At 41.4% G+C, this 122,280-nt stretch overlaps 2 protein-coding genes across 5 annotated transcripts; both read left to right on the forward strand.

Moving 5' to 3' along the window:
- The first annotated feature begins 19,171 nt into the window (after positions 1-19,171).
- Positions 19,172-61,991, forward strand: ZNF507 (zinc finger protein 507). 4 transcript variants are annotated; one of them, XM_075282104.1, is made up of 6 exons: positions 19,172-19,217; positions 36,995-38,928; positions 40,851-40,965; positions 55,962-56,076; positions 58,587-58,721; positions 60,297-61,991. In XM_075282104.1, exons 2-6 carry the CDS (start codon positions 37,000-37,002, stop codon positions 60,619-60,621), a joined length of 2,619 nt encoding a protein of 872 aa, XP_075138205.1. In that variant the 5' UTR covers positions 19,172-19,217; positions 36,995-36,999; the 3' UTR covers positions 60,622-61,991. The 4 variants fall into 4 exon arrangements, with proteins under 4 accessions (XP_075138205.1, XP_075138206.1, XP_075138207.1 ...); XM_075282105.1 differs by having other exon boundaries at positions 19,210-19,310; XM_075282106.1 differs by lacking the exon at positions 19,172-19,217 and adding an exon at positions 24,073-24,103.
- An 11,552-nt stretch (positions 61,992-73,543) lies between these two features.
- DPY19L3 (dpy-19 like C-mannosyltransferase 3) lies at positions 73,544-109,059 on the forward strand. Its single transcript, XM_075282109.1, has 19 exons — positions 73,544-73,734; positions 74,283-74,410; positions 75,769-75,893; positions 80,564-80,654; positions 83,060-83,181; positions 84,210-84,355; positions 85,544-85,667; positions 87,796-87,930; positions 92,387-92,518; positions 92,667-92,768; positions 93,842-93,912; positions 95,116-95,274; positions 97,046-97,168; positions 97,390-97,501; positions 99,001-99,057; positions 99,321-99,403; positions 103,668-103,800; positions 104,127-104,285; positions 108,506-109,059. Exons 2-19 carry the CDS (start codon positions 74,317-74,319, stop codon positions 108,674-108,676), a joined length of 2,139 nt encoding a protein of 712 aa, XP_075138210.1. The 5' UTR covers positions 73,544-73,734; positions 74,283-74,316; the 3' UTR covers positions 108,677-109,059.
- The last annotated feature ends 13,221 nt before the right edge of the window (positions 109,060-122,280 follow it).

A 122,280-nucleotide genomic window follows, 5' to 3' on the forward strand; every position in this document is an offset into this window, starting at 1 on the left:
TGCTCTGTAATGTGCCAGTTATTCATTTTTCATTTGTTACTCAGAATGTCCTCCAATATGCCTTATAAAATGGCTGCTCTATAAAGCATCATGTACATATTTAAGCTGTGAGCATGTTGCCTGTAATGTGGAAAATGAAGTTTGATAGTTCAGTCCCACAGGCACTCCATGTCCTACTGTATGGTTCCACTGTGCAGGACCATATTGTGCACCTTAATAGTGTATGGACTGGAGTTATGTATATAAATCAACAGTACTAACCATGTAAATCCAGGGCCACCTCTACAATACAGATCCTTAATGCAGCGCTACCGCAGTAAGCCTTAAAATATAGCTAACTTTACAGTGTATTAACTGTTTTTTTCATGGTGGCAGGCTGTTAACAGCAGGTGGCGCCACTGAGCATGAAATCCTTATATTGTTTAATGCACTCTTCAATGATAACACATCGTATTTGCCTTTCTATTTTTTTTCCTCCTGAAGCTTTCTCGCCCTGCTAAAATGATATATGTTTCTGCATGATCTCAAAGCCAGGGCAATTTAAAATAGGAATTTATGGGCTCCCTTAATGTATAAGAGGGCATAATTTTGTCAAACTTTAGCACGTATGTAGGCATTTTATGACAGTAATTTACTTCCTCACTCTATAAGTAATATGACTTGCAGATAAAAAACTTAGGTCAAGCATCTCAAAAATTAGATGAATCCCTTCAAAGAGACATAAAATGTAAATAAATAAAAAAACGAAGTTCTAGCTTACTTTGTGTGATAGAATTATTCCACAGGATAAATCATAAAAAGAGATGTTTCTGTAATACAAGAACATTGTGCAGTTTTGACCTCTCCCCAGTGACATGATTATTACAGCGGCTTTGAAAAGACTTTTTTTGTTATTTAACTGCGCTGTGTCACAACTAGTACAGCTCTAGATAAGAAAAACAAAAATAATTTTTATACATTTGCATGGATACAGTAAAGTACACCTATAAGGAAACTGCGTAAAGAGCAATTCCCTATAGTAGAAAAAGAAGGCAGCAAACATGTATATTCCTTCCAATTAGCAGACAAAGAGCAACTAGATGCTGCGGGCATCTTTAGGGCAACCAAGGGATGTTATAGATGACTCGACTTTTAAGGGTAGGAGCCATTTCCAAATATTGGGGAATGCTGTGTTAATTGGTGTGTGGAGGTCCCTATCCAGGAGTCTAATCTATTAACCAAAAGCCAAGAGCAGCCATGAAGACGGGTTTTCCATAACTTTGTATAAAAGCACAGTTCAATGGTTTCAGAACTGTGAGATTCTTTATTTTTCCAATATTAGGACTGACAGACTCCCCAACAGATTGCTGGGAGTCCTGGCATTGTGACTTTTTGTGATCAATTTATTGTTGGGAGATCCAAATAAAAAGTGGTTGTCTATAGCAGATAACCCTTTTAATGTATGGGTTCAGTCCTATTTTTTTCTTGATTGAACTATAGTACTACTATGAGGCATGAAAGTACTACTGAATTCACAACTGAAAAAAACTAATGTACAACAAATTAAACTTCACATTGCTCGACCAATGCTAGGCCCCAATGCACTCTAGTTTAATACAGTCCGACATTCTTACAATTATGAAGATCCAGCATCTATTCTATCAATATTATTGTTTCAGAAACCAGACTATTGGTGCTAATTCACTAAACAATGGTTGAGTAAGGCCTCATTCACATCTGCGTTGGTAATCCATCCAGGGGAGGCCGCATGAGGACCCCCACGAACGGAATACTAAACGCAACTGCAAGCGGTGTGCAGTGAAAGCACATTGACCCCATAGACTATAATGGGGTCCATGTGCTTGCCGCCAGATCTCCGCACAGAACATGCGGACAGGAAAGTAGTTCACAATCTACTTTCCTCTGCGCATGATTTATGCGGGCAGCGCACAGCAAGCACATGGACCCCATTATAGTCTATGGGGTCCATGTGCTTTCACTGCACAGCGCTTGCAGTTGCGTTCTGTATTCCGTTCGGGAGGTCCCCATGCAGACTTCCCCGGACAGAATACCAACGCAGATATGAACCAAGCATAAAACAGCTACACGAACTGATACATCATGACTGAAACCCAAACTAAAATAAGAATTCCCCATTGATCTGCTAACAATACCATGTAGTCCTAGTTCACACATATAACTATGTACTATTATACCTAGTGTAAGAACATATGCCTGTACACAGTTGGCACGAAGCCCCAATGCATGTTTCGGTGTAACTTTGTTCTAGCTTTTTTGACTGCCATTTTTCCAATTTTGGTGTTCAAAATTGATATATTTTAGGATGAGCTCCATTTTTATGGTTGAGATTAAGGCTAAGGCCCCACATTGAGAAAACGCAGCTTTTCCTGTTGCAGATTTTACTGCGGCTTTTAGAGGCAAAGCCAAGAATGGATAGAAAAGTAATGGAAAATATATAAAAAGCTGTTATGCTTCTACGTTCTGCTCAATCCACTCCTGGCTTTGGCTCAAAAAACCGCAGCAAAATCTGAAGTAAAAAAAGCTGCAATACTGCAATGTGTGGCCTCAGCCTAACTAGTTTTTTTCAGTAGCAAACTATGTCACTTCTACCTTTAGGCCAGGACCCATGTGGTGGAAACGCCACAGCAAAAACTGCAGAATTTTACAGTCCCTGCAAAGTTGATGGGATTCTAGGGAATCCCATCCACACATTGCAGAAAAATAAACGGAGTGGAAATTATGTGATTTCCAAAACCATTGCGTTTTTGGAAAGCGCAACATGTCATTTATACCTATGGAAAGCCTGCCTATAGGTATAATTGAAGCAGACAGTCCGCACAGAAAACTAAGTGGACTTTCTGGGAAAAACACTGCGGGAAAAAAACACTGTTTCTGTAGTGGGTTTTCCCACAGCGCTTTTTCACTGTGGCCTGCTACATGGGGCTTTAGCCTAACGGGGTTTTTGGGTCCCCAGTTAGTTTCTTTTATAAAATAGGTCATCAGTATCTGATCAGCTGAGGATGGCCTGCGTCTGATTGAGATGCCTCTGTGAGTCAAAACTTACTGTACAGAGCAGAAACCAGCTCTGATCATATTAAAGGGGCTCTATCAGCAAAATCATGCTGATAGAGCCCCACATATGCGTGAATAGCCTTTAAAAAGGCTATTCAGGCACCGTAAACGTTATATTAAACTACCCCCCAGTTTTAAGATAATACCCTAAAAAAGAATGTGATCTACTTACGCATCATGCACGCTGGGCGGGCATTCAGGGTGCACCGTCTTCTTCTTCCACGCCTCTTCTTCCTCCGGTCCCTTCCTCCTCCGGCACTCGCGAGCGGACACTGATATAATAAAATGGCCTGGGCGCCTGCGCAGTAGCCGTAGTAGAAGCTGCATGCCACTGCACATGCGCCCAGGCTATTTTTTTATATCAGTGTCCGCTCGCGAGCGCCAGAGGAGGACGGGACCGGAGGACATCGGAGGAAGAAGAGGCGTGGAGGAAGAAGACACACCCTGAATGCCCGCCCAGCGTGCACGATCCGTAAGTAGATAACATTCTTTTTTAGGTTATTATTTTAAAACTGGGGGGTAGTTTAACCTTTTCGCTGCCAAGGGTCTCTGGAAATTTTGCACCTCCAGTAGCCAGAGCAATTTTCCCAGTTTTGAGATGGACAAATCAAACCTAAATTGCAACATTAAAAAAGCATCCAACCCCCCCATACCTATATATTTTCTTAAAGTAGACACCTGCAGCATTGTCAGAATTCCACTTGGTACTGTATACGAACAGGCACCTTCATGCAATTTTGATTTAAAGTGAATGTTTTATGAAAAAATGCAAATAAATGTATATTAGTTGTTAAAAGCGGAAACCAAACAAAAAATTAAATGCACCAAACCTCCTAAAAATAAGAGTTCAACATGTGCAGAGTTCATACATATCATTATGGCCTGAACCCGCATGCACGTGTCTTCAGAAAATCGCTAGAACTGGAAGGAACAAAATTCTGCTTTGAAGCTGGAAATGTTAAAAAAGTATCATCCTATAAAATGTAGGGATTACACACCATGAAAAGTAAGTGAACCCCTAAACCCTATATATTTTTTGAAAGTAGACAACCTGAAGATTACAAATGTCTTAATGGGTCATCGATAGCCACATCCACCTTCATGCAACTTTGCGACCAACACAAATAATTTTTTGAAAAAATACGCTAAAACACATATTTGCACCTAAAACTCATGTTCAATCTCACATTCATATACAAAATACTTTTAAAATAATAGCTTATGGTGTATACAATGTGTAAATATACTATATGTACCGCAAACATCAACTACAACAAGAGCTCGGACTCCCAAAAAACACGAATACAGAAGACAAGCAGGATTTTGCTGTTGTTCACTAATATGTTAAAAAGCTATACTGCACCTACCAAACTGTGACTGTGATACCAAAATCTAACTTTTTTCAGAGTACACAGCATACCGTATACAAAAACATAATTTAATAGTTTATATATACAACCACCTTCATTCAACTTTGCCACAAACAGAGATTGCTAGCAAAAATTGTGCAAAAATTCAAATTTGCCACTAAAGTGCGGCTCAAGAAATCCCTTTCTGCAAACATAATGTACTGTCCATAAAACTGCAATATGTGAGGAGTTCATACATACCACACATGTATATATTTACAGGGGCGGGTGTTAAAGAATTGCCAAAATCGCAGAAATGCGCCATCCCATTTTGTGCATGCAAATTAAATAGGACTTTACATAAAAATGTTATTTTCCATCCCGCTATAATAATTTTAGCAATCTATATGTTCATCTCTAGTGATAATCGTTATTACTATTATTTTAGTGTGTAACGGATATCACTAGAGACGTATTTTACTGTAGAAAGCTCAGGTATAGACAGGACAGGGATTGGGTGAAATGTAAACGTTATTTGCGACTTTATGTATATGTTGTGTAAGTGTTTGGTGCGACTTTTTTTTTTTGGCTCTGCGACCTGGACAACGGTAAACGTCTGGGTCACAGTGCCAACAAACTTCCTGGTTATGTTCAGGAGGTATAACATAAGAATACCCCACTAGTAAAGCTCAGGGGGGAATTACATTATAACTGTATGTGACAATCAGAGACAAATGTATAGTATACGCTCTGATTGGCAGGAGAAGGGTTAATAGGGACAATAGAGTCCCTGCCACCCCCCTCCTGCTGTCACATACAAGTTATGCAGAGAGTCAGATCGTTTCTCTGTCTCTCTCTCTCTGCTGGGCTGCTCCTGTCCCTCTTCCTTTCTTGTTAGATCGCAAATTGCTTGCTTAGACAGGAGGGGGGGACACTTTGGAGCTCTATATCTTTGGATTGCATCAACATATCTTGATGCTTTCAATTACATTTTAAAGAGGAGAATCTCATCTTTAAAATGTTATCAAGAACTCGATGATTGGATGTACAGTTTCGGAGCAATTCACTGTTGAAACGCTGTCGGGAATTGAGATCTGCAGTTGGATCTCAATGCCAAATAGTGTTTTCAACAGTGAATTGCTCCAAGACTGTACATCCAATCATCGAGTTCTTAATATCATTTTAAAGATGAGAGTCTCTTCTTTAAAATGCATTTTAAAGCATCAAGATATGTTGATGCAGTCCAGAGATATCGGCATTAGTAGGGAGGACGTACTAAGTACGTCCTCCGCTACTGAAGTGCCACCTTGGGAGCACGTACAGTGTACGTGCCTGGCAGCGAAAGGGTTAATATAACTTTTACGGTGCCTGAATAGCCTTTTTAAAGGCTATTCAAGCATATGTGGGGCTCTATCAGCATGATTTTGCTGATAGAGCCCCTTTAAAGAAATAGACGCAGAGCAGTAGCAGCATCCATTGTATAGTGGTGGCACCAGGGTACTGCAGTTCTGCACCTATTACTTACAGTGGCTTGCAAAAGTATTCATACCACTTAAACTATTTCACATTTTGTCACCTTAAAACCAAAAACTCAAATGTACCATATTTTCCGGTGTATAAGACGACTGGGCATAAAAGACGACCCCCCAACTTTTTCAGTTAAAATATAGAGTTTGGGATATACTCACCGTATAAGACTACACCTCTTCTGTGGGGTACCTCTTTTTAATGCAGACTTACCCCTTGGCATACACTTTAATGCTTTTTTTATTTGCTTTCCAGTGCTGAATAGAGATAAGCGAATAGTATTCGAAACTATAGTTTCGAATACCTCGCTCCATAGGAATGAATGGAAGCGGCTGACGCCGGCGCTTAACCCCTTGGTGTTCAGCCGCTTCCATTCTTTTCTATGGAGCGAGGTATTCTAAACTATAGTTTAGAATACTATTCGCTCATCTCTAGTCCCGAACCATCTTTTATGTAAAGGAGGGTTCACACTACCGCCGCTGTCCGCCCTGGGATTTCCGTCCTAAACCCCAGAGAAACTGGACAGGCGGCGGCTTGCCCGCAGTCTGCTTTACAACCCATTCATTTACCCACCCATTACTAGCTGCGATAGTAATATTGCTACGGAACAGGAGCCGGCCTACAACTTTAAAGGTATGAGGCTGATGGGGACCTGCCCCGGGGGTGTTTTTGCACTTTTGGGGTGGGGGGGTTAAGTTTTAATGCCCGCAATTAGAATACATTCTGATTGCGGGCATTAGCATTGGGCCTCCGCGGTAAGCAGAGACCCGGTTGCTATGGCAACCGCTCTACAGCAGAGCCATTGCCATTAGCTTTACATAGCCGGTGGATGCCGTGGAGGCCGGGGCCGCATTATTGCTCCACTACTGCCGCTGCAGGAAGCCAGTGGCGACAGGAAGGTTGTGATCCCGCTCCTCCACCCCCCTGCCACCGTATACCCGGCGTATAAGACGACCCCCAACTTTTCAGAAACGTTTTGGGGGTTAAAAAGTCATCTTACACACCAGAAAATACGGTATTTTATTGAGATTTTAAGATAGACCAACACAAGTAGCAGATAACTGTGAAGCGGAAGGAAAATGATACATGGTTTTCAAAATTTTAATCAAATAAAAATTGAAATGTGTGAGTATTCAGCCCATTGTACTCTGATGCCCCTGAATAAAATCCAGGGAAATCCAGCCTCAGTGGTTTGTTAAAGAACACTAGTGAATAAACAGCATCATGAAGACCAAGGAACTCTCCAGACAGGTCAGAGATAAAGTTGTGGAGAAGTTTAAAAACATATCCCAAGCTTTTAGCAGCCCAAGGAGCACTGTTCAATCTATCATCCAAAAATAGAAAAAGTATTCTACAACTGCAAACCTACCAAGTCATGGTTGACCACCTAAACTAACAAATCAAGCAAGGAGATGTCACGTTCGTGTCAGAGTCCAGACACAGATTCCAGGCTGCAGATTGCACCGCTAAGGAGACAGGGGAAGGAGACTATCCCTGGCACTACGATGGCTAGCTAGGCCCTGCCTACGGGTGGTGGTCAGCTGTCTCCAAGCTAACCTTGGCCCCGACGACTCCTGGCTCTCTAGCACGAAGACCTGACAGACAGACAGGGCAAGAGCTGCAAGAAGCTAGGGACTGGGGATTCTAGGGTGGTGACCCCTGCAGAAATAAAGGTGCAGCTGCGGACAAACAAACAGGACGGGAGGTGCTGGACAACTGACACGCAGCACAACAAAGTACAAAACAAGAGGAATGAGGAGAGGGACAGTGGAGAGGTGAGGAAAGGGTAAACACGAGACTGGGGTAAAATAAACTGGAACCCACCTCAAACAACCAGACAGTGCCAAACAAACAGACGTGAAGGGCAGGGCAGAGTAGAAGTGTGGAGGGAAAAACCAACTCACACACAAACAACACTCAAACTCCTTTCTAGTCTGTAAGCACAAGCAGAACACTCCTCCTCCTCCTAAGGCCAAGAATTCTAAGTTGGGACCATGAAAACCGGCAACTGGTGGAGACAGCCCCCTGCCTAATAAAGGCCCCAGCCTCCTTCCATAGGATAATGGCAATACATAACACCTGAGGTTACACTTATAACCCCAAGTGTGTTCAGAAGACCAGAACACCATGTACACACTGATGGCTCAATGGTAGGGAACCCACCAGCAGATCACAGAAGCCCGGATCGAATCCCCGACAGAAACATACACCAACACACGCACGCAATCAGGTCATGACAGGAGAACACTAAACAGAGAAGCAGCCAAGAGGCCCATTGTCACTCTGAAGAAGCTGCAGAAATCCAAAGCTCATGTGGGAGAATCCACAGGACAACTATAAGTCATGCACTCCACAAATCTGATCTTTATGGAAGAGTGGCAAGAAGAAAACCATTGTTGAAAAAAAGAAAAAAAAACATAAGAACAGCCACATGTGGAAGAAGGTGCTCTGGTCAGATGAGACCAAAGTTGAACTTTTTTGCCTAAATGCGGACAATGGAAGAAAGCGCACAAGAAAATGGAACTCGGGCATGTGCAGGAGCATTCAGAAGGGAGCGTTACTGCGCATGCCCAAGATTTCAATGCGCAGGGATCGAGGCTACAAGAATGGAGGCGACTACAACAATAGAGGAGGAGGGCATCACAGGAGCGCAAGCAAAGGGGGGCTTGTTATCAAGGTATGACGCAGGTAAAACAGAAGGATATTGCCTAAACTGTGGTTGTTTGCCCTATGTTTATAAGCAAAATCATCAATGATGACCAATAAAAATACTGACCATAAACAAAAATGATTATTTATACACAAGATCAGGACAAGCTGTGTTGGTGCCAAGCCAGGGGTTAAAGAGGACCTTTCACCACTTTTGGGCACATGCAGTGTTATATACTGCCAGAAAGCCGACAGTGCGCTGAATTCAGCGCTGTGCTGTGAGAGCCGGGAGGAACTCCCCCCTCCCTCCCTGATAATACTCGTCTATGGACGAGCTGTGTGAGCAGAGGGAGGGGGCGTTCCTCCCCGATCCACAGCACAGCGCGATAGGTGCCGCGAGGCAGAAGGACGTCTCTGACTGACTGTCAGAAACGCCCTTCTGACCATAGAGCACTACGGTACCGGCACCGTAAGCTCTTTACACTGGGCACAGATCGGGAAAGCCGACAGTGCGCTGAATTCAGCACACTGTCGGCTTTCTGGCAGTATATAACACTGCATGTGCCCAAAAGTGGTGAAAGGTCCTCTTTAAGAATGTAATCCCCTGCGTTTCTCTTCTCCACATAGTGTTTACTATTTTTTCTTTCCCATAACCAGGCCCATAAATGCTGGCAGTGACAAACTATTTGATTAATTATTACAGTTTATAAAGTTTAAGTAAAAAAAAGTTCCAAAAGACTAGTAACTATCGAGCAAAGCTTCCACCCAAGAAATATACTATTTTCATCTTTTCTCCTTCTGTGTCCCTCTCGGTATAATTTTTAAAGGTTTGCTATTGTAGGTGAGCTACTATTTTCTGCCTACAACTCTAAAATTCCTTTGCATGTATTCTATACGTTTTTCATTCCCTGCCTTCTTCCTCCTCTGGTAGTTGTAAATATAGCCTCTTGTAAATTCCCATTCGGTTTCCTCTCCCTCTGTTAGCTGTAAATATAGTGACCAATAACTTACATAATAATTCTACAGCAGTGAAAGCAAATAGTGCTTGATCGGTCGTCACAAATCAATCATCAGAAGCAATCTTCTCAGCTTTGCTATGGTTTAGGCCCCATGAAATGAAAAATGAACGGGTAACATTTTTTTTTGAACAATGGAAATCAATGAGTATTTACATATGTCCTTTTTAACTTACAGTGATTAATGTTAGTTGTCATCATCCTATTTTTGTCCGTTTTTTGTCTGCTTTTTCAGTCTGACGGGACCCAATAGAAGTCTATGGGCCAGTTTTTTGGGGGGGTTAAACTGTGATTTTTATTGAAATTTTCAAATGAACAGTAAACAAACAAACCAGGGTAAAGATTATTACTGCCAGAGCCGGAAACGTCGGGTAAAACACATATTAGAGTGACAAAAACAAAGTTGCGATACAAAGGTGCAATAAGAACCGATGCAAAAAGGAAAAATTGACAAGAGACAAACACAGGGAGACACAAGGAAGGAGGAAGGAAGGGAATCAGAGACCACGGGTAGCATAATACGAGTCCCAGGGTGCCCAAACCGCTCGAAACTTCTCAACTGTATTGTTTAGAGAAGCTGTGAGGTATTCCAAGCATCTAACATCTTTAATGTGGGCTAAAAGGAAGGGAATCGGAGGTAGCTGGGTAAACTTCCAATGGCGGGCTATAAGGGATTTAACTGCAGTACAGATATACAAAAATAAGATAGAGGGACGTTTGCTCAGGGAGTGAGGGGGGAAATTGAGGAGGTATACCATAGGGTCCAAAGGAATTATAAGGGAGAAAACATCAGTCATCATAGTCTGGACTTCTAACCAAAATGGGCGAATCAGGGAGCAATCCCAGAAAATGTGGAAAAGAGTCCTCGGGGCAGATGAACACCTCCAGCAGGTAGGGGAAATGCTGGAATTTAAGGTATGGAGGAGGGCCGGAGTATGATACCAGTGAAGCAGAATTTTAATTTGGGTCTCATGGTAGGAAATACAGGTGGAAGATTTATTGGCGCGCGACCAGATGATCTGCCACTGAGGTAGAGAAATCTGCCTTCCTAGATCAGAGGACATAGGGAAGTTTTTAATGACCATCTCTTGGATGATGTATCAGTTTAGCTGATGCTAAAATGAATGATTAGGTTGGGTAACAAACAGACCAATGAAGTTTATCTGTTTTTGTAACGGATGCAAAACAGATGTTAAAAATTCACAAATGGTCAGAAAACTGATGAAGAATTTGTGACACACTGATGGACATTAAAAGTTAATTTAATTAATAGTTTTTAATGTCCATCTTTTTTTACTGTCATGTCCTTTCCTGACAGAAAAAGACTGAAGATTTGGCAGTAGGGACAATACCTGAACAAGTGTGCCTACCAGAACTCCGCTGCAAGTGGCCCTGTACTATGTAAGCTAAGGGGGTTGTCCGAGATAAAATACAATTTAACCCCTAAACTAAACCCCCTCCCCCTGGCTTACTTCTAATTTACTTGTATTAAAAAAAATGTTTAATTACCCATTTCCCTGGGGCGGTCATGTGACTGGTCCAGGGACACTTTCTGATAATCCTGTGACGTTCCATTTCACCGCTTCCGAAACAGAACGCCACCAGTACTCCCCCCCAACCCCATCAATACTTACCAGCCTTCCTGTCCGGGAACGGCTCCTCTCCTCTTCAAGCGCTTGCGAAGTCTGGAGGTGGCTGCAAGACATGCACAGTAGAGATGGTATTCCATCTCTACTGTGCAAGCCTCACAGATATTTCCGATCTGTGCACAGTGACTCCAGCCTGTGAACAGTGAAGTAGAAAGGAGAAGCCGCGGATCAGAGCGCAAGATAAGTATGATGCGATGGGACGGGGGGTGTGAAGGTCTTTGTAGTGGGTGGGATAGCTTAGCTAGGGAGACAGGAAGGGGGTGTAACGGAGTGAGAGAGGAGGGGGAGCAGTGACAGGGAGGTAGTGTGGAAGATACCTAGGAACCTACATAGCAGGAAGCTAACACCAAAAAAACAAATGCAGAAGATGCTAGAAGCTCCCACAGAAACCTAGAAATCACTCAAAACACTGCTAAAAGTATATGGGTGCACTTTGAACCCATTAATAAAAATATCAAGTAGTGAGAAAACCCCTTTAATTGTGGCCTAGATTTTACCAGTGTACATGTCTGTGGTAGAATTGTTCATAAACAATTGTAAACAACCAAATAAAACAATATTGGCTATTGAAAGTGATTACTTATTTTCTAGAAAAGTATATCAGAAATCAATAGTGTGAACAGCTGTGTAGAAAGTACAACTAAGAACCCGTTGAGCATTAAAGAAGATCCAGACAGTGTAATAAGCTTTTTTTCAGATTTTCAGTCAATATATTCGGTGTGAGAATCTAATCAGGATTCCTCATTTTACCTCCTGTACTTACTCACAAGATGTGTTTGAGCACAATCTGTTTCACCGTAATGCTCATATCTTACATTGGATGTTATACCCTTGAGTGACCTTTTGATGTTGTGATGACTTTTTTTCTTTCCCTTTTTGTTAAACGACTTCCCTTTTACCATCAATTCTGTACAGAAGCTATCAGTCTACCTGACTTATGGAGACATACATTTTAAATTAAATGAGAATAATTTTTATTAATTTTATAAGTTAAGTTGTTTTTATTTGTTTTCACAGTACGTCTATAGGTAAATAGATAGAAGATGTAATGCCAAAGCCAAGTGTTATTTCTTCATAAGAAAGAGACTGAGTTATTGTAAGATGGACCGAAATCATGTGAGTCTAAAAGATAGATCGATAGATAGACAGACACCATACTTTAATGATGTTGGTGTTTATGTATTATAGAAGCAACAGAAATTACAATAATTGCACTTATTAAGAATTGCCTCTCAACTGCAAATTTTGTAATTTTGCCATTGTTATTAAGCTTGAAAATTTTGAAAACGACTTGAAAAATAGAGAAGAAATGTTGCCAAGATGAAATGGATACCATAAAATGGTCATCAAATTATAAAGCAGTTGTCAATAAAGAAGATTATTGCTAAGTGGCGACTGCCACAATATATCTTCTCTATTTTTGGATGACTTGAAGCTATGCTGAGATTGCTGAGCACCACACTATGGTCCCAGCTGTATACTTCCAAGATTTACAAGACTAAGTAGTTCCATTCTTGTTCACACTTGCGTGAATATACTTATAAAATAAAAACTTTCTACCTTAGTCCATTTTCACATTTATTGCTAATTTTGTACATAAGTCTTATCTTCTTCTTAGTTGCGGGAGAGCATCTTCACTGTCTGAAAAGGGGCCATTAAAGTGATTATTACATGGATATGGATATCCATTTATAACATAAAAAAGAAGATAAAATAACAAATAACCATGAGGCTCTCAGAATACATATATTCCACATCAGTTTTGCCTTTTTGAAGCATTTTAAAAATAATTTCCATATGTCATGGTCCTTTTTATCATCCAGCTACTGTCAAATTTATTCTGGACACCTAAAAAATTGAGCAGGGAATTTTGTGATGTGAAGTAGACTCATGAAAACAGAATACATCAACATTACATCCTGGAGGCACTAACAAGGGACATAACTTTTAAAAAAATTGTTAGAAAAACATACGGAAACACTACTTTACACATATGATGGACCATGGAACAACATTCCTAACACCGTGTAGCAGAATCCCAATGCCACCTATTCATAAGTCAGAAAATATGTGAAATTGATTACCCGCCCACTCCAGGTCCACAAAATAAACTTTAAAACAAGTAAGACATATTGGTATGATAATCCTTAAGACTATGTTTAAAGATGGAAATGTTGCAAATTTTCATCCATAGATCTTCACAGTACAAAACATGGGAGTTGGGGGTTTTAAAACCCCAGCTATGTGTAGTATAAAAAAAATTCCAAATATGAGTGCGGTGCATATTTTCAGTTCTTGCAATAAAGATAAGGAGAAACTATGCCGAATTTGCAACACAAGCTACTGCAAAAACACATGTAAAGTTGCAGATTTTCTGGGGAAGCACAGTGGATTTGAAAAAAACATTAAAATCATTGTATCTCTTTGAAACATATTTATTGTGCATATGTAAAAATCAACAGTACTAAATGTAAACACAATTACAAATATTATAGATCTTTATGCTAATACATCCATTAAAATAAGCGGCATATGTACGATGACTGTACTGATGGAAATGTCTATCAGATGCTCAGAGTCAATTTTCAACTGATCGATCGTTCACCAATGGTTTACAAACACACACACACACACCTACACCTACTCATTACAACACATTCTGTTGTAGAAAAAGCAAAAACTCACACAGTATAATATATGATCATCTTTAACCACTTCTACCAAGTAAAAAATAGAAAGAAAAACAGAAAAGAAATCAGAAAATGTACCCATTTAAATTATGGAGAAAATAAAGTAATAAGTCAAATTAATTTTAAAAAATTAACCATACATTTACAGCTTCAAATAAATCATTGGTGGTTTAAAAAAGTTATGATATATTCAACACAATTGTATAGGTTGCCATATTTCAAGTTAGCTTTTAGAGGCATATGTATTGTGCTCCAAAATGTACAGGTAGCAATGGCGATGTTTTTTATGTATACCTGATTGACTGTTTTTATCGTTGAACTTCCTGTGCACTTAAACTAGACCATAACTGTTACAATTGTTGAATGTGAGGGGTGGTCACAAGAACAATTTCGCACTTTACTTAAATAGCATGCAATACATTGGACAATTTTTTTTTTTAAAAAGCATCTGGACAAAATTACAAACTTATATACTGTATATGTGTGTGCAAGTAAATGATAACCTGTCAGTTGCTCCATACCTTCCACAATATGTGTCTTAATAGTATATACAGACCTAACAACTTTAAACATTAAAGAAACCCTGGATTTAAAAACCTTAAACATTTGAAGCCCAACAGGGAATATTTACCTCAACCCAAAGAGCACTGCTGCCAGGATTAGAGAACATTTTGAACACTATTCATTTTATTGGCAATGTTTAACTATATTTGTGCGCTGTAACAAACCGCTGATAAAAATATCATAAAACTTGTATTATGGCTATATAGCACTGCATGGGATGTAAAACACTGCAATTTTTTATGTCGACCCCATAGATCCAAATAAAAATCTAACCGGATTTCGTTAAACGTAAGCTTATTTTATGTCTATGGAGGTAATAAAAATATTGTTTCATTTAGAATGCAGAGCAAATTCAGCTCCAGTGATTACTGTAGGTTTATTTCACTGTTTATGAAGAATACTATATTGCCTGCAGAGCGCTTAGGACTTCCTATCTGTGTGGAACTGGCCTGGTTTAGCAAATATGAGCATATTGAGCATGTTATTAGTTTATGTTAATAATCATTTATATGAATATAGTGTAGAGCACATATCAGAGGTTGCAAAGGATTAGTGGATGTTATGGACATCATTCCGGACTGTATTGTCTTTGCAATAAAACCCGTTTTAAAAGACAGGGGGTTAAGTGTGAATTTTAAATGTACCTAATAACTAATAAGAATTGTATACAGTGTGCATGTCATTCTGAATACATTTTATTGACTGAATGTCCTAGTAATGAAATTATAACAATCATTTTTTTTTTTTTTCATCTGTAGCCCACTTTAATCGGCTATGTGCTATGGGCAACACAGAAAAGGATTTACTGTAATTCTGCTGCCATCTCAAGGTCAGTGCTGGTTTATTTTTGTCTCCGCTAGTTTTATTTTTAATCTGAGATGAAAATAACTGATGTGATGTTTCTGTATCTTTCGGTTTCTGAATTGTATCTGTGTAGATATCAATATAAATATTGTGTGCGCCTACATAAAAAAAAAATAAATAAGTGTTTATATAAAAAAAACAAAAAACTTGATAGTCTTCAGTAGTTGATACCTTTCTCAAGTAAATTTACTTGAGAAAGGAGCTGAGAGTTCCGAAACGTTGTAATCTGTCATCATTATTAGTTATCAACTACTGAAGACTATCAAGTTTTTTGTTTTTTTTATATTTCCTACCCACTGGCTAACACTGTACAAGAACAAACATTTTCCTTATACTAAATAAGTGTTTAAGCATATTATTTTCTAAATAATAGGCTTTTCTTGCTGTTTGACTTGGAGCAAAAAGTAAACTAATGCCTACATGTATTCAGAACCATAAAATTCCAGTGTGACTGCCATTGACTCATCTTCTTCAAGTTGCTCTTGCAGTAGTCCAGTATCTTTAGATATAGAGATGTTTGGTTGGGTACTAATGCTTTAGTTGCCTTTCCTACCTGTGACATAGAGGGATTTTTTACCTTTACTAACAAAACAGCTACCCCAAATAGATATTTTGACAATGTAATGCTGTAAATGGCTGCCCAAAGGAGTTTTCCTCTAAGGCCTATAGCTTGAGATTTGCTACAGGTATACCTGGTCATCATTCTCTAAATTCTTGCATGGATAAAAGTTTGCTTTCCTCTAATAAAGCTGGAAATAGAAATGTGCAGTATGTTGGGTTTGGAAGCTTAATACTGTACAGAAAAAATGCATCAAATCTGTATGACAATGTCCAAACAGACATTTCAGTACAGCCACAGACTGAGTCACAAAATGCATAGTAACCATGGCCTAGAACTCAAGTGCCTGAACAGAGGCACTTGGAGGCCCTATGTGTCCATGTTAAGTACAATATGCATGTCATGTGCTGCTGTTGGGCCCTATGTATAGCGAAAAAAAAACCTTTGTAATATGGGTAATATGTGCTGAATCATTCCAGAATATTTTTCATTCGATATCTGTGAGATACAATGGCATACATAGGTATATTAGTCCACATACCTATCTCTGGGAGCTGTATAATAGATCTGACCACCATATACTGTACTGCAGCGCTAGTTTAGTGCTTTGTAGAAGTTTCTCAGATGACTTCAGTTTATCACATCCAGTCCAGTAACTCTTTCATCTGTATAACATCTGATAAAAAGATAAAGAGAAATTCAATTACTAAATGAATTTTATTTAATAATCAATTCTAAGTCCAGGGCCCTCAAATGTTATACTGGGGAAAAGTTAGATAAAATAGATATGAAAGCACATGGCTAACCTGACCATTAGTGATACCTATATTTACACTGCTATTGACAGTAGCTTTGCATTATCTTCCATGTTATTTTCATTTTTCTCCTTTCTACTAAAATGTCCTAATAAATATTAGAAAAAAATATATAAGATTTTAAAAAACAAAAAATAAGTTACTCAGAAAAAAAACTGTCAAAATTTTAGGACCTTCTCAATAGCAGTGAGATAAATGTTATTGAGTTGGCTTTTTGGAATGCAAAACTGTCCTGAATGTCACTTACACTTTCAGGAATGGAGACACATAGGGCTGACTGGAAGGATACACAGATTATTATTCTGCTTGGATTTGCCCATTATGATATTTCTCCAAGGCTAGAAATTGGCTTCAGTACCAGGTCATGAGTTAAAGCTTCAAGATGTTAAAGAAATGTATATGGATAAAATACATTCTATTTTTGATTTAATTCCTTTGACCAAAATAAAATCATTTACCTCTTTTTTTGCGCTTCAAAATAGGGATGCACCAGTCACATATTTTCCCCACCGATATTTTCAGGCCAAAAAAAAAAAAAAAATGTTTTTTTTTTACAGGGCTAAAAGAAGTCTTGTCTGCAAGCCTTGAAACAACTGAACTCCCCAGGATGTTGCTCCCCTATAAGGACCTTTATCGTTACAATACTGACTTCCCGCTTCCACTTTCCCAGCACGTACCATGTTTTTCTACTGATACGCAGTAAAGGCAGACAGCGCGGCATTTGTACAACTTTCAGATAGTTGTGGATTTTAATAGTTAAGGATTTTAGTCAGAAGCTGACTTTCCTAATGCCGTTTTACGCAGCAGGGCCCTTAAAAAATCTCATTCGCTGCTAGCAAATGTTGAGAATGGTTGGCAGGACATGAAAATTACCATGCAGCGCAATTACTTTCTTTTTAAAATACGAATGTATGGTGAAATATATTATGCATATTGTCTTGAAGCGCACCTTTAGGCCACATTTACTTTCCCGCTGTCATACCTGCCATCGCGTGACATTTAATGAAGAATGCTAGCTGTGCATGACAGCTGGGAATAAAGTGCAAGCTATGCAGACCTATTATACCAGCCCTTATTGCATGTGAATCTCACTTACATCTAAATAGTATCACTCATGTCCACACTGAGACCCCTATGCATTGTTAGATTGTCACTCATAAATATTATAACCGATTCATTATAGTTTCAGCTTTTCTACGAAACCCTTAATGTCAGTCATATTGGCCAACAAACCATGGCAGGTTTCGATTCCTACGCCTAGCAAATGTCCATCATTGTCAGTGACAAGCATACATTTTTAAAAAATTGTCACTCACGACCGAATAATTACCCCCTTTCGCTTCACTGATGTGTCACTCATAAAAACCGTAATTAAATACTAATAATTATTCCAAATGTCAGTCAGGTTATCAGCCCGCTTGGGTAGGTCTTCAGCCCCCATCAAAATTTAATCAGGGAATTGTTGAAATTCCCTTCAAATTGGATATATTTTGCGGTTTATTGTATTTGAAAGTCTGGCTGTGGGGAAGAGAAAAAAAAAGCTATTTTTTATTATTTTATTTTTTTTTAAGCGATATGAAAAGCTGGTTAGAGTTTGTCGGGCTCGGCACAGGATGGCGCAACGCTGCCTCTACTTATACAGGGATAATAAACTGATTGTCTCTAGGGGAAAAAGATAACAAAAAAAGAAATGTGGAGAAAAACTGCATGTGCTGCATGGCCGAGCGCAGCGCCACTTAGGGCACAGTCATTTATAAAGGATTTGACCATTGTGTCTATATAAGGGACTTGCATCACACCGTCACCGAGTGTTTGGCGGTAATAGAACAATTTGACGAGGTCGCGGTGTAAAATTATGGACGTATTCATCCAAAAATTTTATTTAATTGCCCGAGGCAGCTCTTCTCTCTGAAATTTGGGACACATTTGCATTTTTTATCATAGGTTTCTATTATTTGTTGCCTGAGGAAGGAAACCTGAATTCCATACAATAATAGTTGTAAATTGTGAGAGCGTTGTAATGAACGCCAACAGAGGGCAGCCAAGAAAATCCACTGCGCCACGACGGTGTCTGAGGTGCTGCAGTCTGCTGAGTAACTACAAGTCTCAGCATGTGTCCCTTCTCAGGCAATGCTGGGAATTGTGGTTTCACTGCAGTTGGATAGCTACAGGTTGCAGTGTAATGGACACTGTGCTCTTCTTACAATTGATTGCATGTATTTAGTTGCTTTTGCCAATTCTCCTGTCACTTTGGTTAGTCACACCTCACGAGTCACCTACAGTAACAGCAGCCAGGTATCCGAGGCGGCCACGCCACCACTTCCCGCCTCTTGTTCCACTCCTCCCAGCTTCCCCGCCGAGCCCCCGGTGACGTCACAGCCGAGGCCCACCTGACCTGTCATGTCGAGTCACGTGATCCACCTCCTGCACGCCGCCATTTTGAAACGCCTGAGAGGAAAGAGAGTGAGTTTGCTGGGGTTCTTTTACGGTAAAGGAGCTTTTTCGGCTTATCCTAAGATGGAGGGCCGGCGGGAGGAGGAGGGGGAGATGTCGCAGGTATTCTCTGGTGAAGGGTTGGTAAGGGAGAGGGGTCTGAGGGGAAGATGGAGCTGGTAACAGGCCGTGTCTGGAGCCTCCTCTACTGTGTGTGTCAGTGAGGGGCCTGCCCCTTTCAATGCTGTCACGTTGCCTGACCAAAACAAAGGCTCCGAGCGTCTACCCCGTGAATATTGATCATACCGTGTATCTCCGGGGTCTCGCAGGCACAGAGCGGCTCATGTGACTCTTGTGAAACTACAAGTCCCAGAATGTCTGCATTGCCTGGACCTCACGAAGCACACACAGGGATTGCTTAACCCTTCTCCCACTTTAGTGCATAAAGTATTATCATTCTGGCTCTATGGGGACTGCTAGAGAGGGGTAAAGTTGTGGGATGACTTGTGAATAAGATTGTGGTGTGGTCAGAGAATAGATCAGGCATTAAATACAGAAATAAGCGACATAATCTGACAATAATATCCTGTGGATGGTTAGAAGAAGTAATCTGCCATCTCTAGTAAGTAAAGAAGCTGCTGGGGAGCCTTAAATGGGGATCCGGCCATGCTGGGAGTTGTAGTTCGCTCACATACAACTACTGCAGACTTGTGTGGGCTTTTACTTTTATGTAGTTTTCAAAGTTAAAGCTTCTTTGCTGTGTATTGAAAAGTTTTACAATTTTTTTTTTATTCTACTTTTATATTAAGCTACGTTTTCAAGATCTTTGCTTCTTAGCGGTGAGTGTATTGTAAGCAGTGGTGTTTTTCAGAATACTTCCAATATGTTTATCTGACAGAAGGTGATAGAAGAGCCTAATACAGTGGAACCTCTCCAGAAGACCACCTCTTTATCCAGATGACATTACTGACAGGTTTTCTGTACTACCATCTTTAAGACCACCTCTCTAAGTGACCACTTTTTATGCAGTTTTGGGTGGTTTCACTGTATTACTGTATCTTACTGCTAAGATGTGTTAACATGGAGGAATCTGAGGCAAGATGGAGCTTAGCTCACCTTTTTTCAGCTTGCTAAAAAAAAAAAATAGAAGCACCTGTTAATGGTTCCTGTTGAAAACAATGGGAGGCAGCATAAGGACAGATTTTGAAGAAGATTTTGAGACCTAAGACCTCCTCAAATTCCTTAGTGTAAACATACCCTAAGGGTCAAAGCACACAGTTTTTTTTGGTGCTGATTTTGACGTTGAATCCGCCTCAAAATCAGCCTCCAAAAAAAAGCTTAGCAAAGATTGGAGGCGGATTTAGCGTCAAAATCAGCGTAAAAAAACTGTGTGCATTGACCCTTAGTGTTTGCAACAGTTCTCTCCAGTCTGAACAGATTGATACCTTGTAAATTACAAGAAAAACAAGTTGTGCTTCTTGTGTTCCTAAAGGGGTTGTCTACAATATGGGTGGTAAGTGATCACTTGGAGTGAGTTCCCTGTGTGAAAGGAACGATACTCCACACATGTGACCACTACTCCATTCGGTGAGTTATGATGCAGTTGGCTCCTGAGTGACTGGATTCCTAAAGTACTGACCTCACACTTTTGACAGTTTGATCAGATCACTACTGTACTAATAAGGAGTTCACTGCATCGTAACTCACTATGCTGCTTTTATTCACATGTCCATTTTCATGTCAGGAAATACCCACATGCGCAGGTTTTTTAACAGATGGAACACAGGCGTGTTGGAAATGCCTGATGGAGATAGTTCAGTCCCATAAGGCTACCACTACATGGTGACTTTAGCCATGACTACTGTAGCACGACCAAAGATTGACTTGCTACACTCATGTTAGAGAATGGAGCTGCATTGAACAGCCTTGGGTCACAATGGAATTCCATTCTCTAACATGAATGATGCCATAGCCTAAAAGTGAATGGATTGGTGGCCATGCATGCATGCTCCATTCACACAAGCTGTTTGTGGACCGCTATTTTCATGATTACTTGGGGTCCCGCTGATGAGATCTCCAGTGATTAGACACTTCTATGGATAGGGGATAAATATTGTTAATGTGAAATCCCTTTAATTTACAGTGCATTTCCCAGACAATATAATATTAGCTGCAAATGGTATTAAAGATAGATACATATATATCTACTAGCTGGTACCCGCGACTTCATCTGCGGTGATTGTAGAAGTGGGTATATACAGACGCGGGTAAGGTTTTCGTAGTGTGTGTATATGGTATGGGATATGAAATGTAACTTTGTATCTTGTTTTTGCTGTAATTCAGAGAATACTTGAGACTTTTGTGTTGAAGTTAATTTGTATTAGAGCTGCTATATATACGATGTTGTGAGAAACTTTACATAGTGACTTTGGGACAGAAGTATTTGAAGTTAATCCTTTCCCGCCGATGGCATTTTTTGATTTTCGTTTTAGACTCCCCTCCTTCTAAACCCCATAACTTTTTTATTTCTCCGCTCCCAGAGTTATATGAGAAAAGGACCTATCCAACCAACTTCTACAGAAGTATCAAATGGATAAAAGGATCCGCGCTTACCAACCGTAGTTCTTGTTGCATTCGTTTATTAAAGCCTCACACACAACGCGTTTCGAAACCGGAAGCTGGTTTCTTCTTCAGGTGCACCTGGTCCTTTGGTCCTTTGTGCACCTGAAGAAGAAACCAGCTTCCGGTTTCGAAACGCGTTGTGTGTGAGGCTTTAATAAACGAATGCAACAAGAACTACGGTTGGTAAGCGCGGATCCTTTTATCCATTTGATACTTCTGTAGAAGTTGGTTGGATAGGTCCTTTTCTGTATAGTACCATGCATACGTGTTTTCACGGTTAAGATCTGCCAGCTACTAGCCATTTTGTCTATGAAGTGATATTTGAGTGCTGTGATCACTTCACAGCGCTTAAAGGTGATTATATGTTGAATAATACTTTGTGGAATCACTTTAAAAGGGTAATGCACAAGGTGCCGCGCGGTGCTCTCTCTTCTGTTTTCTCAGAGTTATATGAGGTCTTAATTTTTCCTGGGACAAATTTTTCTTCATGATGCCACCATTATTTATTCTATATAATGTACTGGGAAGCAGGGAAAAAATTCAGAATGGGGTGGGTTTGAAGAAAAAATGCATTTCTGCGACTTTCTTACGGGCTTTGGTTTTACGGCGTTCACTGTGCAACCAAAATGACATGTCCCCTGTATTCTGCGTTTCGTTACGATTCCGGAGATACCAAATTTATATGGTTTTATTTACATTTTGACCCCTTAAAAAAAATCCAAAACTGTGTTAAAAAATTATTTTTTGAAAAGTCGCCATATTCCGACAGCCGTAACTTTTTTATACATGCGTGTACGGGGATTTATAGGGCGTCTTTTTTTTGCGGGAACGGGTGTACTTTGTAGTTCTACCATTTTCGGGAAATGTTATTGCTTTGATCACTTTTTATTCAAATTTTTAGCAGAATCAAAACAGTGAAAAAATGGCGGTTTGGCACTTTTGACCATTTTTCCCGCTACGGCGTTTACCGAACAGGAAAAATATTTGTATAACTTTGTAGAGCGGGCGATTTAGGATGCGTGGATACCTAACATGTATGTGTTTCACAGTTTTTAACTACTTTTATATGTGTTCTAGGGAAAGGGGGGTGATTTGAATCTTTAATCCTTTTTATTTATTTTTTAATATTTTTTTTACTGTTTTTAAACTTTTTTTTTTTTTGCATTTATTAGACCGGCTAGGGGTATTGACATGGGTGGGGGGTGTCGCGGATTGTCAGAGTGGTGGGGGTCGGCAAACATGGCTGCTCCGGAGCGTTAAAGATCGCCTCCTGGAGTATCGTTAAGGTGAGGGGTAAAGTATATGTATATGTGATTGTGTGGGGTTAGGGGCTAGGCTGTAGAGGGCAATATGAATTTTGTGGCTTGCTATGGTCCAAAGTGTGTGAGATTGCAGAGATGGTGGTGTAAGTTTGGGTTTTGTGGGGGTCCTGGCACAAACGTATGTGCGCTATTGTAAAGAAAAGTAGCCTATTGTTTAATCGAGTGTAATGACTATGTTTGTGGAAAATTTCAGCCAAATCGGAGGAGTGATTTTTCCGTGATTGAGGAACAAACATCCGAACATACAAACATCCAAACACACAAACTCACAAACTTTCACATTTATAATATTAATAGGATGTAGCTGTATAAAGACATCTTCATAAGTATACCAGTGGCATGTACATAAATTCATTTGTTTTGTTTTGATTTTTATTCATCCTGATCAGTAAATGCATGTGAATCAGGTAGGAGGATTGGGTTGTAAATTCTGGACTGCTATGGTGAGTTCACCCCTGCTAAGGCTGTAGTCCTGTCCCCATATAATAGACTGGTTACAAGGAGAATTTCAGAGAATAGTAATTCTACCACTGCACCCACTAAACAAGTTTAGTTGGGATATTTTGCAGGAAGAATAGGAATACTGCTTTAAGGCTGAAGCCCCACGTGGTGTAAACAGCATGCCAAAAACTACAACACTTTACAGTCCCTGCAAAAGTGGACATGTTGCAGAAAAATGCCAACATTGGAAATGCCAGGACTTCCAGAACCGTCTAGTTTTTTGGAAATCGCTGCATGTCAATTATACCTACGGAAATGCTAATGGTTTCTATATGGGTATAATTGAAGCAGAAAGTCCCCAGAGGAAAACTCTGTGCACTTTTACACTGCGATCTGCTGTGTGGGGCTTTAGCCTTAGAAGGGGTAAAGGCATCCAACATTTGCTAATTCTTTCCATGTAACTACAGGTAAACTATCTAGCCCCCCCTTGGAAACATTCGGCAAAGGATAGGTTTGCATAAAAAAGACCAGGTAATTTTACTGTGTGGGAGTAAGATTTCAAATATTTACTTAACCCCTTGTTCTCCATCCATATGCATTTACGTGTTGGCTCCAGGTAGTGAAGGTGATGTGCTATACACTTTCATTGTGCAGATGGAGTGTGCTGAAGATCCCAGCCCGTAGTTTGTCAGTAATAATATAGAGATATTACAGCTCACAATTTAGGGTATTAAAAATGACCATGACATAAATGCGATTAGGTAGACCAAGGAGACTCCCATTGTTACCTAAAGGGGAGATGGGGTACTTATGAAGACCCACGTACATGTACATTGCTATGTTGTTAATACATTAATTTGTTAAACTTGGTATTGTTGTAATTGTACTGATGCACTAAATGTCAATTCTAATTTATAGCAAACTGTGAGTCCTGTTAAAAAAAAAAAAAAAAAAAGCTATTAATTTTTTAAAGTTTTATGACCCTAAAATGGCATTATAAATATAACTAGTCCCGCCAGAATCAAGCCCCTCACACAGCTGCCTTAATGGAAAATAGAAAAGTTTTCAGGTGGAAATGGGGGGAAAAAAATTGCTTCATCATGAACGCCAAACTGGGTGTTGTGCAAAGATCTTACAAAGGACTTTACTCCACCTTCACCAACTCCAGCACTTTCAGTCCTTCAGTAGGCACCATTCCTCTGATCCTGGTACAGTTGGAATTTTCTCTGTAGCTTCCACCATAGATGACCAATCAGTGCTGTCAGTTTCAGAGCCTGATGGCAGTGAGTGGTCCTGGGATGGAGCTGACAGGCAAGGACCACCCACCTGACAGCAGAGCTAAATTAGCATATTGGGTGCTGAAACGAAGGCCCAATTCACATCTGTATTCAGACCATTCTGTTCCTCTATCCGCATGAAATGTGTGGAGAGAAAAGTCCTGCAAGCAGCACTTTTCCCTCCACATTTTTCATGCGGAAACCACATGGCTATTTTTTTTTTTTTTTTTTTTTTTTAGAATTATGTACAACCACTTTAAGGCCATAGATACATGATGGTGGTTTGAAAAAGCCTTGTCAGTAAGATTGTGGCTGGGTTATTAGCAGGGCAAGGAGGTTGGTGCAGCTGATTTTAGAGAGAGGTGTTGATCTCAGTGGTGGGGCCCCAATAGGTCAGACATATACAGGGTATGTCTTTCATGGTCAAGTTTTCAATACTGTATCTAGCTCCCTTTAAGAACATGAGTGAACTTTTTGCTGCCACTTTTTTGATTAACAAAGGATTTCCTAGACTAACCCATTAAAACCAGTGTTAGGTCATGACAACAGGTTTTTGATTTATGAGTGAAAACAATAGGGGTTTCTATCCACTGACTTTAAGCAGAGATCTTGAAAACAATGAGGGATTGAAAGGCTAAGTATATTACTGAATGCCAGAACTGATCATATGACAAAGCTTTATTTAAGTCGAACAAAAAAAAAATCTCTTGCCCCTGGCAGCCCATCAGTGTTAGTTCAATTTATTGTTTAGTTTCATGAATCTTGAACAAACCACATCCTGAATACATACCGGGATCCACCCACAGTGCTCACTGCTAAATGTAAAGTATCTCTGCATCTGTGATCTGGTGCTGCTGATGCCACCATAGCTGTTTGTGGAGATGCAATCTATCTGGAGATTGCATCTGGACAATATAGAATGCTACTGTTCTGGAACAGGACTGTAAAGCCTAGTAATAATGCATGCATGTGAAATGAGTAAACCGTATTAAGTGGTCTCTCTAAGGCCGCTTGCAGATGACTGTATCCTATCTGTATTTTTCCCGGATAGCACACTGACTCATTCATTTCCTACGAGCTCAAGCACACTACCGTGTTTTCCACGGATCCGTATATGGAGCGAGAGTCCGTGTTGCAAAATTCAGTGCAAGTCCTATTCTGCTCAGGGTTTGTGGCATGGACTCGCCCATAGAAGCCTATGAGAAACTAAAAACCACAGACTGCACCCAGATGTATTCCGTGTGTTATCCGTATTTGTGGAACAGTTAACTACACACCCATAAGGGTTGTTTTTGTTTGCTTGTTTGTTTTTTGCGGATCCGCAAATATAGATGAATCACTGAAGCAATACTGTCCACAAAAACGGTACTGATGCTGAAGACACACTGATAACACATGGTCCGCAAAAACTGAACACTAAACAGTATTTTGCGGACCGGAAAATACACACTACATTGTACAATGGGCCTAAGGTTAAAGGGGTTGGCCAGTTTCAGATCAATATTGACAAACAAATGTACAATAAAAAGATATACAATTTTCCAATAAACTTTCTGTATCAATACCTCACGGTTTTCTAGATCTCTGCTTGCTGTCATTCATTCTGTTACTTCTAGAGGATAAAAATATGACCATGGTCATGTGATTTACGGTCCATGGTCTGTGATATACGGTCCATGGTCATGTGACTAGCTCACAGGTGCACAGCTGATTACCAGACAGATGTCTGATTATTGTGCTGTGACTGTAACAATGGCACCTGTGTGCTCGTCACATGACCATGGACCGTAAATCACATGACCATGGTCAGAGTTTTATCCTCTAGAAGTAATAGAATGAATGACAGCAAGCAGAGATCTAGAAAACTGTGAGGAATTGATACAGAAAGTATATTGGAAAATTGTATATCTTTTTATTGTACATTTGTTTGTCAATATTGGTCTGAAAGTGGTCAACCCCTTTAAGGCCCCACGTTGTGCAAACACAGTATTTTTTTGTTGAAGATTTTGCTGTGTTTAAGCAAAGTCAAGAGCATCAATTTGCCGCACAAATAATGCAGGATTTACTTGACTCCTGTGAATTAAGTGCATATTGGTGTCTTGTCTCCAAACCAGGCTCTCAGATGGATTTAAAAAAAAAAAAAAGTCAATTAGGCCAGTATTTCATATAAAAAATGGTGACTTTCTTTTATTAGCAGTGACAAACACCACAACCCTCACAGGCACTTCATAAAGACATCTGTGAAATTCGATACATGGTGTTTGTCATTGCTCATAAAAGAAGACACCATTTTTTATATGAAATACTGGCAATACTGAAAGAATTGACTTTTTTCTATCTATAAGTCATACTCCATCAATCCTCTCATTCTGATGCTTTTGTGTAACCTGCTGGTTTCGGCATTTCCTACATCCTGACGTGGACATATGGGATTGCTGCTGTCAGTCAATGAGAGTGGTGGGGGACTGGTTGTGACATTTATTTATTTTAATGTCTTTCTGCACAATCCCTTTATTATGTAAATGTAAAGGGTTTTTCCCATATCAGTAAATTGCTGCCAATAATTGCTTTGTACCATCAAGGAGGGGCTTACAACAGATAAGCATTGCTGTTCTAATCGATTTCCATAACTCCCAAAGATCTGATTGGTGGAGCTATGGAAATGTTGTTTCTATAGTGTTATATTGTATGTCTGTGCTTAGTCCAACCTTTAGAGATTTATGGCAGGTCCACAGTATATATCATAAATGGCAAATCCCACATCAGGAACGTCTTCTTCCGGCGCAGGCTTTGAAACTTGTAGGCCTCAGGCAGAGCCTACTGCGCATGCCCACGGCCACAATAACAATGACCGCTTACACAGTAAGCAAGCGACCATTTTCTTGTGGCCATGCACAGTAGGCTCTGCCCGAGGCCTACAAGTTTCAAAGCCTGCGCCGGAAGAAGACACAGGAAGAGGATGTTCCTGAAAAAGATGGAGGTGGCTCTGGAGAGTTAGGGACAAAAAATTACTTCTGAATGATAGGATCCCTTTAAAAAAAATCTGTGATGGATTCTCATGTGTTCTGTAGGTAAAATTCACGCACACATTTTCAGCAGATTTTTTTTTTCTACAATTTGGGGTGTAGATTAAGTAAAATCACATTCACTTTCCTGGGACTATAAGGCTGCGGCCCCGTTTTGCGGAAAAGCAACTTTTTTTTTGTTGCGGATTTTTTGAGCTAAAGTCAGGAGCAGAAGGTCGAAGTATAAGAACTTTCTATATATTTCCCATTCCCTTTGTAGCCATTGTTGGCTTTGGCTCAAGAAAACACAACAAAATCAGCAACAAAAAAGCTGCGTTTCCACAACGTGGGGCCTAAAACCTTTTTGCCCCTCTTCTCTCCTCCTATTTTTGCAACATGTGACTTCTGCATAAATGAGGTAGTTGAAGAACATTGTGGTATTGTCCTAGACACACAAGAGATTCCAGAGTCTGTGACTTAGACGACCTTTCACCAACTCCAGTTCTCAGCATCTGTTAGTAGACGCTGCACAGTTGAAATTTTTTTATATAGTTCCCACCATTTCTGAGCAATCCATGCTGTTAGCTTTGATGTATGTATACTATTTACGCTCTGTACTTTTAGGTGGGCAGTGTCGTGCAGGAGCTGGCAAAGGGGTGGGATTCAGAGGTGGACCGTGTCCGAGCTCGGAATCGCACCCCCTTTGCCTGACACTGCCCAAGATGTGACAGTAACTGACAATGTCTGTAATGTGCTGCAGAGTATTTTGGCACTATACTAAGAGAAATACTATATGTCCACTTTAAATTTTCCAGTATCTTTTTTTTCATTTAATATTTTAATACTTATAACGAAGAATATCTCTGTTAATAAGAATATTCCAATAGTTCATGTGAGAAAAAAACCCTCAAAACAAACCACCTTTGGAGATCTTGCGATAACTTGATATTTGATATCATGGCTGTTGCAGAATGCATGGAATCTGCATCCATCTAAGTTTGTCCCCCTTAGCTTGAGAGCTTTTGAGCGCTCAAAATAGTATCCTTCCTCCCACTCCCTCTCTTGCTTTTTTTGTTCCTGCGATTTCTGCGGAAACAAACTGGAGACGGTTTTCAGCAGCTGCTTAGACTTCAAGATTTGACAGTTTCTGTAATGTTGCTAAGCACGTGGCGTGGGTTACGTTTTACCTATACTCCTAGTTTCATGATCCCCCATTTGAGAGAGCAGAACAGAGACTTCTTCTAAATACCGCTGCCTGAAAATAGAGTTTTCATCTAGCACAGGCTTTTTCTCAGTAGAGTATAATTACTGGCACAGCTCCAATGTACAGATAAGGATTGGGAGATGTGCTAGAAGTGGGGATAGCAAAGCTGCCCATAATTATACAGTGTACATAGTGCATTCTGCTACTTGGAAGACCCTGTGTAACTTGGCAAAGCAATCAATGTGACACACTACGGTCTACCTTTATATGAAAAAAAAATTACATTGTTGAAGTCAGTCATGCCATATTAATGTAGATTTGAGTTTCCAAATTTTACGTTTGTTAATCATTTTATAATGAGCAGTTTTGCAGCTTTCTAATACTCTAGGTTTCATCTCCTCACCATTTGCTTTGAAAGAATAGAACATTCCTAATTTATATCTAGAAGCCTGTCCTGAGGATATCTAGGTGTAAGGATCCTTGTTCTTCTTAAGACCCTTTTACACAGGCGGATGACTATTTCTAGAAGCGCTCATTCTCAATTATTGCCTGGTGTAAACAATTAATGATGCCAGCAAATGAGCAAACTCTTGTTTGTCTACTGATCACAACTCTTTATGGGACAAAAACATTGTCTGTAGTAAGGCTCCTTGTGTTGACAGTATGCAAATTGGAGACTGAACAATCGTATTAAAGGCAAGGGACGGGGCTGCAGTTCTGCTGTTATTACTTAAATAGGAACAGAGCTGATTCTGGTGCCTATACATTGTAGTATTTTCAAGCTCTTTGAGGCTGCTGGAACAGCTGATCTGCACAGGGTCTGGGTATTGAGCCCCCCACAGACCTATCCTAGGAGCAGATCATCAGTATGAAGTGTGTTTGGGGCTGGGAAAGCTTTTAGTTGGGCTGCTAACAGGGCCAGTAAGTAAAAAACTTTATTTCTAGTGTTTATAGGCCTCTGCTCCTGGCCTTTGTTTACACAATACCACGCAAACTGTATGAAAGTGATTGTTTCTTAGTGTTGATTGTGCTACATGTAGTCCTCCATTTTCAGTGGTGTCATCTGTTTTCAGGCCCCTGGCTGACGTCCGCAGTGATGTCCCATTTAAGCCAGGTAAACACCAGTTACAGACCTCAGCAATAGTCTCTTCACAAACTGCACATGACCAACTGGCTTCAGCAGTGACATAATGTTTATGAAGGTGACTGTTTTTTCTGTTATTGCTGGTACTGTCATCAGCACTATTAGATGCTTAAAGCATCCCTTTAAGAATAGGTCACCTTCATACAGTTTGCATGGGACTCTGCAAAAGGCCCTTTGAGTGAGTGCTGATTGACTTATATTATCGTTGAGGCGGAGAATTGTGCTTTAATAAACCTACACTTTATGAACAGGGTAGGTTTACAGTCTCTGGATGTAGACTATGAATATTTTCATCCATTGGCATCAAGCAGAGATCTTAATTGTTCATTGTACAGTGTATACCCACTAGAACACGTCATCTGGATGGTGTCAGTCTTTGGGATTGGTGGCCAGTAAGTGCACTTTTCAAGAAGATTAAAAAAAAATTGTACATGTGCAAGTGTTTATCAAAGTACCTTCATTGTGGTTATCTTACAATGTCCTAGCCAGAATCTCTTGTGTATGCAGCTGGAGAAACCAGAAAATATAGCTCATGAGCTAACATCAGGGCATTAGAGAACTTGGGTTTACATGACCACTGCAGTGAGTTCCTTTGGAGACAAGTGTCGTCAGAAATGTCTGGTAGCTGCTTATCCCCTACTCTTTATAATGCCATGTTCGACAATAGGTGGGTTAGGCCGGTCCTACATGGTAACGTAATATTGCAATATTACACTGCTATACCATGGCTATTGATGGAATGGTCGAGTGACTAGTAATTGACAAACATCTTGTTAAAAGTTCAGTTTTAGTCCTGGATGGCAAATTATTTCAAATTTTGGAATCTTTTTTTTTTTAGGCTACATGGCTTCTTTAAGTCAGGTAAGTAGATATGTTCTTGCCTTTGAGTACTAGATAAAATACATATTCTATATGGCTGTGTTGATTGAAAAGAGTGTGGTTATTGAGGACCTTTCATGTCTTATATTCCATTGAACTCAGCACACTGTTGGTTTTCCCGCTATGTGCCCTGATGCTGGAGATACCGGTGCAGAGATTAATATCTCCCCACTGTCAGAAGGGTGTTCTTCGCAGTCTAGTGTCATCGCTGTGAGGAACTCCCACTCTGTATTCTAACATAGCCTGGTACTGTTAGAGGGGGCGTTCCTTACAGCCCAGCAATGGTGCTGAGTGTGAGGAACACCCTCCCTCCTTTAGTACAAGTCTATTTTATTTGCATAGCTCCAACATATTCCGCAGCACTTTACAAAATGTAGGGCTCAAGTACAGACAAAAAGATACATTACAGAGAAATAGTCAATTCACACAATGGGACTGAGGACCCTGCTCTCAAGAGCTTACAATCTGAGGTTGAGGAGGTGACACAAGAGGTAGCAGGGGTGACATAGGAGGTAGCATTGCTTATATAGTGGTCCAGACATTTTTGTTACTTTCATTACACATTTAAAAAAAAAAAAAAAAAAAAAAAAAAAAAAAAGCTGTATGAACAGTCACTAGTCAAGTGTTCTTTAATGTGAAGATGGTGTCTGGACATATAAAGTTAGTCTGAAATGGCATCATATTGTATGGGGTAATGCAGAGCAGTTTTAGGCATTCTAACTGCAGAAGGATTTACATTAGAAATTGTGATAGGCCTGTCTGAAAAAATGTGTCTTTAGTTTGCGCTTGAAGCTGTAGAACTTGGGAGTTAATCTGATTGTCCGGGGTAGAGCATTCCAGAGAAGTGGTGCAACTTGGCAGAAGTCTTGGATACGTGAGTGGGAGGTTGTGATAATAGAGGATGTTAGTCTTGGGTCATTGAGTGTCTATCGCCCAACCCGTGCTCTCCGTTCAAAGACGAGGGAGGAAATGTAGGGTGGTGCAGCATTATGGAGAGCCTTGTGGATGAGGGTGATAAGTTTATGTTGTGTTATGTAATGAATAGGCAGCCAATGTAGGGACCGGCACAGAGCGGAGGCATCACTGCAACGTCTAGATTGATAAATGAGCCTGGCCGCTGCATTCAGAATAGATTGTAGAGGGGAGAGTTTAGTAAGGGGAAGATCGCTTAGTATGGAGTTACAGTAGTCAAGGTGAAAGTGAATCAGAGCAACAATAAGTGTCTTTAATGTATCTCTGGTAAGGAAAGGGAGGATTCTGGGGATGGTTTTGAGGTAGAGATGACAGGAGTGCTTGATTGGATATGGGGGAGGGGATGAAGGAAAAGTCTGAGTCAAACACAACCCGGAGGCAGCGGGCATACTGCCTAGAAGTGGTGGTAAGGCCGGAGACTGCAATGAATATATCAGGGACAGGTCTTTTAGATGGTGGAAACGGTAGTAGTTCTTTGATAGATTCCATTTCAGATAGAGCAAAGACATGATATTTGAGACAACAGAGACAGTCACTGGTGTTCTGTATTAGTGCAGGGGTGATGTCACAGGATGACGTATATAATTGAATGTCATCAGCATAAAGATGATATGCCAAATCTGGTGATGGTTTGTCCAATGGGGGCTGTGTACAGCGAGAATAACAAGGGGCCTAGGACTGAGACCTGAGGAACCCCAATGGCGAGAGAAAGAGACAGAATCTGCAAATGATACACTGAAAGTGTGGTCTGAATTATAAGAGGAGAACCAAGAGAGTGAGGTGTCTGTGAGGCCGACAGAGTGGAACATAGTGAGGAGGAATAGATGGTCAACAGTGTCTATTGCTGCTGAGAGATGCAAAAGAATAAGAGAAGTCACCATTGGATTTAGCCGTCAGGAGATCATTGGAGACTTATTTTGAGGGCCGTTTCAGCAGAGTGTGGAAGCCAGATTGTAAGGGATCAAGAAGAGTTAGCAGAAAGATAGCGGATCAAATGAGAATAGACCAAGCATTCCAAGATTTTGGAGATGAAGGGGAGGTTAGAGATGGATCGATAGCAGCACAGGTTGGGTCAAGGGAGGATTTCTTCAATAGCGGGGTTATGACAGCATGTTTGAAAGATGATGGACTGCAGGCGACAGAGACTGGAGAAGGTTTGAGGGGAAAGGGTCACTACTGCAGGTTCTAGAGCGAAAAGAAGAAAGTACCTTGGAGACTTCCTCTTCTGTAAGAGGTTCAAAAGAGGAGAATGAACAGTCTGAAATGTGGTGGGTAAGGGGATCAATGCCACCTGTGGATTGGGCAGTTATCCTGACGGATCTCATCAATTTTGTAATGGATATAAGTGGCCAGGTCTTCTGCACTAATGTCTATGGATGGCGCCTGCACCTTGGGAATGTGTAAGGAGTGAAAACTTTCAAAGAGCCTTTTAGGGTTACAGGATAGAGATGAGAGCAGTGAAATAGGCTTGTTTGGCAAGGTGAGGGCAGAGCTAAAGTTCTTGAGCATAAACTTTTACTGGAGAAAGTCTGCAGGTGTATCTGCACAGACCTTCAGCACACCTAGAGCACAACTGAAGAAAACGTCTCTGGCGTGTGCCAGAGTTGCTGCCTCCTGCGACGAATCTTTTGAGTGGAGGGGGGAGCTGCCTCAATCCATTATAGTAACTGGTGGCCAGACTGGTACAGAAGAGTGAACAAATAGGCGACAGAGAGGACTGTAGAGTATCTGAGAGGTGCTAGATGTTAATAGCATGTAAATTCCTATGTATGATGGGTAGGCGTATCCTGTGGAGAGAGCACTGATGGTGAGAGACGTTGATGAAAAGAGCTATGTGGAACGCCCTTCTGACAGTGGGGAGAAATCGGTGCCAAACTTAACAGCACCGATATCTCCAGCCCCAGGGCACATATCAGGAAATCCGACAGGAAATCTGCTTTCTAGCAGTATATAAAACCACACATTCATTAGGACTTGAAAGTTCCTCTTTAATTAAAGGGGTTATCCATCCTTAGGATAATAATGCTTCTGTCATTAGGCTGCTTTCACACTACCAAGTCCCATGGGCCTCTGTCTGTGTGAATGGCGGATTTCCCAGCCTAGACATTAAGCTGGGAGAGAAACTCCTAGCATTATGGTTATATACGATGCTAAGAGTCCCTGTCTCCCAATGACTATGGGTCATTGTGACTTGTAGTGTGAAAGCAGCATAAATCAATGTTTTATGACCCCTGAAGTGACTGCAGCTTTGCACCCTAAATGTTTGTGCTGTAATTGATGTGTAATCCTCAGTCCATGCTCACACTGTGCCTGTGTGTTTGTTACTAGTAAATCTTCCATGTACAGGGAATGTTTTGGCTTCATTCACTCTGTTGCTACAATTGTTAGTGTTATTCCTGTAGCATAGGTTACAATGGGCTCAGTGTTGTGAGTCACTAGAGAGCGGCTGGTTAGCCTTTTAAGGAATTAGCATTCCAGAGTAGGTGATAAGCAGTATAGGCTTGACCCCCCTCCCCTCCTCCTCCTTTCCAGCGGCCACCCTCACATACCACAGTATTGTCAGTGGTTACTGCTGTGGTGCTAATATAGCCAGGGAAAAGGGAAGTGATCTCATGATGTCTTGCTTTTACTTACTTTAAGCAAGAGAAATAAGTGTACACTTCCTTTTTAAGATCACTTTTGCAGCCTTGGCAAATTCACTGCTGTCTGACGAATCTTGACCTCTTATGCACACCATACCCAACCAGAATGACTAATGTTCTTGTTAGCCAGACACTCCACTCACATGATCTACTTGTATAGAGAATCTTCTGTTGTATTGCATTGTTGGAGATGTAGTCTTCCCACCTTTAACAAACGGAAACATCTATTGCTGGGATCTTCTACTATATTTTTTTTTAATAAGCAGATTTAGGAAATATTGCTAGGTCGGTCTTGAGTGAAAACTACATTATTGGCACCATATGTATAAATCATCAGTTTACCCTTTCTTTCTCCTCATTAATAAGATAGAGGAAATCTATGTACGCCATGTAATATATTTACCAGGCAGAAGGTCTGGTCTCTGAAGTATGTGCTTTTGGCCTCTGCTGTGCTGTCCCATAAATTGGCATCCTGCACAAATATAGCATGTAGTATTCTTTCTGGCTCCAAATCTGCTGGATCCTTCTCCAGTGATCTAATAACCATAACCTGTAATATTACTACACTCAGGAAAGGCATCCAAGCCCATCTAGTGAATTCCCCATGACACCTTCCTTGGCTAGAGAGTTGCTCTTCCTCACTGCTCTTACTGTAAAGAACCACCTTGGATGTGTCTTATCTGTAGATGCAGAGAACACTCCAGGAGACATATCTATATTGTCTTTACATAGATCTTCACTTTTACGTAATTTTCATGCAATCTTTTTCCGCTGCATATGGCTGAGGTTTTGTGCACCCCACCCATTTGTATAGTACTACTGTAAATGTAGGCAGTGTGTTTTGCCAGCAGGTTTCTGCAGTAGACTTGCAGGTAGCATGTAGTGTGGCAAATTCAGTCTCCATAAGGAATCTGTGTCAAGAATTAACATGTCAGGATTCTATGTAGAAAAATGTGCATGATAGAAAGTCATATCTATTTGTAAACCAAGTATTTTGGATACATATGTATAGGAAAATATTATTTTCTACTGTACTCTTCTCCTCTCACATGTCTTACTTGATCATTTGTAAGTAGTGCCCTAGACCTTGAGTGTATTTGCACACTTGTCGCTTTGTCAAGTACAGTGAAGGTGCGTGTCACATCTTAAGAGTTGTCACCACTTCAAAGTTTGTATTTCATTGTCATGTGAAGTGATGGCTTGGAGCCAAATGCCTTTACTACATGTTTAAAAGATTTTACTGACAGACTACCCGTGACCTGTAGCCTACAATATGACATTTTTTTTTATTTTTTTTTTTCCTCAGTTTGGTTAAGTTAGTCGTTTGAGGGAAACGTATATTATCTTACCAGATTACTGCGCAATATAGTATTAGGCTACTATAACACACCTGTGCTTTTGCTTGTGTTAACAATTGTGGGGGGGAGGGGTTAAACCACACATTTTTGTATGTCTGAGCTGAGTTGTGACTCCAAGCGTAGTCACTATATAATTGTATGGCACTGTACATGGTTAATAGTGAAGAGTCTGTACCTCTATAAACATGTGATGGTGGTGGGACCCCTGCTGATATCCACTTGATAACCTGACCTGTCCTGTGTATTTCACCTGTATACCTAACAGACAGTAAAATGAAATCCTCTGGTTCACTGTTTGTTAGCATACAGGTGAAATGCACTGTTTTACTTTTTACTGCAAATAGTAACTGCATACTGTGTTTCAGTAAAAAGCGATGTGTTATTAGCCGTTACATACAGAGACCGACAGACCCTATTAACTATGATGGTGTCCGTTGTTTTAAAACTGGAACTGGAGGACATAAAAGCCGTGTGTGCAGTGTTTTGTTTGTTTGTTTGTTTGTTTTATTTTGTCTGCTGATCTCAGGTGGACATTGTATTATAATCTGCAACAAAGACTCCACCACAAATGTGAACCTAGCCTTACAAGTGAAATGCACAGTAGTATGCTGCTCATTGCTGCAGTTAAAAACTGCATGCAATCCCACATTAAAAAAAAAAAATGCAGTGTAAGCGCAGCCTTCAGAACATTGAGTTATCAGAGCACTGGGGACAATCTTCCATACTGTAGGCACGTTTATACAGTTCTCTGGCTGCACTGTTAAAAAATTTTCATCCTCACATAACCTCTTGAAATGTGCTTTGTTTTCAAGCTTCTTGCAGACTATGGTATTCAGCAGATACATATATGCTGCTATGTAAGCATCTGCAAATACATTATTTTCATTAGTTATTCTTCATGCAGCATGGTATGTGACTTTATTAATTTTGGATTTTTGCAGGTGTGATGGAAGATAAGGAAAGTGGTAGTATAAACACAGGAGAAGGTAGAACTCAGCTACTTTCTGACGGCAAGATTACCCTGATGCACCCGACTGAGGTCAAACAGAAAAGCAATGAGCCCTTGATCAATGTGATCCAGAAACTTACAGCAATGGTAAAAAGCCAAGAAGCAAGCAAAAGTTCTGAAGCGAAAAAACGCTCTTACTCAGATGATGATGTAAATATTACACCATCTAAGGAACCTGAACAGGCAAACCTCTGCCTCAAGAAGATGAAGGAAGATAAACCTGATGGTCAGGCTGTTAGTAGTCCTGCCCCAAACAATAAAAAAGTAATGTTCTACCAGTGTAGTCTTTGTAAATTTATCTCTCCTTCCTTTGATATTCTCACAGCCCATGTCAAAAATCATGGACAACATAATGAGATCATCCTAATGTGCTCAGAGTGCCACCTGACTTTTAAAAACCACAGTGAACTTGAAAATCACATTAAAACGCACTGTGAAAACGATGTCACTGCTCTTTCACAAACTAAAGAACAGTCCCAAGTAGACAAGCAGGTTTCCACATGTACAAATGACGGCGAACCAGGGCGAAAAAAATGGTATGCCTATGAAGCATATGGTCTGTACAGGTGCCTCATCTGTAGATACACCTGCGGCCAACAAAGAATGTTAAAAACCCATGCGTGGAAACATGCAGGTGAGGTTGACTTTTCATACCCTATCTTTGAGGAAGAAAATGAGTCTGCCGGATTACCGGACTCCACTGTTGCTCATACACCACAAGGAAGTGAGTCTGTACTGTCAGAAAATCTATACGTCAAGCAGCATGTTCAGGTATCTGGAGGTGACACCATTCAGGAGCATAACTTGTTGCCAATGGATGTACAGATCAAAAGGACTGAGGGTTTAAGTCAGACTAGTACCCCAACTCCTATGACAGAAGTAGTTGTCGTCGATGAGGCCTTATCTGAAAATGATCAAGATAACCTCATTAGGGAAAGTCTTCTGTCCTCTGCTCAGAAAATTATTAGCTGTAGCCAAAATACCAAAGGCCATGTGAATGTAATTGTAGAGCGCTTGCCAGGGGCTGAGGAATCTTGTCCACAGAAACCCTTTTTGATCAGTACGGAAGTGGATGTTAAGAAGAAAATAGTCCCTCATGATTCCCAGCTTGCAGGGGCTGTTGAAGTTTATCATGCAGACAAGAATGCAGTGGCGAGTGAAGAAATTATCATTGGATTTGAAGGAACTGATGAGAATTCTCCTCCTGTACGCAGGAGGACAAACTCCGAGTGTTTGAGGCTTCACTCTTTGGCAGCAGAAGCATTGGTAACCATGCCCATCCGAATAGTTGAATGTCCTAAAACCAGTCTACGGCTCATCCGTGATCCAAGCTCCATTGATCCAGACACTGGCCAAGGAGAAGGGGATGTTACTTTAGTACCTCATCCCAAAGTTGATTCTTCGAAAGTTCCTGAAGATGATAATGTTCTTATCCAAAAGGAAGTAAAAGAAACAGGTGAACTTACAGAAGCGCCTATGAAAATGGGCATCAGCATGTCTTTGCTTAAAGTTATCGAGAAGCTAAGAGAGCGCACAGATCAGAATGCTACAGATGATGACATTCTGAAAGAGTTGCAGGACAATGCCCAGAGCGAGTGCACCAGTGACCTAAGCTCTGGTAGTAACCTTGTGGAATATTTACCCAATGCTGAACGGCCCTACCGATGTCGCCTATGCCATTACACCAGTGATAACAAAGGTTACATAAAACAGCACTTGCGTGTCCATCGCCAGAGGCAGCCTTACCAGTGCCCGATCTGTGAGCACATAGCAGAAAATAGCAGTGACCTTGAAAATCACATGATCAACCATTGCAAAACCATGAAGTATGAGTGCAAACACTGCAACGAATTCTTCTACTATAAGGTATGGATTATTGGAATTATTTGGATTAGGGAATTTTGTAGTATTGACATAAGATAAATGTTGCCGCACAACAATAGTTATGTCAGCAGAAAAATCGATAAACCAACAGTACCTTGTAGAGTGGTTTCTACACTTTCTAAAGATGCCTTTCTTATTCTGCATTGCAGCTCCATCTTCATGAAAAGGAGTATTTTTTAGTCTTCTAAATTAGCTGAAAATAGCTTTAGGGGTGTTTCTTGTTTTTACTCTGTGTCTGCAGTGGGGGTCGGTTATCCAGAGCAAAGTGTGACAAAGCAGCGGATGTCACCAGAACAGTGCAGGCATAACACTGTCCCTAAATCCCTTTTCAGCTAATTTGCATAAAAATGACATGATTTTCATGAAAATGGAGTTGCAATACAGAATAAGAAAGACCTCTTTGGAAAGTGTAGAAGCAGCCTTACAAGGTACTGTTATTAGTCTGATACGGATTTTCCTGTTGACAGACTCCCTTTATCCCCATCCTGAAATCCGCTGTAACAGTACGGTGGATGTTGGGCATTTAAATATGGCAACCATTCAGGAGCTGAGCTGCCACCATAACTGCTGGTTTTCTGCTGTATTATACAGCAGAGACCCGCGCTAATGCCCTCATTAAGGCCCCTGGTGCTTCGGCCAAAGATGAACACAATCTTATGTTAAGTACTAAACTATATATTTGGTATTGCCACATTCATGCAGGCCTGTAGAAATAAGTGTACATTCTTATTTCGTTGTAAACAATGAAACAATAAAAAGTTATGGGTTTTTTTTCCCATTCCCACCCCCAAAATTCCTAAATTCTAAACAATAAATTATATGTACCACAAAGCACTTCCATTGAATAAATACAACACATCTCGCAAAAAGTAATCTCTCCTACAGCTAAGTTGACAGAATAATTAAAGGTTATGGGTCCAGGAATATGAGCATGAAAACATAAAGTAAAAAAATGACTTCATCCCCACAGATGTAAATCTAGTGACGGGCAATAACTGTGTAGAAAGGACAGCTGGAAATGAAAACTTTTCTTAGACCTCTTGAAGTGTCTTCATGTTAATTGATGGCTCCAGCGCTAGAGCAGCTGCCGCGGTCAGTCATTGCAGTGGTACTGCATAAGGATGATGACATTCAGACTTCGTGGTGCCATGGCCCAAAGTGGTACGAGGTTTGCTAAAACATGAACAGAAATAGCAGATTTTTTACAGTGTAAAAAAAAAAAAGTGAAATTTATCATCGGTGACATGTCATCTGAAATTAAAATGATCTAATCTTATAGGCAGGAATGATACGTCCTGTGATAAGGGCAGTGTTAGGGGAATGGAAATAAGGAGGCCAAAATTTAAGGGTGTTTAAAGGGGTTGTCTAGCTTACAAATGGCCTGTTAGGATATTCTGAGTTGATATAGGTGTCCATATCTCTCAGCTGAAATGAAGAACTTTTACTATGTGAGCCTTGATCTGGAGGACTTGCCTGTATTACAGAAGACCCATTAATTTAAATGTGCGCTATGTAATACTTTATTTTCCCTATGGTATGTGTGCCAAGAAATTGAACACTTGCAGGCACTTATTACAGCTGATCGGTGGAGGACCCAGCAAGGGAAACACTTTATGATCAGCTTATTGTACAGAGCTACTTCTAAAAAAAAGTAGTGATGATCCGAGCAGAAAACCCTTCTACAGCTTGGAGTATTTCATGAGTGGAGTGTACTAATCTAGTCTTGTGTGTCACTATACCTGTAGGGGCAGGGCTGCATGTCTCGTGCCAGTGTCTCAGTCATTGGCACAGACTGGAAGGTTGCGTTTTATATGAGTAAGGAGACCATTCCATTGAGTGTGGAGTTAAACCTACTGTGGGGGTCGCCAGCATTGATTAAACAGTTTATTTTATTTTTTTGGCAGAGTCAGTTAAGGAATCATGAACGGGAACATCGCAGTGTTCAAGATACAGCATCTACAACAAGTGAGGATCCACAAGTCTGCACAGAGGATGTGGAAGAAAAGCTTTCTTCTGAAGGTACAGTTCACATTGTGCAAATCAGTCTTTTGAGTTGGTCGGAAAGTTATGGAGCTAGCCAAAGGTGGCTCTTCTTTGCCATTTCCATGAATCCTATAAAGATAAAGTTACAGAAACTGTGTAGTGCAGCAAGTTAAAGGGGTTGTCCAGGCAAAAAATGGACAATCTCTTCAACTTTTAAATCAGCCGAGGGCAGTGAGGGGGAGGAGGGTATCATACTCACCCTTCCCTGATGCTACGGTGTTCTCCCGCTGCAGCTTTTTTTTTTTTTTTTTTTTAAACTATACCCTGCTGATTTAAACGTTAAATGGGTTATCCATTTTTGCCTGGACAACCCCTTTTAAGCTGTTGTTAAACAGGATCTCTGGAAAAAGATATATATGAAAGTTACCTCTAAGGGCTAGTTCACACTGAGTTTTTTTGCCTCAAAATCTGCCTGCAAAAAAGGCTTCCATTCATTTGAATGGGAGCCGCTCTTTTTTTTTTTTTCTTTTTTTTTTTTTTCCCCTGGTAGCGGGAAATAGAAGCAACATACCGTTTCTTCCCGCAGCTGAGACATCCGTGGCGTCCACAGCTGAAGACTCACTTGAGATTAGGCCCATTCATTCGGGCCTAATCAGGAGTGGGATGCCGCAACAGAATGCTGATGCACTGAAGTCGTGCAGAGTTCACGCGGAGGAACAGCTTTCCGCCATGTGAACATACCCTAAAAGCATAGGCAGTTTTTTTTTTTTTTTTTTTTTTTTTTAACAGTTAACTCCAAAGCTGGTCAAAGAATAACTATAATTACATAACAGTATAATAAAATATGTGTTTAGTAACTGAAGAGAGAATACTTAACTGCAGTTACAAATGATACAATGGGTCACTGGATGGAAAGCCAGAGATGTAGGGCACCTGTTTCATGGTCCCTGATGAAGCTGATTAGCAACATAACCACTAGAGGTATTTATACCCATTTGAACTAGAAGGGGCTTTCATGTGTGTGTCTGGACAAATGGACAATTACCATACATGATATAGCTGGAATGTGAGTGTCCAGGAAATGTGTGCACTGGATGACAAGAATTTTAAGAAATGTTTAGCTACTGATCAGTAACAGAATAGTATACAGCGTGATGATCAGTAACAGTATAGTATACAGCGTGATCAGTAACAGTATAGTATACAGCGTGATCAGAAACCGAATAGTATAGAGTGTGATGATTAGTAACCGTATACTATACAGCGTGATCAGAAACCAAATAGTATACAGTGTAATGATCAGTAACAGTATAGTATACAGCGTGATCAGTAACAGAATAGTATACAACGTGATGATCAGTAACAGTATAGTATACAGCGTGATCAGTAACAGAATAGTATGCAAAGATACATGGTGATCAGTAACACAATAGTATACAGCGTGATCAGTAACAGAATAGTATACAGAGATACAGAGTGATCAGTGAAATATTAACCCTGTCATATCACATCAATAAGACACTATGATTTTGTGGAAAAAAAAAACATATCTTATTACACAGTTATAAACAACAATCTTTCAAATGAATAGTACAGGTTAATATAAGAACTTTGTAATCTTATTAAAGAAATATGTTTTACTTCTATAATGCAATACATTTTATTTATATAGCGCCAACATATTCCACAGCACTTTACAATTTGTAGGGTTCAAGTACAGACAAAAATATACATTATAGATGGATAGTAATACTCCACTTTTCAGTCAGTTACTTTCTCTATATTAGTCTATATGTGGGGGTGTGAAGGTAGAATAAAGACTCATAATTGTTGCTGTTACGCTAGGTTCGCACCTGCTCCTGGGTTTCCATTTATTGGGTCCACTTGGAGATCCAAAGAACAAAAACCAAACCCCGGTAAAAAGTGGTTACTTGGGGACCCCATAGACTATAATGGGGTCCGCCTGTTTTTCCCTGAAAAAATGTGGAGAGAAAAGTCCTGCTTTTCTCCTTTTCTCTCTGCATTTTTTTAAGCAGGTTTAAAGATGGAAACCCTGAATGAACTCCAGGCGCAGGTGTGAACCTAGGTTGTAGATAAGCTGGGAGTGCAGACTTGAGTCAGTAATTCAATTGACCCATCCTACTCCACCCCTCTCTTCTCCATAGAGTTGTATGTGTGAGGCTGAAGATGGAAGACAATATAATGTAAACAAGTAGTCAGATTGAAGAAAAGGAACAGGAGAACCGCATAATAGGTGGTGAATAGAGATGAGCGAACAGTGTTCTATCGAACTCATGTTCGATCGGATATTAGGCTGTTCGGCATGTTCGAATCGAATCGAACACCGCGTGGTAAAGTGCGCCATTACTCGATTCCCCTCCCACCTTCCCTGGCGCCTTTTTTGCTCCAATAACAGCGCAGGGTAGGTGGGACAGGAACTACGACACCGGTGACGTTGAAAAAAGTAGGCAAAACCCATTGGCTGCCGAAAACATGTGACCTCTAATTTAAAAGAACAGCGCCGCCCAGCTTCGCGTCATTCTGAGCTTGCAATTCACCGAGGACGGAGGTTTCCGTCCAGCTAGCTAGGGCTTAGATTCTGGGTAGGCAGGGACAGGCTAGGATAGGAAGGAGAAGACAACCAACAGCTCTTATAAGAGCTAAATTCCAGGGAGAAGCTTGTCAGTGTAACGTGGCACTGACGGGCTCAATCGCCGCAACCCAGCTTTCCCAGGATCCTGAATGGAATACACTGTCAGTGTATTCCCGTATACCCGATATATACCCCCGATACCCGTTCCAACGGTGTGCCCCCCCACCTTCACCCCAGAAATACCCTGCAAGTCCCCTAGCAATAGAATTGGGGCTATATACACCCACTATTTTTGCTACTGCCATATAGTGCCATTGTCTCACTGGGAATTCAAAGAATATATTGGGCTTACATATAACTTCAATTCCAGGGAGAAGCTTGTCAGTGTAACGTGGCACTGACGGGCTCAATCGCCGCAACCCAGCTTTCCCAGGATCCTGAATGGAACACACTGACAGTGTATTCCCGTATACCCCATATATACACCCCAAATCCCCGTTCCAACGGTGTGCCCCCCCACCTTCACCTCAGAAATACCCTGCAAGTCCCCTAGCAATAGAATTGGGGCTATATACACCCACAATTTTTGCTACTGGTATACAGTGCCATTGTCTCACTGGGAATTCAAAGAATATATGGGGGTTATGTGCACCCACAATTTTTAATACTGCTATACAGTGCCATTGTCTGACTGGGAATTCAAAGAATATATGGGGGTTATGTGCACCCACAATTTTTAATACTGGTATATAGTGCCATTGTCTGACTGGGAATTCAAAGAATATATGGGGGTTACGTGCACCCACAATTTTTAATACTGGTATACAGTGCCATTGTCTGACTGGGAATTCAAAGAATATATGGGGGTTACGTGCACCCACAATTTTTAATACTGCTATACAGTTCCTTTGTCTCACTGGGAATTCAAAGAATATATGGGGGTTATGTGCACCCACAATTTTTAATACTGGTATACAGTGCCATTGTCTGACTGGGAATTCAAAGAATATATGGGGGTTATGTGCACCCACAATTTTTAATACTGGTATACAGTGCCATTGTCTGACTGGGAATTCAAAGAATATATGGGGGTTATGTGCACCCACAATTTTTACTACTGGTATACAGTGCCATTGTCTGACTGGGAATTCAAAGAATATATGGGGGTTACGTGCACCCACAATTTTTAATACTGGTATACAGTGCCATTGTCTGACTGGGAATTCAAAGAATATATGGGGGTTATGTGCACCCACAATTTTTAATACTGGTATATAGTGCCATTGTCTGACTGGGAATTCAAAGAATATATGGGGGTTACGTGCACCCACAATTTTTAATACTGCTATACAGTGCCATTGTCTGACTGGGAATTCAAAGAATATATGGGGGTTATGTGCACCCACAATTTTTAATACTGGTATACAGTGCCATTGTCTGACTGGGAATTCAAAGAATATATGGGGGTTATGTGCACCCACAATTTTTACTACTGGTATACAGTGCCATTGTCTGACTGGGAATTCAAAGAATATATGGGGGTTACGTGCACCCACAATTTTTAATACTGGTATACAGTGCCATTGTCTGACTGGGAATTCAAAGAATATATGGGGGTTATGTGCACCCACAATTTTTAATACTGGTATACAGTGCCATTGTCTGACTGGGAATTCAAAGAATATATGGGGGTTATGTGCACCCACAATTTTTACTACTGGTATACAGTGCCATTGTCTGACTGGGAATTCAAAGAATATATGGGGGTTACGTGCACCCACAATTTTTAATACTGGTATACAGTGCCATTGTCTGACTGGGAATTCAAAGAATATATGGGGGTTACGTGCACCCACAATTTTTAATACTGCTATACAGTGCCATTGTCTGACTGGGAATTCAAAGAATATATGGGGGTTATGTGCACCCACAATTTTTAATACTGGTATACAGTGCCATTGTCTGACTGGGAATTCAAAGAATATATGGGGGTTATGTGCACCCACAATTTTTACTACTGGTATACAGTGCCATTGTCTGACTGGGAATTCAAAGAATATATGGGGGTTACGTGCACCCACAATTTTTAATACTGGTATACAGTGCCATTGTCTGACTGGGAATTCAAAGAATATATGGGGGTTATGTGCACCCACAATTTTTAATACTGGTATATAGTGCCATTGTCTGACTGGGAATTCAAAGAATATATGGGGGTTACGTGCACCCACAATTTTTAATACTGCTATACAGTGCCATTGTCTGACTGGGAATTCAAAGAATATATGGGGGTTACGTGCACCCACAATTTTTAATACTGGTATACAGTGCCATTGTCTGACTGGGAATTCAAAGAATATATGGGGGTTACGTGCACCCACAATTTTTAATACTGCTATACAGTGCCATTGTCTGACTGGGAATTCAAAGAATATATGGGGGTTACGTGCACCCACAATTTTTAATACTGCTATACAGTGCCATTGTCTGACTGGGAATTCAAAGAATATATGGGGGTTACGTGCACCCACAATTTTTAATACTGGTATACAGTGCCATTGTCTGACTGGGAATTCAAAGAATATATGGGGGTTACGTGCACCCACAATTTTTACTACTGGTATACAGTGCCATTGTCTGACTGGGAATTCAAAGAATATATGGGGGTTACGTGCACCCACAATTTTTAATACTGGTATACAGTGCCATTGTCTGACTGGGAATTCAAAGAATATATGGGGGTTACGTGCACCCACAATTTTTAATACTGCTATACAGTGCCATTGTCTGACTGGGAATTCAAAGAATATATGGGGGTTATGTGCACCCACAATTTTTAATACTGGTATACAGTGCCATTGTCTCACTGGGAATTCCACAAATAATTTGGGGATTCATTCACCCTACATCTCAGGCTCTTGCCATATTCACCCAGGTTGTCAGTGCTGCACCAGCTCGTTCCCAGACAGCTCGGCCCGAAAAACGCGTTACCTATATAGAGGATTTGGACAATGAAGACAACATGTTCTAAATCTAATGTCTGCACCTTCTCCAGAATTAAAATAAAGGCAGCGTTTAACTTTCAAATAGCACTGCACAAAGGAAGAGCTTATCAGCTTGTCTCATGACATGCTACTGAAAAGTTTCATTTGTGTATCTTAATGTAAATATAGTTGTATAAGCTTTTTGGGTTTTAGGCACTGCCAAGTTATTTATTACCACCCACTCCCTTATAATGATGATGACGCCAAAGTCACTGTGGGTGTTCAGAGCTCACAGCTTTGGGTGACATTTGTCTTGCTCTCTGTCGGTACCAGCTGTCTTTTTGGATACCGTAAAGTTATGTTGACTTTATTAACAGCTATAGAAGCTTTAGCCAGGTTGTGACGGTGTGTAACCCTAACAACACTAAGTGGGATACACATTAATAGTCAGTCTATGTACGCTAAACGTATCACTGAAGTAATTTTTTTTCCCTCTCCCCTAATATAAGAAAGGAACAGACATTAGACCTAGACCGGGGTTCGAGGCTTGAAAAAATCCAGTATTATTTGTTCTTCATGATGTGAAATATGTGTTGAAAAGCAACCCAAGATGAAGTCAGCCATGTGTGCCAGTGTGTTACTTGGCATGCCTTTGCTGGCCCCAACTGTAAGGGTCACTCTCCATTTCCTCCATTTTCCACTCCCCTTCACACCATTTGTGGTGAAGCAATGGGATGCACTGAAGTGCACCCTCTAGCCTCGTGTGGGATAGGGACATCAGATGCCACTCCAACCCCCTCGTCTTCCTCCGCCAGCCAACGGTGCGAAGATGAGAGGAGTGTGCTCTGAATGTTTTCTGCCTAGCAGAGGCTAGTTCTCACTTACGAAAATGGCCCCACTTTGACCTGTATATCAGGCACAATGGTGTAGGTTTCAAAGAAACATGGCACCAACAAGTTGGAAAACGTGGGCCATGCGTGGACCGTGTTTGAGTCTGGCAAGCTCCAGATCTGCTACCAGGTTCCAGCCATTATCACAGGCGCAAAAATGCCAGGCCCCAGGTGTAGCAGGGAAAAAAAAATGCCATCTCAGCCAGGATGGCATCCCTGACCTCGGAGGCACTGTGCTGTCTGTCCCCCAAGCTGATCAGTTTCAGCACGGCCTACTGACATCTCCCCATGCCAGTGTTACAGTGTTTTCCGCTAGTAGCTGGGGTGGAGGTTGCAGCTTCGTAGGGTTTCAGTCTACTCCTGCCATGGCCTGGGAGAGGAGATAGGCCACCCCAGTTTGCACCCGGGGAACAGACTCCACCACATTCACCCTGCCTGTCATTAAAGATAAGCACTGCAGCATCCCTGACCACAGGCGCTTGTCCATGTGTCGGTGGTCAAGTGGACCTTGCAGCAAAGCGCAGAGCTCTGGGCCCGACTGATGTTATGGGACACATGCAGGCGCAAGGCAGAGACAGCACACCAAGAGAAGTAGTAACGGCTAGGCCCAGCATAGGGAGGTGCCCCAGCTGCCATCTGCTGACGGAAGGCCTGGGTCTCCAGAAGCATAAACAAACACCAACATCTCCAGGGCCAGCAGTTTATCGATGAGGCTGTTACAGGCTTGGGCATGGGGGTGGGTTGTATTGTACTTCTGCCTGCAATGAAAAGCTTGGGAAATGTGGAGTGGCTGGGAAGAGGCGCATGATGGTGCAGGCCAAAAGGGCGCATGAGGGTGAACTCCCCAATGTGTCAGAGATAGGTGTGTAGGTGTCCTTGCATCATATACTTGCACCATATTTGGCTTTGGAAGTTAATTTTGTGCCAAAAAGTGGTTAAGACAGCGATCCCTCAGCTACTCCCGTTACACTGTCTATTGAAGTTACCATCTGTGGAAGTGGACCACCATTTCTAAGATCCCAAAGGAAGCAGGCAAGAGATGTGCAGTTCAGAAAAAAAGATGAGAAAATAAGTTTAGGCTGTAGAGCACAGAGGGATCGGAGAGGACAGAGCTGGTGTCGGCCAGGTATTCCCACAACATGCGCCTATACTTGTCCCTCCTGGTGACACTAGGCCCCTGAGTGGCAGTAATTTGTCCAGGGGGGCCATTAACGTGTTCCAGACCTAGGAATAAGTCTTCCAACAGGGTAGAGTTTTGCATGCCTTTGCTTCTACCCACTGTTTTTGCTGCTTAGCTTCCCTCCACATCTACTCTGCTTTCACCCCTAAACATCACCCCAGTTTATGCCTTTGCTTCTACCCAGGTTTTTTGTTGATTTAGCTTCCCTCTACATCTACACTGCTTTAGCCCCTAGACATCACCCCTGTCCATGTGGGGTCGGTGGCCTCGTCATCCACCAACTCCTCTTCCAATTGCGCACTGCCCCCTTACTGCAAACCGCACATGACCACAGCTTGCCTTGATGGCAACTGTGTCTCATGATCCCCACTTAGGTCCAGACAAGTCGGTGGCGGGTCCAAAACCCCAAAATTGGAAGGAAATGGCAGATGCTGCAGTATTTCTAACACCTGTTCCTGGTACTCGGGCCTGGTCTGTGTTGTACCCTGCACCCTGCTTAACGCATCTGCCATATCCGAAGTTGTGCTGAGCGCATGCTAATGTTTCGTGTCCAGTGCAATGGATGGGATGGGATTTCACATAAGTCTGCCACCCATGGCCACTCATGGTTGAGCAACTGAGGGAGTTGACTTTGACGAACCCGAGGGTTTTGGAGTTGGAACTACATCAAAGGTCTGTGCTGCTCACACACTCTGCTCAACACATGATATGTTTAGTGCCAGCAGTGTGGAGACGTCGCACAACAGCCGTTGTTCCAGCAGGTACAGGCGTTGTAGGAGTGCATAGAGGCTAGCAGCGGCAACTATACACTTTAAAAACTATCCGCACAAGCGCCACACTTTCACCAGTAGCTCAGGAACATTGGGGTACCTTTTTCAAAAGATTAGCAGCAATGAGTTAAAAACGTGGCCCAGGCATGGAATATGTTGCAGGCTGCCAAGCTACAGAGCCAATCCCAGGTTACGGCCATTATCACACATGACAACATGCCTGGGCCCAGGTGCAGTGGCAAAAACCACATTGCCGTCTCATCGAGGATGGCATGACTCACTTTGTAGGCAGTGTGCTGTCTGGCCCCCAAGCTGATGAGCTTCAGCACGGCCCGCTGACGTCTCCCCACACCAGTGTTGCAGCGTTTCCAGCTCGTAGCTGGGGTCAATTTAACAGCGGAGGAGGGTGGTGTTTCAGCCCTCCTCCCAGGAATGTTGTGTGGGGAGACAAGTCAGGCCACCACATTTTGCGACCCGGTCCACGCCTCAACTACATTCAACCACTGTGCCCAAATTGAAAGGTAGCGTCCCTGTCCGCATGCACTTGTCCATTCGTAACTGGTCACATGGAACTTTAGGGCTAAGCGCTGAATTTAGGGACCGCCTCATGTTTGGGGGAAAGTGCTGGTGTGGACGGCACAGTGCGGTGGCGCAGTAGACACTCTGCCCAAAAAGGGCAGAGTGTCCCCCAGCCGGGATTCCAACATCTCCTGGGCCAGATTTCTTGAGATGAGGCCGTTGAAGCCTTGGGCATGTGGGTGGGTTGCGCTGTACTTTAGCATGAAATGAAAGGCTTGGGAGATGGGGAGTTGCTGGGAAGAGGCGCATGATGGCGCGGGCAAAAGGAGAAATGGCAGGAAAAGGTGAGGATAAGGGTGAACTCCCCAAAGTGTCAGAGGCAGATGTGGAGGTGTCCTGGCTCCTGGTCTGGACTGCAGCGCCAGCCCTGTCAACAGTGGAAGAGGCAGTGGCCGCCAGGCCAAACGACGATTATCCTGCGCTTGCTCTCACCCCAGCCCAGGGCTTGCCTTCCAAATGATGGCACCCGCAAGAGGTGGTGAGATTCCTCTCCGCAGATCTCCAAACCATCTTGGACTTGCAAATTGCACTAAATTTGTCATGTAACTGACATGTATATGATGAGTCTATCCATTGTCTGTTCATTTTGGTGAAAGTTAGCCTGTCAGCTGACAGACAGCTGTGCTTGTCAGTGATGATGTCACCGGCTGCTTGTACCCCCAGTTTTTGCTGCTTAGCTTGCCTCCACATCCACACTGCTTTTGCCCCTACACATCACCCCTATCCATGCCTGTGCCTCTAGCCATAAGTCTGCCACCCATGGAAACTCATGGTGCAGAAAGTGAGGGAGCTGACTCTGAGGAACCCTTGGGTTTTGTAGCTGGTACTCCATCAAAGGTCTCTGCTGCTCACACACCCTGCTGAACATACGGTATCTAGGGTTAGAGCGTGTGGTGACCTCGCACAACAGTAGGTGCTTCAGGCAGATGTAGGCCTTGCTGGAGTGTATTGCGGCTAGCTCCAGGTACTGTAGACTTGGGAAAGTGGGTGTCCAAGTGCCGCACTTTCACCCTTAGCTCAGCTAATTTGGGGTATGTTTTTAAAAATCATTGCACCACTACATTGAACATGTGGGCCAGGCATGGAACGTGTTGGAGGCTGGCAAGCTCCAGAGCCCTCCAACAAGCTAAAAAACCTGGCCCCAGGGGCAGCGGGGATAAACAAATTGCCATCTCATCCAGGATGGCATCCCTGACCTCAGAGGCAGTGTGCTGTCCGTCTCCCAAGCTGATGAGCTTCAGCCCAGCCTGCTGACGTCTCCCCACACCAGTGTTGCAGCGTTTTCAGCTCGTAGCTGGGGTAAATCTAACAGCGGAGGAGGAGGAGGGTGGTGTTTCAGCCCTCCTCCCAGGAATGTTTTGTGGGGAAACAAGTCAGGAAAATTCTTGAAACGGGAGAGTTTTGCATCTTTGCCCTTGCTGCCTATGGACATCCCTTTGCCTCTAGCCACCATTTTCCCTGCTTTGCTTGCCTCCACATCCACACTGCTTTTGCCCCTAGACATCACCCCAGTCCATGCCTTAGCTTGTACCCCCAGTTTTTCCTGCTTAGCTTGCCTCCACATCCACACTGCTTTTGCCCCTAGACATCACCCCAGTCCATGCCTTAGCTTGTACCCCCAGTTTTTCCTGCTTAGCTTGCCTCCACATCCACACTGCTTTTGCCCCTAGACATCACCCCAGTCCATGCCTTAGCTTGTACCCCCAGTTTTTCCTGCTTAGCTTGCCTCCACATCCACACTGCTTTTGCCCCTAGACATCACCCCAGTCCATGCCTTAGCTTGTACCCCCAGTTTTTCCTGCTTAGCTTGCCTCCACATCCACACTGCTTTTGCCCCTAGACATCACCCTAGTCCATGCCTTAGCTTGTACCCCCAGTTTTTCCTGCTTAGCTTGCCTCCACATCCACACTGCTTTTGCCCCTAGACATCACCCCAGTCCATGCCTTAGCTTGTACCCCCAGTTTTTCCTGCTTAGCTTGCCTCCACATCCACACTGCTTTTGCCCCTAGACATCACCCCAGTCCATGCCTTAGCTTGTACCCCCAGTTTTTCCTGCTTAGCTTGCCTCCACATCCACACTGCTTTTGCCCCTAGACATCACCCCAGTCCATGCCTTAGCTTGTATCCCCAGTTTTTCCTGCTTAGCTTGCCTCCACATCCACACTGCTTTTGCCCCTAGACATCACCCCAGTCCATGCCTTAGCTTGTACCCCCAGTTTTTCCTGCTTAGCTTGCCTCCACATCCACACTGCTTTTGCCCCTAGACATCATCCCTATCCATGCCTCTTCCCCTAGCCATAACTCTGCCACCCCTGGAAACTCATGGTGCAGAAACTTTGGTTGCTGACTTTGAGGAACCCTTGGGTTTTGTAGATGGAACTCCATCAAAGGTCTGTGCAGCTCACACACCCTGCTCAAGATATGGTATTGTAGGGTTTCAGCGTGTGTGAATGACGGACAACAGCCTGTGTTTGGACAGATGTAGGCCTTGCTAGAGTGTTTTTAGGCTAGCAGCGACTCCTGTGCACTTGCAAAAGTGGGCGCACAAGCGCCGCATTTTCAACAGTAGCTTCGGTACATTTGGGTATGTTTTTAAAAAACTTTGCACCACTAGGTTAGACGTGGGCCAAACATGGAACGTGTTGGAGGCTGGCAAGCTCCAGAGCCGCTACCAGGTTCCAGCCATTATCACAGGCGTAAAAATGCCAGGCCCCAGGTGTAGCAGGGAAAAAAAAAATGCCATCTCAGCCAGGATGGCATCCCTGACCTCGGAGGCACTGTGCTGTCTGTCCCCCAAGCTGATGAGCTTCAGCACCGCCTGCTGACGTCTCCCCACACCAGTGTTTTAGCGTTTGCCGCTAGTAGCTGTGGTGGAGGTTGCAGCGTCGTAGGGTTTCAGTCTACTCCTGCCATGAATTTTGGCCTGGGAGAGGAGATAGGCCACCCCAGTTTGCACCCGAGGAACAGACTCCACCACATTCACCCTGCCTGTCATTAAAGATAAGCACTGCAGCATCCCTGACCACAGGCGCTTGTCCAAGTGTCGGTGGTCAAGTGGACCTTGCAGCAAAGCGCGGAACTAAGGGCCCACCTGATGTTGAGTGACACGTGCTGGTGCAAGGCGGGGACGCCACACCGGGAGAAGTTGAGACGGCTAGGGACGGCATAGTGAGGTGCCACAGTTGCCATCAGGTCCGGGAAGGCGGGAGTTTCAACAAGCCGGAACGCCAACCTCTCCTGGGCCAGCAGTTTAGCGATGTTGGCGTTCTAGGCTTGCGTGGGTGGGTGGTTAGCGGTGTATTTCTGCCGGCGCTCCAATGTCTGAGAGATGGTGGGTTGTTGTAAAGAAGCGCCTGATGGTGCCTTTGATGGTGCAGGAGAAGGAGATAAGACAGAAACAGGGGAGGATGAGGGAGAAGTCAACAAAGTGGCGGAGGCAGATGAAGTGATGTCCTGGCTCGTCCTCTGGAGTGCATCGCCAGCACTGTGAGCAGAGGCAGTGGCATGAACGGCGGGCGACGTTTGTCCTGCCGTTGCTGCCTGCCACTGATTCCATTGCTTGGATTCCAAATGACGGTGCATTGAAGTGGTGGACAGGTTGCTCTTCTCAGGGCCCCTACTCGATTTCGAGAGGCAAATTGTGTAGACGACACTATATCTGTCCTCGGCGCATTCCTTGAAAAAACTCTACACCTTCAAGAAACGTGCCCTCGATGGGGGAGTTTTTCTGGGCTGGGTACAAAAGGGAACATCTTCGGACATTCCGGGTCTGGCCTGGCTTCGGCAAAGCAGCTGACCTCTGCCTCTGGACATGTCTCTGCCTCTAGCTACCCTTTTTGGTGCTGCACCTGCCTCAACATCCACACTACTTTCCCAGCTTGACATCTGCCTTGTCCAGGTGGGGTCGGTGTCCTCGTCGTCCACCACCTCCTCTTCCAACTCCTGTCTCGCCTCCTCCTCCTGCACAATGCGCATGTCAACTGGCTGCCCTGACAGCAACTGCGTCTCATCGTCGTCGATGAGGGTGGGTTGCTGGTCATCCGCCACCAAATCGACCGGAGATGGAATGGAGGAGACTCTAGTGTTTGAGCATCTGGACACAGATACTCGTCTGTTAGGTCCGTGGAATCGCGAAATGGAGGGGCAGGTTGCGGTACAGTCAAAGGAAGGGAGAACAGCTCTGGGGAGCAGGGACAGTTGGGGTTATTGTTCTGAGAAGATTGGGAATTTTGGGTGGAAGGAGGACAAGACTGTTGGGTAAGAGGAGGTAGAGGCTGACTGGCTGGTGGACAATGTGCTTTAAGCGTTATCCGACAGCCATTGCAAGACCTGTTCCTGGTTCTCGGGCCTACTAATCTTTGTACCATTCAGCCTAGTTAATGTGGAACTTTTGTGCAAAGCGCAGAACTTAGGGCCCGCCTGATGTTAAGGGACACACGCTGGTACAAGGCTCAACTCACCCTAAGTGCCAAAAACACTGCTGGTGCAAGGCTCTACTCATGCCAAGGGCCTCAATCTCTGCTGGTAGCTCAGCTTAAGGTCATGTAACTTTGTTTGGAAGGGCTCATGTTAAGGGCTAGAAAAGTGAATTTTGGAAGGTCTTACCACATCACACACACACACACACACACACACACACACACACACTCAAAATGACAGTTAAGGGTGAGGGCTTTTGGAATTCCCATTGCCTATTCCATTTGTGGTTGTCATGGGGAACGTGATTTAAAGGGGTGGTTGTTACTGTTTGTTGAGCTTAAATTGGGGTTTGTGTCCATCCATTTGGGGAGTAAAGAAGGTTTCCAGGTATTTTCCCACTTTGATAGAGGTTTTTTTGAATGTGGAAAGTGTGTAGTTGTTAGGCAGTGATGTTGGGGTAATAGAGGGTCTTTGGTGTGTTAGATGCCCCCAGGCATGCTTCCCCTGCTGTCCCAGTGTCATTCCAGAGGTGTTGGCATCATTTCCTGGGGTGTCATAGTGGACTTGGTGACCCTCCAGACACGGATTTGGGTTTCCCCCTTAACGAGTATCTGTTCCCCATAGACTATAATGGGGTTCGAAACCCGTTCGAACACACGAACATTGAGCGGCTGTTCGAATCGAATTTCGAACCTCGAACATTTTAGTGTTCGCTCATCTCTAGTGGTGAAAGAAAATAATCTCCACATTACAAAGTTTTTTTTTATATTAACCTGCTCTCCTCCTTTATTAAAAGTAGTTTATAACTGGTGATGCACTTTAAATAAATTTTATAAATACCTTTTATACCCAAATGAAACTTGTTGTATCTAGAAGGTAATTATTTGGTATTAGAAACTCACCTTGTGAGGACCATGAGTTGCTGCTATGGTCCTTTGATTGGTCACATCAATGAGAGTTCTCCAGCCATATACATTGTAAGCCTGTAGCCATTGTAACACCTGAGCTCCATTGCTCACCAATATACACCTTCCCTACATGACTACCGGCAATCATCACTTCCTATGATCCACCAATAAGCCAGGAAGGAAGAGCGCTGTGCATTGTGCTTGGACCGTGATACAGGCTAGCAGTTGGCAATACGTCAAACAACAGAGTAGAGATTTTGGGACAATATTACAGTATCATATACCATGGATTTACTATATTATAAAGTTGAGTCTGAGCCCTTCTAGTGTGACCCTGGTCAAATATTGACCATAGCAATCAATAATCGCTTCATCCGTGTATGTTACAGGCAGAAGCTACTTTTTACCTGCATTGCTTCTGCAAATAATCTAAGAATAGGTTGCTGTAATTCACTTGAGGTTTTTCCCCTCCTCTGTTTCCAAATGCATTAAAAACATTCCTAGATGTTTCAAGTGTAATAAACCTTTTCCATTAGCATTGCTGCAAACTACCGAGTTGTTTATAACGCTCATAAAAAGCGACCGGGGAAGTATTATTTCTTTGTAATAATTGTTTTTCACCTAAACTCTTTCCACTGTGAGAGTGCGGCTTTCTACAATACCAAATTATCATTGTGTTATTTTATTTTTACGGCTTTCTTATTCAAGAGAACAAATCAAGCATCTCAAAGTTGTATCGATGTGACGTGTGCAACTACACGAGCTCTACATACGTTGGCGTGAGAAACCACAGAAGAATTCACACTTCTGATAAACCGTACAGGTATGTGAATTTACTTTACATTACTGTGGAATTTGCAGCTTCTACCACTTTAATCCGTCCGGGTGATGAAGTATGTGCATCTGTCTGGGGACCCAAATGAGACACAGAGAGAGACAGGCTTGTTTATTAAAATAAAAAGTATCTCACAGAAGGTGTTGAGTTATTGTGCTGCTAGGGTGGAATTTTATGTAAATGCATTTTTCCCATGCCGCCCATTCCCTGCATCATTTCCATGTTTTATCTCACAACGACCTGACTATTACTTATATAGTTATGTAGTCGTCGACTTTGAAAGAAGGCTAAAATCCCAATGTGCCGCCGTAACTGTGTTAATCAAAAGAGTCACAGGGACAGCAAGACTGGGAAAAAAAGGAGAGGATTTTTGATATTTTCTCAAGCTTCCAGAATCCGTTAAGGCTCTGTTTTGATATACATGAGAAGGACCACTACCACCACTACATTGGAAGGACCACATTGTTAAAAATAAGATGCTGTATTTTTTGGACTACAAGACGCACCTCACATTTAATAACGGGAAAAAAAATGTTTAATACCGATTAAATATTCCCTGGTGGGGAATGGAAATGACAGGATCAATGTCATACATAGTGTACGTGCTAGTTTCCATATACACTCAGTGGATACACTCTCCTCTATCGCACGTGCAGTACATCTGCACACATTATTGCTGCAAACACAATACATCAACACAAACCTTTAATGGGACCCATACCTATCTTGTGCCAGTTAGAATAGTGGTGTATTTTATGTGGCAGAGTGACCTTTGGGGCCCCCTGAGGGTCCAGAACCTGGTAGAAACCTCTATAGCTATGTCCCTGTACACAAGTGGCCCTACACACAACGTTCATACACACAATGTACATACAGCCTTCTCCACACATTATATTTAGACATCTCCACATGCACATAAAGTTCTGTTGCACACGGTACATTTTACACAGCTCTGCGCACACCTACAGCACTTTACAAGTACAAAACACTACTCTTTGCAGTTCCTTTCCATAGCTGCTCATACTGACTTAAGCCCCGTCCCTTCTCCTCTCATGTATGTGACTGGTCATATGGTCATGACTTGATAGGTCCTTGATCTTTAATATATGTGTCAGGGTTGAGTCTAGAATGGAGTGGTTTAAATCAGGTGTGTCGTGGATCCAGCAGGTGGCACTGTCTCTGCTTCAGGAACGTTGGCTGTTACTGAGAGCAGGTTGTGCCTCACACTAACAGTCACAGCGCCACCTACTGGATCCACAAAATACCAGCACCTGATTTTAGCCTCTACATTGTAGCATTATTATTATTTATATAGCACCATTAATTCCATGGTGCGTTACATTTGGGTTTTACATGCAGTACACAAAATATATAAACAGATATAATACTAACAATGACCGGACAGCAAAAAAAAAAAAAAAAAGTCATCTCAATTACAGAAAGAGCTCCTTCATCTTCCCATTCTGCCTATTGATCAGTGTCTGGCAGGCACAAAGTCACACAGCTTTCTGAGATCGGCTTTAGCAGTGCTTTACCCAACCCTATTTGAAGCTGTCAAGGGGTCTGGAACTGCTGAATGGCCCTAACCTCACACTGTAAGGTGCAGGAGTTTCTTGGCAAGGTGTTTATTTGCTAAAAAGTACATCTTATAGTGGTGTATACTGGTATTTATTATATTTTTGTATAAGACTATTTTATACCACCAAAGAAAAACCTATGCCTACCTAGCAGAGCCCTCTAGATAGAATATTTTGTTGAAATACATTTAATCGTATAAAGAACAGGAGTATTTGCCATTGACATCTGAGATGCCATTTTGTAACCTTGCAGTTGCCGATAGTGTAAAAAAAGAATGCTAGTGGTCTCCATAGACCACCATTGTAAAGGGGCGGATTATGACGTGGATTCCGCTGTCAAAATTCGCCCCTTTGGCCCCGTGTGAACTAGCCCTAAAGGGATATCTGTACCAAAACTAACAGTACTGATATCTCCGGCACCCTGGCTTTTATCGTCAAACCGAATTTAGCGCACGGTCAGCTTTTCAGCGTCCTCTAAAACCATCAGTGCCAGAGGACATGAAAGGTCCTCTCTAACTGACAGGGATGCATAGCTTTAACTATAGGGGTTCTAATGCACTATAACACTGCACATGTGCCATTGGGACTTCCTGTCCAACATGTCTTACATGTTCAGGCTTTGATTTACATATTCAGAATGGTTCAACTCAAGTAAATCAAGAATAAATCTTCAAAATTGTGAGCAATTGAAAGTCACTTAAGGTCAGAAAGATGAGGAACTATTTATTCTATAGTGATTTTGGTTAATTGAAATAAAATAGAAAACTCCTACATCGGTAAATTGTAGAAAACACTCAAATGACAGTATCTAAACAGGAGCGCTCACTTTCATTGACGACAAGCTAAGGTCTTGAAAATAGTGACGGGATGTAAATCCCCAAGTCTGTTAGAAACTTACCAACTCTTTTGTTTATTTCTCAGGTGCTCACTTTGTGGCTACGTCTGTAGTCACCCTCCCTCTTTAAAATCCCATATGTGGAAGCATGCCAGCGACCAGAACTACAACTATGAGCAAGTGAATAAGGCAATCAATGAGGCGATGTCTCAGAGCAGTCGGTATGTTCGCTAAATCCAGAATATGGTGGCTTTATCACTTGTCCCATTGACAACAGTATCTAAGATGTTAAGGGGTTGTCCAGCTTTTGGAAAGAAATAGTTTGTATAATGAAAAGTTAAATAATTTCCAATATATTTTGTGTCAGTTCCTCATTGTATCTAGATCTCTGCTTGCTGTCATTCTTTATCAGGCAGGTGTCTGACTACTGTGCTGTGACTGTAACTCACTGTGTGCACCTCTGTATCCATCACATGACCATGGACTGATTTTTATCCACTGCATTTAAGCAGAATGATTGACAGCAAGTAGAGATCTATAAAACTGTGAGGAATTGATACAAAAGTATATTGGAAAATTGCAGAACTTTTCATTATAGAGACAATATTTGCTGAAACGGAACTAAAAACTTGTAGTTTAAAGGGGTTGGCATCTCCAACCCCAACATTCTCATGAGGCATATGGCTGTGTATTGCTACTCTCCCACCGCTTATCTTGTTGGTATACTGGGCATTACCCACATTGAGGATGGGCAGTATTGAACAATTGCTAATGATGGATATTTACACTTACATTTTAAAAAAAGGTGGTTATGGGGATTTTCCAACCAGAAACACAGTCCTAACACAAAGGCCATATTTCCCACACTAAACACAGCTGTTATGATGCAGTGAGCTATAAAAAGGCCGGATCCCTACTGTATAGAATTCACAGCTTTCTGTCAGTTCAGTACTGTAAGAATCCAACCATTCAGGTGCTCATTGCCTCACTATTATGCAGTGAGTCTGGGAATTATGGCTCTCACACAAACAGGGTTTCCTGTACGATACTCGTACCAAGGGTCGTGAAAATACAGCCTTAAAATGTAACCAGCAGCTAATGGTAAACATTAGATTGATAAAGGTCCTATTGCCATTGTGTAGCCAGGTGTTAAGGGGAGGGGGACTGGAGTCAGGATACCAATGGTCAGACCCTCTAATCTGGACAGGTGAAAAATATTTCTTGTTGCCACATCCCTGTAAACTGCATTTAATGTATTCATGTTTTGTGTGGTATGTAACAAACTTGGGGTTATTTAGTTTAGAAAAAAAGATGTCTACAAGGAGACCGAATAACAATGTACAAATACATGAAGGAACAGCACAAAGAACTTTCTAATGATCTTTTTACTCCTAGGACAGTGACCAGGGGACATCCTCTACGTCTGGAGGGGAGAAAATGTCACCAGCAACATAGAGATTCTTTACTATAAGAGCAGTGAGACTATGGGACTCAATGCCACAGGAACTGGTGATGGTAGATTCATTGTGGGAGTTCAAGAAGGGCCTGGACGCCTTTCTTGAATGGAAACATTATTGCTATGGGTTTTAGATTTTGGTAAAGACAAGTGGTTAAAGAATTTTATGCTGATTGCCAGATTTGGAGTTGGTAAGGATTTTTTTCATCTGGCAATGGGGCAATTGGCATAAGCCTCTGAATCAACGCTGTAGGGTTATAGGCTGGAGTTGTCTGCATCCAACCACTTGTCTTCATCCAACCACTTCTACTATGTAACTGTGTATTGCACTTTATTTCAGGATACAGAGAGAGCCCTCGAAAAGAAGATCATCAAATGAGCCAAGCATGATGTTGGACAGTGATGGAATCATTTCAATTGCTCATTCAGCACCTGAAGTGACATACATAGGAAACCCGAAAGTGAATGCTCTTAGTAACAGTGTGTGCACCACTGAAAAAGAGCAAAGCCAGCTCCGACCTGGGACAGAACTTTGTGTCCTGCTCTTCTGCTGCTGCGTCTGTGGATTTGAGTCTACGAGCAAAGAACTTCTTATGGATCACATGAAAGCACACGAGGGAGAAATTATTAACATCATACTGAATAAATCTGAGGCCACGTCCTGAATAAACCAGACATGAAGCCTGTTTCCACCCTTGTGGAACCTATAAAGAATTTTTTTTTTCTTTAATTAAAGGGCACTTACTATAGATAAGGAGGTACTTCTGGTCATCCTGGAGTGTGACAAATATTTGCAATTCATTTCATCAGATACTTTTAGTTTTTTGGGGGGGGTTTCTTGTAGAATTTATTATTACTTTTGTAACAATGGAGACGTTTGAGATATGCTTATTCTAGATTAATTTCCTTGATGAAAGACTAAGGGTTTTTGATGGGAAACCCCTTGAGTTGTCAGGATCTGTGACCCCAAAGTCAATTTAACTTTTTTTCTTTTAAATTTCCATTGAACAGATGTATGAATGGGTTTGGATAAAAGAAAAATGGAAGACATGGAGATCTTTTTCTTTCCATTTCTGAATTTCTTATATGGATGCATGTATAGTACCTAGTATGAATTAAGGATCCAGAAACTCATTTAAGATGATTTTTCGGTGGCAGAGTGATTTGATGATGATGTACATTAATATGTAAAGGGAAAATCCAGCTAAAAGGGATCATTCACCATGTCATAGATCAATATCACAATGCCACACTAGGAATCCGTGAGCCTTGACCTTTACAGGTTTCCAAAACTATAAAGCGCTGGAACTTTTTAGGTGCTGGATATTTACAACAGTGTTAGTAGCACTGAAGTGAAATCAATAGGGGTATGAGCTCATGGATTCTGGATTTCCTTTAAATAACCATTGAGTGAGAATTTATGATGGTTCGACCATAATACTCTACTGAATACTTACAGCTTTCTCAGTACTTTTTTGTTATTGGCTGGATCATGTTCTGTATGTTGGTGTACAGTGGCTTATTGCAGCCATTACAATGTGTATATATACTTCATATGGTCAGTTATGTGAATGCATCACAAAAACACGGATCTGGGAGAGGGGATCGTGGAGTAGTCTGACATGGAATCCCATATAGCTGAATTTAATGGGGAACTCAAACAGTACCCTGATGTGCTTAGTTTTATAAACCGTATCTTATCGAAAAACAAGCAGATCCTTTTAAATAGGAGCATGAACTCTTACCATAAATGGGTAGCATTTTGGGGACTCAGACATTCAACGGACCCCTTGTACAGGAACCATAACCTGCATTTGGATTTGAGTGTTGGGCTGGTGCCTGGTCATAAGGATTGTGGGGAAACTAGAGAGGTTTAGTCCTAAAGGAATATATCATGTATTTTATATACCTGTATGAGCTAGACATGGCAGTACATGCTTGGAGTCCCTGGATGTAACCAAGAATGTTTCCATTCTAGTAAAGATGCTAAAAATGGAAATGGTTTAACATAAAGCACATATTAGAAAGTTGGAAAGCTTTTTCGTTACATGATTACTTCCTACCGGCAACCCATTGCATATACATTTCAGTTCTAAGAAAATAGTTAATTTTGCTGCATTACTGTAGTATATAAGGTGCGGCGCCGCTTCATTCATCACAGCTTGCCAGAATTTTTTTATTCTCTATTGCACGGATTTAACTTATTTTAGCATATATGCTGTGTATATGATAATCTGCTTGATATAAATTTGTAGGCAGCAATTCTTGTCACTTAAAGGGGGTTTCCCTATATGTAGTAAAAATATATAGCAAGCCGGGGCTTTGTAGACTGCCCAGAATATACAAACAGATCAGATGGGACTTATCTTCTACAGCCTGTATGTGAAATATACGCAAATGCTTTAATACAGTTTTGCTAGCGTCTCACCAAAAGTGTATAGGTGACGTGTGATGAAAATGTTTGGGGTTTTTTTTCCAGTTTTTTTTATTGTTGTGTAAAGTTCGGCCATAGTGAGTTGGCCGTATTGCAGCCACAATTTATTTTTCAGCCGTATTATGACTGCAACTGGACCCTATTGTGGTTTATGTTCAGTTCAGTAGAACGCAAGGGGTATGGAGAGGTGAGGATGCCTTGATGTTTCAGCAATATGGAAGCTAAACTACATCTACATTATTTCAGTCTGAATCTGGTCTTAAGGTGGTGGAATTTGAGAAGGAAAGGCTATATATATATATATATATATATATATATATATATATATATATATATATATATATAATTATGGAAGGGGTAAATAAATATATATATATATATATATATATATATATATATATATATATATATATATATACACACCTCATCCATATTTTGAGCTGTGCCAGTCTATACTGGCATCTGGAGGTGATGTAGTCGCTATAAAACTAAAAATCTGCATTTCTTCCTGCCAATGAAAGTAAATAGCATGAAATATGTATACTCAAAGGGGGTTTTAACTCTTACATTTAAAGTGGCCACGTAATAGTACTTCAGAAGTTGGAGTGTTTTTGAATATATTTTTTTTTTTTATTTACAGAGATATTACCATTTTTTTGTTGTTCAGCAGTGGTTGATGTCCACAATCTGCTGCCATATTGGTTCCTACTTTTCAAGAAGCCACTCAGTGACTGGTATGAGATGTTCATAATGCTATAGTCTCTTGCTTTTCTCTAGTTTCTCAATCAATATAGCTGTGGATCTGGTTGTCACTACTGCAGAAATGGCGCAGAATAATGTATCTGTAGATAAGAGATTAATGTTAACCCCTTGCTATTGCTCTAACCTCAGCTTTACTAATCTGTTCTCCGTTGTTGGTGGCACTCCTCCTTTACGGTGTACGAAGTCATAGGTTTCACGTATTGGTCTGGTTGCAGTTTGGATATTCATTTTTTTTAGTAACTGACACAATCTAATTCGCAATTTTTAGCATGGTTTTTTTTTTTTTTTTTTTTTTTGTATAGTCATTTTAAGATATCTATTTTTTTAGAGTTACGCCAGGTGTGTTGTTTTTCTTATGTATTTATTATGAAGTATTTATATGTAATTTCACAATGTTGTCATCAGTGAAGAATCCTGATGCGTTTTCTCAGTGGTGCTATTTCCAAGTAAATTCTTAGTGATGTATTGGATAAGATAAATGACTTTCAATATTCTGCTCTGTCCAATGGAAATAATAGGTGGTATTACTCTCTTCAAAGGTATCTCTGTAGGGTCCTGTAAAGTCTGGTGCATCTTAATGGGGTTGTCCATAGCCAACGAAAGAAACAGTCAGCCGAAACAATCGCCACTCCTGATCCTTGATGGTTGGTTGTTTTTCCTAAATAATGTGGCCATGGAGTTCTATGGACTTAGTCCATCAGCTTTGGACCTTGACTAGGTAAAGGGTTGTCATTGAGGGCTTATTAACACAGACATCACACACTGTCTACAATTCCATTGATGTGAAAGGGTACATGCATATATCCCTTAGTCCATGGAAACAGACTGGAGACGAGCTCAATTCTGGTCTGTTTTGCAGGCCATGATGCCCATTAAAGTCTGTAGGTCCTTGTAAATAATAGATGGCACACGAGACCAAGAGACATTTGAAATCTATAGCAAATTTAGAAGTTGACAAACTGTTCTTACACATCCAAGTCCAATGGATGTGTGAATAACATGAAAGACTTCCCCATTAGATAAACCGAGTTTTCCAGAGGTTGGCAACCACTTTAGGCTAGGGCTATATGGCATCCTCGCTGGTAAGAGTCTCCCTGAATGATGAGTTACAACCCACCAGCAAGGCACGTCCCTATGTGACAGCTCAGGGGTTGCGGTAGAGATGTCTGCCATGTATCAATAGCCTTTTAGTTTCAGCATACATGTTGCTTGCACATAATGGCAACAGCCATTTGGATGTGTAAACTCTTAAAGGAAATTCTCCCTATAAACATAATAGGCTGCATTTCTACCAATATGTGTAGGTGACCTGTATGCAATAACCATCATCACAGGGTTTTTTCAGCTGTCATTACAGTTTTGCACATTTCTTACTCTACATTTACTTTTACTAGGGTTTCATAACTGACCAGTAATATAACCGCATTTTTATACTATGTATTATAATGTTTAAGGCTTAGTATTTGAGTGTTTTGTTTTTTTTTCTTTGTTCTGTGCAAAATGATGCACTTGGTATAAATCGTCACTAGATATTAATTGTGTACAGAAATTGAGAAAGAACCTATAAGCACAGAGGGTAGAGAACAAACCAGTGCAAAAGAACAATGGAGGAGTCATAAGGAGCATCCAGTCGGGTCTCTGCTTCTATTTTCCAGTCTGCCTTAGGAAAATGACAGCAGTATTCTGGTTGCTTTTGTGTACTCTACCATTTTCATTTGCAAGAGGTGTAATAAGAGGAATACGTACCAAGAATTGGATAATGCAGTGTAACATGTTTTCTGCTTTTGATACAGCTTTAGTTATTTCCCGTATATCATTCTGATTTGCTAAGAATTAGACTCTTATCACTCTAGTACTTTGGTCCATAAGTATACACTTGTTGCTGTATACACGTTGCATGAGTGTCACACAATTCTGCTGCAGTTGTAGCATATAGCCACAAAATATGGGATATTGTGCCAGACACTGGAATTCATTATGCCAGATTTTTGGGTTAGTCCTGTGTGAACATAGTTGTTTGGCTTTTTTTGTCAAGTCATAGTGTTCCATGGTGTGTGTATGTGTGAGGGTCCATTGTCATTGAAGTCCAATGTCTATTCTAGTTGGCTTGAATTTTAACTACAGGAGTCTACAGATTCCAGATCATTTGCACCAGTCATCTTGGTAACTTGCACACTCTTGCTGATGGCTGTAGTTGCAGAGCAGCACTAGTCCAGTCTCAAAAATCACTTCCCTACTTGTCGGTGCTAGTGTAGCAAACCTGTTCTGTTTCCTCCATCAGACCAATGACTGGATCAAGGGGGTGACAACCTCTCTTCTGACTTGGCAATGGGCTTTAAGAAGTTGTTACATCCATAACCCCCACTAGATAAAATTAATATTTTTCTCATTGTGTGTAAGTTCATAACCTGCAGGTGGCGCTGTCTTTGGAGCCTTTAATAGCTGTTGCTGAGTAAAAGCTAGTTGTGAACGAATAGATAAGTGAATTATATAAAAGCAATGTTAGTTCTTAAACGCTCTTAGTTTTCAGTATCATGACAATGTTACCAAAATTCCCCCTTGGGCTGAAACTTAGCATTGTGTGATAAGTTACTGATGCCAGGAAATAGAAGACTTTTCGGCCCTCTACCGACTGCAGTTAAGTTCCTATAAAGCCGTTCTGTTCACATCTGATACTTGGTAGCCATTACACTCTTAACTACACATCATCTCTGTATTGTAAGCTGGCCATAGACATTCCTACTGATTATAATCCATGGACAATCTCACTTGTGCAAGTACTGCCAAGGGTTCCAATGCTCTCCTCACAGAGGCATAAAGAACCCCCTCCTCCCCCAAGAGACCAATGGTGCCAGATGTGCCACTTATCTTCCTTCCCACTAGATCTGTTTACGCTTATGGGGGAGTTGGTTCTGAGACGTGTTGGCCAATTGATCTGACAGCCACCATGTGTCTATGGCCAGCTAGCCCTTCTGCCAGGATCCCGCCATTTGTCTTGTCTTTCTCATATTGGTGTCATTTTGAGAAATAACAAATAATGGTGCTCTGATAATTTCCATACTTTCGTCTTTACAGTCCAGTGAATTTTCCAGCAGAACCATGTAACACTAAAATGTATCATCTTTGCTAAGCCAAAGTTCTCCGCTCTCATAAACTGACACTTAGACCGTGTAACGGCTTCTCTTCTTTTGATACATTATATCTCAAAATGTTTGCGCTCTGCTTGCCTTAAGACACCAGACTGTCTGTCTTGTAGGTGAGGCAGATTCTGTAAGGGGCAAGGAGGTAAAAAAAAAAAAAAAAAAACCTTTAATATTTCAACTACAATGGAAGATACTGTAAAATGTTAGAATAATTTATTTTGCTTTACAAAAAAGTTTCACATATTGAATTTCATATTGTATTTTGGTAATAAACACATTTTAATTAAGTCTGTGTGTGTTTCTAAACCTCTAAGGCTTGAGTCACATCTGCTCATGGGTTTCAGTTCGGGTGGTCCACTTGGTTATCTTAGTAAACCTGTGGACCCCATAGACTATAAGGGTAAGTTCAGACGGGGTTTTTTTGATCTGAACGGTTCCGATCCAAAAACCGGGTAGCCAGTGCACTGCTTCGGCATCCAGCCACGCACTCTGCTCCAGATTAGGCCCAATGAATGGGCCCAGTCCGGAGGAGGCAGTGTCTTCAGGCTGAATCGAGAGGTGACTTGGCCTGAAGAATGAGCATCTCTTGATTTCAATGGGAGCCGTCTTTTTGGTCAGGGTTTTGATGCAAATACAGCCTCAAAACTCTGACCAAAAAACTCTGTGTAAACTTACCCTAATGGGGTCCGTGTGGTTTCCGCACAAGAAATGCAGAGAGAAAAGTGGGACCTTTCTCTCCGCATTTTTCATGTAGAGAAGGGAACGGAATTCCCGAACGCAGATGTGAACTGAGCCTAAGAATGCAAAAAAAAAAAAAAAATTCCAAACTTTGCCTGACGTACATTAAAGGGGTTGTCCCATCACAAGGATCCTATCTATACTGCTAGTTTATGTGGATTTAAGACTTTTCCTAAATACATTGCTTTATCAAAACTGCTTTGTTTGGCCGCTATCTTAATTTATACACTTCATTGTTTACACTCAGTTTCTATGGCCCTTGGGATTATCTGCTCATTTGTCAAGTGATGTAGCTGCCTGCTCTCGGGGGGGGGGGGGGGGGGGGGCGGGGCTGGGAGCAGCTCTGAGCTGTTTGTGTCTTTTAAGTAGTGGAGCTTCTCAGAGAGCTCCGGGATTTCTGAGCTCTTATCAGTCAGTTTAATTGAATTTGGTTGATAAGGGCTGAGATAGGGAGTCCATTACTTCTGTATGTAATGCAAACTGACTCAAATCCAGCTCTGCTACATCAGCTTCACACTGTGGTAATTCATTTACAACCAATCCTGTGCAAGTGAAACCCCGCCCACCTATGTGCCGAGAGAAGCAGGAAGTGAAGAGAGCACAACAGCCTGCAGGTTAGTGAACAAGCGTCATGGGGATACCCCTTTAACTTTCCTTTCTGGTGTCCATCATCTTAAATAAGCATGACATTCTGGCTTTTTGGAGAGTTTCCAACACAAAGGTGATCTTTGTTGTCAATAACAATACATCCCTATACACATTAGATGGTCAACCAGTGTCGCTGAAATCAGAGATTGACTGACATTAATTTAATGGGTATGATAAAAATAAGATTGCAAATAGACTGATAAAGTAATTATTTTCTGATCTTATCAAGGAGGGTTGAAACTGAAGAGGTTGGATTATGTCTAGTATTGTGTCCCATAGAGTGGAAGAGTAGTGCATAGGCCATAGGAAAATAGGGGAAGAGCACCCTAAATAGACCCTCCTGTATTAGTTGGAGCTAGAAGGACCTGCAAAAAGCAGTTGTTACTCTTGGGAAGATCTTCTAGCCATATATTATACACACTATGGCAACAGGTTACTTGGTCATAATGATTGACAGCTCATCGGTTCATTTCAGTTGTCTTGACTACAATACTACAAGTGTATTCAAGCCATTGAATGATTTTAGAAACCTCACCTTAAAATACTCCAGGAGATCATTTAGCTTCTCCGGTCATAGAAAATATTTCTCTATGGCACCACTATGGACCTTGGCCTAGGACTGGTACCGCAGCTCAGCACTAGACAAAGGTCATATCGGGGTATGTGGTTGAAACGGGTAGTCAAAACTAATTGGAGGGTGCACTGTCCAATTATTAGTGGTGCCCCAATGCTGCCTAGAAAAAATCCACAGCATTTCAAAGTTGGTGCATATCACAGTTGTAGAAGTGGTTCAATATCACTGGCTGTTCTGGTCAACAGACCTTTCACAACAGTATCCTGCCAATCACAAAACAAAAATATGGAATACCTGTTTGCATAAATAACTAGTAAATTTCCCATAGACTGCATTACAGTTACACTGTAGTCTATAAAGCAATGATCACAGGTTCAAGATTAGTGTTGAACGAACATGAACTACAAAGTTTGGGTCCCTGAACCTGAGCTTCAGCATTGAAGTTCAGCTCAGGCTCATCCCTAGAGCTTGTTGGTTGACTGGTGGGCAGCCAATCAACCAGCATTAAGCCTAAAGACATTCCCAGTATGGGCATAGCTGTGACTGGCCGGGCAGGACATGTGACCCCTCTGTATAAGAGACAGGGTCACAGGTTCCGTCACAATTCCAGCTAGTTAGGCTAGGTAGGGAGAGGCTGCAGCTAGAGATACAGACAGTCAAAGCTTTAGCTAAATGTAATAGTTGTCCTCTTCAGAGCAGTGCAGCGAGGTAAGGAGAGAAGCCTGGTACCGTGAGGTACAGTTAGCCTAACAATAAGAATTGCCCTTTTCAGGGCAGTGACAGTAAACTGTGTGTGTATCCATACCGTCACCTAGCGCAGTAACAATAACCGCATGTGTACCCATATCTTCTACTAACGCAGACTTTAACTCACATGGTGGATGAGTAACTGTCATCACATCTCCTGGACCTTGGCCAGAGCCTTCCCTCCATGCCTTGGAGGTGCTGACCTGCCCTGTGGCAAGTGTTCTATCAGAAATGTATGCAGCACCGCAGGGGGGTGTCATCATCGACAAAATGATCCACCTAGCCACAGCCAAAGTGGACATACTTACATTCATTAATGGATTCCACAGGATCCACTTATACCGCCAACTCTACCTCCTCTTACCACCTGTTTCAAAATTATTTTGTTTTTTAATTTTTTATTTTTTTGCTCCGATTTTGCAGCCCCTCTGCCCCTTATTATCTCCAAATCCCTTGATTTGCCTTAGCGGCTTCAGCACTTCGCTGGAAGAAACCCGGGAGGCACTTTTTTTTTTTTTTTTTAGTTTTTTTTATTGCCCAGCAGATTTCAACTTTAAACATTTTGCCTGGGCAACCCTGCTGAGGTGATTAAAACTAGGAAGCCCTTATCCAGCTTTGTGAACTGAATTAGGCTACCTTCATATCTGTGCCGGAGTTCCTGTTGCAGACTCCAACACATTCTTCTGCATGGAGGATGTTTTCCTCAACCGATTTCAGTTTCAAAACGACGGACCCTATTCTAGTCCATGGGATCCGTCAGACAAATATTAGCGCTATTTTAGTGGTCCACCTTTCCCGTTATTCTGGCCCTTATACAGACTTATTAACATAAAAAAATATATATATATAGGCTTTTAAAAATGAGAAATTGCTTCTGTGAAAAAGTTTTAACACTTTCCTGACGTTTGCCTTTATAGTACAGCGATGTCAAGCATTTTGATATATATATGATACTAGCAGAAGGACCCGACTCCGCACGGGTATATTTGTTTGTGTAGTGGCCCCATTAAGAATTGTCCAGTTTTGCACTGGTGTATTTTGTATGTCGTTTGTGTCCATAAGCGTCATGTGTATCTCCGTTTGGATATCAGTGAAAAACCTGTGATCAGTTGTTATGGATACCTGAGTAAAGCTGTGTGAATGTGACCTTGTGTAACAGTGTCATCCACAGCTCTCTGCCCCTTTAAAGTTGACATAAAACAATGAAGAAAAATGGCATAAAACTCTAATGTATGGTACTCTGCAGAGCCGCGTATCTAATCCTCTGGTGTGTGAAACTGTGTGCAGAGGCGTATATCTAATTCTCCGGTGTGTAGTATTGTGTGCAGTGACGCATATTCATTCCTCCGGCATGTGGTATTGTGTGCAGTGGCGCATACCCAATCCTTCAGCATGTGGTATTGTGTGCAGTGGTGCGTATCCAATCCTCTGCCCTTGTGGTACTGTGTGCAGACCCGCGTGTCTAATCCTCTGGCGTCTGGTATTGTGTGAAGACGCACAAATCTAATCCTCCGGCGCATGATACTGTGTGCATACGCGTGTATCTAATCCCCCGACCTTGTGGTACTGTGTGCAGACCCGCATATCTAATCCTCCAGCGTGTGGTACTGTGTGCATATGCATGTATCTAATCCTCCGGCATGTGGTACTGTGTGCAGACGCGCGTATCTGATCTTCTGGCGTGTGATACTGTGTGCTGACCTGTGTATCTAATCCTGCAGCGTGTGGTACTGTGTGAAGATGCGCGTATCTAATACTGCAGCGTGTGGAACTGTGTGCAGACGCGCGTATCTAATACTGCAGCGTGTGGAACTGTGTGCAGATGCACGAATCTAATCCTCCAGCTTGTGTACAGTGTTGGCCAAAAGTATTGGCACCCCTGCAATTCTGTCAGATAATACAAATTTACTTTCAGAAAATGATTGCAATCACAAATTCTTTGGTATTATTATCTTCATTTAATTTGTCTGCAATGGAAAACCACAAAAAGAATTGTCATAAAGCCAAATTGGATATAATTCCACACCAAACATAAAAAAGGGGGTGGATAAAAGTATTGGTACTGTTTGAAAAATCATGTGATGCTTCTCTAATTTGTGTAATTAACAGCACCTGTTACTTACCTGAGTCACCTAACAGGCGGTGGCAATAACTAAATCACACTTGCAGCCAGTTGAAATGGATTAAAGTTGACTCAACCTCTGTCCTGTGTCCTTGTGTGTGCCACATTGAGCATGGAGAAAAGAAAGAAGACCAAAGAACTGTCTGAGGACTTGAGAAGCAAAATTGTAAGCATGAGCAATCTCAAGGCTACAAGTCCATGTCCAAAGACCTGAATGTTCCTGTGTCTACCGTGCGCAGTGTCATCAAGAAGTTTAAAGCCCATGGCACTGTGGCTAACCTCCCTAGATGTGGACGGAAAAGAAAAATTGACAAGAGATTTCAACACAAGATTGTGCGGATGGTGGATAAAGAACCTCAACTAACATCCAAACAGGTTCAAGCTGCCCTGCAGTCCGAGGGTACAACAGTGTCAACCCGTACTATCCGTCAGCATCTGAATGAAAAGGGACTGTATGGTAGAATACCCAGGAAGACCCCACTTCTTACCCAGAGACATAAAAAAGCCAGGCTGGAGTTTGCCAAAACTTACCTGAGAAAGCCAAAAATGTTTTGGAAGAATGTTCTCTGGTCAGATGAGACAAAAGTAGAGCTTTTTGGGAAAAGGCATCAACATAGAGTTTACAGGGGAAAAAAAGAGACCTTCAAAGAAAAGAACACGGTCCCTACAGTCAAACATGGCGGAGGTTCCCTGATGTTTTGGGGTTGCTTTGCTGCCTCTGGCACTGGAGTGCTTGACCGTGTGCATGGCATTATGAAGTCTGAAGACTACCAACAAATTTTGCAGCATAATGTAGGGCCCAGTGTGAGAAAGCTGGGTCTCCCTCAGAGGTCGTGGGTCTTCCAGCAGGACAATGACCCAAAACACACTTCAAAAAGCACTAGAAAATGGTTTGAGAGAAAGCACTGGAGACTTCTAAAGTGGCAGCAATGAGTCCAGACCTGAATCCCATAGAACACCTGTGGAGAGATCTCACAATGGCAGTTTGGAGAAAGCCCCCTTCACATCTCAGGGACCTGGAGCAGTTTGCCAAAGAAGAATGGTCTAAAATTCCAGCAGAGCATTGTAAGAAACTCATTGATGATTACCAGAAGTGGTTGTTCGCAGTTATTTTGTCTAAAGGTTGTGCTACCAAGTATTAGGCTGAGGGGGCCAATACTTTTGTCCGGCCCATTTTTGGAGTTTTGTGTAAAATGATCAATGATTTGACTTTTTTTAAAATTCTCTTATGTGTTTTTTCATTGCAAGCAAAATAAATGAAGATATTAATACCAAAGAGTTTGTGCTTGCAATCATTTTCTGGAAGAAAATGAGTATTATCTGACAGAATTGCAGGGGTGCCAATACTTTTGGCCAACACTGTAACTGTGTGCAGTGGTGCGTATCTAATCCTCTGGCGTGTGGTACTGTGTGCAGATGCACGTATCTAATCCTCTGGTGTGTGATACTGTGTGCTGACCTGTGTATCTAATCCTCCAGCGTGTAGTACTGGGTTCTGACCTGTGTATCTAATCCCCTGATGCGTGTATCTCAGTTTGGATATCAGTGTTGTATTGTGCATGTGGAGTGACTGTGTGTATGGTAGTTGAAATATGAGTGAAAGACTTGCAGGTTTGTATTGGCTAATCGGGGAGTCAGTGTTTTGGGAATGCTGTATCTCAGCAAGGGTATGTCTGAGCGAGTTGAGGCCTGGTCTTAAACCTTCCCAGTCACCAGAAGTGTCTGTGTGCCAAATTTGGTGAAGATCGGTCCAATCGTTTGGTCGCGTATAAAGAACAGACAGACAGAAACTCATTTTTATAATATAGAGAGAAGAGATATGACAGTCGCTTGGTCATGGTGGTGCAGAAATAAGAGGTGTGAAGCTATGAACCATTATGGTCACCTGTAAGTCACTCCATCTTTTCCTGTGCTGCACTTCTTGTGTAGAGTCGGTATACACTACTATATGGTCACTGTATAGTAATAGTATTGATATATCGGGGTGGGGGTCACTTGGATGTGTTTGCCCCTCAGAGCTGACCCTCTTGCTACTTTAGCACCTCGGAAACCTTGAGAGTGCGGTACAACCTGTGTGACGACTACTGGAACCATCCGCCCTCAGGTAACAGCTATAGACCTGATGTTCTGTGCAGAGCATTCCTGTGACACGTGAAATCCTCAACTAAACATTGCGCATCAACCAAACTATCTCCACAGCGCCATAAGCTTGGTGTACTCTGGAAATGCTACTGATTGGCTGTAGGCGCTTCAAGTCTGCAGCCGTGGAGGCCTCTGGGAGTTGTAGTCGTAGGTGACATCAAGTGTCTTGTCAGAACACTAATGTAAACTACAAATTCCAGCAATTCCCGGTTTGACACGTATTCGCTTTCTCACGCTTCAACCAATGGAGACAGATAAGAGAGAGAGAACCATCGGAGCGCATCCAAGTCAGCCTGAGGGAGTAGGTGATGAGGCCTGGCGTGGTTGCCAGGGAAACCAGACGGCGCCGCCGACATCAGCTCCCATTTTTCACGGGTGGGATTTAGGCGAGCCCGCTGGCGGTAGAGGCCTCAGACGCTGTATACCAAGTGCCTGAACTGGATACATACAGGGTGCTCTGTATTTCTGGTGGGTGACTGTGAGGGCAGAGTATTTTGGTGGATGAATGGGCGCCCATTATTATTAATGACTAGTGGCCTAGTGTTACGTCTATTACAGAGATGTTATGTACTCAGTATATTCATGTATAATCTGTGCTTATATATGGTATGCAGTATCTGTCCATGTGTAGTTATGTACAGTCTATGAGCATTTGTATTATAGCTGCAACTCCTTCAGCCCCAGTGTTGTGAATCAAATTCCTATGAATAGAGCAATGCTTAAAGGGGTTGTCCAGGGAGTAATACGACTCCTTCACTCCTGTGGAGAACAGCTGGGGAGGGCACAACTCTGGTTTCATACATTGCCTAGGCATTCTATAGCAGGCCAGATTTCATACATTGCCAGTAATGTGTGTGTGTGTGTATATATATATATATATATATATATATATATATATATATATATATATATATATATATATATATATACACAGATCAGTCACCTTCATCCATTAGTGTTACCAAATACTGTGCAAAAATATACGATCTTTGGTTATATCACCTTTTGTATTACAGGTCAGAGAAATATGTGAAAGGTGCTGGCAGCACAATGACTACAGTACGACAGAGGAAGAGAATTAATGCATCTGAACCAATTCCCAACAGCAGCCATATTGCTAAAACCTCAAAGCCAAATGTGAAAGGTATACCTGATATGTGTGCATGTATGTGTAATATATATATATATATATATATATATATATACATATACATACCATAATATATATATATATTATGTGTGTGTGTTCCTGCCCTGATCCTAAGTTACCTCTTGTTACCTCTTCAGAGCTGCACTCACTATTCTTCTGGTGTGGTCACTGGGGCAGATTTAGAAAGACTGGTGTTACTCAAACCAGTCCCAGTCTCCAGAAGAGGCAGTGGGTGCATGCCTCTTTGTAAATGAGGGACGCCCCCAGCTGCACTGTGTGCCTGGGGAGAAATGTAAGCCATCTTATAGCTGGTGTACATTTCCCCTACAATTTACCCAGATTTCTGGTGTAAATGGTCATAAATCTGAAAACTGGCATACAAGACCCCATAAATCTACCCCACAGTGTACACACATTACATTACATATCCTGTATTGATCCAGAGTTACATCCTGTTTTACTCACCAGATCTGCACTTATTATTGTGCTGGTGGAGTTACTGTGTATATATTTTACACCTGTATTACACTCTAGAGCTTTGCCCTGTCACTTAATTTAAAAGGGTTATTGAGATTTCAAAAACTACAAAATCTGAAAATAATTCCACAGCAGTTTTAAATAATCACTGTTCCTTTTTGAACTTATCGCTTACCGTTATTTTACCTTTATTTTACTTGCTGCTCCTTGTATCATTATTTACATACAGTGAATCTGTGACCATAGGTCATAAATCCTCCCAGTATCCAAGGTCACGTGCTTCTTTGATGTTTCGTTTGCCGGATGCACTGCTCACAGGGAGGGGGTAATGAGCTTGCAAAGTAAATGCAGCATCTGAGATCAATCACCTAAAAGTAAATGAGATAAATGGTGTTGAATGTAAAGAGCATATATATTAGGAAATGTTTTGTATTTGTGAATCCTGTTATTTGGCCCATATTTAAAAAAAAACAAAAACTGGATAATGATGATGAATGATGAATTTTTTAAGTTTATGCCATTGATGGAAACTGAAAAGCAACACGGGACATCCTTAATAAGTGGATGAGTGATAACTGTTTTTCTAGTGCCCCTTTAGTTTGTTTTAGAGAGATTATAGTAGATTTAGACAAAGAGAATTATATGTCAGGCACAAGATGCTACTGTGCCTCATTCCACAGAACATCTTACAAATGTTGGGAGAGCTTTCTGCGTCCTCTTTCTTATTACTGTAGTTATGAGATCTGGGAATACAAGGGAGAGTAGTAACTGTGGGAGGATGTGTGTTTTAATATTATATATTAACCAATAACCAAATTTCTGTTGCAATTTTTTCCGACATGGTTAATTTGTTTTATTCTTCCCTCTTTTCATAGGCACCTCACTATGGAGTGTACTGTGCTACATTGTGGGACTGTTGCTTGCTTTGTGTCTTGGTCTACTCACTGCGTATTATGTTGCTACTCTCCATGAGAACGACTTGTGGTTTTCCAGTATTAAGGTACCATATAAGTTCAGTTCCAGGCCAATTTCTGGTCCAGGACCAGACATATTTTTAGGGTTTTTTGTATGTGCAATTTTGAGGGCTATAACATTTTTATGATTTGTGTTATTCAACTAATTTCTGTGTCCTATAGGGCTTTATTTTTATTTTTGCATGTTTTTTATTTTTTTATATATATAGCCAGGAAAATGTAAACAAAAGGGGAGGGAAAAGAACTACTAAAAAACTTTTAAAATAGTTTTTCTCTCCGTTACAGTAATTTTTATTTTGTATTGTGTCGTTGAGGGTGGGGCTAAAACCTGTAATAAGGGAGTGTTATTGGTGTATTATTTTATTCATTTTTAAAATTATTTTACTTAAAAATTTTTATTTTTTTTTTAAAAAACTTTTTTTGTTCACTTTATTTTTTTACATTGTGTCCTCGTAAGGTCATAAAAGATCTTTGAGGACATCTTTTTTTTTTTTTTTTTTTTTTTTTTTTTTTTTTTGTACGGAGGGCTAATTTCTCCTGTGACTGAGGCTGATACATTTAGTCCCAGTTGCAGGAGGAATACAGCCTCATGTCCATAACTAAAGAGCTCATCTGGGTCCTGTAGGACCCAGCAGCTTTAACAAACTATGATCCCGGCGGATCATATGTCCACTGGGGCAGAGGGGAGCCATATCATGGCAGCACCCATAGCTGTAAATACAGCACTCATTGAGTGCTGTGTACACAGCGATCAGGAAGGCAGGGACAGTAATAATCCTGACCTGCCTTCTCTAGGGGAGCTCTGGCTGTAGTGACAGCCGGCTCCCTGTTTCTGCAGCTGCACGATTTCGTGCAGCTACTTAAAACTTCAAGGTCACACTGGTACATCCTTACAGAACAAGACAGTCACGCTCCATATGTTAAAAGCCAATGGGCAGTACAGAAGTGGTTAAAGAGGACTTTTCATGTCCTCATGAATGTGTGTTTTTATATACTGCTAGAAAGTTAACGGTGTACTAAATTCTGCGCACTGCTGGATTTCCTGGTATGTGGAGATATCGGTGCCAGTAATTTGGGCACCATTATCACAGCCTATCGTCATCGCTGGGCTATGTGAGGATAGGCCATCAATGTTAGAAAGTGGATAACCCCTTCAAAGGTTTATAAGTTATTTACTGGTGCTGCTGGTTTCTGTCATTTGCAGCAGTAACTGAGTTAAGACTGATCAGACTCCTAGGAGAGGCAGTGAGAATCTTGCTCACTTTGGGTGACTGACAGCTTTCTATGTATCAATATGTACATAAACGACTTTGTGTGTGAAGGTTAATCAGGTATTACTTTACATTTTACTCCGTTGTCCTGTTCCAAATTTCAGAACTTATCTTCTATCTTTATATCATATGATGTTGTTAGAAATAGAGCATAAATCACTTTAACCCCTTAAGAACCAGGCCATTTTTTGGCTTCGCATTTTCGTTTTTCCCTCCTCACATTTCAAGAGCCATAACTTTTTCATTTTTCAGTTCACAGAGTCACATGATAGCTTATTGTTTGCGGGACAAATTGTACTTTGTAATGGCACCATTCAATATGCTGTGCAATGTACTGGGAAGCTGGAAAAAAATTCAGAATGAGGCGCAATTGGAGAAAAAATGCATTTGCGCCATTTTCTTATGGGTTTAATTTTTACAGCATTCACTGTTTGGTACAAATGACATGTTACCTGTGTTCTACGTGTCAGTACAAACGCGGTGATACCAAATTTATGTAGTATTTGAAATTTTTTGATACTTTTAAAAAAATGATAAACTTTGCAAAATAGAAAAAAAAATTTGTGTCATCATGTTCTAACACCTGTAACTTTTTCATATTTCCATGTATGGAGCTGGTTGTGGTGTCTTTTTATGCGGGACAAGATGACATTTCTATTGATACCATTTGGGGAAAGATCCGATGGTTTGATCACTTTTTATTCAATTTTTTATAGGAGGCAAAGTGTTGAAAAAAACACTTTTTGGCTGTTTTTATTTTTTTTGCCGCTACGCCGTTCGCAGTACGGGATAAATGTTTTAATATTCTAATAGTTCAGGCATTTTGGAGCGCAGGGATACCTAATATGTTTATGTTTAATGTTCTTTAATTACTTTTATAGCTGATCTAGGGAAAGGGGGGTGATTTGAACTTTTATATTTTTTTTATTTTTTTAATACTTTTAAAAACTTTTTTTTTTCTTCTGTTACATTTATGATCAGACCCCTTAGGTACCTTGAAACCTAGGGAGTCTGATCGCTCATACTATTCACTGCAATACTACAGTATTGCAGTGAATAGGAAAATCGCAGCACTTCTATTAGACGATGCCTCTGGCATCGTCTAATAGATCTAATGCAGAGACAAGCCTGGAAGCCTTCAATAGGCTTCCGGCTGTCATAGCAACCGATCACCGCCCTCTTGTGACGTTCAGGAGGGCGGCGATCGGCAAAACATGGCGGCGCCCATGCCGCCGGCGCCGTTTACACACTGCGGTCACGTTTGACCGCAGTGTGTAAAGGGTTAACAGCAGCGATCGGCTCGGGCACCGACCGCTGCTGTTAGTGGCAGGTCCTGGCTGTATGATACAGCCGGCATCTGCCGTGTATGGAGCGAGCTCAGCGTGTGAGCTCGCTCCATACATCCCCATGCGACCCATGACGTACAGTTACGTCAAGGGTCGCTAAGGGGTTAAAGGTTTGTTTTAATAAGGGTCTTCCAGTGCCCCTGCTACAGATCACAATGCTCGGTGAGCGGACATTGGCTGAATGGGGAACTATGACCGTGTATCATATATGTCCCTGGAGCTTTCTGAAAAAGAAAAAAAAAAGTTTATAGGGGTGTTTTCAGGAGAGATATTTTATGATATATCCAATGAGAATACCTCTTAAAATCAGAGTTGAATATTTAAGCAGTGGATGATAATAATAATATTAATAATAAGAATAAAACAAAACATACAGCACTGAAAGAATTTTCCAACAATTCTATCTGTTATTGACACCTTTTTATTAAAGAGCTTTGTAATATATGAACATAAACATGTTTTTTGCAACTAGTACAATTTACCATATAAGATAAACTTATCAGCCAGTAGCATCAGAAGTAACTTTAAAATAAATAAATAAATGAATGAATGAAATAAATGTTATGAAGAAAGTAATGACCCTCCTTTAGACCATTCTCTAAACCTGGCAAATAATAACAGTTTTACTTTCTACAGCTATATGTATTGTTAATTGTAAAGCAGCACTTTACTATGCAGAAAACTCTGAAAAAATATCACCTTAATAGAGGCAGCACTAGGTTAATAGCACCCTCTTGTGGTAAATTATGACATTTTTGTATATGTATTGTCTCTTTCACAAGCAAGAAAACTGTCACACTAGTGCCTTTAGGCTGAAGCCACATATAGCGTAGTCACAGCGATATCACTGCAGCGATATACAGAACCATTGTAGTAGATAGAATTTCGGATTTTAACAATTCTCATCAACACACTACTGATGGTCTGCTCGGGGACCCGAAAAACGGAAATCTAATCCACTTAAAAAGCGGAAACATGCAGACCACATAGACTATAGCGCGTTCCGCCGGGTTTCCGCCGAAAAAAAGCAGAGAGAAAAGTCCTGCTTGCATTGCAGAAGACTCTATATGGTTCTAGTTTTATGGTGGGTCAGACATTAACTTAGAAGATTGCTATCCATAGGTGGCATAAGAGAGATTGTGATATTTTTGTAAAAAAAAATACAATTTGGCAGGTTTCCCAATTTTGCTGTCAGGAACCATATGTAGTTTTATTATGTCTCTAACACTGATTCTTTTTAGCCATTTGCAGATAGAGCTGGATTTAGTGTAGTGTATGGAATACCTTGGCTTAGGTTTTACCAACTTAACCTCAATTAAGGTGGTTCTGTGGAGGATGTCACATAAAGTGCTAAAATGTTCTGATGTAGCGGATACATCCAGATGAGATCTCAAGGATTGCAGTGCTCATCCATATAGTGGTGCAGCCCCAATACTTCCTGCAGAGCACAGCCCTGAAATTCGGCACTTCATTGCAACAGCATGTCGTGTATAAGACAATGTACAGCGCTTTTGTGTTGATCTACAGTGACCAGAGTCCACTATGACTATAATCAATGACACTAAATTGATGCAATTTTTTTTTTTTTTTTTTACTGCAGATGCATCAAATGTGGATAGGTTTTAAAAAGGTGGAAAAATACAGTCCCATTTTAAGTCACGCTCTAATCCACAGCATGTTATTTCACTAATTTTCACTGTGGACTATTTTTCAATGCATAGAGTGAACTCTTTATGCAACATACGTGAACTTGCTGTAAAATCTGCTGCGGAATAGTCTGCCTTGTGTGTAGCTTTAAAATCGGAGGAATAATACGAAGATCCTTGGCCTCAATACAAAATCTGTACCGAACCTCCCAACTATAATGTGTTCTCACACCAGGTGTCCTCATATTGAGAAGAGACACTTTATGGGCTCCTTAAGGCTCCTAGACCCAGTTGCATGTGCACCCTCTCAGATTATGGCCTTGTTGCTACTGAGCTGTTACACACGTCTACTACTTCTCAATAAAATTCCTCAAGTCGTTTGTCTGTAAATCCTTGGCATTGGGTAAACATCTGTCTTTTTCTGTCTTCATAGGAAGTGGAGAGAGAAATCTCCTTCAGGACTGAGTGCGGTCTGTATTACTCCTATTACAAGCAAATGCTTTACGCCCCATCCATCACACAAGGTACAGTCATTCTGTGAATGCCACTGGAAACTAAACTAATGGGTCATGATTCTAGATTTTGCCTCACACTCCACTGAAATGCCGAGGTGCTGTACCCATCAGGAAATGTTGAATTTTAACATGTTAGGAGTTGTAATTGCACAGCTGCTGAGGTATCACAAATTGAAGACATACTAATAGGGAATTTTAGATATTGAGCCCTACTTGGGATCGTGATGACAACATGTATAAAGCTCTACGGAATATGTTGCTGCTGTATAAAGTATCTAAGTAAAATAAATAAATAAGGCTTAATCACACTACTGCAGGATCAATAATCTCATTTAGTCATTTTACAGGGGTTGTCACTCCACTAAATATTTATTCATTGCATAGAACATAAAAAAAACATTCTACTGCTGACACTTCACCTGTTCTCCTCTATTATAAACCAAGCACAAAGTATAGCACACTCCTTTACCAGTGCAGTCATCCAGTATTTATTGGGTATCATGGGAGATTATGATTGCCAGCAGCAATGCAGAGGGATAACCAATTAATGCCCGTCAGTAACTGAGGTGTTACCAGGATGGGGCACTGGCTCCTAGTATACACAGATGATAAGCTTCCATTTGGCACGTGATCTCAGCATACTAGTACAGGTTTTAAGTGCTGTGATTCCAACAACTGATCTATTTATTTATTTAGCTTACTTGTATAGCGCCTTCATATTCCGCAGAGCTTTACAATTATGGCCACTGCCCCATATAGGGCTCACAATCTACATTCCCTATCAGTGCTGGGTCGGTTGTTGCACCCCCAAAAATCAGATATGTACAGCATTTCCCTAAATTGGCCATAGAAAAGAAAAATTGCAGCCCACCCCTCTAAGATATATGTGCTATGACTTTTTTTTCTTATTTACTATTGCATACGGGGTTTTTGGTGAACATTTTTGTAATATACGTTATTAACCTGTTTTACTTCCTTTTGGTACAAAACAGGATCTAAAGTTCTTCTTTAACAAAGCATTGCCAGGGAGAATACTTACATACTTGTGTATTGCCAGTATGTACAAATATAGAAGTTACCAATAGTGGGGTCATTTTAATATAATTTGAACAGCTCAAATTTCTGGCTGTGTCTTTAACTATATATTTTTTTTAATAATAAATACAGATAGCTAGAACAGTGTTCTTGGTATGTACTAAAACCAAGAATCTCAACTACTGTCCTAGGTGGTATAAAACCAGACAGACAGCTATTTTACGTCCTCCCCCAATAACTGTTACATCTTATTGGTAACATACAATGAGTATGGATTCCCCCTAGCAATGCTTAGAGCAGTTGCTGGCGAGAATTTTCGAGCCCATCTTCTACTAAAAGGAAGCAAAATAGGTTATTATGGTAAAAATATACACCTATTCAATAGTAAATAAGAAAAAAAAAATTGTTTTTATATATACCCACATATAACCAAAAAAAAGAAAAAAAAAATAGTAACAGCCTTTCAAGCTTTTTGGATTGATTAATGGACTCCTTTAGGCTAAGGCCCCATGTAACATCAACATGTTGCATTTTTGCAGCATGTTCGTAGCAGTTTTTCTTCCCCTATTGTTTATCAGTAAAATACTAACGATTCTGCAGCTAACATTAAGGTGGTCGTCCAAGATATATCTTTTTTTCTCAAGGAGGCTGGGGAAGGAAGGGGAAAAAAAACATTGTCGCCTGCGCCCGGTGCTCCAGTGTCTCTCACTGTGGTCTGGTCCAACGACACCCTAGTGCTTCTTCCAGTGGAAGTCCTTGCCTCGTGTGACTGCTGAGGCCATCCAGCAGCCTAAGGAAAGCAACTGGGAGGTCACTGGCGTACGTCCCCTCTCCTTTCCTGAGGCTTCTCTTTGACCTCAGTGATCACATGCGGTGAGGACTTTCACTGGAACAAGAGCCCGGGAGCAGCAAGACCAAACCGCGATGGGGGACACCAAAGCACCAGGGACAGGGTTTTACTTTTGCTTTTTTTTTTTTCTATCTTTTCCGGCCTCATTGTCAAAAACTGCATATCCTGGACAACCCCTTTGACATGCTGCCAATTTAAAAAATGCAGCTTTTTTTTTTATTTTTATTTTTTGTGGATGAAAAGAAATCATTCACTTTTCTGTTATTTTAAAAGGTAACTTTTTTTTCTACTTCTTCTGTTTACATAAAGTTGGGTTTTCACCACAAGCCTGTGAGCATGTTATCTAGATTTATTCCCATAATATACACTGGTGTTGGAGTCCAGTGGTAACATTTCTAGAACCACATTCCCTAATACTGCAGAGTGATTCAATGACACTGTCAGTTAAATTGGTGTCCCTGGAATTATTACATTTGGTTGTACACACCTTGTAAATTACAATGTTGAGCTTTGTGTACATTGTCTGCAGGAATCACTGAGTTGATTTACGATAATAAAACCGAGTCGATGCGAACAATTAATATTCTGCAAAGAATGAATGTATACCAGGAAGTTCTCCTCGCACTGATCTTCAGGGCCCTAAATTTGTGGGTAAGTGGCTCTTCTGTTTAAAAAAAAAAAAAAAAATTAACTGTATGTTCAGGCTTCTCTTACAACTTCTATTCCATATTTCATAAATTCCATATCCCTTGCTCTCTCATTGAGACAATTTTACAGGATTCTGTATAGTTTAGCACCCCCCTCCCTCCCCATACAGTCTATAGATTGTGACAAAAAGCAGTTACCGTTAAGTTCACAATAGTGTTCAGGTCGGCATGGGAACACGAAAAATGGAGACCCTTTCCACTTAAAAAGTGGTTACCTGCGGATACTTGTGGGACCCATAGACAATGATGGGATCTGCCAGGTTTCCGCATGGTTTCTGTTTCCTCTATGCAGGACTTTTCTCTCTACCAATTTTAAGCGGAATATGCTTTGGAGTCTAGTACAGAGACTCCAACGCAGATGTTTAAATTAAAAAACAAAAAAAGGCATGCTCACCTGCCCCCTGTCCTCCATTCACTAATTCCATCCTGCAATTCCATGCCTGCACTGGTTGGGCAGAATGATCATACCTCTAAATTAGTAATGTCCTAGGTCAAACCCCTAAATTGGACAGATCTTTCCTTGATCCAAATTTCTCTTGTGCATGAGGCAAAGACACCAAGTTAGCATTAGGGTCTTGCGTTGTCGACCTTAGAAGGATTTTATATGTTGGGTGGGGGTTTTGTGTATTGACAGCATCTGGAACCCCATTTTGGAAATGCTTCTGCATGTACACTGCTGCTTTTAAAAAGTGAAAAAGTGAAGGATATAATCACATGGCAGTATTTAGTATTAGTATTTTAATACCAAAACTAGAAATTGAATCTACAGAAAGAATTGGGCATCTTCTGTGTTTTGGGCCCACTCCTGGGTTTGGCTTACCAATACCGATGCAAAGTACAGAGTAGAATATTATCATGTGACTGATGCCTAACAGTATCCAATGAAATCAATGCTGCTGTATAAGAGGAATGTAAAGAGTGTTATACAACCAGAGACTCATTTGTTCTTCTTTGTCTATATGACTTTGGCAGAATTACCTGGAGCCGGTATACTTGTACATTTACACGCTTTTCGGCCTTCAGATGGTGTATGTAGCAGCTCTGTACATTACCAGCTGGCTGCTCAGTGGGACATGGCTTTCTGGATCATTAGCAGCTTTATGGTACATTGTTAACAGGTAAGGTGCAGCTCGGTTTGCTCAAGTCATAAACGACAGCTGATGATTGTCTTCTTGTCTTGTCTGACGCAAGCACAAGCCATTGAACAGCTGCAGCACATAGTGTTATGACTTGGCTCACAAAATAGTCATGAGTTTTCCGCAGAACTTTCTAGGCCTATTATCAAGAGGCAGAGCGTTTTCTTTCTGTGGTATGGAACAAAGCATTCTCTGCTTTCAGAAAACAAGACGAGTTCTTGAAAAATGAATAGCCATCACTGACCGTTTCATACAAATCTGTTTTTTTATAACTTTGGTTAAAACGTACCTAACCTTTAAAAAAACGTTGCATAAATCAATAGTACAGTCTGTGTACCTGAGAAGTAACATATCTATATATGGCCATTATTTGAGTTAGATTTTGCAATATTTAGTGGTTTTGCCCTTTTTGGTCTTCTTTTTAGTTTGCATTCCTCTCTAAGCTGGTGTATGGAAACTAGTTGCCATATTCCGCTGATAGAATATAGAGGTCTATAATTGTCTCTCACTCAGAAACGGCGGCTGGACATGTATAGAGAAGTACTTACCTGTACAGATGTGAGTAAAGTACTTTGTATGTGATAGCTCCAGCATCAGACTTGGCTTTTGTCTGTCTCACTGCTCCCTCTCCTTTCTATTGACTTCTATGGCCTTGTGTAATCTGAGTTATATGATCTGCAGTCTGTCTCTACACAGACATAGCAGTGGTTTTTAAAGTGAAAGTCATTTTAGCAGGGGAGGCAGGAAACAGAGTGATAAGAGTAGAAAAAGTACTGTACTATTCATTTATGCAAGCCATTAAAGAGGACTTTACATGGTCCGGGCCACAGACAATTGTATATACTGCTGGAAAGCCGACTTCGCTGAATTCAGCGCACTGTCGGCTTTCCCGATCTGTGCCCCAGGTAAAGAGCTATCGGTCTTGGTACCGTCCGGAACGCCCTTCTGACTGTAAAGAACTACGGTACCGATAGCGCTTTACCCGGGGCACAGATCGTGAAAGCCCTCAGTGCGGTGAATTCAGCGCACTGTCAGCTTTCCAGCAGTATATAGAACTGCCTGTGCACTGGACCATGAAAGGTCCTCTTTAGGTTAGTACATTTGCCTTCCGTGTTTAGGGAATTACTGTTTTGTATGGACTTGCCTTCATTGACTGTTTTGTTGTTGCAGAATTGACACCACCCGGGTTGAATTCACCATTCCTCTTAGAGAAAACTGGTCTCTCCCATTCTTTGCTGTTCAAATAGCAGGCATATCTTATTTCCTGAGAACTGGGCTAACCCCATTAAGGAATGTAAGTTCGTTCAGAATAGGGTATTGTATGCAAGAGATTTCTGTTCATTAATATTTGTGTTCCAACCTTGCTCTGTCTACATTGACTGTGACATCATTTTCTGTTATGGGAGGGGTTTTTGTATGTGGAACAATGAAGATGCATCACATTAAATGTTCTAGATTTATTGTATGCGATGAATAATGTTGACTGATCCACTGATCAGCCAACCATATACAGTAGTGTCTGTGGAGTTGTCTTGACTCTCCTCTTGTGAATGATATTTGGGGAAGAAGAGAAACCCTATCCTCTTTTGTTATTGGAGAGATGTCTTGGGACAGTCTTACTCCTTTCTCTTCATCTGGGACACCTGCATGCCAAAGAGGGGCTGGGTGGAATAGATGTTAATTGAATGCACAGTTGTTTGCTGTCCCGTACTTCTGCAAGAAAACTAAAGCATACAGTAATATACTTTACTACTGTCTTGTGACAAAGTGGCTGCAGCTTTCATATGGAAGAGATTTCATGTTCCAACATGAATTGACATCACTGCCTATAGTGTATAAATCCTGTCAGATCACAGTCCCATTTCCCCCTGTTCACCTGTCACTTTTTGTTTATGTTTAACATGTATATTGGGAAAGCTCCCAGCTTACCTCTGACATAAGGTTCCCAATGAGATGTAAACCTACACCCTAAGTTTGATAGTAGATTAAGTTGTCACCTATTATATTTTGAGGACAGCTGTATAGCAGCTGGATGCTTGTTTAATTTGACCTGCTAGTAACCGATATCTCATGTTCCAACATCTTCATAAAACAAATTTATTCAGGCAACAACAGTGCAAATGTAATATGTCATCTCTTCTCGTAGAGACAATGATAGCGAATTCATATGCTATAGATGTGTGGTTGATGGGGTTCTAGTGAATCACTTACTTGCTCCAATGCTTTATATCCATTAAAATAAGTGACAACACAAACCTCTCCCCCCCCAAAGGAACAACTTTGGTTACATTATTTGGATGAAAGTTTTATAATATGTGCTAAATATAGAGAGAATGAAGGAGTTCTTGACTTTGGCCAAGCTGTTAGAAAGGTAATTTCATAATATACTGATCATATAGTGTCTCCCTGATGAGACATCTAGGATTCATGATTTATATTGGAATGTGATTTTTCAGTGCAAAGAAAGCATTGTGCAGAGTCCATTCAGATCAGTGTTCTGCCTCTGTGCAGGACACACAGATTAAGGCTAGGTTCACATCTGCGTTGGAGTATCCGTATGAGACTCTACCTCAGATTCCATTTAAAATTGCCAGAGAAAAAAGTCCTGCAAGAAGGCTGTTTCTCTCTGCCGGTGTCAGTCAAAACTGGCGGAAGCCCGGCAGACCCCATTATAGTCTATGGGGTCCATGAGTCTTCACAGGTAACCAGTTTTTAAGCAGACAGGATCTTCGTCCTTTGTTTTTCCGGTCCCCATGCAAACTCGAAAGATGGAGACCCAAACGCTAGTGTGAACCTAACGTAAGAAAAGCTTTTAGAAGCCTCTCTCCACTGGACAGATTGTTTTCTCTTACCCTGTTAACCCAAAATTCTCTTATAGTGTGAGTGAAAATAGTCTTTCTAAACTGAAGAACCCTTTAAATGGATTTTGTTCTAATAGCATTAAACAGGCTTCACTTTTCTGATTTATTTGCAGCCAATGAACCAGTCTGCATCAGTGGAATACAATGTAAGCCTAGTCACAGTTGCTGGGCTACCTGAGTATCAAAGACCAATAAAACCTAAGTTAAAGGGTCATTCCCATTTTGGCAAATCATTGCCAAGATGGGAATAACAATCTGCTCTATGCAGTTTTTGGAACTCCCATACAGGTAAATGGGAATGGTCAAAACAGCATAGAACTGCACTGCTAACATGTTTCTGTAACTCCTGCCCTGGTTGTTGAGACTTGTGACGAGTTATTCTTATTTTGGCAATGACTTACTGAAATGGGGAATAACCCTTTAAAGTAATCTTTAGTAAAGTTATTTTTCTAGCCATTCTCTTGACTCTGGATTCTTCAGGAAATAACAGATTGTGACTTGTTTCCTAGTCCCTCTTTATCTTTCTTTTATGTGTTGATTTAATTTCATGTTCCTATCCAGAGACTGTCCCTTCTTGTAGTGTTCATCTCAACGTTCATCTTCAGTCTCACCTGGCAGTTCAACCAGTTTGTTCTGCTCATACAAGGTCTTGCTTTCTTTGCTCTGGACTGTCTGGACTTGATACCAGCTCATAAGGTAAGACCAACAGTCATGGAGTCATGTTTTATTTCTGTAATGCTATTATAGACTGTATGAGAGTAATATAAATGCATTGTATTTAACAGAGAAGATTCAGCCCAGCTGTATTCACAACTGGTGTAAACCAATACACTCGTTCTCAGGTTGGCATCTCGGCAGTCAAGACCAGACCAATCAGTTATTTATCCTCTGTCCTATAGATAGGATACATATGTTTGTCTCTGAAGATGCATAAGGGAAGCAGATGTTCTTAAAATGCATTATAATTTCCCATAATGGGGGTCATATGTCAATGGTGTCGTATGTAGATTAGATTAAGGGGGTATTCCACATACAACCCTTACTTCCTATCAACATGCTGTCTGATCGCTTGTGGTCCCAGCACTGGGATCCCCACACATCTCCAGAACAGGGATCCCTGTGCATATATCTGCTGCCACTCCATTCACTGTGTTACAATGGTGAGACCCTCAACGATCAGACACTCATCCCTAAACGTTTCACCACCTTCACCAACTATAGATTATTACATCCTTCAGTAGACCCTGATCTACTGATTCCAGCACAGTTAGAATATTTTTCTAGCCCCTACTGGAGCAGAAAGATGGGGGCCATCCAGCTGGTTGCAGATGGCATAATTGTGCTGTAACTAGCAGAAATAATTACTAGGGAAATAGTGGTGCTTTGAGGAAATATTCCAAGTACACCAGAATAAGTGGAGCAGTACCTTTTGAAGGAAATGGTGGAGGTAGTGAAAGGTCCAATTTAACCCCTTCCCGACATCCGCCGTAATACTGCGGTGGATGCCGGGTGTTTAACTATGGCGGCCACCCGGGAGTCGGGGGCCGCCATAGATGCCAGTAGTCTACTGTTTTACACAGTAGACACCCAACGCTAATACCTCCAGTCGGTGCACGCACCAATTGGAGGCATTAACCCCTCCAGCGCCTCCTTTGACCGAGGCGCCATTTTCCTGGCAGCACATGGACGCCGCCATTTTGCCGGTGATTATTGGCGCCTGGAGCATGCTCCAGGTTCCAACTTCACGTTGGCATGACAGTTGCCTGTCTGCAGTGCCTTTCTTTTGCAGGCTGCTCTATGCAGCCTGCAAAAGAAATTACGATTTTTTTGCAATGTATTGCAAAGCATTAGCGTTGCAATGCATTGCATTAGTGATCAGACCCCCTGGGGTTCAAGACCCCTAGGGGGTGTAATAAATGCAAAAAAAATAAAAACATTTAAAAAGTAAAAAAAAATTAAAAAGTATTAAATTCAAATCACCCCCCCTTTCCCTAGAACACATATAAAAGTAGTTAAATACTGTGAAACGCATACGTTAGGTATCCCTGTGTCCGAAAACGCCCGCTCTACAAATCTATAAAAATATTTTTCCTGTACGATAAACGACGTAGCAGGAAAAAAAAGTAAAAAGTGCCAAACTGCCATTTTTTCATTGTTTTGCCTCTGATAAAAATATGAATAAAAAATGATCAAAGAAAAAGCTATTCCCCAAAATGGTATAACTGCAAAGTACACCCGGCCCCGCAAAAAAAGACGCCCCATAAATCCCCGTACACGGAAGTATAAAAAGTTACGGGTGTCAGTAAATGGCGACTTTTAGAAAAAAAAAAAATTTGGCACAGTTTTGGATTTTTGTTCAGGGGTTAAAATGTAAATAAAACCATATGAATTTTGTATCTCCAGAATTGTACCGAAACATAAAATACAGATGACATGTCATTTTGGCTGCACAGTGAACGCCGTAAAAACAAAGCCCATAAGAAAATCGCAGAAATGCACTTTTTCTTCAAATCAACCCCCTTCTGAATTTTTTTCCAGATTCCCAGTACTTTTTTTAAAATTTTTATTGTAGATGTAGATAGTGAGCCCCACATAGAGCTCCCAATGTACTTTTTTTTCCCTCCTATCAGTATGTCTTTGAAATATGGGATGGAAATCCATGCAGACACGGGGAGAACATACAAACTCCTTGCAGATGTTTTTTTGCCCTTGGTGGGATTTGAACACCAGGACTCCACTACAAGGCTGCAGTGCTAACCACTGAGCCACCGTGTGGCCCCAGCTTCCCAGTACATTGTACAGAATAAATAATGGTAGCATCATGAAGAAAAATTTGCCCCAAAAACATTAAGACCTTATATGTCTCTGAGAGCGGAGAAATAAAAAAGTTATGGGGTTTGGAAGGAGGGGAGTGAAAAACGAAAATCAAAAAATGCCATCGGCGGGAAGAGGTTAAAGGGGTTTTTCCAATCTACCTGCCTCGGTAGCTTTGCCTGTTGTCTCTGCTTCTTTGTCTTTCCCATAAGAGATTATTTATTAGAGACTAGAAATCTAATATAAATGCAGTTCAAATAATATAGTAATAATGCATAGTAAGTGTATATTACATTACATTGGCAGAACACTTACCATGCTTCTATAGAGAACGGACTCGTTCTTATTTTTGTGTTTTCATAGAGAAATAACCAGTAGAGATGAGCGAGTACTGTTCGGTTCAGCCGATCCGAACAGCACGCACGCATTGAAATGAATGGAAGCACCTGGTTCTTCCGCTTTGACGCCGGCTACGTCCATTCATTTCAATGCGTGTGTGCTGTTCGGATCGACTGATCCGAACAGTACTTGCTCATCTCTAATAACCAACAACGCTCCTGGAGCTTTTATCTGCAAACTGCAGTTAGCTGAACTATTTGTCCTGCAGACAGAGCTGTACATAACAGTAAGAGCACTCAGCCCCCCCCAGAGAGCAGTGACTCACATCATCTGTCCTGTCTTATCAGAAAAGCTTTGCTTCATGGAAAGATGTGTAAACAATGGGAGGAATAATTTCACTTAGCAGGCAAACAAAACAGCATTACTATATATTTAGGAAAACTCTTTACCGTATTTTGCGGACTATAAGGCGCACTGGACAATAAGGCGCATTACCCATGAGCGCCTTATAGTCCTGCCTAGGTTCATATATAAGGCGCACCGGACTATAAGGGGCAGCGCTGTCCGGTGCGCCTTATATGTGATTGAAAGCGGCGACCGCTTAACCCCCCGCGTGCCAGACGCTTCTATTCATTTCAATGGCACGCTTCCATTGAAATGAATGGAAGCGCTCGGCACGCGAGGAGTTAAGCGGCGGCCGCCGGCAAAGTCTGCGTTTCGCTTCCATACATTGCAATGGGAGCGTGCTATTCGAATAGTATTCGCTCATCTCTAACTTCAATTGTAAGAGATATATATAAGGCGCACCGGACTATAAGACTAGTCCGGAAAATACGATAATTTTCATAAGCTAGCAGTATACTTAGGATCCTTAAAATGGGAATACCCCTTTAGGCCCCACATGGCATAAACGGCATGGAAAAAAAACGCAATGTTTTACAGTCACTGCAAAGTGGATGGGATTCTAGCGAATCCCATACACGCATTGTGAGAAAATTCGCACAGCAGAGACTCTGCAATTTGCAAGTCTGGAAACAGACTTTCTGTGAAAAGCGCTGCAGGAAAAAGCATGTTGGTTGTCTCTGTGGTGGTGCGAGTGGACACCGCTTTTTTTTTTTTTTTTTTTTTTCACTGCCCCCAGCTTATTGAAACTTTAAAAGGAATGTCCCTTTTTGCGTGAACAACCCCTTTAAGCTTTCATTCTCCTGTTTAGTAAAGAACAGAATCAAGTGGGGATGAAAATAAATGTATTAAATTGTTGCAAACCTTTTATTTTATAGGGATTATACTTTAATGACATAACAACAGAAAGCCCCTGTGTATCCTTGGCACAAATATAGCACAAGTCTTTATATAGCCCCCTCCCTCTATATTTGGTAAATACAGTATAGTACTGTGCAAAAGTTTTTGTCAGATATGGGAAAAATGCTGTAAAGTAAGAATGCTTTCAAAAATAATTCATTTTTGTCAATTAACACAACACAATGCAATGTGAATTAACAAAAGAGAAATCTAAATAGCAACAGTATTTGATGTGATCTAGGTTCTTTGCCTTCAAAACAGCATGAATTTTTCTAGGTACGCTTGCACACGGTTAGTAAAGGGACTTGGCAGGAAGGTTATTTTGAACATTTTGGAGAACTAACCACAGATGTTCTGTAGATGTAGGCTTGCTCAAATCAAATCTGTCTGTCTGTTCATAGTATCCCAGACAGACTCAGTGAAGTTGAAATCAGGGCTCTGTAGGGGCCATATTATCAGTTCAAGGACTCCTCCTCCAAATGATGGGCCCACCAAATAATGAGGTGATTCAGATTCCTCTTATTTGTTTATTAATTTTGTTGATTGACAAAAATTAACCGTTAAAGTTTTTATTTTTGAAAGCATTCTTATTGTGCAGCATTTCGGCATGCCTGTCTAAAACTTTTGTGCAGATGAGCAGGTTCATGGTACCTTATGACTGAGATGTTCACTGCTACTGTTGTTTATATTGTTCTAGGTGAGGAGTCTGTACATGATCCAAGCTTCAAGCCTAGTCCTGGTGTGTGTTTTGCAGTTTTTTAATACCATGATCCTAGGGTCTCTGCTCCTCAGCTTCATTTTGGCAGCACTCCTAGCCCAGAAATTACAGGTGAGGAATACTCTTCTTTTCAGGTCATTTTCTTGAGACCACCCGACTATTGATTAATATATATTATTGATATATTTAAGGTTTATGTTTAATATATCTATTACCATTAGAGCTAAGTTTTGTTTTTTTCTTTTTTTTTTCTTTTTAGAAAAACCTTAAAAGTGGTAATCTCTACAGAAGGATTTGGAATCTTTGTGTTCACGTAGCCATTGTCCTGGGTCTCTCTGCATTAATAAATATGGGTGTGAAGGTAATTACTTAATAACACCAAACCTCTTTGCTGATGATTGCAGCTCTTAAAGGGGTTGGCCACTTTCAGACCATTATTGAGAAACAAATGTTATTGTTTGTACAATAAAAAGATATACAATTTTCCAATATACTTTCTGTATCAATTCCTCACAGTTTTCTAGATCTCTGCTTGCTGTCATTCATTCTGTTACTTCTAGTAGGTAAAAGTCTGACCATGGTCATGTGATTTACGGTCCATGGTCATGTGATGGACACAGGTGCACAGCTGATTACCAGCCTTAAGTCTGATTACTGTCCTGTGATTAAAACGAGCGGCACCTGTGTGCTCATCACATGACCATGGACCGTAAATCACATGACCATGGTCAGACTTTTATCCACTAGAGGTAAGCAGAATGAATGACAGCTAGCAGAGATCTAGAAAACCGTGAGGAATTAATACAGAAAGTATATTGGAAAATTGTATATCTTTTCATTGTATAAACAATAACATTTTGTTTCTCAATATTGGTCTGAAAGTGGCCGACCCCTTTAAGGCTAAGGCCCCACATAGTGGGCAGCAGCAAATAAGCACTGTAAGTAAAACCGCAGCAGCAATACATTGCAGTTTTTCCTGCAGCACTTTTCACAGAAAGTCCGCAGTTCTGCTTCAATTATACCCATAGGGAAACTGCAGGCATTTCTATAGGTATAATTGACATGCTGCATATTTTCCTGCAATGTGTGTATGGGATTTGCTAGAATATTTCTGATCCGCATATACACTAGACTACTGTGAGTTTGCCATCATAGTAATGTAATGTCGTGCCATACAGTAACCAGGCCCTATTATATGAACACATTGTTCTTGACGCTGATGGCAGTACAATAAGTTTATTTAAAAAGTTTGTTTTTGTTGTGTTTTTTTTTTTTTTTGGTGCGGGGGTGACCCCTTCAAATTTTAGCATGTTGTGTAACAGTCTCATTATTTCTTTATATTGTACAGTATAGAAAGACAGGCTCTGATATTACATAAATTAGTATGGCGAGCCAATTTTGCAGTTTAGTAATCTCCATTTATTTGCCCAACAGAAAATCCTCAACCTGCAATCAGACGAACATATCTTCAAATTTATACAGGCAAAAATGGGCTTTAAAACAAGGTAAGTGTGTGGATGACAGATGGGTACGTTAGTATCCCTATTTCTTAAAGGACCAATATGGAAAGATAAATATTATTGTTTATATAATAAAAAGCTATACAATTTTCCAAGCTTGGTAACAAGCTGTGTACCTGTGTGTTAAAAGTGTACCTAAACTTTCAGAAAACTTTTGATTTTCTGCCAGTATTTGTGTTAATAAATTTTGTAATGTACTTTAACAAATTTTAGATAATTTAGATCTGTGAAATCTTGCATTTTTTCACTATTTCCCTTGCTTCTATATTGAGAGCTGTTCTTGCCTGTCACTGAATGTTACTGTGTATGGACTACAGTCTTATAGTATGTAGCTATGTAACCCGTAGATCACAGAAATTATCCAAAATTTAATAAAGCATATTAAAATATATTAATGGCACAAATACTGACAGAAAATCAAAAGTTGTCTGAAAATTAGTAACGCTTTAATCACATGACCATGGGAATGAGTAGAATGAATGACAACAAGAAGAGATCTAGAAAACTGTGAGAAGTTGATACTGGAAAATTATATAACTTGTCATCATTCTTCTCAATAATGATCTGAAAATGAACAACCCCTTTAACCTTAATTGCTGATTTCACATATTTAACACCATGGGGAAGAGCATTTTATGTCTGCCTTCAGGAAGTCATTCTCAGTGCTTGTTCACATCTGCGCCTGGGTCTCCATTATGCAGGTTTCCGTTTCCTGCCGGAAACTGGATAGGAGACGGAAACCTGCAGTCATGTTTCAAACCCATTCATTCGAATGGGTTTGGAAAGTGTCCGGCCGTGAGCGCCGATGAGCGTTTTGTGCTCTCTGTGGCAAAACTGTTTTTTTTTTAACCGGACACAAAGTCGGACATGCAGGACTTTGTGTCCGGTTAAAAAAAAATACATTTGCTGCGGAGAGCACAAAACGCTCAACGGCGCTTACGGCCGGACACTGTCTGCCAGGTTTCCGTCTACTGTCAACAGAAGACGGAAACCTGGAAACGGAAATTGGGCGCTGGTGTGAACCCAGTGTTAGCTGTTTGTTTGTTTTTTGTTTGTTTTTTGTTTGTTTTTATTAAGCCAAACAAATTAAGCCAGTGCTCACATATGCATTATTGTTCTTTCTATTTATATTGGAAACTACAACAAAGTTGTGAATAGAGCCTAATGCTGACTGTTGCTTTTTTGTAGAGACTTTGATGCCAACCTTTACCTTTGTGAGGAGCCATTCCAGCTTTTGCCATTGGACACATTTGGCAGACTCTCAGATTCTTTCCTCCTTTACCCTTATACTATTGTACTATTCTTCTTACTCATTGCAACTGCCATCACTGTGTTCTACAACCTCAGGTAACCCATCTAGTTTTGTTTTTAGTAGCAACATCTCATGTTTGATGTATTATGATCAGTGGTTTGGATTGTACCGCACATTGTAGACAAGGATGTGAATGGCTATGGGTAACAATGCAGTTCTATGCGTTAGTATATTTATGGTGATCTGGCTTGAGGGATTCATGACCAACTGAATGTATATTCAAGGCTATTCAGTATGAAAGTCTTGCTGCACAGATTTTATTACAATTTATAAGAACAGATACAAATATATTGTAATCTTAGTCTCTATATCAGAGAACTATTTAAAGGGGCTCTATCAGCAAAATCATGCCGATAGAGCCCCACATATGCGTGAATAGCCTTTAAAAGGGCTATTCAGGCACCGCTAAAGTTATATTAAACTACCCCCCAGGTTTAAAATAAAACCCTAAAAAAGAATGTGATCAACTTACCCATCGTGCACGGTGGGCGGGCATTCAGGGTCCACCGTCTTCTTCATAAACGCCTCCTCTTCCTGCGATGTCCTCGGGTCCCATCTAACTCGCGAACTGACATTGCTAAAAAAAAATGGCCTGGGCGCATGCGCAGTAGCATGCTGCTTCTACTACGGCTACTGCGCATCCGCCCACGCCATTTTTTAGCAATGTCAGTTCGCGAGTTGATCATATTCTTTTTTACGGTTTTATTTTAAACCTGGGGGGTAGTTTAATATAACTTTAACGGTGCCTGAATAGCCTTTTTAAAGGCTATTCACGCATATGTGGGGCTCTATCGGCATGATTTTGCTGATAGAGCCCCTTTAAAGAACAGCTTAAAAGATTTTCCAAGATGAAAAAAAAAAAACACTGGTACTTTCTTCCAATAAAAGAGCAATAAAATGACTATGGTACTTTCTTCCAATAAAAGAGCATCGCACTTGTCCACAAGTTGTGTATGGATTTACAGCTCTGCTTGTCTCACTATAGTGGAATGGAGCTGCAAAACTAGAGACGACTGATGTGGTACTGTTTCTGAACAAAAATAGCCATGTTTTTCTAATCTTGCACAACCCCTTCAACTCTTTAAGAGAAAAATTAAGGGGAATTTACCACTTCCCAGAAGTATATGCAGCTGTTACCACCATCTTACAGAGCACATTACATTGATAAACAACATAAATGGGCCTTGGGTTGCCGTGTCCCATTTATAATGTTGTTTTTGTTTTTTGCATAAGTGGTACAAAGGCATTAGCACCCTGTCAGCATGACAGGCTAGGTGTGACTGCTACTACTGCGATTCCCCTTTGGTTATGCCCGTGATACTAACTCTTTGCTAGCAGTACTAGTGCACCGCATGGCGTGTTTATGGCTGGATGGATAATTGCACAATGCACGAAAACAAAACTCAGCTCATTATTTCAATTATTTTGTATCCATACCATTCTGTCTCACACTGCTATTGGCTAAAGGATATTTCACAAACTGTGCGATATCCGATCAGTAAATCTGATATGTAAATAACGGAGACCAAAAATCAGTGACTTATAAATTAGGGGCATGGCATGTAAACAGGAGAGTGTCCTAAAAGAACTTTCATAATAGCCCACTTTATTCTGTAGAATGAAGCCACGAGGATTACATGTGTCTCTGTATAAGCTTGTCAAGATGCTTTATAGTAGAAATGTTAGCGCATGTAAATTATTTCCTTGATGCATAAAACATTGGCTGTCCTAGGGAGGCTTTTGTGTTGGGTAATGTAGGATGAAAACTACCAAGTTGCTTTATAAACCCTTATGTTTGATTTCCAGTAATCCTTCTACTTCTAAAAAGCTGAATCCACATGAACAGAAGACACGTATAGTAAGAGCAGACATTGCATACAACCTAATGCACAGCATACTGTTTGGATGCCTAGCCATCAGCACTATGAGGTGAGCCTATGCTGAAGATAGAGGTGTACAATGGACTTTGTAAAGAGTCATTAAAACTGCTGCAAAGCAGAAAGTAGTTATTCATAGCAACCAGTTAGCTAACAGCTTGCAGAAGGGTGACATGAAATAATAAGACGTGGAATTGGATTGTTTGCTATGAGCTCTTTTGTTAGAATTGATAAATTTACCCCTGACATTAACACAGACCTGTTTTGTTGCAGAATGAAATATCTCTGGACTTCCCACATGTGTGTGATTGCTTCTTTTGGACTTGCAAGTATAGATATTTGGGGATCTGTACTGAGACTGTTGCGTCTGCACACACCACAAAGGGTTAGTACACTGAATATGTATAATTTCATTCCCTGTGATTGTCATTAGGGACATTTACCATTCGGCTGTGCCAGAAGACCAATCATTTTCTTGTATTTTATGGTATTGCTTGCTTCAGTATGTAGTTCCATGAGCAGTCTGATTCTGTTCTGTCACTGAAAGCCCTGAACCTGTAATCTGAGCACTGTCTTCCTGAATGCAGAAGATGACAAAGATACCCCGTGTAGATGGGGTTCATGAGCATACCTGTGCCCCCATAGTAAAAAAATAAATAAATAACGAAGCATTAAAAATAGGAAAAAAAAAGTTGACAAGTGTCCATAACCACATACACCAGTTTTATATATTCTGCTTTACACGCTTGCAATTTGCATGGGCATCTGTTCTAGCATTACTATGTTCCTATTACACAAAATATGTTACCTCAGAGATATCACAATTACTATAGCGAATTTTGCCTCTTCTACCCTGTAATTTGTTTTTGCACTGAACTACAAAAAAATGCTACTTTGATTTGTCCGCATGTACATAGGCTACATCTAACTAGAGGAAGAAACTTTGAAAATGAAGTTCTTTTTCACAGTGCCGTACCAATGTCATACCTTACACAATGTACATTTGTTTGACATTACTATGCATAGGAGAATGAGAGGATTTATTTTTGAGGTAAACATTAGTTGAATAAACTTTACAACAGTACATGCATTGATATCCTTTTATGTTTCAGATAGGAAAACAAGCTTTGGATCAAGTAGAAAATAAAATATTCCCTTTTATTATGCAAAGTAAAATCTTAAGCTCCATGTACAACATCATAGTACTTAAAGAGGACCTTTCACCATATCTGGGCACAGGCAGTGTTATATACTGCCGGAAAGCTGATAGTGCGCTGAATTCAGCGCACTCTCGGCTTTCCCGATCTGTGCCCGGTGTGAAGAGCTTACGGTCCGGTACCGTAGCTCTTCTATGGTCAGAAGGGTGTTTCTGCCCATTAGCCAGAGACGTCCTTCTGCCTCGCGGCGCCTATCGCGCTGTACTGTGGAGCGGGGAGGAACGCCCCCTCCCTCTCCTGATAATACTCGTCTATGGACGAGCTGTGTGAGCAGAGGGAGGGGGGCGTTCCTCCCCGCTCCACAGTACAGCGCGATAGGCGCCGCGAGGCAGAAGGACGTCTCTGGCTAATGGTCAGAAACGCCCTTCTGACCATAGAAGAGCTACGGTACCGGACCATAAGCTCTTCACACAGGGCACAGATCGGGAAAGCCGACAGTGCGCTGAATTCAGCGCACTGTCAGCTTTCCGGCAGTATATAACACTGCATGTGCCCAGATATGGTGAAAGGTCCTCTTTAATGTAAAGTCATTTTGGGCAGACACTGAGTTGTGTTACTACTTCCGTGCACTAGATGGCAGCACAGAGTCATACTTTAATGATTACATTTAGAAATGGAGAGCCACTGGTTGGAGTCAGTTCATTTACAAGAATTTATTATTTTCCAGACCAGTGCTCTTCAGTATTCTGCATCTATAATGGTAATCGTTGCTGTGGTATACAAGGTAAGAAAATACTTTTTTCTTTTTTTCTACAAGTGTGTATCTATAAAATTTTCTGTTGCTGCCCCTATACTCTATTCCAGTACCCATACTCAGTCATGTGAGTGATGCATTAACATGCATGCTTTGTCCCCAAAGTTGATCACAAAATATAGTGCAACGCCCTTGGGTGTAACATTGGTGATAAAAGAGGACAGTAGCCTGTACACATACACATCAAATTGTGATGTCTTTTCCGTTTTTATAAGTATATTTTGTATTTTTAGTTCTGGCCACGAATCGCTGAGGAGATCTCTGAATTGCGGGAATTTTATGACCCTGACACTGTGCAGCTAATGAATTGGATCAAGTAAGAGTAAACCTTCTTTCTTGTCTATACAAGTCAGATTTCAGGATAGCAGCACTGTGCACATCTTGTTACCAGGCTATGGCAACTGCAGAAGGTACACTGCTGATGGCATGTGAAGGGTTTTAGGATGGTGCCCACATAATTGTAGAACTAGATGAATGCTTGTGCAGGAAAGAATGGACATTGTGAGGCTGCTGTCGGCACATGGACAGTCCATAGTCTGGTTGCTTCGGACACAACTAGATTTTTATCATAGGTATTTCACAGCTTATCTTTAGCAAGCAGTCTCAGATGAGTTTCAGATTACTTATCTTTAGCTTGCAGTCGCTCTCTTACTTAAAGAAGAGAAGGGACATAGAAGCTTGGCAGGATTTAAAGGGGTTGTACAAGATTTGAGTAAAATTTCAATGTTCTTTGAGTATTCACCTTGGCCCAATATATTTACAGAAAACTGGTGCAAGTTTTAGCTCAAATCTACACTAACCCCTGGCTAACATTAATTTCATTTCTAGCGCAAAGGACTTCCCGAGAATGCAGAGCCTCTTAATAAGTCTAGTTCACTTTGGTACCGTCTAATATTAAGACTGGAGAAGTACATGTCAGTCGATCCTGTTATATGAAATCACTTTTGAAGGGCTCCTCCCATCTCTGCAAATCACTCCTGAGATGAGTATAGTACAGTGTAGCACATTTAAAGGGGTTGGCCACTTTCAGACCAATATTGACAAACAAATGTACAATAAAAAGATATACAGTTTTCCAATATACTTTCTGTATCAATTCCTCACAGTTTTCTAGATCTCTGCTTGTTGTCATTCATTCTGTTACTTCTACAGGATAAAAGTCTGCCCATGGTCATGTGACTTACGGTCCATGGTCATGTGATTAGCACACAGGTGCCACTCGTTATAGTCACAGGACAGTAATCAGACATCTGCCTGGTAATCAGCTGTGTACCTGTGTGCTAATCACATGACCATGGACCGTAAATCACATGACCATGGGCAGAGTTTTATCCTCTAGAAGTAACAGAATGAATGACAGCAAGCAGAGATCTAGAAAACCGTGAGGAATTGATACAGAAAGTATATTGGAAAATTGTATATCTTTTTATTGTACATTTGTTTGTCAATATTGGTCTGAAAGTGGCCAACCCCTTTAACTGTTTACGTAACTGTGAAGATGGGTCAGAATAATTCTTTTAAGCTTTGTCTTGCAGAAAACCACTTTAGGCTAAGGCCCCACAAGTTGACCCACAGCCAAAAAGCACTGCAGGAAAAACCGCGCCGGCAACGCATTGTGGTTTTTCCTGCAACACTTTAAACAGAAAGTTTGCGGAGTTTTCCTCTGCGGAATTTCTGTTACAATTACATCTATGGGGAAATTACAGGCGTTTTGATAGATATAATTGACATGCTGTGATTTTTCAAAACCGCACTGGTTTTGGAAATCATGACGTGTCCACACCGCAGTTTTTACCGCAAAGTGGCATGGGATTTTCTTGTATCCCATCCACTTTGCCCTTACTGTAAAACGCGGGGATTTTTCCCGCAGCATTTCCAACCCATGCCCCAATTGAAGGGCATTGCTTTTGTTCGCAGCATTTTTCATTGCGTTTTTACCAGCAGTTTTTCTGCTCCTATTAAATCTATAAGGAAAATGTTTTAGAAGCTAAAGCTTTTTCACAGCGTTTTTTTAGCTGCAGTTTACTTTGTGGGGTCTTGACCTTTTACTGCTCCTCCTTTTGTAGCCACTTTTTTGTTTGGCCCAAAGCAACTGCAACTAAAACTGCATGTGTAATTCCAGGCTAATGCTCCATGTTGCAGAAACGCAGCTTTTTTTTTTTTTGTTGTTGCGTTTTTTTGAGCCAAATCCAGGAGTGGACTGAGCAAAAGGTAGAAATATAAGAACGTCCTATGAATTTCCCATTCCTTTTGTAGCCATTTTTGGCTTTGGCTCAAAAAAAAAACCCACGCAACAAATCAGCTGCATTTCTGTAACGTGAGGTCTTAGCCTAAAGTGGGTCTATAGGTTCCAACCGGGTTTAGTTGCTTGCAGTTTAAAATCACTCTGTGCAATTGTACAGATATTGTAATAAAAGTTAATTTTTGTATGTGTGTGTGTATAGATATATAATGTGTAAAGCACATGTGCTTTTAGTTTTTGTAGCTTTTCTAGTGCCACTTAGTAGCCTAGAAGTCATGTTCTTAGCAGCTTATTATATTTAGCCTCCTGCCTATCCGGCCAGTGTTGTGATGGAGCTGACTAGAGTGCAGTCCCCAGTTTGTGATCTCTCTCCCTGATTAAATAATGATATCACATCTGCTTTATGCTAATCCTTCGGCCTCTCGCCAGAGGATGCAGAGTCCTTGAAAGCGAAAAAAGCCGTTCTCGGCGATTTCTGAAATAACTATTGATATTTTTTTTATGATAAACTGTTCTGGTGACAAGATGTTTAAGACCGTCATCTTATTTAACGCCGGCTAATACTTTATGCATTTTTGTCTCCGGAGAGCAGTTTATGTTTGAGCAGATATAACTCACACAGAACCGTAATACATAGTCTATATCATCGGTATCCTGAAGGAGGAGGGGAAAAAAGCTGACACTGCAGAATCTGCTAGGCTTTTTAAAGTGTAACTTGCAGAATGGAGGAAAGTTACGGCTGTATTTGTCTTTCCGGATGTCACCTCCGCACTAAAACGTGGATTTTTGAATTCGAGCCATTGGCTATTACAACGGGTAAAGATGATAGTACCTCCTTTAGGATCCTTATATAATGTAACTACTTTAGGAAGCCCCTTTTTTTGTAATACAATCACCAAAGTTCACCAAAGAGCCTGTACACAGGGGGCCGATTTATATCACTAAGTCATGTACATTGGAACTTATTAGGTAGTATTATATATGGAACAGATATATCTTTCATTAAAGGGTACTAGTCACCATCATGTCTTTTATGCTGCTGTCACTCGCTTTTTGAGTTTAATCTCCTTTACTTTGCTGGAGAGAAGTCCTGGACTCAGCTTAAAGAGGACCTTTCATCGATCGGGCACATGCAGTTCTATATACTGCTGGAAAGCTGACAGTGCACTGAATTCAGCTTTCCCGATCTGTGCCCGGTGTAAAGCGCTATCGGTCCCGGTACCGTAGCTCTTCTATGGTCAGAAGGGCGTTTCTGACAGTTAGCCAGGGACGCTCTTTTGGCCAGCAGCGCCTATCGCGCTGTACTGTGGAGCGGGGAGGAACGCCCCCTCCCTCTGCTCACAGTGCTCGTCCATAGACGAGTATTATCAGGAGCGGGAGGGGGGAGTTCCTCCCCGCTCCACAGTACAACGCGATAGGCGCTGCTGGGCAGAAGGGCGTCCCTGGCTAAGTGTCAGAAACGCCCTTCTGACTGTAAAGCCCTACGGTCCCGGGACCAATAGCGCTTTACACCGGGCACAGATCGGGAATGCCGATAGTGCGCTGAATTCAGTGCACTGTCAGCTTTCCAGCAGTATATAAAACTGCATGTGCCCGATCTGATGAAAGGTCCTCTTTAAGCATTTCTGCTCTATGCGTTATGTTGCTGAAGCTGAGGACGGTACAACTTCATTGCGCATGCACAAGAAATGGAGTTGCTGTCCTCCTGTTGGTAGTTTTGGGCCCCAGACGTGATGACATGTTCTCTTTAATTGGTTATTGCTATGTTAGCAGATATTCAGGATTAATGGACTGTTATATAAAGACACTTTGTCGTAGGAGAACCATGGTGTTACAACTTTGATATGGTCTTTGGATTATTAATGTCTGCACTGTCTTCTGCATCCAGTCTTTATTATTTTTGTGTGCCAATGATACTGTATAAGCTATCTAAGAAAGGGGTTACCCAGATTTTAATATTGATCCTTAAGATAGGCCATCAATATTTTATATCTGCAAGGGTCTAACTCCTGGGGCCGCCATAGATTAGATGCTCTGGGACGTTGCAGCCCCCAGTAATATATGCCAGGAGCCATGTAGCTCACTTGCTGTACAAACTGTAGCGGTGACTTTAATAGGACGTCACTGCGGTTCATAAAGCCGATGATACACTTTATACAACAAGTGAACTGGACGGCACTCTGCATGTAAACATTACCTGAGCTATGATGTTCCAGAGCAGCTGACTCTCGCAGATCTAATATTAATGACCAATCCTATGAAAGTGGATAACCCCTTTAAAACAGAGTATATATTCATTTTTAACTCATTTGTGCATATATATATATCTGTGTTGTAGGACAAATACACCCAAACATGCAGTGTTTGCTGGAAGCATGCAGCTATTGGCAGGGGTGAAACTTTGTACTGGGCGAATACTGACCAACCACCCCCATTATGAAGACAAGCTCCTAAGGGATAGGACAAAACAGGTAGGAGACTGTCCACAGGGTACAGTATTACGGTATTTATATTCTTGAACATAAGTGTCAGAATTATTGTAGTTATTGTAGTTCTTTCTTATGTGTGTGTGTGTGTGTATATATATATATATATATATATATATATATATATTATATATATATATATATATATTATATATAATATTATAGTAGTTAATTATATTAAATTTTTTTTACTTGGGGATGGCTTTCTAGCAGTTGTATCCTTGTTCATAAGGCATAGTATTATAGTTGATACATAGTCATTAATATATTTGGATTGGTTCCCATTTGAAGATAATGGTGTCATTTTACAGGTGTATCAGATATATGCAAAAAGGTCTCCGGAGGACGTTCATGGTATTCTGAGGTCCTTTGGGACAGATTATGTGATACTAGAGGACAGTATTTGTTATGAAAGAAGGCACGGACGGGGGTGTCGCCTGCGAGATCTGCTGGATTTGAATAATGGACATGTAAGACAAATGCCATGTATCTTTTCAGTGTAGTACACAATTTTCTTTTGACAATGCATTGTCCTAGCACTGCTATTTATGAATATAATAAATGTATAGTACTTAGAGGGATAGTTCAGTATTTCAACTTACCCCTATCCGGACCTTTCAGGCTGGGGCATGAGACCCCTTTCTTGTGATTAGTTGGAATATCCCAGCAGTTGGACCACCACAGATCAGCAAGTTGTAACTAGTGTAAAGGTACCTGAAACCCCCTTTAATACTACATGGTATTACCTGTAGCCTTTAGCGGTAGTGTCTTATACTCTACTGCAATTCTAAGGCTGGTGGTCATAGCCAAACAACTGAAAATAGTGCCACTGTAGAAATATCCATGGTTTACAAATCAGCTCTTTAATAATTAAATTACCATTGACATGAATAGTGAAATCCTATACACATTTGGGTTCATCTGAAGACCTCTCCATATTGGCACAGTTTAGCTAGATTTTGGCTTTGATATGACCAGCCCATGACCCTGTTTCCTCCGGCTGCTCATCTTCATGATCCAGCAGCGTACATGGATGTATCACTGATATTTATATATACAGTCCTATGAAAAAGTTTGGGCACCCCTATTAATCTTAATCATTTTTAGTTCTAAATATTTTGGTGTTTGCAGCAGCCATTTCAATTTGATATATCTAATAACTGATGGACACAGTAATATTTCAGGATTGAAATGAGGTTTATTGTACTAACAGAAAATGTGCAATATGCATTAAACCAAAATTTGACCGTTGCAAAAGTATGGGCACCTCAACAGAAAAGTGACATTAATATTTAGTAGATCCTCCTTTTGCAAAGATAACAGCCTCTAGTCGCTTCCTGTAGCTTTAAATCAGTTCCTGGATCCTGGATGAAGGTATTTTGGACCATTCCTCTATACAAAACAATTCAAGTTCAGTTAAGTTTGATGGTCGCCGAGCATGGACAGCCCACTTCAAATCATCCCACAGATGTTCAATGATATTCAGGTCTGGGGACTGGGATGGCCATTCCAGAACATTGTAATTGTTCCTCTGCATGAATGCCTGAGGATTTGGAGCGGTGTTTTGGATCATTGTGTTGCTGAAATATCCATCCCCGGCGTAACTTCAACTTCGTCACTGATTCTTGAACATTATTCTCAAGAATCTGCTGATACTGAGTGGAATCCATGCGACCCTCAACTTTAACAAGATTCCCGGTGTCGGCATTGGCCACACAGCCCCAAAGCATGATGGAACATCCACCAAATTTTACAGTGGGTAGCATGTGTTTTTCTTGGAATGCTGTTTTTTTTTTGGACACTATGCATAACACCTTTTTGTATGACCAAACAACTCAATCTTTGCTTCATCAGTCCACAGGACCTTCTTCCAAAATGAAGCTGGCTTGTCCAAATGTGCTTTTGCATACCTCAGGCGACTCTGTTTGTGGCATGCTTGCAGAAACGGCTTCCTTCTCATCACTCTCCCATACAGCTTCTCCTTGAGCAAAGTGTGCTGTATTGTTGACCGATGCACAGTGACACCATCTGCAGCAAGATGATGCTGCAGCTCTTTGGAGGTGGTCTAAGGATTGTCCTTGACTGTTCTCACCATTATTCTTCTCTGCCTTTCTGATATTTTTCTTGGCCTGCCACTTCTGGGCTTAACAAGAACTGTCCCTGTGGTCTTCCATTTCCTTACTATGTTCCTCACAGAGGAAACTGACAGGTTAAATCTCTCAGACAACTTTTTGTATCCTTCCCCTGAACAACTATGTTGAACAATCTTTGTTTTCAAATCATTTGAGAGCGGGCTGTCCATGCTCGGCGACCATCAAACTTAACTGAACCTGAATTGTTTTGTAAAGAGGAACAGTCCAAAATACCTTCATCCAGGATCCAGGAACTGATTAAAAGCTACAGGAAGCGACTAGAGGCTGTTATCTTTGCGAAAGGAGGATCTACTATATATTAATGTCACTTCTCTGTTGAGGTGCCCATACTTTTGCACTGGTCAAATTTTGGTTTAATGCATATTGCACATTTTCTGTTAGTACAATAAATCTCATTTCAATCCTGAAATATTACTGTGTCCATCAGTTATTAGATATATCAAACTGAAATGGCTGCTGCAAACACCAAAATATTTAGAACTAAAAATGATTAAGATTAATAGGGGTGCCCAAACTTTTTCATAGGACTGTATAATTATATAAATTTAGGGGTCACTTTTTTAAACAATTCTTTGAAGTTTTCTACCGAAAACCTGACCTTTCTCTGTGGATTTAATGCAGTGGTTGAAATGTAGCTGTAAATTCTAGTTATTGTTGAGCAGCTTTTCGTGTGACCTTGGAAATTCAGCTGACGTGTGTCAATCAGTTTGAGGACTTTACTGCAAGGACTTGGCCGACGGCCACAAGCACCAATATTGTTACAGGACTTTTTTTTTTTTTTTTTTTTCTGCAGCAATGCATTTATTCTTTTCAGAAGGTAACCCTTTATATCATGCAATACACAATAAGGATCCTAACAGCTAGGGGGAGGGGTTGTTTTTTTTTATCATGTGTATACACTGATCTTTGGATCCAAAATACAGATGAATTCTGACCACTCTAAAAAATTTTAACCTATGAGGCTAAATTTATTTATTTCACACACTCTTTTTAACTGTTTGTTTTTATTCTTGCTTGATAGAATAAAAATGTCTTAACCTTCATGTGTAAGGCCCCATGCACATGACCATAGTTGTTTCCTTTTATATTGTTTTCAATTACAGATCCATAATTTCGGATAGAATTCGGACCTAATCAATTCTTTGCCACCATACATATGTCTGTAGTTTTTACGTGTCCAGGCCTTACAATCCATTTGCAAAATGTGGAGTAGGTTCTGTTCCTGTCCATATATGCAGCACAGACTCTTCCATACAATTGTATGGCACCATACAAATCTTTCCACATATATAGATTATAGATGCAGACATAATTTTTCCAGATAGTAAAAACCACTATGGTCACTTACATGTGGCCTATTTCATTGCATTGTTTGTTTATTTTTTTCAGTTCATTAGGTTTTTTGAGTTTTATGACTTCCTTCCAGTCCTTTAGAGAAGCCTATAGGATAAATACAGGAATTCCGCTTACCCAAGAAGCACAAAGGAAGCCAGCAAAATACATGGTAGTGACTGTCTGCATACATCTGGCCACCATGAAAATATATAATGACAAATACAGCATTTTTCCAAAAAGCCTTTATGATGCCCCCTAATACCCATTTCTTGATTAGATCCAGTAGATGAACAGTCTAAATTCCAGACATTTTACCTATACTGATACATTGTGACAAGTATAAGGACAAAGAAAACATTTCTACTGCTGCATTTTTCCCATAGAGGACTGTCTAGGACAATGTAAATGTTACAAGCGCTTAGCTGTGAGATGTACAAGGTTAGGAGGGAGACTCAGTTTCTGGATATAAAGAACAGTGTTCTCAGTCGCTGACATCAGTCAGAAGATCTTCAGCTTTGTGCTTGTGTTCCTTATCAGTTTTATTAGATTAGAACATTGTTGCATAAATACAATACTGTGTAAAAAAATTTAGGATGCTGTGGAAAAACGCTGCAGAGTTAGGCTAGGTTCACTCTAGAACTCCATTTCCGTCCTTTAGGTCCTCATGGAGACCGAAACCCTGTCTGCCTAAAAGAAGTGGTTACCCATGGACCCCATAGACTATAAAGGGGTCCTCCTGGTATGGATATAAAATCGGCAGAGAAAATTCCTGCTTCCAGGACTTTTCTCTCTGCCTCTTTAAAGAGGACCTTTCACCGATTTGGGCACAGGCAGTCCTATATACTGCTGGAAAGCTGACAGTGCGCTGAATTCAGCGCACTGTCGGCTTTCCCGATCTATGCCCCGGGTAAAGAGCTTTCGGTCCCGGTACTGTAGCGCTTTACAGTCAGAAGGGCGTTTCTGACAGTCAGGAACGTCCTTCTTCACAGCAGCGCCTATCGCGCTGTACAATGTGAGCGGGGAGGAACACCCCCTCCCTCTGCTCACAGTGCTCGTCCATAGACGAGGCAAATATTTTCCACATCTGCCTAAAACTTTGAGTATTGTACTTTTAATGTTTTTTCTGTATCTCAGCAACATTTAAAAAAAAAAAATTTTAATAGAAAGAGAGAAGTAATTTTTTTTTCCATGTTCTGCAACAGATCATGGATGGTTCTGGATACAATGAGCCAGATTTGATGCCTTCACCTTCACCGCGCTTCTGTGACGAAATAAAGAAAGATTCACCAGCCTACACAAAATATTTTACCAGGGTCTTCAAGAACAAAACTTTTCATGTTTACAGGTTATCCCGGAAAGCTGTGGTGAAGTAGCTGAGAGATGACGGACTGTGCTGTGTCTGAAGACATGACATCATGCTTTTGCAGCTGGGTCTAGTCTGTTTTATTGTGATTTTAATAGTATAGTGTTTGGACTCGAAGTGAAGTGAATCATGAGTTGCACCGTATTTTGACACCTAATCGGTGTTGCCGTCCATTCTTTCATTGGGATTCTGCCATTTTATCCCTTTTTTATACTGTTTTTAAGACAGGAGTCAGTTACAAACTATAACTCCAACCTTCCCACCAACTCAGGAGTATGTGACCATTCATAGTATTACGTGCCAAATACTTCTAGATTGTATTATTGTGGTAAAAGAAGGGCCAATGTTTCTCAAATTATAGCACATTGATTGCTTTGTTGGGGTTTTTGGGGGGTGGGGGTACTAGATGAATTTTTTTGTCAACTAAAATATTGACTAAACGGAAAACTCAAACGTTTTTACATGTTTTGTCATTTTTGGACATAATTGGCTTTTTCTGTTGTTTGCACAGTGTAATTTTTAGGCATTGCTAATGATTACTGCTCAGTATGCTGAGGTCTATAGCGAACTACACCAAAATGGCACTCGGACATGCGCAGCGCCGCTCAGAACGGAGCGGTACTGCGCATGCCCGAGATTTCAACAGCCAGAGAGAGAATGCAGAAGACAGGGCAGTACAGGAAGTGTGGAGGAGGAGGGCATACGGAGCCCAAGCAATGGAGGGGTGTTTTCTGAGTTATGACATAGGAGATGCTCAGAGGCCCTGAGGAAAGTCCACGGTACATATACAGTTTCTTCGTTTTTACAAAACAACATGGGGTCATTTGCAGTACTAGAGGCAGCACCTGCATAGACTTTTTAAAGGCTATTCAGGCATATGTTTTCTGAATGAATCCCTTTAAATCCAATAGTTGCTCTCTACACATGTGTGACTGGTCCACATAACTACATTATGGCGCCAACCCCGTTACATACACCTGTATTTGTACGGGGTGTATGTTATGTTGGTGCAATGATGTCACCACGCTGGATACTCGTATGTGGGTGCATCTGCGTGGAGATGGATAGAGGAGCAGCAGTATCTAGATTTCTAAGACAATCGAAAATATGTTCTTTAAATCATTGTTCCATGATTTAGTTGGTCAGGACATGTCATGATCAGAAGATCACAAGTTAAAGTCCCGTATGGGGACAAAATAAGTGTTAAAAACAATTAAAAGTTGTTTAAGAAAATAAACCTGTAAAAGCACGCAACACATTAGTAAACATTTTGGGATGGTGGGTTAAACAAATAATAAAATATAACACACATATTGGGTTATGCTGCATCCACATGGACACAAGCAATACAACTGTAATGGTGGTTAGCTCTAAAGCTCTATGTTCCCTACTTTTCTGCAGTATTCAGTGGCTGTGAGTGGATGAAATTTCTCTAAATCTTGTCCATAATGTAACCACTGTATATGTGGCGTTTTGTTTGTCTAACTGCCCCTTACCTGAGACTGGTTTTTTTTCTCCCCAATTGGAATTCAGCTTGATTACAGCAAGGCTCAATATAGGGTACCTACAGTGCTCATATTCCGCCAGGAAGGGGTTAATAGGAGCACTGCAGATACCCCAGTCCTCATGCTCGGGGAAGGGGCAGACAGGCAACCAAAACATCCCCTCCTCTTCCCCAGCACCCAGCATCTACTGCACCCAATAACTCTGGCCACCCTACCCATCCTACCAGTGCCCGTGATCAGATCCCCTAGGTTCCAAGACCCCTAGGAGGTCTAATAAATGCAAAAAAAAAAAAAAAGTATTACAAAATCATATCGCTCCCCCCCCCCCCCAGACTCATACTTGAGTCAATAAGTTTTCCCAGTTTTTTGTGGTAAAGTTGGGGGCCTCGGCTTATCTTCGGGTCAGCTTATACTCGAGTATATATGGTATATTTTTTAACAAACCTCCATCCACATTTTTTACATTTTAATTTTCACAGAATCCACACTACAAACCCCACATACGAATTCACCCTAATTCCATGTTCAGGAATGTGACACAATTGTGTCACATACAATAAAAATAAGGATAATATATTAAATGAATATCATGTCCTCTACATAGGTTTATCCTAGAGGGGTTTTTTTATATACAAAAAAAGTAATCAAAAAAGGAAAAAAAATGGCTGTAGCTTGAAACCACCTGTAACATTCTTTAGGACTTCTTCCTCCATAGGATGTAAGTGACAAGTCAACAATAACATTCCAGTGGTCATCTATATGTTGAGCTTGTTACACTCCATAGAAATAGCACATGCATGATAACATTAAAGGGGCTCTATCAGCAAAATCATGCTGATAGAGCCCCACATGTGCCTGAATAGCCTTTAAAAAGGCTATTCAGGCACCGTAAATGTTATATTAAACTATCCCCCCGTTTTAAAATAAAACCCTAAAAAAGAATGTGATCTACTTACGCATCGTGCACGCTGGGCGGGCATTCAGGGTGCGCCGTCTTCTTCATCCACGCCTCCTCTTCCTCCGATGTCCTCCGGTCCCGTCCTCCTCCGGCGCTCTCGAACTGACATTGATAAAAAAAAAATGGCCTGGGCGCATGCGCAGTAGCCGTAGTAGAAGCCGCATGCTACTGCGCATGCGCTCAGGCCATTTTTTTTTTTTTTATCAATGTCAGTTCGCAAGCGCCGGAGGAGGACGGGACCGGAGGACGTCGGAGGAAGAGGAGCCGTGGATGAAGAAGACGGCGGACCCTGAATGCCCGCCCAGCGTGCACAATGCGTAAGTAGATCACATTCTTTTTTAGGGTTTTATTTTAAAACGGGGGGTAGTTTAATATAACATTAACGGTGTCTGAATAGCCTTTTTAAAGGCTATTCACGCATATGTGGGGCTCTATCAGCATGATTTTGCTGATAGAGCCCCTTTAAATGTACCAAAAACTACACTCAAGAAGAAAACCATCCGTGATATGGTAAAACTCCTTTAGTTCTGCTTTAGTAGAACTTGAAATCCTGCATAACTGTCAGATCATCTAGATCAGGGGTCCTCAAACTTTTTAAAAGGTGGGCCAGGTCACTGTCCCTCGGACCATTGGAGGGCCGGAATATAGTTTAAAGGGATTCTACCATTAAAATCAAATTTTTTCTCGATAACACATAGGAATAGCCTTAAGAAAGCCTCTTCTTCTCCTACCTTTCGATTTCTTCTTTGCCCCGCCTTTTGGTTAAAATTCAGTTTTCTGTTGGTATACAAATGAGTTATCTTGCATCACTGGGGGCATCCCCAATGCTGCGAGAGAACTCTCCAGCGCCGCCTACAACTTCTTCTGGAACATCGTCTTTATGTGTCTTCTTCTGGTGCAGGCAGAGCCGACTGAGCATGCCCACAGGCCACAAGAAAATAGCCGCTTACTGTGCAAGCGGCCATTCTTCTTGTGGCCGCGGGCACGTGCAGTCGGCTCTGAGCGAGGCCCAAGGCGTACAAGTTTCACCGCCTGCGCCGGAAGAAGACGCATGAAGATGACGTTCCAAAAGAAGATAGAGGTGGCGCTGGAGAGTTCTTTCGCAGCATTGGGGACGCTCCCAGTGCTGCAAGAGAACTCATTTGCATACCGACAGAAAACAGAATTTTAACTGAATGATGGCGCGGAGAATAGCCTTTCTTAAGGCTATTGTGATGTGTCAATGACAAAAACAGTTTTTAATGGTAGAATCCCTTTAAAGCTGACTCAGCGGAATGCACACACCAAACACAAGTGTGAATGCCCCCTGAGGTGTTATTAATCCTACAGTAAGGTATTATAGTGCTTACTTCAGGGGGCACAGATAGGGTCTGGGATCCAGGAAGTCAGCAGGCACTAAACCAAACTAGTGAGGTGGCTTTGCCCACTGTAATTTGGGCTGCCTCAGGTCAGGTCACGTTGCTATGGTGACCTGACTGATGAAGTGACGCGGAGGGGTACAATTGACTATACCGGGCCAGGCCATGGAGACAGCGCGCTTTACTTTACTGATTGGAGGGCACCACTCCTGATGTCTGCGCGATCTGCTCTGTCTCCAGTGTCCGCCTGTGTCCTTCTGTCACATCGCAAATATGCGATGTAAGGAGGATACCGGAGGCAGATCACCGGTATCCTCCTTACATCGCATACATGCGATGTGACAGGAGGACACAGGCGGACACCGGAGGCAGAGCAGATCGTGCAGACATCAGGAGCGGTGCCCTCCAATAGGCGAAGCGAAGCGCACTACATGGCCTGGACCGAGCTCCCCAGGAGCTTCATTATAAATGCGCGCCTGCCGGTGGTGCCGGACAGATGTGCTCGACGGACCGCATGTGGCCCGCGGGCCGTAGTTTGAGGACCCCTGATCTAGATCATGGGATGGCCATACAAATATCCAGTGAAACCTTTTTGAGACCGCTACCCAAAATTGCATTAAAAAGTGGTCATCTAGGGTGTTGTCTTATCAAAGAAGATCCTACTTCCTGCTAATATTATAAATGTGAAAGTTTTTGTGTTTGGATGTTTGTGAGTTTGGATATTTGTTCCTCCATCACGAAAAAACGGCTGAATGGATTTGCATGAAATTTGCCATATACATAGATAGGAACCCCGATTAAAACGTAGGTCCTTGAGCCATTCTCAGATAGGAGCATGCTGGGCAGTGGACGGAGCTATATAGGATGAAGCTGGACAGTGTGAAAGCTGAAGAAAATGGAGTCTCATAGAAGATCAGGAGACTACGGAACATGCAGGCTGTGTGTGGGCAAGAGGACTATATCGGGTGTAGCGTTTCAGTGAGTATTACAGGGAATGTGTTGTTCTGCCTCTGATAGGGGATGGGGGAGAACTTTGGCACATTTCAGCAACATCCGTTCAGCCCTTTGTAACACAGAAGCTGCTCAGACCGTCACATAACCAACCCCCTGTAATCACAATTGCCCAATGTAGCAGAGTTTAGGCAGCAATGTAGCACACCTCTATAGGCTCTCCATATGCAAACATGTAAATACAGCTGGGTATCCTATGCATATGTAGCAGATACGCGGGAGCAGGCTGATCGAACTGTGGCAAATTTCTGCAACATCCGTTCAGCTATTTCCAACACAGAAGCTGCTCACACTGACATAAGAACACCCCTCTAATCCAAATGGCCAGATGTAGCAGAGCTTAGGCAGCGCTGTAGCACAGCTGAGTCCGCTCTCCATATGCAGAGATGTACATACAACTGAGTATGCTGCGCATATGCAGAGATGTAGTAGAGCGAGACGCGGGAGCAGGTTGATCATCCACAGCAACAATTGGCTAAATATAAGTGGTTCAGCACTAACATCAACCCACAAACGAAGTCATGGGCAGATGCTAGTGGTTAATATGGAAAAGGGAAAATCCATCATAGAAAATGTGGTCTGGCAAGGGGGTGGTCTTTTGGAGAGGTTTCACTGTATAAATAATTTACTTCCAAGGGTAGAACTGCTGATCGAAAGCAGGTCCTAGCAGTAACATGCTCACATTAGTAATCATTAATATTTTATAATTGTATTTTATTACAAGTGAAGTAACATCATTGTCTCATGTGTTGATAAAACTTTGTACATTTCTAGCTTTAGTAATTCCGGAATAACTTTCATGCAACCAATATTTAACCCCTTGATTCACTACAAACTAGTTAAAGGGCCAGTCCCTGCAAATAAAACTTAGAGGTATTCCCATCTGAGGCATTTATGGCATATCGAATGGATCCAGGTCTCCCCTCTGGAACCTACATCTGTCATTGTGCAGATGGCAAAAACTGGCATAAATTATAGCACAACTCAACATCAGCTCATGGCTGGGTTAGTCTTACATTTCTGATGGACGGAAAAGCAAAAGCTGCCCCAAATTTATTAAGAGGGACTTAATAAGTTTATCACATAGTACTCTAATGTACTGTGGACTAACGCCAGTGTAAGATGTGCCAGTTATTGTAACTTCTGACAATTTTCAAGAGCTCTGCTTACTGTCATTGCTTTGCAAAATTGTCATTGAAATGGATGCTGTTGTTGCAACAACCATTGCATAAATGAATAGTAAATGCGATTGGCTGAAGTGAACTTTCAGCCTTAACCATCCCTTTCACCCTTAGGGTACAGACGAGTGTTAGAACGTTAATACTGTCAACTGTTTACTTATAATGAATCTAAAAATAGATACAAAGCTTTACTGTCCCTGCTGTAGTAACCAGCATTGTAGAAGATTTCAAAAGTGTGTTGAAATTCCTGGACTGCCTGCAACAATACAACCAGCACTGAATATGTCAATCGCAATGTTCTAAATTTTCAGTTGGTTTCTCCAACTGATGCCGCCATACAACATAGAGTCTAACTGGAATAAACATAAGACTCGTATGAAAACGCAAAAGGTTGGTGTTCGTTTTAATTTGCTTCCAACATCTTGCAGAATTCATGTGAGAGATTGGAAAAATATACATTTAAGACTCTATTTCTGCATATTGCAGAGCAGTATTATCTAGTTTTTATCCTTAGGTGAGGTCATCAGTATTAGATCTTTGGGGCTCCGAGATGTACCGCAAACCGCGCTGCTCACTTGCTGTACAAACTGTAGTGTCAAGTATAGGTACTGCAGCCCTGTCCCTGAAACCTATGCAGCTGTGCTGCAGTACCTACACTCACTGCTACTGTTTTTTTTGTATGTAGACAATGCCTCGAACTGCACTGTCTCAGTACTGGTGACCTGCGGGAGTGCCGGGTGTCAGGTCCCCACAGATCTAATATTGAGGACCAGATAACCCCTTTGAGCTTGATGATTATGTTTATAGTAGGGGACATATTCTTCATTTGTGTCAAGTGAAGTTTTTGCATCCTAGGGGGACATGATCTGGAGGTGGACTCTCCTCACATCATTACCGTCAGTATTTCTTTGGCTGTTTGTAAATGACAGAGAAGACATTTTAAGCAGATTCTCCTCTAGTTACTGTATTGAGTATATTGCAAACAAATAACAACACAAGGCACTACAAATGGCAGATTCACCATAAACATGAAAACAATGTCAAAAGACAGAATCACCATAAAAATAACACATTTTATTAAAGTTATAAAAACATAACATGAAAAGAATGAAATACAGTACACAATAAAGAAAGGGGGAACCAAAATACTTCCAAATAACAACATGTGGAGTAAATGTTATAAATGACCAAACATTTCTGTGGGACTACAGAACAAGAAACAAGTCAGGAAATACATATGGATGGCTGCAAAGACTCAACCTGCATTCTACAGTGGTGTATACAAAAGTGGTACAAGTCAGCCAAACAATGTAATAGATGTGTACATAAGCACCAAAAGACCCTATTAAAATTGAAAGTGCATATTATATGTACCTACCACATGGAGACACGCTCCAACACGCGTTTCACTATTACAGCTTCGTCAAAATTTATTTTTATATGATTCTTGTCTTTTGACATTGTTTTCATATGTATTGAGTATATGTTAAGTACTGCACTCTCACTGCTCGTAGTTGTAGGCTGCAGGCCTGCTGTAGCCTACAATTCAAACAAATGGTATGACAAGAAGCTCTGGCTTCCTGCTTTTCCAGTTTCTAAATTTGATTGGGCTTTTCTTCTTCTTTTTACCAATTGGACCAGAAAAACCAGGGAGAATAACCTGCAACCCATCCCTGCTGGTGTGCTACAGATGACAGCCTAAGGGTCCACATATGTCTCACAGGCCGTGTGTTTTGAGGCCTCTGTCTTAAATGGTGGAAAACTAAAACAAAATATATTTGAAAAAATCCGAACCTATTATATAATGAGATATGGGCAATATGCAGTTTCTAATATTAATGGCCTACAATAGGCTATTAGATCTGTGGCGGTCCAACAGCTCAGGCCCTGACAGATTTCTGGCATCCAGTATTGCTTACTTGCTGAGAGCCACGCTGCTCCATCACTGTATTAGTGTGCTGCATCATAGGCTTTAATGGGACAGTGCAGCAGTCTGTCAGAGGACCAGAAAAATGGACCACAGAAATAGCAGATGTGAATGTAGCTATAGGGACCCCATTGACTGGATGATGAGGTTGGACTTGCAATGATTTTTTTCCTTGATTTCTGATGGATCTGCATCAGACACACCGTGCAGCTGTGAACCCAATGTCAACACACAAAAACTTGAGTATGTTTGTAAATACATGACATTGTGTATCTTTTACTGATCCTAAATTGCATTATTCTGCTGGTGGAACAACTGTGTACATAATTTACTTATCCTTTAGTGCTAGATTACATGGGGCAAGAGGGGGTGGATTTTGTCGTGGAATCCGCCTCAAAATCCGTCCCCTCACAATAGAAGTCTATGTAGACCACCAGCGTTCTTTTTTCCGCTAGCAATTTGTTCCCACTAGTGGAAAAAAGCGAGCTGCCCTTTCTTCAAGCGGATTCCATGGCTGATTCAGCTCCGGCATCCACCTCGTGACAGCGCCCTCTAGACTAGGCCCATTCATTTGGGCCTAATCCAGAGTGGAAAGCCGCAAAGGGATGTCGGTGCACTGCACTGTGACAGAATGTGTTCACGCGGAACCCCGTGTGAACTAGGCCTGATGTAGCCTGAGTTACAGCCTATTGGAATGATTGTGTACATACAATATTTATCCTATACTGATCCTGAGTTATATCCTATATTTTACTCCAAAACCATATTTGTTATTCTCCTGGTGGAGTTATTGTGTACATAAATTAAACCACTTACGCTGGGATCACACCTGCGCTTGCACTACGTTCGGGGATTTGGTTCCCCTCTCCACATGAAAAATGTAGATAGAAAAGCGCTGCAAGTCGATGGGATCCACAGGTTTCCTAAGAGAACCATTTTTGTTTTGTTTTTTTAAATCCAGATTGGATTTTCATTTGGGGGCTCCCTAAGTGGACCCACCGAACAGAAACCCAAATGCAAATGTCAACCTAGCTTACACTGTAGTGACCTTAAGTTCTAGCATGTGTTATATTCTAAAGCAGTACTCCATAATTTGCTGGTGATATCTCTGTGTACATACATTGCTTATCCTGCACTAATCCTGTTTCATCCTGTATTATACTTCATAGCTTTACTCGCGGTTGCTGGTAGAGTCCTTGTGTTCTTACATTACTTACTAGAGATGAGCGAACAGTGTTCTATCGAACACATGTTCGATCAGATATCAGGCTGTTCGATGTGTTCGATTCGAATCGAACATCACGTGGCAAACTCCAAAAAAATTTGATTCCCCTCCCACCTTCCCTGGCGCTTTTTTTGCACCAATAACAGCGCAGGGGAGGTGGGACAGGAACTACGACACCGGAGGCATTTGAAAAAGATCGGAAAAAGTCATTGGCTGCCGAAATCAGGTGACCTCCATTTTAGACGAATAGTGGATTTCAAATCCGGGTCATATGAGAATGTGAACTTTGTGACTAAGAGACAGGGATAGCTGTACAGGCAGGGATAGCTAGGGATAACCTTTATTTAGGTAGGAATGTTATTAAAAATAACTTTTTGGGGCTCTATCGGGTGTGGAATTGTGATTTTTGTGAGATAAACTTTTTCCCATAGGAATGCATTGGACAGCGCTGATTGGCCAAAGTACGGAATTCGACCAATCAGCGCTGGCTCTGCTACAGGAGGCGGAGTCTAAGATCGCTCCACACCAGTCTCTATTCAGGTCCGACCTTAGACTCCGCCTCCTCCGGCAGAGCCAGCGCTGATTGGCCGAAGGCTGGCCAATGCATTCCTATGGGAATGCAGAGACTTAGCAGTGTTGAGCCAGTTCTGCTCAACTACACCGTGTGCCGGTCAGCCCATCAGATGTAGCAGAGCCGAGGGTGCACTAGTACCCTTATGCACACTCGGCTCTGCTACATCAGATGTAGCAGAGCCGAGGGTGCACTGGAACCCCTGTGCACACTCAGCTCACGCTAATAGAATGCATTGGCCAGCGCTGATTGGCCAATGCATTCTATTAGCCTGATGAAGCAGAGCTGAATGTGTGTGCTTAGCTCAACTACTCCACCGGCGTAGTTGAGCTAAGCACACACATTCAGCTCTACTTCATCGGGCTAATAGAATGCATTGGCCAGCGCTGATTGGCCAGAGTACGGAATTCGACCAATCAGCGCTGGCTCTGCTGGAGGAGGCGGAGTCTAAGATCGCTCCACACCAGTCTCCATTCAGGTCCGACCTTAGACTCCGCCTCCTCCGGCAGAGCCAGCGCTGATTGGCCGAAGGCTGGCCAATGCATTCCTATGGAAATACAGAGACTTAGCAGTGTTGAGTCAGTTCTGCTCAACTACACCGTGTGCCGGTCAGCCCATCAGATGTAGCAGAGCCGAGGGTACACTAGAACCCTTATGCACACTCGGCTCTGCTACATCAGATGTAGCAGAGCCGAGGGTGCACTAGAACCCTTATGCACACTCGGCTCTGCTACATCAGATGTAGCAGAGCCGAGGGTGCACTAGAGAACCCTTGTGCACACTCGGCTCTGCTACATCTGATGGGCTGACCGGAACACAGTGTCGTTGAGCAGAACTGGCTCAACACTGCTAAGTCTCTGCATACCCATAGGAATGCATTGGCCAGCCTCCGGCCTTCAGCACTGGCTCTGCCGGAGGAGGCGGAGTCTAAGGTCGGACCTGAATGGAGACTGGTGTGGAGCGATCTTAGACTCCGCCTCCTCCAGCAGAGCCAGCGCTGATTGGTCGAATTCCGTACTCTGGCCAATCAGCGCTGTCCAATGCATTCCTATGGGAAAAAGTTAGCTTGCGAAAATCGCAAGCTGACAGGGATTTCCATGAAATAAAGTGACTTTTATGCCCCCAGACATGCTTCCCCTGCTGTCTCAGTGTCATTCCAGGGTGTTGGTATCAATTCCTGGGGTGTCATAGTGGACTTGGTGACCCTCCAGACACGGATTTGGGTTCCCCCTTAACGAGTATATGTTCCCCATAGACTATAATGGGGTTCGAACACTCGAACAGTGAGCGGCTGTTCGAATCGAATTTCGAACCTCGAACATTTTAGTGTTCGCTCATCTCTATTACTTACCTTCTGCTGAGTTAAATCCAGCATTACTCCAGAGCTGCCACTGTGTTCATACATGGCATTACTTATCCTGCACTGATCTTGAGTTACAGCCTGTATTGTTACTGGAAATGATTATGAAGTCTATTTGATCGGCAGTTATATAATGCACCTGACATTAGTTTTTATGGACAGTGCATGGGGAATAGTCTGCAGTTCTACCTTAGAAGACAGTACAAAATGCAAAGTTCCAAATTATATGTTGTGTGGGCAATGAAGAAGCAGTGGTATTGGGATATCGGACATCTGCAGAATTGTGAATTCAGCTCTGCAGTATATAATGCAGGCTGTAATTATTGCTCAGACTGACCTGGGCAAGCCTTTCCGAGAGATGAATGAGTCTATAAAGTGGTAGTCCAGTATCCAGCCTTATGAGACTCCATTTCTATCAATCAAGGAGTTACATGTCTCCTTTATCAATGTCTGCTGAGCCTGTTTGTTAGAGTTTATGCAACATTCACTGGGTTCATCTGCATCCTTCCCACTGCTCAGAAGCTGAAAGTAATGACTGTTAAATCATAGTCTGGAAGTAATGAGAATACCTGGATTTATGAAGGCTTTACCCAGGAAGCAGAACAGGCCATCCTAGCTGCTGGAGCATAACCACATTATACGCCGCCTTCCTGCAGGCGCTTGGATTAAAGGACTTAGACATAAACAATTTTAATATTTATAATCAAATACTTTGTAATAGTAGACTCCACTAGTCACATGGATAACTGTACATAAAATTCTAGATTATACTCTAAACGGCTGCATTATATTTTAGGCAAGTCACATCGCCCTTCAAAAGGCAAGGGCCATATATCAATATACAGACCTTTCTGCTGCACTGCCACTAAGAATGGTGGTATTATTTATGCACTAATGTATACATTTCTGATAGATATGATAGGAACTTTCTGTGACTGGTCAGTTGCGTCAATGTGATTGTTGGCACAAGTGTTAAAGCTCTGATTTGCTGCATTTTTACTTTGTGTAAATGTTGTGATGAAGGTAGCTCGGTAGAAGCAGTGGTGCAGACTCAGTCAAGACAGGGACACAAAATGTGCAACAAACTGGTTTATTTAGAAAAAAAACAAACCTTGACTTCAGGCATAAAACGTGCAAATAAAATACAGCCTTAGGGTTCCTTCACACGACGATATGCTGCGCTCATTCTGAACGTAAAATTCGTTCAGAATAAGCGCGTAAAAAGCAGCTCCCATTTATTTGAATGGGTGCTGCCATACGCGCGCTACCCATTCAAATCAATGGGAGCTGCTTTTTACGCGCTCATTCTGAACAAATTTTACGTTCAGAATGAGCGCAGCGTATCATCGTGTGAAAGCACCCTTAACCTCGGGCAAATACGAAATAAAAACCAAAATAAAAGCAGTTATCTGTATGTGTTGTCCAGGAGCCTCCTCCGCTCCCTTCTCCATAAACTAATAAGGGAATAGTAACTGAATAAATGTAGAAAGGAATATATTTCTTTAGTTTTCTTATATTAATGTATACTAGTCATTTATGGGGGGGGGGGGGGGGGGTTAGAATTGGAGGTACGCTTCAACTATTTTCTATGGCATGTTTGTGGCATTTTATTAACTTGCCGTTTTTGTGCACACAGCAAAAAGCACAATTGAAGAAAAAAAAAAGAAATATATGTAAGACATTTCATATTTTATTATTGAATAACGTAACATCTGACGAATGCTGTTGATAAGGAATTGAAAAAGGTATCTTTAGAACTCAGTGCTTTTATTAAAATTTTCTAGGAAACAAAGAAAGGAGGGGGGAAGGGAACTGGGTGTAAGTTACTGGCAGTCATGAATCTAACAAATAGTAGTCACAAAAATATCATTACAATTTAGTGTAAGGAGATGAAGGACAGCCAAAATGCCAATAATGATGACACTTTTTTTTTAAACCAGGGGGAAGTAGGAGGATATAGAAAACAGCAAGGTGCAAACAAGTTAATGCCTCCCTTTAACCTGGGCTCCTGCATGGTGTGATAAGGCATCCATAGGTGACCCCTTTCCTCTCAGATAAATGAGTGGTATAGATAATGAATTCATTTTTCATCTTGTGGGCAAAGGTAGATGTGGAAAGAGTGGAAAAGGTAAAGAACATGAGGAAATCCACCATTTGGACAAAGTGAGCTCCAGGCCCTCATCGGTGCTTAGAAGAATGAGATATATGGTTTTATATTGGTATTGCATAAACGCACTGGAGACCTGGTCATTGTATCACCTAAATAAGTGAGGGATGTTGTGCACTGTCGAAATCAGAAAGGGGTAGTGCAGAGTGGCTTGGAGGGTTCGCACAAGACCAGAACTTCTGATTTGTCAGGATTAGTTTGGTTACCTGAGAGGTGTCCTATCTCCTGGAGATCATAACCTATCAGCGGCAGATTCCTGATTATTAAAAAAATACAATCTGCAAAGGCAGTGAATGAGAGGTTGTAATGGATGGGTAAGGGGGATTAGAGGTGGTCTGCGCAAGATGTATA

Source organism: Leptodactylus fuscus, chromosome 7, assembly GCF_031893055.1.
Source record: "Leptodactylus fuscus isolate aLepFus1 chromosome 7, aLepFus1.hap2, whole genome shotgun sequence".
NCBI classification, from domain to species: Eukaryota; Metazoa; Chordata; class Amphibia; order Anura; family Leptodactylidae; genus Leptodactylus; species Leptodactylus fuscus.

What these genes read in the sequence shown, in the direction of transcription:
- ZNF507 (XM_075282104.1), top strand. Translation starts at nt 37,000, where the DNA reads ATGGAAGATAAGGAAAGTGGTAGTATAAACACAGGAGAAGGTAGAACT. An exon ending in AGAAAAGCTTTCTTCTGAAG is followed by an intron (nt 40,966 to 55,961) that starts GTACAGTTCACA and finishes TTCTTATTCAAG; the next exon opens with AGAACAAATCAAGCATCTCA. An exon ending in ACTTCTGATAAACCGTACAG is followed by an intron (nt 56,077 to 58,586) that starts GTATGTGAATTT and finishes TTTATTTCTCAG; the next exon opens with GTGCTCACTTTGTGGCTACG.
- DPY19L3 (XM_075282109.1), top strand. Translation starts at nt 74,317, where the DNA reads ATGACTACAGTACGACAGAGGAAGAGAATTAATGCATCTGAACCAATT. An exon ending in ACTGTGTTCTACAACCTCAG is followed by an intron (nt 95,275 to 97,045) that starts GTAACCCATCTA and finishes TTTGATTTCCAG; the next exon opens with TAATCCTTCTACTTCTAAAA. An exon ending in GTCTGCACACACCACAAAGG is followed by an intron (nt 97,502 to 99,000) that starts GTTAGTACACTG and finishes ATTATTTTCCAG; the next exon opens with ACCAGTGCTCTTCAGTATTC.